This window comes from Syngnathoides biaculeatus, chromosome 16, assembly GCF_019802595.1.
Source record: "Syngnathoides biaculeatus isolate LvHL_M chromosome 16, ASM1980259v1, whole genome shotgun sequence".
Taxonomy (NCBI): Eukaryota; Metazoa; Chordata; class Actinopteri; order Syngnathiformes; family Syngnathidae; genus Syngnathoides; species Syngnathoides biaculeatus.
The window spans coordinates 17,272,816-17,396,139 of record NC_084655.1 but is presented as its reverse complement, the minus strand read 5'-3'; the positions used below and the strand labels follow the sequence as shown (position 1 = coordinate 17,396,139).

At 42.6% G+C, this 123,324-nt stretch overlaps 10 protein-coding genes, 1 long non-coding RNA gene and 1 pseudogene across 23 annotated transcripts; 6 read left to right on the top strand and 6 right to left on the bottom strand.

Moving 5' to 3' along the window:
- Positions 1–5,496: 5,496 nt before the first annotated feature.
- On the bottom strand, positions 5,497–25,798 carry map3k3 (mitogen-activated protein kinase kinase kinase 3). 2 transcript variants are annotated; one of them, XM_061846943.1, is made up of 17 exons: positions 25,007–25,798; positions 20,792–20,845; positions 18,065–18,189; positions 17,933–17,973; positions 17,504–17,603; positions 17,326–17,442; positions 17,026–17,146; positions 16,682–16,815; positions 15,069–15,142; positions 14,642–14,709; positions 13,483–13,578; positions 13,252–13,413; positions 13,024–13,172; positions 12,175–12,306; positions 10,807–10,936; positions 9,338–9,515; positions 5,497–8,162 (listed from the first exon to the last, which is right to left on the bottom strand). In XM_061846943.1, the coding sequence occupies exons 2-17, from the start codon at positions 20,793–20,795 to the stop codon at positions 7,940–7,942; spliced, it is 1,854 nt and encodes a 617-aa protein (XP_061702927.1). In that variant the 5' UTR covers positions 20,796–20,845; positions 25,007–25,798; the 3' UTR covers positions 5,497–7,939. The 2 variants fall into 2 exon arrangements, with proteins under 2 accessions (XP_061702927.1, XP_061702928.1); XM_061846944.1 differs by having other exon boundaries at positions 17,326–17,439.
- Positions 25,799–26,656: 858 nt separating this feature from the next.
- limd2 (LIM domain containing 2) lies at positions 26,657–40,798 on the bottom strand. 2 transcript variants are annotated; one of them, XM_061846812.1, is made up of 4 exons: positions 38,576–38,934; positions 31,605–31,646; positions 30,110–30,246; positions 26,657–28,949 (listed from the first exon to the last, which is right to left on the bottom strand). In XM_061846812.1, exons 1-4 carry the CDS (start codon positions 38,723–38,725, stop codon positions 28,790–28,792), a joined length of 489 nt encoding a protein of 162 aa, XP_061702796.1. In that variant the 5' UTR covers positions 38,726–38,934; the 3' UTR covers positions 26,657–28,789. The 2 variants fall into 2 exon arrangements, with proteins under 2 accessions (XP_061702796.1, XP_061702797.1); XM_061846813.1 differs by lacking the exon at positions 38,576–38,934 and adding an exon at positions 40,636–40,798 and having other exon boundaries at positions 26,659–28,949.
- Positions 40,799–42,189: 1,391 nt separating this feature from the next.
- Positions 42,190–53,314, bottom strand: ddx42 (DEAD (Asp-Glu-Ala-Asp) box helicase 42). Of its 2 annotated transcripts, none has more exons than XM_061845202.1 (18): positions 53,157–53,314; positions 52,132–52,356; positions 51,897–52,047; positions 51,700–51,746; positions 50,448–50,484; positions 50,016–50,168; positions 48,603–48,707; positions 48,398–48,517; positions 48,142–48,318; positions 47,790–47,918; positions 47,598–47,697; positions 47,458–47,505; positions 47,277–47,374; positions 46,807–47,083; positions 45,879–46,105; positions 44,413–44,523; positions 44,148–44,258; positions 42,190–43,359 (listed from the first exon to the last, which is right to left on the bottom strand). In XM_061845202.1, the coding sequence occupies exons 2-18, from the start codon at positions 52,347–52,349 to the stop codon at positions 42,925–42,927; spliced, it is 2,544 nt and encodes an 847-aa protein (XP_061701186.1). In that variant the 5' UTR covers positions 52,350–52,356; positions 53,157–53,314; the 3' UTR covers positions 42,190–42,924. The 2 variants fall into 2 exon arrangements, with proteins under 2 accessions (XP_061701186.1, XP_061701185.1); XM_061845201.1 differs by having other exon boundaries at positions 52,132–52,351; positions 53,157–53,246.
- A 148-nt stretch (positions 53,315–53,462) lies between these two features.
- On the top strand, positions 53,463–64,863 carry strada (STE20 related adaptor alpha). Of its 4 annotated transcripts, XM_061845207.1 has the most exons (13): positions 53,463–53,617; positions 53,853–53,918; positions 54,122–54,179; positions 55,793–55,821; positions 59,596–59,698; positions 59,888–60,009; positions 60,120–60,228; positions 60,313–60,436; positions 62,197–62,368; positions 62,703–62,807; positions 62,892–63,163; positions 63,229–63,271; positions 64,629–64,863. In XM_061845207.1, exons 2-13 carry the CDS (start codon positions 53,907–53,909, stop codon positions 64,791–64,793), a joined length of 1,314 nt encoding a protein of 437 aa, XP_061701191.1. In that variant the 5' UTR covers positions 53,463–53,617; positions 53,853–53,906; the 3' UTR covers positions 64,794–64,863. The 4 variants fall into 4 exon arrangements, with proteins under 4 accessions (XP_061701191.1, XP_061701192.1, XP_061701194.1 ...); XM_061845208.1 differs by lacking the exons at positions 54,122–54,179; positions 55,793–55,821; XM_061845209.1 differs by lacking the exons at positions 53,463–53,617; positions 55,793–55,821.
- A 185-nt stretch (positions 64,864–65,048) lies between these two features.
- Positions 65,049–70,106, bottom strand: rnf113a (ring finger protein 113A). Of its 3 annotated transcripts, none has more exons than XM_061845214.1 (11): positions 69,994–70,095; positions 69,418–69,599; positions 69,253–69,332; positions 68,898–68,993; positions 68,676–68,783; positions 68,404–68,513; positions 66,969–67,075; positions 66,805–66,894; positions 66,566–66,659; positions 66,389–66,495; positions 65,049–65,185 (listed from the first exon to the last, which is right to left on the bottom strand). In XM_061845214.1, exons 1-11 carry the CDS (start codon positions 70,050–70,052, stop codon positions 65,118–65,120), a joined length of 1,101 nt encoding a protein of 366 aa, XP_061701198.1. In that variant the 5' UTR covers positions 70,053–70,095; the 3' UTR covers positions 65,049–65,117. The 3 variants fall into 3 exon arrangements, with proteins under 3 accessions (XP_061701198.1, XP_061701195.1, XP_061701196.1); XM_061845211.1 differs by lacking the exon at positions 65,049–65,185 and adding an exon at positions 65,271–65,520; XM_061845212.1 differs by lacking the exon at positions 65,049–65,185 and adding an exon at positions 65,272–65,520 and having other exon boundaries at positions 69,418–69,596; positions 69,994–70,106.
- rundc3aa (RUN domain containing 3Aa) lies at positions 66,977–88,967 on the top strand. Of its 4 annotated transcripts, none has more exons than XM_061845203.1 (12): positions 66,977–67,101; positions 70,475–70,747; positions 80,929–81,044; positions 81,470–81,603; positions 81,677–81,762; positions 82,990–83,079; positions 83,649–83,729; positions 83,799–83,964; positions 85,288–85,445; positions 86,320–86,433; positions 86,601–86,707; positions 88,492–88,967. In XM_061845203.1, exons 1-12 carry the CDS (start codon positions 67,064–67,066, stop codon positions 88,632–88,634), a joined length of 1,506 nt encoding a protein of 501 aa, XP_061701187.1. In that variant the 5' UTR covers positions 66,977–67,063; the 3' UTR covers positions 88,635–88,967. The 4 variants fall into 4 exon arrangements, with proteins under 4 accessions (XP_061701187.1, XP_061701190.1, XP_061701189.1 ...); XM_061845206.1 differs by lacking the exon at positions 66,977–67,101 and adding an exon at positions 69,304–69,380; XM_061845205.1 differs by lacking the exon at positions 66,977–67,101 and adding an exon at positions 69,729–69,973.
- On the top strand, positions 71,317–73,220 carry LOC133514007 (uncharacterized). The gene is made up of 2 exons (XR_009798687.1): positions 71,317–71,454; positions 72,870–73,220. It is a non-coding gene; the product is annotated as an uncharacterized LOC133514007 (long non-coding RNA).
- On the bottom strand, positions 77,930–78,048 carry LOC133515186 (5S ribosomal RNA; annotated as a pseudogene).
- Positions 80,253–80,716, bottom strand: LOC133514006 (autotransporter adhesin UpaG-like). Its single transcript, XM_061845215.1, has one exon. It carries the CDS (start codon positions 80,501–80,503, stop codon positions 80,255–80,257), a length of 249 nt encoding a protein of 82 aa, XP_061701199.1. The 5' UTR covers positions 80,504–80,716; the 3' UTR covers positions 80,253–80,254.
- Positions 88,968–90,593: 1,626 nt separating the features above from the next.
- fam117aa (family with sequence similarity 117 member Aa) lies at positions 90,594–105,290 on the top strand. Of its 2 annotated transcripts, XM_061846279.1 has the most exons (8): positions 90,594–90,874; positions 92,143–92,288; positions 98,019–98,114; positions 98,198–98,314; positions 102,234–102,350; positions 102,447–102,633; positions 102,709–102,901; positions 103,930–105,290. In XM_061846279.1, the coding sequence occupies exons 1-8, from the start codon at positions 90,655–90,657 to the stop codon at positions 104,144–104,146; spliced, it is 1,293 nt and encodes a 430-aa protein (XP_061702263.1). In that variant the 5' UTR covers positions 90,594–90,654; the 3' UTR covers positions 104,147–105,290. The 2 variants fall into 2 exon arrangements, with proteins under 2 accessions (XP_061702263.1, XP_061702262.1); XM_061846278.1 differs by having other exon boundaries at positions 102,447–102,901.
- Positions 105,291–105,594: 304 nt separating this feature from the next.
- Positions 105,595–114,385, top strand: slc35b1 (solute carrier family 35 member B1). Its single transcript, XM_061846287.1, has 9 exons — positions 105,595–106,177; positions 106,652–106,755; positions 108,102–108,232; positions 108,349–108,379; positions 109,449–109,609; positions 111,830–111,956; positions 112,346–112,452; positions 112,532–112,685; positions 114,031–114,385. The coding sequence occupies exons 1-9, from the start codon at positions 106,053–106,055 to the stop codon at positions 114,081–114,083; spliced, it is 993 nt and encodes a 330-aa protein (XP_061702271.1). The 5' UTR covers positions 105,595–106,052; the 3' UTR covers positions 114,084–114,385.
- A 510-nt stretch (positions 114,386–114,895) lies between these two features.
- Positions 114,896–119,773, top strand: ndufa4a (NDUFA4 mitochondrial complex associated a). The gene is made up of 4 exons (XM_061846288.1): positions 114,896–115,071; positions 115,687–115,775; positions 118,921–118,981; positions 119,548–119,773. Exons 1-4 carry the CDS (start codon positions 115,030–115,032, stop codon positions 119,602–119,604), a joined length of 249 nt encoding a protein of 82 aa, XP_061702272.1. The 5' UTR covers positions 114,896–115,029; the 3' UTR covers positions 119,605–119,773.
- Positions 119,774–123,324: the final 3,551 nt, after the last annotated feature.

Below are 123,324 nucleotides of genomic sequence, written 5' to 3'. Positions count from 1 at the left end.
GCTCGGTTCATTGCATTATTGTCAGGTGAAGTGTGAATGGTTGTGCGACAATCATAAGCGACTTGCACTTGTCATACAACCAGTCAAAAATGTATCTCACTTCCTGTCCTCCGATTCTAAAAGTTTTTTTTAAAGATTTTTACAAAAAAAAAAAAAACAGCATGTATCGGTACTAATACATACAACCAGGGTGTCCCCCAAAATGAATACACACTTTAAATAATGCCATCCATCCATTTTCTTAGCCGCTTATCCTCACGAGGGTCACGGGAGTGCTGGAGCCTATACCAGCTGTCATCGGGCAGGGAAGGGGGTACACCATTAACTGGTTGTAAATTATTTTACATGTTAAAAATGATGCAAAAATGATGCAAAGTAAATAAACATCGAGTTTACAATTATTTAAAGTGTGTATACATTTTTTGGGGACAACCCGTATGTACGAATATTTTTTTTCTTTACTGTGAAAGTCGAGGGGCGCGGTGGTGTCGGCGTTGCGGCTTGACGGTGGTCTTGTCATTGACAGAGTGCAGACCCTCATCAGTCTGCCTCACTCCACATCACAGCTCTGAAAATAGCAGCATCCTCCACGCGCGCCGCTACCGTCGCACTTGTTCCGCGATAAGCCGCCGTTGCGCGTCCTCGTCGCGTGTGTGTCAAGTTGAACTCAACAAAAGGGGAAAACGATGAGGGGTTTTTTTTGTTTTTGTTTTTTTTTTTCACCTTCGACCCTTCCTGATCCGGGCGGTATTCTGATATTGAGCAGGCACTCCGAATGTCGCCAGGAGAAGGAGAGTAACGTGTGTGTAGCGTGCTTATCTTAGTCCACAAGTTTAGCTTAGCATAAGCTCAAAACATTAGTTTGCAACTATTCCTACTTCTGAAACATTGTCTGAAATCAATCTTATTGGCGAATCGAGATCATCGTTTTTCAGGTTATGTAAATAAAAAAAAAAACGCGCACTCCAGAAAACGATCTGTAGGGCTAGCGGTGGTTGTATTTCAGCTCACGTGTTTCCTCTAAAAGTTCATTTGAAGTAAACACATTTAGCTTAGCAACATTTTCATCTTACCATTAGCAAAATACGCTAGTGTCCGAAAACCCGTCTATTCCTGATAGATTTCCTTAACTATTGACCAATCAGGCCATTGTGTTTCAGATCACGCGTCCCCTGCTGATTTCATGTGAACAAACTTGCATTTAGCTTAGCAACAGGTTTTGTTTAGCATCAGCTAAAGACATTAGCTCGTAGCTAACTTTGTTCTCGAGAAACAATCTCTCAAATCAGTTAACATTGCTCAATCAGGCCCATTTTATTCCGGGTGAAATGTCCCCAAACGTTGAGTTTCGACATTAGCTTAGCATCAGCGAAACACTTTAGCCAACAACTATCTATGCACGCCATAAAAGTCGTCTTATATCAAAGATTATATCAATTAAGGTTTGCATCAGGTGAAAATATTAACCTCGTACTCTAAATTTTGTTTCGGCCTATTTCGTGATGTGTGTGAATTTAATGTAAAAAACAAAAAAGGTTTAGGTTAGCATCAGCTAAAAATGTTAGCACTCTGCTAATTTTGTACTTCATTAAGGTTGTCTCTCGAAACAATCATACTAATGATCATCTCACGTATCCCTACATTTCCTAACCTGAAATATGCGCGCAATGCTTCATTCCATCATAGCACGAGATCAAACTATGGATTCTGATTACAGTAGTCCCAAAAAGTCCAGCCCGGTCGGAATGTCGTGACTTGTGCCGTCCTTGTTGCCGACATGCCAGTCTGTCACTCAAAAATTGTGCCACCCCGACACCCCTCGCTGGCTTTTTCGCAGGACCCGATGAGAACCAAAATGTTGGGACGGACCTGGAGACCTTTTTATCAGGATGAAATTCCTTCAGCTCCATCGCCGCCCTGAGAGCCTTCATGCCTGCGATAAGCGCTGGACACAACACATACTACAGTACTGTCCTCGGAACACACACACACGTACAGAGTGTCTTTTTCTTTTTGTGTTTGCAATAGCGGTTCCTTCTTTTTGCACTTGGGAAGTTGATCATCTCACAGGTTGCCATTTTTATTATTCTTATTATTTTAAAAAGATGTCCTCTTTCCTTCCTCCATTGCATCACCATCTTTCATGACTTTTCGTACTTATTTGACATTAAAGAGTGTTCAAATCTGACTTAAAATACTTAGTAACGTTTTTGCAATGCCACAGTTAAATCGAGATTTTTTTTTTGATTGGGAATCTTAGTGTAAAAAATAATTAAAAAAACCCAGCGTGTGTCAATACAGAAGCATATTGCTGCCACCCACCTGATCCAGAAGTAATTGCCTTTTTTTTGGGGGGGGGTGAAATTTATTTATCATGTTCTTTGTTATAACGTGTAACGAATCTACGTCATAACATGTAACAAATCACGTTATAACGTAGGGCATATCATTTTATAGCGTAGACATATGTTATAACGTAGAGTATATCATGTTATAACGTAAAGCATATGTTATAACAGAGCACATCATGTTGTAACATAGAGTATATCTTGTTATAACGTAAAGCATATCATGGTATAACATAGAGCATATTATGTTATAACGTAGAGCACATCATGTTATAACGTAGAGCACATCATGTTATGACGTAGATTATATCATGTTATAATGTAGAGCATACCATGTTAGAACGTAGAGCATATCATGTTATAACGTAGCGTATATCGTGTTATAACGTAAAGCATATCATGTTATAACGTAGCGTATATTGTGTTATAACGTAAAGCATATGTTATAAAGTAGAGCACATCATGTTATAACGTTAAGCATATGTTATAACGTTAAGAATAACATGTTATAACGTAGAACACATCTTATAACGTAGAGCATATCATAACGTAGAGCATATCATAACGTAGAGCATATCATGTTATAGCATATATCATGTTATAACATAAAGCATATCATGTTATAACGTAGAGTATATCATGTTGTAACGTAGGGTATATCATGTTATAACATAGCGTATATCATGTTATAACGTAGAGTATAACAGGTTATAACATGGTAGCGAACTTTTTTTTATTTGGTGTGGCAGCAATACTCTTCCGTGTCACAATAAAGCAGTTTGTATTTTAGTTGAGTCACAATGGGCTGCAACACAGGAATAATAATGTTCCATTCATAACGTGGCTGGAGAGAAAGACACCACCTCAGTATTCGCATGAGAGGGGGATTGGCGGCTTTTACATGAGAAATGTCAAAACAGCGTAACGTTGGCGACAGCTACACACGGCGCAGCTTTCTCGTTAGTGGTCCCCCAACGCTGCTCTCCCTGCACCATTGTCAAAATGATAACAGCTAATTACTTCTACATGCACCTTCGCGTCACTTCACGCACAGGCCGCTTCTCTCCGGCGCCATCTCGGGCTTTTTCCTCATGTATTTCTCAACATGTCAGCGCACGAGAGCAATTTCGATTTTTTTCCCATTACAGCTCATTAGACGGGCTGGGAGAAATTGTCAGTGCGCACTCGAGTCATTTCATGTGATCAGTGCTTGTTTCAGACACCGAAAGGCACTGATGGGAAGCTCTTAGTAGTCATCTTTTTTTTTTTTTTTTTTTTTTTACTAAAAGAAAACAATTTTAGCATCCAAAAATTCTAATGAGAGCGATAGATGTTATGAAGTAGTGGTGCTGGAAATTAACAAACAGATGACTGTTTTTTGTCTGTTGATGCAAGAAATATATAAAAAATGATAATAGGAGACAATGTTTTTTTGGGGTGGGGGTGGGGTTATTGTGTAACCCCCAGGCTCTCTCCAACCAAGAAATTACAGTAAGCTGTCATGTACGAACAGAGCGGTTCTGTCCTTGCTGACCTGAAAAAAATATAAAATACAAATTACATGAAATAAAAATAAAATGAAATAATCATATAGTCAAACTTCAACCAGTTCATGGTGTGCCCTGCCTCCTGCCCGATGGCAACTGGGATAGTCTGCAGCACTGCCGCGACCCTCGTGAGGATAAGGGGCTCAGAAATCGGTTGGGTGGGTGGATAAAATCGAATTCAGTAAAATAAAAAGAGCTAAAATGAGTTACAATAAAATCAAATAAGTTTCGATAAAGTGCAGCACTACTCAAGATAAAAGTAATTAGCTAAAATTGAATAACAGAAAATTAACTGTGATCAAATAAAATATAATATAGTTCACTTCAATAAAATCTATACTACCAATAAGAATAATAAAATACATAAATATGTGCTAATGCTAAAATCAAATCAAATTACCTTCATTATTTTAATGATTTAAAATAGCTAAAATACAATATATAGAATGCAATGAAATGGTATTGAATAAAACATTTTTAAAAAATTAAGGCAAACTTGCTAAAAATCAAGTGAAAAAATGAAATCGAATTCAATTCAGTAAAATAAAATGAGCTAGAGTGAGTTATAATAAAATCAAATAAGTTTAGATAAACTACATTACTTTTACTATTAACTCAAGATAAAAAAAATAAGCTAACATTGAATCGCATAAATTTAACTATGAATAAATAAGATACAATAAAGTACACTTCATTAAAACAATATATACAACTACTACTAATAATAAATACATGAAATATAATTAGCTAAAGCTAAAATATCAATATAAATATAAAAATCAAATTACCCTAAATATTTGTAATTAAATTAGCCAAAATTCAGTATGTAGAATGCAATAAAAGTTTTGAATAAAACAAATGTAAAAAAATTAAGGCAAACTGGCTAAAATCAAGTGAAATAAAATAAAATTCAACATGCGGGAGAAACGAGCAAAAGACAACGATGCTACATTGCCCCCTAGTGGAGCAACATGAGCAGTGCAAGGCCGTTGTCTTGTGGTCCGCAATCAAATGAGACGCTTCTGTCACACTCACAAACCAAATAAATTACATAAATGAAATGCTTGTATTTTTTGTATATATTGTATAATAGATTTTTTGTTGGCCCGAAAATAAATATTGTGAACAAATACTGCAATATTTATGAGGACATTTTTACGACAATATGCAGTATACTCTTTTGCCAAATTACAACTTTTTTTGTGGTCAACATTGCATTTTGTGCACTACTGCTGCACTTTTCTGGCAAAATATTTTTGCATATGACAATGTATTGCATTTTTTTTCCCAAAAAATGATAATATTTTGACACCTTTAAGATGCATCTTGGAGAAGCTGTGGAAGAGACGGGCAATCTTAAATTGGGGAATAGAGCCAGCAGTCATGAATACGGAAATTATCTAAGAAATCAAAAGGTTTGTCAGACAACACTCCCCACTTGCTCTCCTCCCCATTGGAACATGAGCACAAGTGACGCTTTTATATGATACGGAGGGGGAGGTGTGGGGGGGGGGCTTAAGTATGACAGTAGCCTTGTAAATTTTAAGTCTACAAAAGCTGCATTTCAACTTCATTTTATTAAAAATACAATAGGACTCATTTCGACAGGACATTTCCCAAAATTATTTATTTATAGAAGGCACTTTGTATACATAAAAAGACATGAAAGTCATTCAACTCTGCTTTCTGCAAAATATAATTTTGACTTTGCACTGCAAGTCCCGTCACGGTACAATAAGGGTAAACATAAACATGCGTGATAATATAGAAACATCTAAACTAGCTCATGCTCATTGTTCAACCCAAGGATTTTTTTTTTTTTAGCATTAGCATGAAGATTCCACATTCAATCATTAGTCACAACTTTAGGTACACCTGCAGACAAAAAAAAAACAAGTTGGGCCTTGAGATACGAGTAACTTCTGGAGGTACGAGCGGGCCATCGAGACGAATTTCGGCTTTGACTTGAGAGCGCAATTGTGAGATGTCAGCGCTCTATATTGGCGGCAAACTCAACTTCCTTCACAACAAGTGGCAGTTGGGCGGATAGAATTAGTGAGCACTTCTTCACTCTTGAGCCTAAAACAAGCTAGGTTTGGTCGTATCCCACTGCGGCCTCCACTCCCCGAGACGGGTTGCGTCAGGAAGGGCATCCGGCGTAAAAATTGTGCCAAACATATATGTGCGTTCATCTGAGATGACACGCCGTGGCGACTCCGAAAGGGACAAGCCGAAAGAAACTTACTTACTTAATGGGAAATGCCATAGCTGGAGGGGCCAACCATTAGCATCTATGTGGCAGTGTTATAACCCTTAAAGCAGCTATTTGAACACAATGTAGGCAGATAATATGCTGTAACAATAAACGGACATATTTTTTATCCTCTGCAGAGAATGACTAGTACTACTGCTGAGGCGTTGTGACGTCTCCATGTAGTATACTGTATTTCTCGATTATACTGCCCCCAGGTGGCTGAGGTGCACACACATCAATTGCCGATTGAAGTGAAGCAAAAACAGTGAGAAGAATGTTTAATTCTTTATATTATATATGATTATGTCATTACTTTCTTTTTATAAGGTACAATACTCTAGGGCTATTTTGCCTCTGATATGCACCCTGAATTAAACTTGTAACTCAAGACACCGCTGCAAAAGTAAATTATTTTATTGTATTTTGATAATTTGCTAAAAAGGTGAAAGAAAACACTAGGACTTGCTATCAATAACAAGACATTTTTATGCCATACTTTTTAAATTTCATTTCTATAAATAATAGAAAAAAAGTATAAATATTTTCCATACTCTTTTGTTGTTGTTGGGGTAATTGATATATTGTTAAAAAAAAACTGAAAAAAAAAAAAGGATCTTATGGCGCAGGTGTACCTAATGTTGTGGCCACCGCACGGACCCGGCCCAAGGTGAACAAAGTCGTCATTTGGCTCAACCAACAAAGCTTCACATGCTCTTGATTTATATCTGAAAAGCAAGAAAACAACATTAAAATGTCGATTTTTTGACAATGTCATCCGATTGTCATTTCACTGCAGAAGTAATATTTTGGTCGTGCCCCAAAACAGAACTCGGCCAGCCAGAGTTGCTTTCCTGCGAAGAAACAGGATTTTTTTTTTTGGAGGGGTGGGTCAGGGGCACGTCTGCAAAACCAGCTGCTTTCAACTCATTCTTTGTCATAACATCAACTAAAATACAACAAAAAAAAATAACTAATATAAAAATCAAAGTAAACTGGCACAGGGGCATAAATAATTTTTTAAAAATCACATTTTGAAAAAAAAAAAAAAATCACATTTGACGTAAATACAAATCTAATTTTTAACATTCATTTTGAAAAGTGCATCTAATTAGATTTACAATTGATCGTTAAAGCTTTGTTGTTGAGCTTTTTGCTGCTTTTTAACACTTCTATAAAACCCCCACAAAAACTTGACCTCTCATTTAGGCGGCTGGCGAGTGGATTTGGCGCCAACAACAACAACAGCAAAGGCAACAACAAGTCACTTCCTGGTGACATGGCTCAAAAACAACCTCCTGCAAAATTCCTTTCCCAACACTCGACATGCCCCTGATACAATCAATCAATCAAGGGCCGATCAATAGCGCGTGATTGCTCGACTACACGCTTTCTGACAGCCATTCAACAACTTGCGTTTCTTCCTGTAATACAAAACAATTTAAAAAATAGCTTACAAGTATATGCGAACAACTACGTGGACAAAAGTTTTGGGACACACCACGCATTTGCGCTATCATAGAAAAATCCTTGAAAATGCTTGAAAACATTGAAAAGCTTAAACCGGGGTTGAAATATTAATTTGAAAACCTCCCCAGACTAATGGCCAAGTGTCTCAATACCTTTGTCCATACAGTGCACTTTACTTTGAATTTTAAGGGCGACCATGATGACATCATCACCCTGCGTCAACTCGTGAAGGCTCCTACGAATATGTCTTCAAATTCAAAAGAAGAACCAGCTACAGTATTTGGATTTCGACACCCCACCTTTATGGGCTACATATTTTTAGCTTAGCTGTCCGAGAAGGGGTGCCTGAGCAGCTCCTCCGCGCCGGGGCGCAGCTCGGCCTCCACGAAGATGCGGCGGACGAAGTCGTGGGCCTGCTCAGAGGTGTGCGGCGGCAGCAGGGGCTTGGTGGGCTGCGTGGCGATCTTGAAGATGGCCGCCATGGCCTCGTACTCGGCCCACGGCGGTTTCTCCGTCAGCATCTCCACCACAGTACAGCCCAGACTCCTGAAAAGACACACACACACACACACACACACACACACACACACACACACACACACACCGACTTTAAGTTTGAAAACCCATTTTTGAAATCCTAAACTTGTCTTGAAACAGCAACTTCAAAACCAAAGCTAGTCTTGAAATCCTACTTCGAAACCAGGCTTTGGGTTTCGAAACTCTTGCCTTGGTTTTAAATGACTAAAAATTCAAAGGGAGATTGGAGGCCTTACATCGAAACCCTATTTTTGGGTCTAAACCCTACGTTGAAACCCTTACTGTAACTTTAAACTCTAAGTAGAACTTTTTACCGTTTTAAAACATTGACCTTGAAGTGGTTTAATATCCTCATTCAACACCCAAGCTCTTACTTAAATCTTAACACTGGTTTAAAACCATCCCAGGAAACCCCAGTCCCTGCTTAAAATCCTAAATTGAATCCCTAACTTGAAAACCGAATCCCTGAAACCATAACCCTGACTCTGGCTTTCACCCTACTTTGCAAGTCTGAGACTGGCTTGAAAGTCTAGTAGGAAAAACCCTAACCCTACTTTGAAATCCCAATTCTGGTTGAAACTGTTTTTAAACGGCAAACCTGGCTTGAAAACCCTAATTTGAAACCTCAACCCTGACATAAACGATCCTTTAAAAGTCTGACCCTGGCTTGAAGAACTAATTGTAAACCCTAACACACTGGTGTCAAACTCAAGGCTCGGGGGACAGATCCGGCCCGCCGCATGATTTTATGTGGCCCGCGGAGGCAAATCGTGTGCATCAACTTCCATGATTTTTGTTCAAATCTGTCCCAAAATTCCAAATTGTCATGTCATAAATGATAACGTTGGGCTATTACAAGCATTTTTGTGTTCCCAAACAACAATAGTTGGAAAATCCATTACCCTTGGTTTCCGATTCTAAAACTAGTTCATAAATTTCATGTGTAAATATGATGAGGCAGTTCAAGACTTTTATGGTTTCACAGTCATACTGGCCCTCCGAGGGAAACAATAAGTAAAATGCGGCCGGTGACAAAAATGAGTCTGACACCCCTGCCCTAACCCTTGACTGTCCCCATTCAGATCCACTTTGAAGAAGCTGCCAGAAACTGTGCTCATGCAACTAAATATTGTACATTTCACAATTGGCACTGACATTTCTCGAAACCCGTTGCGTGAACTCACCAGATGTCGGCCTTCCTGCCGTAGCCTTCCCCGCTGATGACTTCCGGGCTCATCCAGTAGGGGGTGCCGGTCACAGAGCGTATGCCGGCTCCCGACATGCAGATGGTCTGCAGACGCTTGCTGGCCCCGAAGTCGCCCAGCTTGACGTTGCCCTCCGAGTCCCGCAGAATGTTGGCCCCTTAGAGTCAAATATATACCGGCATCTTTCTACATTTGTTCCCGTGAGACACAGGCGGGCGGCTTCAGTCACATGACTTGACTTGCGTCAGACTTAAGGTGACTTTGGCCTTGCCCAACTTATGACAGACTTGACGTGACGTGACCCACCAGCATGCTATTATGCAGAGTGCAGAAGAATTTTACATTTCGATTCAAGAATTACGTTTTGATAAAATGCTAAACACGCGAAAAGCTAACGTGCAAGTTTCCAACTCAAAAATAAGAAACAGTAACTACGACATTTTACTTCATCAGTCACTATAAAACCCATAAAGTAGGGCAAGCTACATTATGTGACTTGTGAAGGGCTCCATGTACTGTATATCCAGTATGCCTGAACTATACTACCCCGACGTGTCCAGGGCACACCAGAGAAGCTCAACAATGTTGATAGAATTAGGGGAAAAAAAACCCAGTTCTTTACAAAGTATTTTATTATGTTATAGAGCGCTATTTTCATTACTAAAAAAAACATTACAAGCATCTTTGGGGGGGGAGACATTCACTTCAATTAGTAAAGAAGACTTAAGGTCGTAGTGTTTGGATCGCTGAGCGTATTAGTGGAACCAAATGAACTTGTATTTTATGGGACCACTGGCTAGATAGACTGAAAAGTTTTTGATTTGATTTATGACTTGCCCGGTCTAGATTGCAATTGCGTATTTAAAAACTTGCCTTGTTTGAGGTGGCACGGTGGATCAGCTGGAAAGCGTTGGCCTCACAATTCTGAGGTCCCGGGTTCGATCCCGGCCACACCTGTGTGGAGTTTGCATGTTCTCCCCGTGCGTGCGTGGGTTTCCAACGGGCACTCCGATTTCCTCCCACGTCCCAAAAACATGCAACATTGATTGGACGCTGTAAATTGCCCCTAGGTGTGATTGTGAGTGCAGCTGTTTGTCTCGATGTGCCCTGCAATTGGCTGGCAACCAGTTCAGGGTGTACCTCACCTTGAAAGCTGGGATAAGCTCCAGCACTCCCCGTGACCCTTGTGAGGATAAGCGGTGAAGAAAATGGATGGATCGATGGATGTCTTGTTTGATTTCAATGTCAGTCCACTGGGACGGTTCAAACTTGTAAGTTAAGACATCAGACCTTTACATGGTAATGTTTTTTTACCTTTTTAATTTGTTTAAATGTATTATTATTATTTTTTATTATTATTGTTTTTTTTTTTAAACTTATTTTCTTAGTTTTGCTTACTTTTTTTACATGCTACTTACTACTTTTACATGCATGTGTGACTTACTTACCCTTGATATCCCTGTGCACAATCATGTTGCTGTGAAGGTAGGACATTCCCTCCAGGATCTGACGGGTGTACTTCCGGGTCACATTCTCCGTTAGCGCGCCATAAGCCTTTAGCTGGTCTTTGACTGAACCCTGACAGGAAGCAAGACCATACCTTATATTAACAACGTGACAGGTAGATGCCATTTTTGTGGAATTAAACAAAAAATAATAATAATGAGCACTTTAAATGCCTTCAAAATCCTCAAGAACAAATCAAATAAAATGACGCGGGAAAAAAAATACCCAATTCGGGCACTCTGGTTTCCTCCCACATCCCCAAAACATTCATTAAATTAATTGGAGAATCTAAATTGGGATGTGAATGTCAAAATAGAATCAGATGAATTCATTGCCACCAAACAAATATCCATCTTAAGAAATAGTGCAAGTGGAAGTCCCAAAAACTTCGCTACTGGAACATTAAGTAGAAATATTTTAGGAACTGGTGGCATAGTGGGGCAGGTGTGAAGCGTTGGCCTCACAGTTCTGAGGTCCCTGGTTCAAACCCGGCCCGTGCCTGTGTGGAGTTTGCATGGTCTCCTGATGCCTGCATGGGTTTTCTCCGGGCACTCCGGTTTCCTCCCACATCCCAAAAACAAGCAACATTAACTTGAGACTCTAAATTGCCCCTATTGTCTGTCTCCATGTGCCCTGCGATTGGCTGGCAACCAGTTCAGAGTGTAACCCGCCAACTGCCCGTTGACAGCTGGGTTAGGCTCCAGTACTTCCGTGACCCTTGTGAGGATAAACGGCTAAGGAAATGGATGGATGGATGGATTTTAGAAACTTGACCAGCTGCAACTGATGTGATTGGAACCTTTTGGCTAACTAAAAGTTCTTTAAACTCTAGGTGCAAAGGTCTTAATGCAAATTTCGACCACAGGATCTTTAACAATGTAACGCAAAACATTTGAAGGATGATTGTCGGTGTATGGACTGCACGAAATCCTGTCTTAATGTAATTTTGGGGTAATTTATCTGGGCCCAAAGAAGACCCTGCTACGTGGCTAGCGTTTTGATACATTTTTCTGTTCCAAGAACTACAAGTTCAAAGAACAGTTGTGTTTTTCTAATAACAGTTTTCACTTCCCCGGGATTTAAAAATCAGAAGCTGTGGTCTTGCCCGGTGGCGAATCCGAACTGAGGTCAACTTGGAAAGAGATGTAAGCAAGGAAGAAACCCCAGAAAGAAACAAAATCACTCCCCCGCTAAAGAAACAGCAAATGTTTCTCCTGCTTGAAACATCATTCCATGTCATCATTATCTGACTTGTTTTTGGACAAGCCTGGAAGTTGGCAAAGGAACACACAGAGGGAACGTTTGCTCACCCCAGGCATGTACTCCATGAAGATGGTGAGGGTCCTCTCGTTGCGGTCCCTCAGGCAGCCGTAATACTGCACAATGCGCTCGTGGCGAAGGTTCTTCAGCAGCTGGATCTCGCACTCCAGCGCGCTGACTTCCTGCAAGGACAACGGAAAAGGTCGAAACGAAACGGACCATGAAAAGATGACAAATCATTGAATTACAGCAAATATATGGACCAGGAGGCACAAATAGGATGACCTGACAATGACACACAGGACCGGTTTGAGTTTGTCACAAAACAGGAAATAAAAAAAATGTAAAAGCAGGAAGTCCTGCAGGCTTTAATGTGTTTACCAAACTCAATTTTTTGTAGGAAATAATGTAAATCAGGGGTGTCAAATTCATTTTTTGTCGCGGGCCACATTGCACTTGCGGTTTCCCTCAAAAGGGGCGTTATGGCTGTGAAACGATAAAAATCTTTAACCGCCTCATCATATTTACACATTAAATTTATGAACTCGTTTTGGAATCAGAAATCAAGGGTAATGGGTTTTTCCAGCTATTGTTGTTTGGTAACACAAAAATGCTTGTGATAGCTCAATGTCATCATTTATGATAGGACAATTTGAAATTTTGGTACAGATTTGAACAAAAAAATTATGGAAGTTGATACAAATGATCTGCCTCCGCGGGCCACATAAAATCACACGGCAGGCCAGATCTGGCCCCCGGCCTTGACTTTGACACCTGTGATGTAAATGATCAATTCCAGTGTCAAAATTTAGCTGTTCTGAAACCTTAATTAACGTTAATCAATTATGTATCGCACAACAGTCATAAAAGTCATACAAAAAAAAAAAAGCTCTTCTCACCTTGCTGGTCTCTGGACTGTCAGGATCAAACTGCACCTGCTTGGCCGCCAGCTCCCGTCCCGTGTCCACATCGTAGCACAGGTACACCCGCCCAAACGCCCCCTGGCCCAGGAGCTTGCCTCTCCGCCATGTCACCGGGGCACTGGGCGCTGGAAAACCCGACACAAAACGAAGCAAGTCTTCCATTTTGTTCAACTCGCTGTCACAGAAAATTGGTGTCATAGGTACATTTATGGGCGACGGGGCGTTCCTGTGGTCGCAGCCTGCCCTGGCTGTCCACCAGCTGCCAGCTGCCCACGCTTTCTTCGCTGCCGCTGCGAGAGCGACGCGAAGGCACCAGGGTGAAGAGGTTCCCCTGCGGGCGGCGGATACGCGGAAAGGTGCGCCGCCCTAACCCCGACAAATTAAAAAGCAGTTTGATTGACGTGTCGCTGCATGAAGGATTGCCGGTGGTGGTACCTTCACTGAGGTCCTTGTGATGCAGCGAGATGTGATAACGGCGAGGGTATGTGCCTCCCTTTCCGACGATGCGATCGTAGGCGTGGTTCTCCCGGTCTGAAAACAGTAGAATTATTATTATAATCAATATACAGACCAGAGGTGACCACACTTTTGCACCCAAGCACATTTAATTTAAAAAAAAAATACATGTATATACCGTAATTCCCGGCCTACAAGCCACGACTTTTTTCACAGCTGCCGCGGTAATTAGCGTTAGCGCCGCCACGTTAGCACCGCCGCGTTAGCATTAAACTCTTTCTGTGTACCGAGGCTTATCACCAGGTGCGCTCTGTAGGCCGGGAATTACGGTAACTTTTTATTGTTAGTCATAATAAAATAATTAGTTCTCAGTTTTCAGTCATATTTCGAATGTTATATAATTAAGCCTGTTAATTACTTAACCAGCGGGGCAACCATGCAAAAAAAAAAAAAAAAAAAAAAAAAAAAAAAAAAAAAAAGAATATGGCCAATAGTTTTACACAGCACTGTGTATGTAAAATTGTTTATTGTACTGTTAGGGTTTACATGGGATTCTATTATTTACAATAAAGGAACCAATGATTTAAAATATATTTTTGAAATTCCATCTTTGACCAGGGGTGACCAAACTTTTGCACCCAAGGACATTTCATTTTTTAAATAGAGAGAAAAAAAAAAACATCTATATACCGTAATTTCCGGCCTGCGAGCCGTGACTTTTTTCATAGCTGCCACGCTAGTTAGCGTCAGCGCCGCCACGTTAGCATTAGCACTACCGCGCTAGCATTAGCGTTAGCACCGCTGCGTTAGTGTTAAACTCTTTCTGTGTGCCGAGGCTTATCACCAGGTGAGCTCTGTAGGCTGGGAATTACGGTAACCTTTTATTGTTAGTCATAATAAAATAATTAGTTCGTCATATTTTGAATGTTATATAATTTAGACTTAATTATTTAATCATGCAAAAAAAAAAAAAAGAATACTTTTTCACAGCACTGTATATGCCAAATTGTTTATTTTACTGTTAGGGTTTACATGGGATTATATTATTTACAATAATACCAATTATCTAAAATGTATTTATGAAATTCCATCTTTGAAGGACAGCGTGAAAGAGGCTTATCGGATTGCGGCTTCTCACCTGAGAACTCTTGTCTGTTATCGGGGTAGCTCTTGGCTCGGTGCATGCGGGACTTCCTCAGGGAGGGGCTGCCACGACAGAACAGTTCAAATTAATCACAAAATATGAAGCTCTCCTACAAGGCTTAAAACTATTGTCACTGGTGAAATTAACTGTAAGGATCGTATCACAAAATGAAAATTGGTGCAATATGGTAGAACGTCGTACTAAACTTCATATCAGTAAGCATCCAAGGATTACCACTGTTTATGTTTATTACTTAACTTTTTTTAAGACACTCCAAATTGTTATCAAACATTCTTTCCACAATGTGACTTAAACCAAAGCCACAGGGAAGTTTTTCATGTATTTATTTCTTTTCTAATGCATGACCAAAAATAAACTTTCACTACAATGAATATCTACCGTAGAGTTAACGAATGCCAACCTGTCTGAGTTACTGTCCAGAGATTGACAACTTCCAGACACTGAGTTCTCAGCACTGCTCCAGGTATCCAGAATCTTCAGAAGAAAAAAAAAAAAAACATACCTACAACAGTTAAACAAATCACACAAGAAGAATTGAACTTTTGAAATAATAGCTTAGTTAACCCATTCATGGGCAGGGTGGCAATTTTTTGCCTTATTGAGATAAAAGTCTCCTAACAGGCCACAATCAAGGAAATAACACTTCTTTTTTATTTATTCTTAAATTATATGATAACTTTAGTAATTTATAATCTCATCCCAAAATGGGACGCTGCGTGCGAGAGAATACTTGGGTTTTCTTAGTAGATCGTCCCAATAACCAGAATCAGAATAAAACACTTAAATATTTTTATATACTGAAGGATATAAGGTGTGGAAATCATGATGTCCCAAATGGTTAAATTAAAGAGGTATTTTGTGAATAGTGCTTTTAACTATTTCTACACAGAAAAAAATAAATAAAAAAAACTGAAAATAATTGTAATTTATAAGATTTGATTGGTCATCTGAAATGTAGCCTCTCCTAAAGGTGGGAACCAGGGTTATTTATGCATTTAAAACATGTAAAAATAGTAGTTTTTATGGATAAAACTAGGTGACACAACTGGTTAGAGCGTTGGCCTCACAGTTCTGAGGATCGGTGTTCATCATCCGGGCTCCACCTGTGTGGAGTTTGCATCTTCTTTCTGTGCCTGCGTGGGTTTTCTCCGGGCACTCCGGTCTCCTCCCAATTCCCAAAAACATGCATTGATTAGAAACTCTTAAATTGCCCAAAGGTGTGATTGTCATACACTGTTATCTATCTCAATGTGCCCTGGGATTGGCTGGGAACCAATTTAGGGTGTACCCCGCCTCCTGCCCGATGATACCTGGGATAGGATCCAGCGCTCCTGTGACCCTTGTGAGGATAAGCGGTTCAGAAAATAGATGGATACAACTAAATACAAAATGACGAAGATCATTTTAATATAAAGCACAACAAACATTATAGGACTCTCTATATACACATTTTACTTTATTTCCATCCATTTTCTTCGCCACTTATCCTCACAAGGGTCGCGGGAGTGCTGGAGCCTATCCCAGCTGTCAACGGGCAGGAGGCGGGGGACACCGTGAACTGGTTGCCAGGAAGTCGCAGGGCACATAGAGGTAGATAGTCTATGACAATCACACCTAGGGGCAATTTAGAGTGTCCAATTAATGTTGCATCTTTTTGGGATGTGGGAGGAAACTGGAGTGCTCGAAAAAAAAACCCGCGCAGGCACGGGAAGAACAAACAAACTCCACACAGGCAGGTCCGGAATTGAACCCGGGACCTCAGAACTGTTAGGCCAACACTTTGCAACTCATCCACCGTCCCGCCCTTTTACTTTATTTATTCATTATTATCTTTAAACCTCGCCCAAGAATGACTTTGATGTTTTCAAATCCAAAGTGAACGCCATTTTTTCCTTTATGAAGTGAGTTTTGAAGAAAGCATGCCACACACTCAGGCAACTCTTTTACATTGTTGAAAAAAACAACAACAAAAAACGTGCATAAATTGTGTGCTTTCAGTAAAATGTAACTCACACACTGGTCACTGGTCTCCGGGATGAATTCGCCCTCGCTGTTGACACTGGTGTAGGAACCTTGGCGGGCGATCCTCTGCTGGCGTTCTGGCACATAGCCGGGAGGTGGCGAGCTGCGGCCCACGTTCTGAGAACCTGTTCATCCAGCGGGAAACAACAAAAAACAAAATAAAGTTTAGGTTAAATGCACTACGCAAACTGTCAAATGAATGTTTCGACAGCCTGTTGCCGATGTAAAATGCCGTTTTGTGTTCCTTTTCTATGAATTTTGACATCTTTTCACTGTTATTCCCGGTATTTTATAAAATGTCGAATCTGCGACGAAGGGCCAGCACAGCAGCTTACCGGTGGACATGTGGCGCCCCCTAGGCTCCGACGCCAGATACACGGCGCTGACGTCTCCAGTGGACTGCGAGGCCTTGATTCGAACCTGCTTGCATGGCATGTGCTGGGATGGCGAGGGGGCCTGTAAGATGGGGATCGGGTTATTTAAAAAGGTGGGAATACCACTCGAATCATGTCGTGGTGTGTCACTGCAGGACCCCTCACTCAAACTAGCTGCCCAAGCTAGTACGGTAATGTTAGCACGCTAAGCTACAGCTAGCTTGATATAAAAAGGCTTCGAAATAACAATCTCTGTCTCACATTATTGTGTTCCTGCGCGAGCAGCAGAATCCGGATGCTCTTCATGTTGGGGCTTCGGTCCAGCAGGTCCACGGCCTTGTCCAGGTCATCCTGGCCTCGCAGCGGGATGGACAACTGCTGAGAGGCAACCCGCATGTCAACAAGGCACAGCGGCGCGACAACAACAGCGCGCTCGTACCTCGTTGCTCATATAATGGAGGTCCAGTTGCTGGCCAAACACCAGCTTGACTTTGTGTTGGACGTCATCAAACTGTATGGGTCGGCCAAATGTAAGGATTCTAAAACGAGGGGACCAGATGGGAGAATCTCTTGAAGGATGATTGTCGGTGTATGGACTGCAGGAAATCCTGTCTTAATGTAATTTTAGGGGAATTTATCTGGGCCCAAAGAAGACCCTGCTACGTGGCTAGCGTTTTGATACATTTTTCTGTTCCAAGAACTTCAAGTACAATGAACAGTACTGTGCATATTTGTGGTGCACAGACAGTTGCTATGTCGGTTAGTCTAGTGTAGAGTCTGAGAATTACATATATTATGATACATATTGACCTCTCTGAAAAAGGTTTTCCCCAGCGGGATGCATATAAAAGCTTGTCAACAAACTTACCGCTTCTCGCCTGAGAATTCAAATTTGATCCTGATGTCCTCCTGAGAGTAAATAAACACAAAGCCTTCAGTTATACAGAAATCTAAAACATTACATACAAAAAAATGGCGCCAAAATTGAGGGGTGACTTACCTGTTTATTAGCCTGTGCAGGTATCTTGAGTTTACCGCCGCCGTCATAAGGCAGGACGGGTTGGCGGCGCGTCATCTGCAGGGCCACCAGGTCCTTCATGATGGAGTGGAGGGCCTGTCGTTCATCTGGAGGACGACAAATACGACAAACATTTGGGACGCCATTTTCTCATTTCTATGTATGTTCTTGGACTCTTCCCCAGGGGTATGAAATGCAATAATAAGGGACCCAAAAGGGCATGGCTAGACCTTGATTGGTGGAAGAATGGTCACTTCCGGAATGGGAAGAACTTCCTCAAAAAATAATATGAAATTGTTGCATCACGGCAGGGGGGAATACATTTTCTGATGGGCAGTGTAAAGGGGACTAAAGATTCTCATTTGTTTTCTAGTATAACCTGAGAAGTTGGGAGGGAAATCAACAGAATTAATTCAACCAATATTTGGTGTCGGTACTTTTCTCACTGCTGGTTAGAGGATGGAAGGCAATAAAGTTCCTTCTCTTCTTGCGATGTCAAGAACATTTCTGTTATTGTTGGGGGTGTCAAACTTTTAGTACCGTTCGCATACCTTTAACCCCAAATTGGTACTTTCATCACCTTGTATGTTTTAACGGAGTATCAGGTGTGGAAGTTTGGGTTGGTAGCTTTCTGCTATAGAGCTTATGCACCTACGTCATCAAATCACGTCACTGGCCAGAAGTGCCGGTCAAACAAAGCCTTCTTCAATGCTAAGTCCGTTGGAGACGACGCGAAAACACGTCTTATGCAGGCGTGAGCATTTCACGGAAACGATTGTTCCGTTACCCAGCCTGAGAAAACACAGAACCGAAAGTCCGTTTCCCAGATCTCAGGTATTACTTTTAATAAAATTCGCCCACGTGTGCAATGTAAAACAAGTTCTCAACGAAATACAAGAATCTGTATAAAACGGACCTACATGAACCCCTTTATTTTTAATGATCAAAACACCCAGCTTTGTCAGTGTGGTTTACAAACGGCACCGGTTTCCGCTTCTGCGCTACGCATGCGCAAGGTCGAGTTATTCATATCCGGGTCACTCAAACGCTAGTCAAACATGTCGGTTGCTAAGCGTAAAAGACAAGAGACCGTGCCCCTAAAGACGTTCCAAAAGTGGACTATATCTGAAGAATTTATTGCCGGAACCAATGAAGAAGGTGAGGTGATAAAGCTGAGGTGCAGAATATGAATATAAAATCGTTTCCCACCGTTTCCCAGGACAAAAATCAACGGAACCGAAAGATCGGTTACCATACTTGCCGAAATCCTCATGCCTGTTATAGCACGACGCCCAGAGTTTTCTCCGATATCTTTCCACATTTAGAAGGTGATAATAAACGAAGGTACGTGGAAAATGAGAGACACTTGGCATAAAGGACCCATGTTTAATGCCGAAGTCGATGTTTTCGCCGATAAGAAATTGGACTATTAACCCGCTTCCGCTTGTCTTGGACAACTGGATCTCCACATAGATCTGGTGAGTAAATCGAGGTTTACACGGAAGAGTTTGAAAGCGTAGAAAAGTGTGGACGCATATAAATAATTGGTTGCTGGATCTGTTTTCAATCAAGAATAAATCCCACATAGCGATGGAGCGACTCAGATTTTTTTACACAAATATCAATATTTAAATAAATAACCCCTGGTTTTACACAAACTCCCATTCATTAATTATGATTGGGGGAAAAAAAAAAGTTGGCTCCTTCGTACACGGAAACGTGTTGCGGCCACACATTAACCTACGTAAACCTGTGTGACCGACGGTTTATTTTCTTTTTTTTTTAAATACGCATTGGACTCATTTGAGAGCAATGTATATTTTAAAAACAACAAGAAAAAAAAAAAACGTATGTTGGGGAGAGGTTTACCAAAGTTTAACGTGTGGTCGTAACACGCTTCGTGTACGTTGGAGACAACTACCTGTCGGGTTTTTTTTGTTTTTTTAAACGCATTGTTCTCAAATGAGCCAACTTGGCATTGTAAATACTTTTTGGAATTTGAGATTGAGAAGAATAATTCCTACCTGAAATGAAGTGGTCGTTACACAGGCGTGTGCCTATTTTTGGTTGGGGACCATCCATCATGTTTAATAGCCGAAATCCATCGATATTTTCTGGTCTTTTCAGCTGTTATTCTATAGAACGACCTCTTTGAATATCTGTCTTGTCTGTTGTAACAATCAACACTGCAAAAAGTCTCGGGCATTGTGAATATTCTGCTGCGGTTCAAAGTCCCCTACATTGTCGAGCAGCTCTTTCTGACCAGCAATATGGTGGCGTAAAAATGGTGACGTCACGTGCGCGAGCTCTATACCCTTCCACACAGGCAACGTGCCACCTCAGATTCTACCTCTGAAGTTGGTTGAATTAATCCTTTGACTCCATGCTGGTACCTTTCACACTGCCAATGTCAAGGGAAAAAATGCTGCTTTTCAATGAGCCTTCTCCCACGTTTGATATCGAGGTAGGTTTTTTTGCCTCGCAAGAAGAGCAAACATTTGGTCTTGTGTAGCTTGGACTGACATCACAGTCAGGAGAAGAAGAAATCCCCTTTCATAGGGTACTGAAACCCGATCCTTCACCCGCCGGAGTCTGAAACAGACGCTCCGACAGTGGCCAGTTTTTTTGTTTTTTTATTTTATTGTATTTATTTATTTTTTCAGGAAAACCCAAAAGGTCTGTTTTATGTCTGCGTTTGGGGGGACTTACTCATTGTGGCGATGCTGGCGTGGTCTTCAAAGCTTCAGAACCCTGCCGGGACAACTGCGCCAAACACAAAATAACATTAGACTTTGAAATTGGGCTTTTTGGTGATGTTTTTCCTCCAGGAGGATGTGAGAAGACAAAAGGTTATCAATCAGACACGCAAGAATTGTCAGGATGCGAGCCGGCTGCCATCTTGGCCGGAAAAAAGCCGAGTTTGGCAAGAATGTAACCTGACGTAGGTCGACATAACACAGACTTTCTTAAGAACGCTTGTGAACAACAAATGATAGGTAATCGCTAGCAGTTGAACAGCACTGCCAGCTATTAGCCTGACCTGTTTCATGTACTGTATGGCTGGTAGTGCAACAGAAAGTACATAATGCGGGCTTGAATAAATACTAATAATGCCAGCAAGTCGCCTCCCCGCTACATTTACGATACTGGTCGTTCAGCAGATATGCTAAATGAAGTGGGCCAGACTAATTGCTGCAATTGTAGTAATTAGTCTGGCCCAGCTCGGATACTGTATGGCCAGTGGCGGAAATTACTCTGCCCAACTTTGGGTACAGTCTATGCTGTAATACCAGCAATTAATCCTCCCCCACTTAATGCAGTGTATTCACACTGTCAGAAATTAGTCTGATCCACTTCATGTGTTAGCGCTCTTAGGGCCCATGAAAGGCACTCCATATATTATACTGTATACAAATATTATTATGTAATGTATCTGATGTTGTGCCAGTAATTATTTTTTTTCCACTTCACTTGCTGTACACTGCTGCACTGTCAGCAATTAGTCTGGCTCACTTCATGTATTACCTCTGCTAGACTGCCAGCACTTACTCTGTTCCACGTTATGTCTGTCAACAACACTTCCAGCAAATACTGTGGTCCACTTCATGTAACTGCCCGTTGCTCTAATCTGCTTAATGTATCGTATACGGCAATGCCAGAAATTAGTCTGGGACGTTTTATGTACCATTTGCTACACGGCTAGCGATTGACCTGTCCTGCTTTGCATACAATCTGCATTGATTTACTGGAAATGAGTCTGGCCCGCTTTGAACGCTGCTGTCTGCTGAACTGTCAGTAACTAGTCTGGCCCAGTTTATATACTGTCATCATACGTGTCACCAAAGTTACATTTCGGAAGATTGCTTTATTTATTTAATTAATTTTTGCGGAGTTAAATTCTTTTGACGCTTTAAGAACCGCGCCAGTACAGTTAATAAAAAGCTTCATGCCAGACATTTTGTACCCAGTTCCGATGACTTCCACATCCATTATTTTTAACGCGAAAACATGTAAAAGCGCACTGGCGCCCTCGACAACAATCCGCTGGCCTTCTGGGTAGTAATCCCACCACAGGAATGCCGGGCACGTCCGCCGGCGGTCGGTTGCCACATTGCGTTCGAGCGTCCGCCACTTGGCATACGTACGCGCCGGCCGAGGCGGAAGGAAACGTGCTTGGAGGCCTTGAAGGTGGTTACTTCAGGGAATGCCGCGAAGTACAAGAACATGCTACGGGATGCCCGCTGCAGCCTGCTGCCTTCGCTCCTGATTCTCATGATCCCCCGAGCGGAATGTCGGGAATTTTACATGCAGAAGAAGCAGCGGCTCTACCAGGCCAGTCTGCTATGCCTGCTTTATTTTTCTTGTATCATGTTTCCATGATACCCTCCCCACCTCCCAACCCACACACAGCACCCCCTTTTCTCCCCGAGCGGTTTAGTCTGAGGGCTGTTTTTCCCAGTCCGCATTTTATCCTCCCCGCCCCCGCCCAATTAACAAAACTCACAGCTAGAACCGAGTTGTCTTGTTAACCAATAGATACATTTCATTGACGTCACGCCGACCACGTGTTTTTTGTTTACAACGCCATTTTGGACGGCAAGATCGTGTCTACATATCATAGCTAGGAAGCGATTAAGTGTATATTGTAATGTTTTGGCTACGGTTATCGTTTGATCTTTTATCTAGAAAGTCCTTTGACAAACGAACACCGTAACCAGAGGCGATTGAGGCACTTGCGCTGGCGTGAAACCCGAGAGCAAGTATCGGCTCGTTATTATTAGATTGAGCTATAGTACGTCTCGTATATAGCAAGTGTGGTGTAATTGTGATTGTGTCGACGTCAGCAGGGCGCGATGAGAAAGGAGGATAAGGAAGTGAGCTAGAGAGGTTGGCGGTGGGGGGATTGAAATAAATATCACCCATGTTAAAAAGTACGGTTGGACTACGTTATTCAATAACATGACAGCAAGATCATAACATGGTGTTAGAGTGACAGTAGTATAACTACGGAGTTGGGGGGGGGGGAAGACGACGACGAATTGACCACGATGGAGGCGTACGTTTGGCGTTCCGAGCCCGAAGATGGACTGAGACTCATCCAATTTACCAGTTGCGTGGCGGAAATTTAAGCATCACGCCAAACCCGTGTTCACAGGACCGCTTAAAAACAGAGCTGAAGAGGAAAAGTGGAGTTCCTCCTGCTGTGGATCGGCGATAAAGGACGGGACGTCGGCAATACGTGGACACTGACCGGAGACGGAGATAAGTTGCTAAAAACGTCTTACGAAAAATTCGCTGATTACCTCACTCTGAAAGAAAACCCCATATTTGCTAGATATAAGTTTCACGAGAAGGCGCAAGGTAAATGTGAGTCAATTGAGAACTTTGGGACAGAATTCAAGCTGTTGCTTAAAGACTGCAACTACACAAACAGCGAGTGTGCACGAAAAGTTACTCAGCCAGGGGCCGGAGCACACGCTTGAAAAAAAAAAAAAAAAAAAAAAACGATCAGCATTGCCCGCTCCCACGTGTTAGCAAAAGTTTAGCTAGAGGCTATTGCAAGCGACAGCCACGAGGTTCACGTTATCCACCGCGAACCTGGAAACCAAAATTTCACTGCGGGTGCTAGTAGGCATATTGACAGCCCAATGACCTCCGTAAAGATATGTAACAAGTGTGGAGGATACCACAGTAAATTAGCTGACTGCCCAGCAAAAGGTAAACAAAGCCTGAAGTCTCTGACCCACTTTTTCTGTCTGTTTTTACAACCATAAGCCACACAATGAAATATCACGACGAAAAGGCCGTAAGACGCTTATAAGCAAGCCAATATTCATAAAAAGATCACTAAAAAACGCAAGTTGTATTCTAATTTTGCCGTCCAGTATGGCGTCGTAAACAAGTCATGTGACTCATGAGGTCACGTGAAAACTTATCTATTAGCATTAAGTGGTGGCTGACATTTTTTTAAGACTTCTGTGATGCCAATGAAAGCTAAAATCACCAATATCAAAAAGTTGTTGTCCATCATTTGATAGATTTACTTGACTTGTTTTTAAAGTTGTTTTTCACAGTTAATATTACTAAAAACAAAGGGAAATATTTTTTTCTGATCTTATACAGCTGTTGACTTTTTATAATTTTATGACTTATAAGAATACGTAAAAATGCTAACAAATTGATTATTTTAACAGTTTTAGATAAGTTTTGTTAATGCTAAAAATGATAAACATCAACGGCTGTGTCATTTTATTTCAATACTTAAAAATGCTAACAAATTGATTATTTTAATAGTTTTAGATAAGTTTTTTAATGCTAAAAATGCTAACATCAACGGCTAAATCCTTTTATTTCATTCTATTTTTATGTGGTGGTTGGAATCATTTTGCACTTGTATGGCAGTTAAGATTATAAAAAAAAACTACACAAGATTCATCCATCTATCCATTTTCTGAGGTGCTTATTCTCACGAGGGTCGCAGGAGTGCTTGAGTCAATCTCAGCTACAACATACAATACAACTACATACAATATATTGCTTCACTCTATCATTGTTTTATCCATCCATCCATTTTCTTTTGCCGCTTATCCTCACGAGGGTCGCGGGGAGTGCCACACTCTATCCCAGCTGCCATCGGGCAGGAGGCGGGGGTACACAACAAACTGGTTGGCAACCAATCGCAACTACATAAAATATATTGCTTAATTGTATCATTGTTTTATGACAAAGTATTTGATGAAGTATTTTCAATATTTGTATAGTAGTTAAAATTGTTTAGAAAACATCAAATGAAGTAATTTTATTTCCCATATCATCACTTATTTTTACACTTTTACGAGGCCCATCTTAAGCACAAATGAAGCCCCTTATTTTGGGCGCGTTGTGACGTCACTAATGTGGAGGGCGCCATAATCAACTCCTCACCTGATTGGTCAGACGTATGTCCTTCCTCCGCCCGCGGTGACAGGTATGGTCCTCTTGGTGCGCGCGCATCCTCCTCCTTCAGCGGGCGCGCGCAGCCAGGCAGAGCGCATGCGTGCCGGGCGCCATGTTGTTGCCCACAAGAGGGTCCAGGGGTCTCACAAAAACACAAAATGATGATCGACAGTTCCCAGGTAAGAAGAAAAAAAAAAAAAAAAAAAAAAACAGTCACGTCGGGGGTTTAGGCAGGAAGTGTTCTTTTGAAAGAGCTGCGGAGGGTGACATGTTGGGAAAACACGCAAAATATGTTCGGCTTAAACATCTGGAGGTGCCCAAATAAGGTGTCCCGTTCACTTAATAACATTAATGGAATCCATTTTGGAGAACACGCACAAAAAAAAAGGAGAGAAGCCGAGTAGGGTCAAAACTCTTCTTCAGAGAACTGATTCAATTAAACGACAACAAACTTTTATCTTTTAACAACAAACTATAGCACGGTGCGACTAGATCGCCATAACTTCTGCCGTCCAAAACAAAGCTCAAAAGCATTTCCAGAGCGATTACTTCCAACTTCCTGACAGAAAAAAAACCCAAGACATTTCACCACCGGAACTTATTTTTCAGCTGCCAAAGCATCCTGGAAACAGAGCCCGCCAAATATAATTCCTTCTTCTCTAAATGGTGCTGCATTTTGTTGTCAAAGTACTAAAAAAACGTGTTTTATCTCGAATGGGTTAGTGTTTCTTGTCGAAAAGAGCGCCGTGAATCTGCGGGAACGCGCAGTTACTTCTTCGATATGACCACAGGAGCGCGCACTGCCGCGGAGGCGGAGAAATTGTGACGTATTGGTGTTGTTGCCTTCAAGAACACTCGGAAATTGGAACGAACACCCAAGATTACGTTTGTACAATACAGTACAATGATAGGTTCCGTTGTACCTGTTGGCTTGATACTTGCATTGACACTAATGCATCGAGATAGCTATATATTTCGTAAAATAAACCTAATTTTACGTTTACTTCTACTTGTCATTTGTATGTACAGTACTTGTTACGCCTGTGTTACCTTCAGTAATCCTCGGAAAGCAGAGTAAAATATATATTAATGGTGCTTAAGTAAAATATATGCAACAGTAGGTTCACATATAGTTAAAACCAGATGTTTATATACACTACGAATAGAAATATTTTACACTGACTGACATGAAATCACTAAAACGTTCCCTTTTTGTCAATTAGGATTACCGAAATTATTTCCATTTTCTATTTGCTACAGAATAAAATATACCTATTTTTCAATACACGTTTCATTAGTATTGGGAACCAATGCCTTGAAAATTAACAGGTTAGTATTAGTATTAAATACCAATACTGATACTAAATCATTGAAAAGAGGAAAGGAAGTAGACATTTTTAGGGCTACCCGATGCAAAATTACTAAATTTGCAATTTACTATTCCCATCCCTTTAATTAAAGGCCATCAGTGGTGGGAAGGACCATGGTACATTGACTCAGTTTCATTTACTAAATATTTTATAGAACATTATTTAACCAGACAAAAGACAAGTTAAAACAAACGGAAGTTCAATAACAAAGCATATTTCAGTTATTGCCTCCCCTCTCAATGAGCCACAAAAACAAATCAGTTGAGTTGTACAATTTTTATTTTGACATTCTGTGATTTAAAAATAAATCAGAAGTTACTCACTATTCATTACTGGAGTAACGTCTGAAATTTTGGAGGATGACTTTTTACTTTGGTGGTATTATTCAAACATAACAGTACTCTTCCAATATTTGGCTACTGTACCCACTTTTGTAGACTATTACAGAGCTAGTCAAACGGAGTCAAATGAAGATCCACACCAGCATTTTTTATTTTTTTCTCCAAAAGCATGTAAAAAAAAAACATGACAAATGCTCAAAATATTGAGGCATAGAATGAGGGCCGATTTAAATGTAATAAGTCCAAAAATATAGGGAAGAGGAAGAAAACCGCAAAACGCAGTCAAAGCGTTCTTTTGCTATAAGGCCGCCTCAATCCACAGGTCAAGCATGTGTTAACTTGAAAAAAAAAAAAAAAAAAAAAGTCAAAAAGAGGCAATCAGTTAAAAAGATGAAAAATCCATGAGAACAAATAACAGCAGATTTTTTTTTTCTTTAACTGCCGTCATTAAATCACCTAATCAGAGTGACGTTCACAGATGTACCTTGTTGGGCAACAACCAACAAACGAAAAGACAACATTTTCCACGTACAGTATAATCGTTTCAATTTTAAAGCATTCAAGGATTAAAAAGTCATCACACATACGTACATAACAGCAGAGTTAGAAGTATTATACAGTAAAATGATGTTCCGGAGACGTGAGTGGGGCTGCTGGTTGAGCGGAAAATGCGGAGTGAGTATTCTGCGTTTGGAAAACGCATGAAGTCGTAATGAGTTCTAAGGCTTTTCATAAAAAATAAAAAAATTAAAATGGAAATCATCCGCTTTATTGGTCACAGCATGCTCAATTCACCCTAACAAAAAGTCAATCAGAACCATTCAAGTGTCAGTCACGTTCCTAAAATGCGTTTAAAAAAAAAATTGACACAATTCAAGACATTAAAATCCCGTTTAATTGTTCATGAATCCAAATGGAAATCAGAAACGGAGGCAACTTTGACTAAAGAAAAAAAAAAAGTTAAAAATTTTTTAAAAATGGTCATACAATGAACTATTGTTCAGAAGAGCCAGCGTGTCAGCAGCAGGGGGCACTCTGCACTGGCTGACACACATACGGCATTCGCAACTCATTTTAGGGAGGGGGCACCACTTCTTTAAAGAATAGGTCCAGGTGCCCACAGGTGAGGAGAACTTCTTACTATTCATGTTCATCTATTTATTCCAGCCACGTGTAGTGACATGCAGAAATATTAAATGCTCTTTCACCACAATAACCACACATTTCGTGACATTTAGGTGGTTTGCCGTTCCATTTTTCTATCGTAAAATATATTCCTTGGCTCAGTAAAAGTTGGTAAACAAGTTTGGGGACGATAATAACCTTTTTTTTTTTTTTTTAAACATGATTGGAATGATCCAAATGACAGATGGCACAAGCGCTTGTGGTGTTCTCAGCAACTTGGGGCGATTGGTGTCAAGTGGGGTGGTGGGCGTTACTTACGAATCACAAAAACTACAGCGCTATGTACAGATAAATTCACAAAACAATCCAAGTGCTCTTCAACTAAATGAAACTTGATCATTACAACATTAAAGGCTGATCCAGTGGTTAAAATAAGGCCGTCGCGACCTCCTCGTACTTGACTACATGCAACAAAAGACGGCCGAAACTTCACAACAGAATGAAAACGAAAAAAAAAAAAGAAATACAAGAGGTAATGTTACAGTACCCTGTTTCATCCCCTGTCAGGTGCTCGGGCCCACTGTGGTTTATTATTGTAACATTTTTTGTATAAAATCCTTGGGTGACACTGCCAATAAAAAGCCTGGGATAGTTGACCTGAGTGTTTGTATATATGTGTGTACAAAAAAAAGTGTGCGCCTGCTAATGTGAATTAATGGTTGTAAATCATTTGTAATAAGAAATAACAGAATTACAGCATGGTAACATTTCCCCCTTAGCCCTAGCCCAGAAGGCTTTTGGTCACAATCAGCTAGCTAGTAATAAACTAAAATAAAAATTAAAATAAAAAGCAACAAAATACCGGTGTGAATTATGGCCAGTTAAAAGAATTTTTTTTTAAAAAGCAATGATGTCACCATTTTTTTTGATTGTTTTTACGCCGTCTTGGTTATGTTTTCCGTCTCCTTGGCGGCCCAGCGCTCTTTGTGCTGCTTGCGTCCAAAGCCCTCGTCATAGTTGCCTTTGCTTTTGAACAGCTGCTTGAAATGAGGCTTGCAGTAGAATTCACCTTGCAGGGCGGCGAAGTTCCCCAGGCTGCGGGGCAGAAAGGAAAATAAATAACAACCAGTCTGGTCGTAAAGTTGGACATGTTCTGAGTATTTTATACACATAAATGTGTCAGGAATATGAAGAGTAGAACAGACATATATGTATGGTGAGGATCATGGCCACTCACGATGCAAGTATATTGCTAAGTACGTAATCATTTTGCGATCAGAAGCTGTTCCTAAATGTTGTTTTAGCGGTTTCATGAAATACAAGCACTGATCAGATGTGTCACAAAGGGGAAAAAAAATCTTTCATTTAAAAAAATATATATATGGAAGAAACAGAAGCATTTAATAAAACCTACCCATGATCTACAGCTGATTACTAATGGGGAAAAAGGTCAAATCAAAACTTTGTTCTGGTGAAAAAAAAAGTATATTCTTTCTTTCATTTAGGAGATCCAATGTATATAAAACTGGTTATTAAGAAGTGTTTCCCCAATCCTGTGTTCTCAATTTTTGCATGTTTTTCACACGTTTCTCATCATTAGTGAAAGACCACACAAATAAACAGAATTTTTTTTTTTTTTTTTTTTTACATGAAGGCTCTTATTATATAGAAAGAAAAAAAAAATCCAAACCTTCATGGTTCTGCATGATAAAGTGACTTTTCATGCAGTACGATACGATAGAATGAATCAATGGTTACAAAAATGTGACTTTTTTATGGGCTGCAACAGATTAATGGCCTTCCCATTTATTTGCATGAGGAAACTTGATTTGCCGACCACGCAAGTCTTTTCCCATAAACCAGCCATGCTACCGTGCTATGCTACCGTGTTGCTGCTATGTTAACCTAAGCTAAGGTATTAAAACTTTGAAAACTCTTTCTCTGTACCATCTTTCTTTGTAAATATCTCGTGTTTCAATGTGGGCACTTGCGGCTTTTACACAGCTCTGGCTTATGTATGTACCAAATGGTATTTCCTTTACAAATGTACTGGGTGAGGCTTATAATCAGGCCCGCTCTTTAGGCCGCAAATTACGGTACTATACAGTATTCAAAGCAAATATTGATTAAAATGCAGAAATGTAAACAGTCATGCTGGATTTTTTCCTTTCTCCTGTTAATATCAGATTTTCAGACAGAACACTTAGTCTGGTTTTAAGACCCTCAAGTGTGGCGGAATGTGGTGCGGGGGTCACCTGAGCTTGGTTTTGCAGTGCTTGCAGCAGAAGCACGAGGAGTGGAAGACCTGGTTGTCGGCCACCAGCCGCTCCATGGGGTAGACCGTCTTCTCGCACGACGAGCACACCTCCTTCTGCGTCTTGAAGCTAAAAGACTGAACGCACGCAGAACAAAAACATTACACACTAAAGTGAAGCATCTATGATGCCGTGAAAAGGATTTGGTCCCTCTCAAATTCATTTTTTTGTAACTTTATCGGGCCCATATTTTGCCAAATCAAGTTTTTCTAGTATTTAGGATGTAATATATGCATCTATGGTGCTCCAGTAAATGTGATATATGAATTAAAATAAAAAAGTGGATGTTACCCTTGACCATAGGTGTCAAACTCAAGCCCCGGGGGCCAGATCTGGCCCACCAAATGGTTTTATGTGGCCCGTGAAGGCAAATCCTGTGTGTCAACTTCTAGGATTTTTGTTAAAATTTCAAATTGCCAGCTATTGCTAGCATTTTTGTGTTACCAAAGATGAACAATAGTCGACAAACTCATTTACCTTGATTTGTGATTCCAAAACTAGCTCATAAATTGCATGTATAAATATAATGAAGCGATTAAACACAATCATAATGGCAACAATTTCACAATCATAACGGCCCTCTGAGGGAAATGCAAACTAGAATGTGGCCCGTGCCAAAAATGAGTTTGACACCTCTGCCCTAGACTTAGAATCGAGTCAGAATTTAACTTGCATCCGTGGATGTCCCACAAACAGCGAACAAATGTGAATGAAACACTCACACACACAACTGTGGAAGAAACAAACGATCGTGGCCGTGACATATACTGTACAACATTTGCGGCCATGTTGATGTAACACACAACCCTGGATGTAGCATAACCGTGGCCACAATTAGCACAACCGCGGAACCAAAACACACTCACACACACACAAACAGAAAACTGCATCCATAATACACATTCATGGACATAACACAAAATCATGGATATGACACACACAACCACAGCAGGAAACAGTTGTATGTTTGGGATCTCCGGCTGCCGCGACGTTTAGTGAGATAGCAGCTGCCGTGTTTCTCAGAGCACTTTGTCGAGTGCGTTCTGTGCATGTTGCGTAGCGTTTTCCTCTTTCAAGGAATGAGCGAGAAAGACATCCACGGGACCACGTCGCGATCAAAAACATACAATTGTTTAAAACTACTAAGTCTGAAGAGGACGTTATTATCCGATGACATGGAGCAGCCTGTGCTGGTACTGGAAGGTCGAGGCGCATCAAAGAGGCGCGAGAGTAAATAACTGCAGGCCTCCACTCGTCTGATTAAATTGGTTTGATTACGTAAGCTCATTTGGTCCGCTCAGCCTTGGCCGTCAGCTCCGACGGAACGCTGGATAGAATGAACTCAATCTCACCCCGCAGTCACGTTTCTGGGTTTCTTCAATTAGGTTTTTTCACGACAACACACACATGCACACGCACACGCACGCTTATTTACCTTGGACCGCTGGACCGGTTTCTCGTCAGTGTTTCTGGTGTCCTGAGAAAGTATTTAAAAGACACACGTCAGTTCGAGAACAAAATATGTTCTCACAGTGCCCTTATTACTTTTACCCAAATGTTGACTTGACTAACCCCCAACCCCTCCCCACCCGCCGATCCCACTCCTGACTCCATCTGTCTCTCTGTAGTCACGGGAGAGGCTCTACTTCAGTCTGGACGCTCATGTGACTCCAACAGGCCGACGCTCGGCATGGAGCTGTTGGCCTCAACCTAACAACCACAGCCACGACAAGCAAGTGGACTAAATAGGGATGTCCATCCATCTATCCATTTTCTTTGCCGCTTATCCTCACAAAGGTCGCGGGGAGTGCTGGAGCCTATCTCAGCCGTCAACGGGCAGGAGGCAGGGCACACCCTGAACTGGTTGCCAGCCAATCGCAGGGCACATAGAGACAAACAGATACACCTAGGAGCAATTTAGAGTGTCCATTTCATGTTGCATGTTTTTGGCATGTGGGAGGAAACCGGAGTGCCCGGAGAAAACCCACGCAGGCACAGGGAGAACATGAAAACTCCACACAGGTGAGGCCAGGATCAAACCCGGGTACTCAGAACTGTGAGGCCAATGCTTTACCAGCTGAACCACCGTGCCGCCTAAATAGGGATGTACTGATACCAATTGTTTTTTTCTAACGTAGTAAGAATACTTGTATTTGAGTACCCGGCAATACGGCTCGTGAATGTGAAGGTTTTATTTGAATAAAATCGCGTTTAAAACCACAAACATTTATTGAACGTGACATTAGTTTTCCTCAAATATGGCACTTTTTAGAATTACAACTTGCAATGGATGGATCCGTGAGAATGAATCAGTGAGCATCATTTTCTGAACTCCACCAACGCTGCCCACAGCCGCGATCCTTTTCACATCCAACTGTATGATTTTGTGCCTCACATTTCACTTAGATCTGGCCTGTAGCAAGGCAATTTAGTTCTAAAACTCGGTGAACTGTGAAAATTAATCCAACATGCACACCAAAGAACGCGTGTTGTATTGAAAAGTTGTCAGACAGCAACAACTGCTTTAACAAAACACCAAGCAGAACAAAGTTTCAGACGGCGCTACCACAACGGCAAAATGTCAGCCTGTGTGAAAGGGAGTATACATTTCACTCACTTGGCAAGGGTCACTCCACACTCAAGTTAATAAAGTCTTACCGTTACATCACCGCACTTTAGGGAAGCTTAAGCCGGAGGAAAAGCCAGACGAGGTTAAGCGGTGGCAAAGAGCACGGAGGCGGGCATGTCGCTCCTGCAGCCACGCTATCAGGTATGGCTACGCCGGAAAGTTTAACACACAAGAGACGCATTCATGCAGAGTTGCGTGTGAAAATGTCAGCGCTCTGGTAGGAAGAAAACCCGCCAGTGTTCAGAGTCAGGCGGGGAAAAGAAAGTTGTGAATAAAAGATGCCCGCAGGAGGAGAAGAGAAGACATGATTAAATGTTAGGATCTGATATGCTATCATATAGCAAGACAGCATTGCTAAGGCCATTTGATGAGGACCCTGGAGTGTATTCAACTACTATGTGCTACTAGGAACGCTAACTCGTAGCAAGATGGCAACCCAAGTAGCCTGTAGATGGAAATTTTTGCCTCCAAGTAACAACCCGTCTCACTTGGTAGGATCCCAACGCGCTGGTTTCTGTTTCCTTATATGTACACGCCGGGCGCAGAAACACGGCAGGAAGTGGTTACGACATGCCCCTTTCCTTGCGCTAGAGTCTCTGCTACGGTGCTCACTCGGCCAATAAATTAGGCACCACAAAGCAGCCGGTGGTGGATGCCATTGAGGAGAGTGTGAATAGAAATAAAGCAGGTTTTTGTCTATGAAGAACAAGGAGCACTTTCAGAGCAGGCAACCAGTCACTTTGTAGGAGGCACATTACCGCTCTCTGCAGGACTGGAGTGGAACAACATCAAGCTTCAGAATTTTGGAGTCAAATGAACATCCATCCATCCATTTTCTTTGCTGCTTATCCTCACGAGGGTCGCGGGGAGTGCCGGAGCCTATCCCAGCTGTCAACGGGCAGGAGGCGGGGTACACCCTAAACTGGTTGCCAGCCAATCGCAGGGCACATGGAGACAGCCAACGGTTGCACTCACAATCACACTAGGGGCAATTTTAGAGTGTCCAATTAATGTTGCATGTTTTTGGGATGTGGGAGGAAACTGGAGTGCCCGGAGGAAACCCACGCAGACACGGGGAGTACATGCAAACTCCACACCGGCGGGTCAGGGATTGAATCCGGGACCTCAGAAATCTGAGGTCAACGCTTTACCAACTGATCCGCCATGCGGCCTCAAAGGAACATGTTATTTTTTTATTTGACAGAGCTGCAGTTTAAAAGGAAGTCAAATTTATGGCAATTTTGAAACCACATTTAAGTACATTTTAAGACAACTTCAACCAAATGTAAGAGATTTTAGGATATGTTTAAAGCCACGTCAATCAGATTAATGGATTTTTAAGGTAACTTGAAAATTTAAAAGCCTTCAATTGAATGTAAGACTTTTTTGGACCATCAGACAAATTAAAGATCTTTTTAAAGCCATTTTAGCAAAATCTAAGATTTTTTTCAGTTAACTTTTTAAGCCCTTCCCCGTGAAAATGAGGCCAAAACAGGTCCATATTAAAATGAGCTTGAAACAAAACAGGAATGGTATTTTTAAGTTCTTGGAGCGACAGCTTTAAAGTGTCCTTTTAAAGGATAAATCAAATATAATGCAGGTCTACGTTTATTTTCTGCACATGCCTGTACACATGTTGCAAGAGGCACTGCTGAAGAAGACAACACATAGCCTGTGTTTGACTGCAGCATTCCATCCCGGCCTTGACATGCACAAGCTCACGAAGCAACGTAGCTATGCACAGAATCAACAGCGGTGCTGATTTGGAGCTAAAATACACATACACACACAAATAGTTAAATGTCCAGTTGCGTTGTGACTGGACGTTGAGCAATCTTGCAGCGCAATCACATCTCCCCTCCTCCTTCCCCTTTACTATTAACAACCTCCTCCGTGTCCCCAGAAGAGTGATGCAGCATTTTTTTTTTTTTGCAGCAGTGACTTCCTGTCTGGGGACCCTGCCAAAGTTCAGATAGAACTTCGGCCAAGCGTGCAGCTCTGTTGTAGTCGGATGCTATTTTTAAGCTGAAGATAATAGCAATGCAAACCTACTTTCATCCTGATTAAAACAAACGTAACGTCAACGGGGGATAGAATAGAGACGCGATTGTACTGAAACGGACTACCTGATTCTGAAACCGCCTTCTGTTGTCAGATGCCACAGGAACATTTCATAACCGATATGTCCGCCGGGTGTGGAATTCCTGAAAACAAGCCCCGTCCCGCACGCCACCCAGCCCGTGAACATGCAAAATACAAGTGGAATGTCTTCAGAGGTTACAGAATTATGATTTACACTCAAATATTACTGAAAAATAGGCCTCAACTTGTGAAAGTTGGGGGAGCGTCAACAAATGAACTGTGGCTGTTTGGCTTTCATTCAAATTCTTAGCGCTAAAACATCGATAAAAAGACTGAAGACATTTAATGGCAAATGTCAGATAATTACTTAACTTGAAGTTGGCCTATTTTTAATTTTACAATAGCTTAGTGCTTAGCATAGCTTCTTCTTTTACTTACTCCTCACACTTACCCCCCCCCCTCATTTGTGGTAATGCCCTAATTTCTTGAAAATAATGCGCAATTTTTTCCAAAAGTATTTTCAAAGAGTCAATAGAGCCCATTATATTTAGGTATGATGAAAAATAAAAAATACAACTACATTGTATAGAGGTATATAAAGTGGTTAAAAATTATACTAAATAAAATATTCATGTAAATTTCGAAATGATATTCGATGTCTTATGTTACAGATTTATATATATTATGATTGTTTGTGGATATTTTCTAGATTGGGGATGATGCTTCTTTTGAAGTCTTGGCCAAATATAAATGTAATATAGAGGATAAACTGCACTATGCACAAATGTTTTATACACAAATATTTAATGCAAAAAAAGTTGAAATTAGTGTTCAATAGTTTATTTAAGAATGCAATAACTTATCAACTATTAAAATGTTATGCCATCGTTGAGCATTTATTTGAGTTGGTTGAGGGATTCTGTTCTGACACCTGCAGGGATCACGAGAAGCGTGTCCGTCCTATGGCCTGTCCCAAGATATACTGTATATTACCGCTGCATCAGTATATGCACAAATTATTATTATTGATTGTTGCGCAGACGTTTTTTTTTAAAACAATACAAATACCAACAATAAAAGTACAAACATAGCAAAGTGGAAATACAGGTAATTCCTAACATTTTGAGCATATGATTAGCAAATTGGTGGTGTGCATTGTACATTGGGAGAACTTTGGGGTGCCCATTATACTCAAAAACTCCCCGTCTCTTGACTAGCTTTTTTTTTTTTTTTTTTTTTAAAAACACATCATCCAACTTCTCATCCCACCCAAATCGTTCACCTCTCCCACGCGGCATGCCCGCAACTTGTGGCAGAGGACCGCCACTGCACTGTGGAAGTGGAGTGTCTAGCAAAAACTGATAGCAAGACTGCAGAGTGCTGAGCATTCCCATGGTAGAATTCCCATGGTAGTTCTCAAAGAGCAGAAAAATTAGGGAGGATGGATCTGGATGCTGGTTTGAAAATAGTAATAATAAAAAAATGGATTTGGGAGACCCTCCAGCACCATGGTCAGACTTACTTGAGCCATTTTTTATACAGAGGGCGAAATATCAAATAAACATTATTGAGATTGGTCAGTTGAATCCAAATCTAGACTGTCTTGAGCGCAACCCCACTTGACAAAGTTATTTTTAAGGACATCTTCATCAAACTTTTAAGGATTTTAGCATCTTTTCACAACATCCATGCATTTTCCAAGATGTTTATGCCTACTAAGGTCAAAGGAATGCTGGAGCCCATCCCTGCTAACTTCGGGCAGAAGGCACAGAAATCAGGCGAGTGTACCACTACGCCATTGGAGACACCTTTTAACACTACTTAAAATCAAATTTAAGAGGGTTTTTTTCTTTTTTGGGGGGGCCGGGGGGTTGATTTAAAGCTAATCTATAATGTATGATTTTACAGGACATTTTAAGAGCAAATTTAATACTTTTTTCAAACCAGACTACTCCTAACCTGGTATAAACTATTCCTATTTCCATTACCTCCAAGGTCGGAGAACAGTTTCAAACAAAATTGACAGTCCTGTGAGAAAGAGACCGCATTCCACCTTTAACGGAGTACTCATTCTTGCTTCTTATTTATATGATAAAATAAATGAGAAAATTAAACCCATTGATGTAATTTCTGAAAGGAAACGGTCATATATGCAGAATGTATTATACATACACACAGAAGGATATTATACATACACACAAACACAAATTCGCAGTTATCTGCTAAAATTGAGTTCAGATGAAAACAAAATTCTGTATTTTTAAGTTGCTTGCCTTCTGGAGATATGAGATCAGGTATGTGGTATGTTTTTTTTTTTTTATTATATGACATCCTTTCTGTTGTACGCCTGCAGCTATGTCGTTGATTAAATACCGCTCTGGATACGCAACAACCGCAACATATGGCAACCACAGCATGTTGGACAAATCTGCGTGTGCGGCTCTGCTGCTAATTGTTTGTGTACGCTGTCAAAATATGTGCCTTTAATTCTCTGGCACTAGAAGAAAAAAAAACCACTTATGGGAATATGTGCAGCATATAAAATGATCGACAGTGTTCATCTAGAAAATGTTCACAGTGCTTCACCCTCTCCACATTTTTTTTTTTAATTTCATGGCCTTATACCAAAATTAAATACATTTTAGCACTCCAACTCAAAAAATTAAAACAGTTTTAAATTATTTACAATTTATTTTTTTTAAAAGAAACAAATAAATTACATATACATTATGTCAAGTTATTCTCAATTTTTTTTTTTTTAATGCAAAGTTTGGTTGGAAGGACCACTTCAACCTGAGCACGACGCATTAGGAATTTTGAAAATCGTACGGAGAAATTGAGCTTTTTATGTGGGGAAAATGGCCGTCAGATTTTTTTTTCATTTAATAGTACACTATTCTTATTCCTACCAGGCCACTGGGTACGATGTTAGGTAACACTTCTATTGCTCCTCTTGAATTCCAAAACACTGCATGAATCCAGTCACTTGCTAGTAGGTGGTGTATAGTCCATTGGGTGTTCTTTTACAGGCTCTTGTGGAAACTTTGATCATTTAAGGCAACTCATGTTGTTTACTTTAATACAACCTGAGGAGGTACGAGCAAGTGAATGTCACCTGCAAGTAAGAAAACTACCATTTGCCTCTCGCAGCGCAATACATTATTGGCACAAGTGTGCCTGAGGTTGCCCACAGTTCAAGGCGTGCATATAGAAAGTTGGAGTTTTTCCTAATGGAAAATGGGGCCAAAACACACAAGTGCTACATTTGTATTTTTGTCCGGTACATACATACATACATTTTCTTAGGCTTTTTTTTTTTTTAACTTCAAATCTATTCTTTTCCTTTCGGGTTGCCAGGTTCGGGGACGCCACAGCGTGTCATCTTTTTCCATCTAAGTGCACCTCGTGCATCTTCCTCTCTCACACCAAGAGCCCTCATGTCTTCCCTCAAAACATCCAACAACCTTTCCTTTGGTCTTCCTCTCACTCTTTTGCCTGGCAGCTCCATCCTCAGCACCCTTCTACCAATATACTCACTCTCTCGCCTCTGAACATATCCACACCATCAAAGTCTGCTCTCTTCTAACTTTGTCTCCAAAACATCCAACTTTGACTGTCCCTCTAATGAGCTCATTTCTAATCAGATCCAACCTGCACACTCCGAGCGAGAAACTCAATGTCTTCATTTCTGTTACCTTCAGTTCTGCTTCCTGTTGTCTCTTCAGTGTCACCATCTCTAATCCGTACATCAAGGCCGGCCTCACCACTGTTTTATACACTTTGCCCTTCATCCTAGCAAAGACTCTTCTGTCACATAACATCCATCCATCCATCCATCCATCCATTTTCTTAGCCACTTATCCTCATAAGGGTGGCGGGGAGTGCTGGAGCTGTTAACGGGAAGGAGGCAGGGTACACCCTGAACTGGTCGCCAGCCAATCGCAGGGCACATTGAGACAAACAGTCGCACTCACAATCACACTAGGGGCAATTTTAGAGTGTCCAATTAATGTTGCATGTTTTTGGGGATGTGGGAGGAAACCGGAGTGCCCGGAGGAAACCCAAACAGACACAAGGAGAACATGCAAACTCCACACAGGCAGGTCCAGTATTGACCCCGACACATCAAAGCTGTGAGGCCAACGCTTTACCAGCTGAACCACCGCGCCACCTCAAATGAACATGTTATTCTTTATTTTAGAGCTTCAGTTTAAAATGACGTCAAATTTATGGTAATTTTGAAACCCCTTACATCAAGTGTTTGAAATTTAAATACATTTTAAGAAAACTTCAATCATACGTAATTGATTTTCGGATATTTTGTGCCTGGAGGAAACCCACCCAGATACAGGGAGAACATGCAAACTCCACACAGGCGGGTCAGGGATCGAACCCGGGACCTCAGAACTGTGAGGCCAAAGCTTTCAAGCTGAACCACCGTGCCACCTGTCACATTATAGATTAGATTAAATAAATTACAATAAATTAAATTAAGATAAACTAAGTTGAGTTAAATTAAGTTGAGTTAAGTTAAGTTGAGTTAAATTAAGTTGAGTTAAGTTAAGTTAAGTTGAGTTAAGATAAGTTAAATTGGGTTAAATTAAGATAAATTAAGATTAGATAAAATACGATACGAAAAGATTAGATTAGATAGATAGATAGATAGATAGATAGATAGATAGATAGATAGATAGATAGATAGATAGATAGATAGATAATTTACTACAAATGCATTTACTAAAAACTTACTTCACGTTGTCATTATGGGGTACTGTCTGCAAATTTCTCGTTTTAATTTTAGTTCATAGTTAACTTTAACATTTAGTTAGTTTTAGTAACTTTTAGTTCGTATAAATTTTGCTTTGGCTCGAGCGACTGTTCGTAGTAGACAACTTCGTGCCAACTGGACCCCATTTGATATCATTTTGCATTGGTCTATGTAAACATATGGAATTAGTTAGGGTTTAAAACATCTAATATTTACATTTATTTGTAGTATTTTATACCAAACAGTACATTCTCTTCGATACATAGCATTTCTTTTGGTTGCATGCACTGCTGCCTTCCAGTGTGTATATGTTGGATTCGTTTGTCCAAGCAACCAACCATAATAATTCGCGTATAATTAAATGACATCGTCAATCAAGCCCGAGCACTTATGAGGCGCCTGTGCAAGTGTACGTAGTATTGCGTTACCCCACGTAAGGTCGTGCGTGTTGTTGTTGTTGTGTGGAGGTTGTGCAATGTAAAAGGCTGGCGGCGGCACATCTGCTTACATTGTGTGCGTGTGTGTGTGGAACTGGTATTACAACAAACACTTGCTACATAGGAGACACGAGACAAAGCATTTTCCGAACAGCGTCGTCAGGAAGAGAGCGACGGGGAAAATTGACCACTGAACACACAATTTACGGTGGATTTAAATCACCATTTGTGTTGTTGTTTTTTTTTTTTTAATTAGCCAGCGAGCTTGCTAACTTCAATTGTGGAATTCAAGCTGCAAGCTAGGTGCTTGGTGGTTTGCAAACGTTTTAATTGTTTCGGAAGTGGATGTTTTAATTTTCCGAAATAAACGCATAGCATTGAGCATCATCATCCCCCCCCACACACACACACACACACACACACACCCTCCCCAACCCAACCCAACCCAACCCGAACATCATCGCTTTACCTCGGCCGAAAATAAAGACGGAGTAGCCGGGAGGGGCGGAGAAGGGACGGGGGGGGTGTGCGAACCGAGGCGAACACTCACCATCTGGGCGTCTTGTCGAGGAAACTTTCGCCGGTAAACGTGCTCTCAAATCGGGCTTTTTGTTGAAGGCGATGCCGGTATGCGTGAGTGTGTGTGTGTGTGTCCGTCTTCCTCTCTCTGCTTTCAACAGCCAGCACCCCCAAACCCCTCCAGCAGGGCTTCGCACGTCATTGGCTGGATTCCTCTCGAGAGGCGTTTACGGGAAATCAGAAAACCCACACATCGAATGGCTCTCGTCAGTTTATCGTTCAAAACGTATTGTATAATTTCGATTTATCGTAGTGACTATGTCATCACACACCCTGGCAGATATTATGATGAAGTAAATCCACGCGTTTCAATCACGTTTAGTTCGAATATACTTCATTTTTGTGGTGTCCAATTGTGACGAGCAAACTTGAAGTTATGAATCTCCCTTGCAGTGAAGCATTCATTGCCTTTAGATACGAGTGACCAGACCTACGAGATTTTGCGCTAGGTATGAACCGTCATTTTGGCAATTTTCATTTGTTCTTGGCAGATAGTTATCCATCCATTTTCTTTTGCCGCTTATCCTCACAAGGGTCGCGGAGAGTGCCGGAGCCTATCCCAGCTGTCAAGGGGCAGGAGGCGGGGTACACCCTGAACTGGTTGCCAGCCAATCGCAGGGCACATCGAGACAAACAGCCGCACTCACACCTAGGGGCAATTTAGAGTGTCCAATTAATGTTGCACGTTTTTGGGATGTGGGAGGAAACCGGAGTGCCCAGAGAAAACCCACGCAGGCACCGGGAGAACATGCAAACTCCATACAAGCGGGGCCGGGATCTTTTTAGATTATCTCTCTCGCAGTCGACATGCACCTACAATGAAAATTTCAGACCCCTCCATGATTTGTAAGTGGGAGAACTTGCAATATAGCAGGGTGTTCAAATACTTCTTTTCTTCATTGTATGAATGCAGCGGTCCAGAGGAATGTAAAGATTTGAACCCCAGTCCTCAGAACTGTGAGGCACTCTGACCAGTTGTCCACTGTTCCACCAAACCTCTATCTAATTCTTTACTATTTCATTATTTCATGCCCTATTTTAATAAAGTGAAATTCTATAGAGAGCTATTTTTCTCATTAAAAACTACTTTTTTTCCCCCAGGGGCTTGATGTGATTTTCATCCATTTCAATGGGAAAAGATGACTTCAGATACAGTTTGAACCTTGTGACCTTGGTCACAGAGCACATTAAACCTGTCTTGAGCAAGGCACTATTGCGTTTTTCCACCATTTCCACCCATTCTCGTTAAAGTTCGTGCCAAAAAAAAAAAAAGCCAGGATTATTACAAGGGGTGAAATCTTATTATAGTACAAAAGCAACCCTTTCATAAGCAGTACCTGCAATCTGCACGTTTATCCATTCATCTATGCTTGTCCTAATAAAGGTCGTGGGTCAACTGGTGTGATTGCTTGAGGTGAAATCCTTTGGGGAACTCTGCAATTATCCATCCTTTCATAAACATGGATACATTTTTTTGTGTATAATAAACAATTGGATGTGTAGTCATGAAAACAGATACAGGAGATGCTTTCAAAAGACTTTAATAATCAAAACATCACATTTTCTTGCATGAATGAACACAAAAAACGACTGATAACCATACAGAAGAGACTCATGCCGGGGGAAGGCACTTCTTCACTACGACTCAAATACGAGAAAAAGAAACGGCGTGTTCGATATCACCACAGAGCGCTTTATGGATATTAATAACAGCTTTGTTTTAACAAGAAATGAAGAAAACATCAGTCCAGTTTGTAAGCACTGTGAAGGGCAACACGAACTTTAGAAAGTGTACTGTGCGGAGGGACCCTAAAATAGGATGGGGGCGTTATGGGGGGACAGGAAGATGACGTTTCATCCTCATCCTTACCCTATTGTCAAACAATAATAATAATTTGTATTTTCTGGGCATGTTGTACCCATTTGTGGCCACAAATAGGAGTCTAATTTGGCTATTAAAAAGGTTTATGAATATTTTTAGTTTAATTCTATGAATTACTCACAACCGACCATCCAAATTCCAAACAGCGATATTGTGAATTTGAGCAAATATTTGCAGAAAATGGACTGGACAAAACAATTTTATTATTATTATTATTATTTTTTCACTCCCAGAGGTGTATATTGTGACCATTACTTATACCCCCCTCCCACCCTTAAATGTTAGGCCTGAAGTTCCGCACTATTGCTTGACGCTGTGGACAAAGCGGGCTCGAAGGGGATTGGACAGTGACTGCATTTGTTTGGGACGTCTTAACCGTTAGTTGTCCCACCTGCTCTTTCTACGTTTGGGCGGCTCGGGTACGGCGAAGCTATCATCTCCTCTGTCCCTCTCGCTCCTCCTGTCCTCTCTATCCCGCCTGCTTTCATCTCCGTTACGGCTGTCACTGTGGCGGCTGCTGCGCTCCTTTTCACGATCGCGATCGCCGCGTTCCCGCGAGGGCGTCGGGACGCCGCTCTGCGCGGCAGGGACGGTGCTCAGAGAGCCGGCGCTGGTGAAGCCCGGAATGGCGAAAGAGGCGGCGACGGCCTGGGCGCGCTCGGCGCCTGCCTGGGCCCGCTCGGCGCTGTTGGGTGACTCGGTGGGCACCGAGCTTAAGCTGCCGGCGCTGGTCCAGCCGGATGAGCTGTTGGATTTTGTGCTGAGCTTGGGTGGGTTGCCAGACGCCGCCACAAAGTGACTCTTATATTGAGCCTGGGCACAAGCAAATCAATGACAAATCGAAAGCTTGCAATGGCAAGTTGCCACCATTTTTTTCTCGACTTCTCAGAAGTATTTATCCATCACAAAAATGATTACAAAACTATTTGCGGGTAAAAGAAACAAGAGCCCTGAAGCAAGCTGTAAATAAGTACATCCCTCGGTTCTCAACCACAATCTGTTCAAAAAAAAAAAAAAAAAAAAAAAGAGAAGTGATTTGTTCAAAAACCGAATCGATGTTTCTCATTACAATGAATGGAAAAAGAAATAATGTGTTCGAAATGACAACAACAAAACGCACCGTGAGTGGGGTAGCTGCTTGCGCCGCGCGCATTATGCTATTCCCGAGTTTTTTCGGTGGGCGTTCAAATTGACAATAACAAAGCCATGTGTGGATGAACTGTTTGTGCCCCGCACATTATGTTATTTCCGGGATTTTTTTCGGCGGCGTGGGAATTCACCACAAAGCGCGTCGTGGGTAAACTGGTCTTGCCGCACGCAATGTTATTTCCGGGTTTTATCGGGGGCGTTTGAGCACCGATTTTTGTTTGAAAACAGAAGCAAAAAAATTTCACAATTTTCATTTGAAAACCAATTTGTTCGAAAACGGGGATACTAGAGAACAGTGGCTTTACTGTACTTGAAAAAGGTTCAGAAATACCAGTAGGAGCCACAAGAGGGGTGCAGAGCACTATATTTGCCCTTACCATTTAAAAAAAAAAAAAATTGTTACCAAATACACAAAACCATAAGCACTGTATTTTGCATTTTGTTCACTGTACCTGGAAGGCTTGTCTCATCGCAGAGATGCGGTCTCCCATGGCCCCGCTGCTGGGCTTGCTAAAACCCTCGTAGCCGCTCAAGGAAGACAACACGCTGCTGGTGCTGCGATCCTGCAAAGTATACAAGTACCAATTTTTTCCCCCCCATTTTGTGTTCAAGATTTTTTTTTGCTTATCACTTGCTCGTTTGTATATTGCTTTTCTTTCATGTAGAATAATCCACACAAAAGTGTCTTGGTTGTCAATGTGTGATATAAAAACTTACAGACGTATCTGCACCCAATCCTGGCCTCTCTCTGTAACCAAGTCCTCCTCCACCGATGTTCAGCTTCTTTCCTTTACCACCTTTGAATCTGGACTTTCGAAACCATGGATTCTAGAGTAAAAAAAAGTGTACGGTGTAAAGCTATTAAATTAGGTCCAAAAGTAGTGTATTGATTTTAAGTAAAAATCACAAAATTGACTAATTTAGAATACTTCTATTAACATTAAGCTTTATAGTAATAGGAAAAAATGCAATTGGTTCATTAGAATTCAAGGGTTGATTTCACATAAACACATCTTAGTAAAAATGACCAGTTTGTCTTTTAAAATTCTGAAATAGTTTGTCTCGATCCATCCATTTTCTCCCGCTTATCCCAGGCATGGTCTCTCCAGCGTGTCCTGGGTCGTCCCCGGGGGTCTCCTTTCAGTGGGACGTACCAAGAACGCTTGACCATGAAAGCGCCTGGGAGGCATCCAAATCAGATGCCCCAGCCACCTCATCTGGCTCCTCTCAATGCGGAGGAGCAGGGGCTCAACACTGAGCATCTCCCGGAAGACCGAGCTTCTCACCAATCAAGAGCCCGGACACACTGCAGAGGAAAATCTTTTCGGCTGCTTGTCTCCGAGATCTTGTTCTTTCAGTCATGACCCACAGTTTGTGACCATAGGTCAGGGTCGGAACGTAGAAGACTGGTAAATTCAGAGCTTCGGCTTCCGACTTAGCTCCTTCTTTACCACACCGGGCAGATAAAAAGTTTGCATCACTGCAGACGCTGCACTCATCTGCCTGTCGATCTCCTGCTCCATTCTTCCTTCACATGTGAACAACACCCCAAGATACTTGAACTGATACAAAGAGAGAGTCTTGCTGTTCGAATATCAAATTTCACAACCTACCAGTATCTCCAGTACCATAATTTCCGGCCTATAAACTGCAACTTTTTCCACAGCCTTTTAACCCTGCGGTTTATGCGGCTAATTTGTTAATTTTTTCTAACGGCCGCAAGGAACGGAAAAGGTAGGAGTGAGGCCAGTGGAATATATGTGCCGAGGAAGTGACTTTTACCGGTCCTGTTAGCGCGGCGCTGGTGTTAGCGCTAGCATTTGTGTTAGTGTGGCACTAGCGTTAGCGTAGCGGTACTAGCATTAGCGTGGCAGCGCTAGCGTTAAACTCTGTGTACCGCCTTTTTTTGTAAAGATCTCGTGTTTCAATATGGGCACTTTTACACAGGTGCGGCTTATGTATGTTATCCGGTGTGTGCTGTCGTCCGGAAAATATGCTAATTAGTTCTGTTCCTCAACCTGACCAATCCGCCCATGCTCAAACTTAAATATAGGTTTGGAGCAAAAGAAGAAAAAAAAATGCTCACCTTCGATACGGAAGGTCTAGAAAACTCTCATTCTAAATCCAATGTGGTAACATATAAAAGCAAAATGTCATTTTCCAGCTGTCACTTTCTGGCTTACCTGTAGGGCCAAGTCCATCAATTCTTTGGAGACGCTCTGATTGGCGCCCTCCAGATTGCGCACCAGGTCCCCAGCGAAGATGGCGTCCTTACTGGTCAGCAGGGTGTAGGCCACGCCCTTCTCGCCAGCTCGACCCGTCCGGCCAATGCGGTGCGTGTGGGTGTCGATGTCCCGCGCCACGTCGTAGTTGACCACTGTGCGGATGGATGGAATGTCCAGACCGCGGGCTGGGGACGGAGATAATGAAGTTTATGTGATGAGAAAAGCTGTACTGTTAAGAGAAAAAGCCGGAAATGTTGTTAAAAAAAGAAAGTCCAAGGACATAGTTATAATATAACAAGAAAAAGTCAATGTTACAAGAATCGAGTCAAATATCACAAGTTAAAAGTTACAATATTCAAAGAGCATGGTTGTGGAACAAAAATAAATGGAATCTTAAAAGAATGAACTTACAACATAAATAAGGTTGTATTATTGATTTTAAAGAAAGTATCAGTATTATGAGTAAAAAGATCTATGTGTTCAGAGAAAAAGTCCTTTTTTATGTGGATAAAGTTGTAAGAAAAAACTTGTACTGTCACAATAATATCACATCCTCAAATTTGTTTAAGCAACAAAAAAAAAATACAAAATAAAGCTCTTTAACCTTCTACTTAGTTCCTTGGCACAAAAATCACGTCAAAATAATTTATGGCTATGGACGATGCACAAAAACAAAGAATAGGATAAAAATAATAAATAAAATCTGCAAATACTAAATGGGGAACACTGTATTATAAGTAAAAGGTATAATCTTAGCAGAATAAGGTCATAATTTTACATGATAAAACGTAACAATGATACAAGAAATGAAGTGCATGACAAAGTGGGTGAGCCAACTTTTTGGGTCATATTTGCTTAATCGGGTGGGTCACAGACGCTAACTTACCGGCGACATCAGTGGCCACCAGGACGGGTAGATTCTTCTTCTTGAAGTCACTGATGACCTTGTTCCTCTCGCTCTGGTCCATATCGCCGTGGAGCAGGCCCAGGCTGTAGCCCTCCTGCATCAGGTTTGTGGCCAGCTCGTCCGAATTGGCCTTCTTCGTGACGAAGATCAGCACCGAGCCGCTCGACGTGAACTCCACCAGGCGCCGTGTCAGCCAGCTCCATTTGTCCGTGCCGCTCGGCAGCATCTCCACCACCTGCGTCACGTCCTCGTTGGCCTAAAAGAGAGTTGAAATCCATTCACTGCTCATTAAGAATCGATTCTCCATGTGAAACTGATTGCCGATTAATCGGATCTTTGTATTTCTTCCCAATTTAATGATTATGGAAAAGTACAACCAAATAAGTGCACTATTTGGCTGCGAAGCTCTTGATGACTCTTATGTCAATATAAGAATAAAAAAATGGCACCTCTCCAATGTCTCCCTGCACCACTCGGATGGGATCCATCAAAATGTCCCTGGCCAGCCTCTCGATCTTCTTCCGGAACGTGGCGCTGAACAGGAGCGCTGCGGCGGGAATCAAATTTATTACATTTAAGGAAGGCTACTTTAGTATAGTCAACAATGAATGAATTGTCAGTATTGCTCACTCTGTCTGTCTGGACGCACGTGGCTGGCGATGGATCGAACTTGATACTCTGAAAAATGAACAGAAAAAAATAAATAAATATAAAATGCTTGGTTTTATACATTCCTAATTTATTTTATTTTTTTCATTAATTCAACACACCGAAGCCCATATCAAACATGTGGTCTGCTTCATCAAACACAAGGTAGGATACTCTCTGCAGGGACGTGGCCTTCTTTTTAACGTGGTCGATCAAACGACCCTGTGGGGAAAAAAAAAGTGTATTCATTTTGTCTTTTTGGTGGCTTTAAAATTTTTTTTTTTAATTTTGGAACAAGTGTTGTTTTTCCTTACCGGGGTGCACACCACAATCTCTGCACCTTCCTGCAGAGCTTTGGCTTGCTCCCACATGCTGCCTCCTCCGTAGACTGCCACCGAGCGCAGAGAGTACGCTTTGCCAAAGCGCTTGCATTCAGCGTGGATCTGAACAATTGAGGATGAGAGTGAGAAACCCAAACTTCACACCTCAAGACACTCTTCAAAAACAAGAGAAAAACCTAACAATAGCTCGGAACTACCAAAAGCTGCTGAGATTCTAATTTGAAACCCCAACCCTGGCTTGAAAGTGTGACTTGAAATACTAAATTGCTGCATTAGCCTCGACTCGCAAACCAAATTTGAAACCCTCACCCAAACCCTTCCATACCTGCTGACAGAGCTCCCTGGTAGGACACACGATAACACCAATGGGCCCATCCCCGGGCTCCAGCTCCTTCTGGTCCATAATATGGACCAGCATGGGCCAGATAAACGCCGCTGTTTTGCCGCTGCCAGTTTTCGCGATGCCGATCATGTCTCGGCCCGACAGAGCGATGGGCACGCCCTAAAAATACATTTATCAAATACTGCATCAAATGTGTCACTTTTCCAACACGGACATATGTTTGAGTGTCTTGCTCTACCTGGCATTGGATGGGAGTGGGCTGAGTGTACTCGGACTTGCGGATCTGATGCATCAGCTGCTCGTCAAAGCTGAAGTGGGCGAAGCTAGTACACGGTTTAGGAGGAGCAGCGCCAGATACCTGAAACATAAAAAAAATCTGGATCACCACTGCAGGAAATGACATTCATAGCATTTGACGATAGATTCATTTTACAAATACTTACTCGCAAGTTGAGCTTTTGCCGTAGTTCGACCACCTGAGTTCCGGTCAAGCTGCTGAGCTCCTCGTGCTCATTGTAGAAGTTTTTCTCAAAAGGCGGGTAATCAATCTACGGAGAGCCATTAATTTTACATTCTGACTTTTAACAACAATTTAATTATTGAAACTGTATTAACACGCAGTAAAGAGCTCGTGCACGTGACATCACCATTTTCACGGCGCCATATTGCCAGTCAAACAAAACTGCTCGACACTGCGAGAGACATTGAACCGGAGGAGAATATTAACAATACTCGACACCTATTGTGCTGTTGGTTGTCACAACAGACAAGACAGCTATTCAAAGAGATCATTCTAAGGAATACAAGCTGAAAAGACCAGAAAATATGGATGGATTTCGGCAATTAGACATGATGGATGGTGCCCAACCAAATACACACGACTGTGTAGCGATCACTTCATTTCAGGTAGGAATTATTCTTCTCAATCTCAAATTACCAAAAAGTATTGATAATGCCAAGTTGTCTTATTTGAGAACAATGCGTATTAAAAAAAAACCGTCGCAGAGGTTTACGGCGGTTAAGTGTGGCTGCAATTGATTCCGTGTACATTCCGTGGAGACGACTCCATCCTCTTTTATTTTTCCAATCATAGTTAATGCGAGTTTGTGTGAAACCAGGGGTCATTTATTTAAATATTGGTATTTCTATTGAATACTAGCGGAAAAGATCGATGGATTCCGGCAAAGGTTAACGTGTCGACGAACACACTTCCGCGTTGAACGAGCCGTCAAAACTGTCACTATCTGGCATTTATTCCTGATGAGAAAAGATCCAGCAACAGAGTATTCATATGCGTCCAGACTTTTCTACGCTTTCAAACTTTTCCGTGTAAATCTCGACGACTTACTCACCAGATCAATGTGCATATCCAGTTGTCCAAGACAAGCGGAAGCGAATTAACGGTCCAATTTCTTCTTGGCGAAAACATCAACTTCGGCATTAAACTCTATGCCGAGTTTATCTAATTTTTCCACGTACCTTCGTTTATTTTCACCGTCTAAATGTCTAACCAACGTTCTACCATCCGACTCAGCATTGAACAATGCTTAGCTAGACCGGCAATATGGCGAGGTAAACAAAAGTCACATGATTTTATGATGTCGGTGTACGAGCTCAATAGTACTGTCTTTTAATCTAAAAAAGGGACTTTAGCAAGTTAGTTCTGGGAATTGTGGGACATTCAAAACACCATACACACATTCTGCTCCTGCAGAGACTGTATACAACAATTTTGAAGTTTCCTCCAATATCCTTGATGCCCACTACACACCGAGCGACACGAGCAAAATGAAATTTGCGATATACCGGCCTGCGATAAGTGAACCGCCAAATAGCGGGGGATTACTGTGCAATACCTCCGAGTGGTCGATAGGAGGCAGGGGCATGATGATTTTCTTGGTGACAGGGGCAATGGGGTTGCCGTCGCTGTCATAGTCCACATTCTCCTCCTCCTCCTCCTGCGTCAGGCCGGCGGTGGGGTTCTCGGCCATATAGCGGAAGTAGGCCTCCTGCAGAAAGCACAAAGACGCATGTCTGGAACTGAACTAAAAAATAATAACGACATGCATCAGCATAGTGGATCGATCATGTTGAGCGATCCTTCTGAGCTAAATCAACACTTAAACATGCTTTATTTTCACAGAACAAAAAAGATGAATAAAAATGTTGAAAATCCAATACAACCTATATGGCGCTTGTGTAGCAAAGGGGATCGAGAAGGGGATGTTTCCTCGTTTGACAAAGAGATGCAAGAATGATTTAAGTATTGCGAAGGGCTCACTACTCACTTGTTCATCTTCTTCTTCAATGTCATCGCGAACACCCCTGAAATCACAAGCGGAGAAAAAAAAAAACTTCCCTGCGGCTCGTTCGTACACCCAAAAGAGACCCCCCAGACCTATGTGAGCCAGTGGCTCGCTGTGCTTACCTGTTGGTACGCTAACTAATGTACAAATGAGTCTTAGGGCCACACTGGAAATGAAAAATAAACTCAAATGACATGAGAAGATAATAATTAAGTCAATGTTATTACTGCACAATAAAGGTATCATCTGAAAAAATCGGTCATTAAAAAAATTGTGACATAAAATAAGGTATGTTATGAGAATTACGTCAGAAAATAACAATAAATAAAGTACAAGGGTAAGATGGAATTTTACCAGACTCAAGTTGCAGCTGTGACCATGTGTATTGTTAAAAGGAAAGTTGTCATTATATAAGAACATCAGAATCATGCAACAACAATTATACCATTACAATTTAGTCGTCATTTTATGAGAATTCAGTTCTTAGAGAAATTATGTAATATTGCAAAGTTATATGAGAAAAAGTATGTAGTATAACAAGGATAAAGTAACAACGGCATGAGAATTGTCAGTTTATACTACAAGAATTAAGTTGTAACGTTACAAGGAAAGTTGGAATTTTACAATACCATCAAAGTATGAAAGGAAAAAGTGTCAAGAGAAAAGTTATTTTTGTGAAAATTCAGTTATATGAGGAAAAATAATGGGAATATTAGAAGGATTAGAAGTTGAGACATTTCAAGAAAAAAATGCATAATTTAAAGTCACAATTTTACTAGAATTGTAAAACAACCACATGAATTAAGTTATTTTACAACAATTAAATAATGTTAGGAAACAATTGTGCGAACATTAAGACAAAAAAAATATTTTACGAGCTAAAAGTCAAACTATGGTATTTTCGCAACAAAATTAGCAAATTTAATAAAATAGTCATTCTGGTTTGTGAAAATTATAAAAGATCCTAAACAGTCCTCCAGTTATTAATACCTCTAATTTAACAATAATATAATTGTTCTCTTAACTTTATTCTTTTTAAGTACAATGTAACTATCAATTTATTGTTATTTTATTATATTTTCAGTGTGGCCCTAATACTCTTCTGTACTCTCAAAGTGCTTTTTGTGCCACGCAACAACACATCTGTTTGAGTTGTGGGCATTTTCCTTCTCGCTAAAACACACAATTTAAACACCTACATAAGAATGTCACAAGAAACCAAAGATAGTCTTACTTTGCAGACTTTTCCTCGATTTTCTTAATGTCCTTTGCCGCTTGGTTCTGGGAGAGAAGACATGTTTGAGTTGGACAGGACAAAGCAGGGCTGAGCAATATGCCGTAAAAAACACATTTTTCTCCGTAAAAACAGATTTTCAAGTTTAAACAATGATTATCTGGAGCATAATCGGGTACTAAAATATTTGTGCTCACCTCAACCTCGGCCATAAAGGCATCGAGGGGATCGTCGTCGCTGTCCGAGCCACCACCGGACTTCATCTGCAGCCGCGTGGGTGAGTTCTCCGCAGGGATGTACGGCAGGTCCACGTTGCTGCTGGACTCCTCCTCGTCGTCCTCAAAGTATCTTTTTGGAAAAAGCTTGAGAATTGTATTTTTGTGCTTTTTTTTTTTTAAATGTGTCATATGCAATATTGAAGTGAACACTCACGCATTCTCCTCATCGAAGTTTCCTCTTTTGGTACCGATTTTGTAGAATGACGGCAGTTGGCTCTTCCCATAATTGCCGCCGACGCTTGATCCCGACGGCCTGAACGACCCGTGAGATTTCTGGGGAAGTGGGGCTTCCTCCTTCTTCCCGCTGGCGAGGGAAAAGCCCCCAAAGCCGAAGCCTCGCTTTACACCCGGACCGCCTTTGTTCCAATTCATGGCTGTGCTGTGAAAAAGAAACCAAAAATTAAAAAACATGCATGGTAAGGTAATTAACGACGTTAAATTGCCCATCAGTGCAATGATAAATATAACTTTAAGATATTTAAGTATTGTGGCATCACCGTTTGGGGTTGACTTAAGCTATAAATACAGCCAACTATAAATGTTTCTTGGTGGGGCAGTGGACGGATCTTGCTCTCTAACCGCCTGTGAATAGCCAAAGTGCACATATTGCTATATTAATAACTTTCTGACATCGTGTCAATCAAAAGTGAGAATTATCATTGGAAACGTTTGAATTGGTCGCCATTTTGACAACCAAGGTGTACCTCATGAAATGTGGCATATGGACAGTCCTGAAATACTTAATGAATTTAAATTACTTGATCAAAAATCTTTATTTAAGTGGATTTACCGACACGTATCGTATTACGCTTAAAGTAATCTTTATATAATGATAGAAATGTATTTTTTACGTCCATATTCATACGTTAAAATGAGGTCACGCTGAATAACTAGCTTGAGAAAGGTACGTCTAAATAGGTAAAGTTATGCATCAGGTATTATAGCAAATATTATCCAAACGCAAATACATTGGTTTGTTGTGGGCCTTTTTTTTAAATCAATACGGTGCGCGCACGATGACAACACGTTAGCATTAGCTTGATCCACAGGCCAAGAACTGAAACCGAGATATTGGAGACGGCTTCTCAATGCATAGAGTTTAACACACTTAAGCGCATTTGGCACAAAACTACATTGTACGTTCTATTAAGGATACATGCCACAATAATCTTTATTTACCCGATGGCTGATCTCCCGCACAGCGTCGTTTAATTGTTTTTACAGCAGATGAGGAGCGCTTTGGCGTCATCAATCTGCGCCACGTTGTTTTCGCGTTACGAGGATTTCCCACCCAGTTTACAGGCGGGACCCCCCAACTGCATCATGATTGGCTCCTGGCGATGATCTGAAACGAGATTACCGCCCAATTTGAACGAAATAAATAAAATTAATTTGTTATAGTTATTTTTTTGGGCGACGGCTGGGGAAAAAGCCGGTTTAGGATGAGTTAAATTTGGGATTAAGGTAGGCCTGGAAACAAAATGGGCAAAGAAATAACGAGCTTCCTCCAGTTAAATGACGTAGTTTGTGCGCGACACCTATAACCAACGGCATAGATGTGGAGACATGACAAAATGGGTAGCCTTGAAGTGAATTTTTAATCCACTCGTTGTCATCCCGGACTCTGTATGATTTAAATAGTAAGTGAACACGTTAAATATGCCGAGTTTAGCCGGGAGTATTTTTCAAATAAACAATCATCAATGAGTTTAGCTAATGTCTGTTCAGTGGGTGTTAGCATCACTAGCCTCTGCGCACTTCACCATGACAACTGAGCAGAGTTACGACCGCTCCCAGATTTGTAATATATTGTGTGTTACGTAGTCAAACAACATAATCGTTCACGTATTTCTACCGGTACTTGTGATTTTGCAGGGGTGTTGTTTTTCCCGGGAGGTGGTTTCAACATTGGCTGAAACAAAGGGATCAATGTCTTTTCTTGTAAGTCCTATTCACCTATTTACAACAAAATAGAATTCAACATTGTTTACTTAATTCAGTTGAGATTGTTGTACAAGCCGCCGTTGTGAGTCATCATTCATCGTAGATGTTGTTTCCTGTGGAAATTGTCCTCATTCATCCTTGGATCATCTTTCTTCTTTGTCTCCCTCTGTCTCTATGAATTATTGCCTTCTATATGTCAGCGTTGGGTGTCTGAGAAATTGAGTGTGGAGAGCCTGCGGGATTTGGAGTTATTTGGAGGTGAGGCCCAACGCTAATATCAGTAGACAGTGTTTGTCAACTTTTTACAATTAACTGAACATGATCAGGAAAACAAAAATAACTTATTTGTGTGTTTAGGGTCTTGAATTTTCACCAAGGTACTATTTCGTACCCTGGACAAATGGCTTTTACATTGTTGGACATACTTGTACCGTTTTGGCCGGGTGCTGTTAGTTTGTGGATGGTCAGGGAAGGTGATCCTGAGGCTATGTTCACATGTGAGCAGGGACCTTCTAAGGTTGGATAATATTATTCACACATGATTCTGTGATAACAGTATTGGCTGTGTTCCAGCCAGAGATTTTGTCTTTTACCTTTACATCTTTTAGACTCCGATGCAATGGACCTTTCAGACCTGTCAAATCACTCGTACAATAATAGCCAATCAGATAGCCGGATTGTCTTTATCCATGTCTTGACACGCCCCTCTTGCTGTATTGACCCACAAGCAATGCTGGTTATCGGTCGCGTGCGCTTGGAAAAGTTAACGTTACGAACGAAATGGCCCTCAGATGCGCTTGGGGAACAAGCAATTCTGATGAAAGATATCTTGCTAGGTTACAAGGGGCCCGGTTGATTCATTTTCCAAAGCCTAAAACACAGTTGACGAAGTGTCTACGATTGATTAAGGCTCACGGAAATGTCCATTTGCCTATTTGTATCACATCGGACTTTTAAGACAGAGCACTGGGTTCCATTACGAGCCAAGTCAAATAATACACCCACTCACTTATAAAGACTACAATGATATTACTCGTGACCTTTCCAAGTAAAAAGTATTCACCCTGCTTTACATGCGCAGTATGATTCCACTATTTTATCTTTTTGGATTTCAGTATTACATTTGTGAGGCGGTAAACTTATTTGCATCGATCGCCAACATTTCGCTGTAACTCTGACATTGCGTCCTGCTTCGTCCAAAATCTTAATTCCGTGTACATATCCTCGCGTGAAATAGTTGAGACCTCTCGGTAGAACTCTCTTGGACAAGTTCGACGCATTTGGGAAAAAACATAGCCCGATATTATCTAAAATACGCGATAGAGAATCCAGTTCAAACCTGTTATGTTCAGTCGGCTTTATGGAAGATTGTGGGGCAAGGCAACTGTAGCTAAGGTTGGGGGGGGGCTGAGGATCGCCAGTCGGAAAGGTCCATTTGCACTCTCACCTTCGTGGCATCAAATAAATGGGGAGAATGGATGAATTTCTCACACTCTGTCCACAATGGGGGAAATGGTTGAATTTGAATTAGAGAATGCATGGCTTTATCCTAGTCACTAAGGGTTTCGTGGTGCTTTCGCCTGACTTCAGTGCAGGCAGCGTGGATTCAATTTCCACTCACTAATAGTTTGTGGTGTCCATCTCTTATGTATGCCCTGCTACTGACTTGCTGCTAGTCATTTTTGGCCACAAATTTTTCCATGACGAGTTTTTGGTACTCCATAAAAAAAAAAACTACTAATGTACAGGCAAACATCATTTAAGGACAGGCGACAGGTGGGAGGGAGGCGGTCCCCTAAAGGAGTAAGCAAGATGCAGTAGGTGTGTTTGTGTGTTCTCTTCACGTCACTGATGTGGTCTTTCTATCCCAGAGCAAGCTCAGGGACTCTCTCATGGGGAAGTAAGTGTCTTGTCATCGCATTGCCACACCCTCTATGCCTGTTGTGAGCGTGTGTGCATGAACAGGTTCCTCACTGTGTGTGGAAGCCCGCTGACCACCAGGTGCCTTCCCACTTATTCAAAATGCATGAGTATTCATCCCCCCCCCCCCCCCCTCCCCCAGTGTTGGCAATGTGCTCGGACTTTAGTCGGCTCACCAAAAGGATGGTCGCACCAGGTGCTCACATGCGTTCCTATTGATCTGGCATCAACTACGGAGACGTCTCTCTTAATAGGCCTGGGTGATTGATTTCATCATTAAATTCAATTTAATATTTCAGGTTGAGCGGCACGGTGGCGCAGCGAGAAAGCGTTGGTCTCACAGTTCTGAGAAACCGGGTTCAATCCCGGTGGAGTTTGCATGTTCTCCCTGTGCCTGGGTGGGTTTTCGCCGGGTACTCCGGTTTCCTCCCACATACCAAAAACATGCAACATTGATTGGACAGTCTTAAATTGCCCCAAGGTGTGATTGTGAGTGCGTCTATTTGTCTCGATGTGCCCTGCGATTGGCTGGCAACCAGTTCAGGGTGTAACCCGCCTCCTGCCCGTTAACAGCTGGGATAGGCTCCGGCACTTCTCCGACTCTTGTGAGGATAAGCGGCTAAGAAAATGGATGGATGTCAGGGTGATATTTTTCTGGCTTCTGTAGTTCAAAGCTTGGACCCGATGATGCAAATTCTTTGGACCAACGTGGGGGAGCTACATTTGATATAAAAAGTCTACACACCCCTGTTCAAGTGCTGAGATTTGTGATACAAAAAATGAGGCCAAGATAAATAATTAAAGTCTAGGGGCTGTTTTTATTTAGCTGGAGTCTTGGTCAGTGTTGAGTAAATTGTGAACATTTCACAACACTAGTCAGTGTTGTTTCAAAACCTTCAGGCTTATGTTTAAAAATGTTGGGAAAAGCCTACTAGAATATCTGACCTTTATTTGGGGTGATTGATGGCAGGGATGTCGTGACTCCCATTTAACATAAACGTGAATGGTTAACTCTGAACATAGCCATGTCCTTACTTGTAAGAGGGTGTGCACATTTGTGTTTACTTCCCCTTTAAAAATATATATAAAAAAAAATCTATTGAGTTATACACGGTACTGGTCTCATTTTTTTAATCGTACAAAACACTGGAGATTTGAACATGGGTGTAGATATTCTTTTTATATGTCCACTTTATGGAACTACTGAGGCATGTAGCTCGATGTCTCATTTCATAAGGTTAAATAGTCGAACATTAAAATTGTTCAATAGTATCCTCCACATTAAATTTTGACAAAACAAACGTTTTATTCAATTTTTTTTTCACAAGGTAAAATATTTTTTGAGGGGGCTAACTGCTGGAAACAATTGACATCAGGGGAAATAATGTCTAACGTCGCCATTATTATTGTTTTCCATAAGCAATGGGGAAAATCGATTGGAATGGGGGGGGTGGGATTAGATTTTTAATTCTTTTTTTAAATGTATATTTTAATGCAGTCTCACCCAACCCTACTCCTTAATGAGATCCAATACAGGAGCTGTCACATAGGACGCATGTTAGTCCCAGGTGTTCACTAATGTCGTGCACCTTTTGGGAGATGCATGGCGACGCCAGTCCCCCCCGCCCGCTCGCTCCATCCACCGTCGCCCTGGATTTTGAGTATTTTCTGGTCCTTTTACCCCACCACAACTCACACAGATTACAGCCTTGTTCCAGGATGTGCGCGTGCTTCACATCACCTTGGAAACAGTGATACGGTGGACCCTCACCCAATCTTGCATCGTATTCCTTTACAGTGTTTTTACAAATATGTGTTCTAGTATTGAAGATCCTGCTGATGCTGGAATTAAAGTAGTTTAGCTATTTGGCACCTGGTTGGCACACAGAACAGACGCAAACATGTTTTTATCTGCATTGTCCACAGATACAAATAATCCAGTATTTGCGATACACTTATTGCTTGTAATAATTTTTTTGTGTTAAAAAGTGTGAGTTAACACATTTAAATGTGTTCAAAACATCTGGCAAGGTAGTTTTTTAATTTATTTTTTCTTGTCTCCATGGTGGTTATTCATGGACTCAAAATGCTCGCCCACTATCCAGACATTTTTTTGTGTGGATTTGGTATGTCATGGAGGCATGGTGGGGCACCTGGAAAATGTTGGCTTCACAGTTCCGAGGTCCCGGGTTCAATCCCAGACCCGTCTGTGAGGACTTTGCATGTTCTCCCGTGCCTGCGTGGCTTTTCTCCGGGTGGCCACTCGGATTTCCTCCCACATCCCAAAAACATGCAACATTACTGTAATTCAAGGCCTACAGAGCGCACCTTGCAAGCCTCACTGAGTACATTTGTAACGGAAATACCATTTGGTACATACATATGCCGCAGCTGTGTAAAAGCCGCAAGTGCCCACATTGAAATCCACATTGAAACACATATTACATATATAAATATCTGTATATAGCATATATACAGATATTTACAAAGAAATAGTACACAGAAAGAGCTTAACGCTAGCGCACCACCAACGTTAACAGGGCCGGTTAAAATGAAACTTACCGGTAAATATCACTGAGACACGCCAGTAACACAGCAGCAACACACTAGCACAGCGCTAACAGGGTCGGTAAAAGTCACTTCCTTGGCACATATATTCCACCTGTCTCATTCTTACCTTTTCCGCTCGAGTGCCCCTTGCGACAGTTAGAAAAAAATGCACAAATTAGCAGGATCACCGCATTAACCGCAGTGTTGAAAGCGTGTGGAAAAAAGTTGCAGCTGGCAGTCCGGAAATTATGGTAATTGGACACTCTAAATTGCCCCTAGGTGTGATTGCGGCTCTTTGTCTCCCTTGTGCCCCGTGATTAGCTGGCAACCAGTTCAGGGTGTAACTCGCCTACTGGTCGTTGACAGCTGGGATAAGCTCCAGCACTCCTGTGACCCTCGTGAGGATAAGCGGCTAAGAAAATGGATGGATGGATGGATAGTTAGAACAACATAAATCATCACGACAGATGGTCGTCGTCACCCAAAGTCAGCTTTGTTAGGAAGGCTCCATTTGGCTCACCGCTGACTGTAATGTGGACAAGTATAATAGAAAATTAATGGGTGGATGCAGGAACGCCTCAATAAATGACGATGTTGTCGTTCCAAAGGGACCTAAACTGACCTAAGGCAAATTTACCTACAGAGTATGTAGTAACAGGCCATCGCTAACCTACTTTAACACTGTAGCAAAGTCAAAATTACAGTAAATATTTGAATGAAAAAATTTTTACTCCAAAAATATAAAACAATCAAATGGAAAGTTTGGGGCTAACACAGCGTGTCGTCTGGTCCAAATAATGAATGTGTCATAAACCCTGTATTTATGTAAGTGTTCTTAATTGGGAAATTGTAATTATTTTGTATATTTGAAGCAGGAAAAGTGTGGGTGTTGAGCACTTTCACAGGGAGAAGTGTTGGTCTTGTGACAGGGTGCGCCACTGCCCATCTCTTGAACACCTCAGAATTTATGAAAAGACCCAAAAAGGCCATTTTGCGTGAGTTAATTCAGTTGTCGCACGATCCCTCTCTCAAACTACCAAAGAAATAGCGAGGACAACATAATCAATGATAAATGAATTAGTTGGACTTTTTTGACACTCATAACTCTGAGCGTGTGAGGAACAAATCGGAATCGGACGTCATCTTGTCCTTGTCGTTGTGACTCATTCAACCTCTGTGTTGCTTTTCTTGCATCTACGGCCAGGCTCATGAGGACAGCAGGGAAAGCGTGACGTCCCTTCCGCGTCGAGACACCATGGGAAGCTTCCTCCCCGACAGCAGTGCCTATCAGTTACTCGCTATTATCGGTACGCCCTTGTCGTTTTATTTTTCAGATGAACTCCGAGTGCGAGTATTATATAAACAACTCAAATAATTTGATGACAAAAATGTTGAAATGAGAACTCTGCCTCAAAGCTTCGCAGTGCTAACTTTTTCAGATGGACCGATACCAAATACAAGGAATGTTTTAGTGACACGAGGTTGTCTGTTAACAGGCCAGGGCCTGGACCACCTGATGACGGTCAACCAGGCCCGATACAGACCCACCGGGGAGCACGTGGCCATACGACGCATCGACCTGGAGTCGTGTACAAACGAGATGGTCTCCTGCCTGCAGGTCCGCGTCCGTCTGAAAGTTGTCGTCTACTCTGGGCAATCTCCTCTCTTTTGGTCAAGGAATGAACTAAAAAGGCAATCGTTCACTGCTTTTTGGTGTTGCTCTGGCAGGCTGAGCTGCACGTGTCCAAGTTGTTTCACCACCCGAGCATTTTGCCCTACAAGAGCGTTTTCATCGCCGAGAACGAGTTGTGGGTCATCACACCCTTGATGGCGTACGGTGAGGTGCAGCATGTGCAGATAATTATATTCCATCTTTCCTGTGCTTATTCTCAAGCTCTTGTTTTTTTTTTTTTTTTTCCAGGCTCGGCCAGAGAGCTCGTCAGCACGTACTTTCCTGACGGCATGAGCGAGCTCGCCATCGCTTACATCCTACTGGGCGTCCTCAAAGCTTTGGAGTACATCCACCAAATGGGATATGTGCACAGGTAAGAAAATTGAAAGATGGATAGATAGATGTAATGTCGCAAGGAAAATTAAGTCCTCACAGCAGCACTAGTTGCACTTGTGCATATATGCAGCCAACCAAGTACAAAGAGAAGCACCAAGGAGGGTTGAAAAGAGATTAAAGTCCAATTCCAGAAAAGAAAAAAAATGAATATTAATCCAACAATTGTGATATGTGCATAGGTTGGTGGAAGGATGGATGGACAGAGCGATAGATACTCTAGTTTAGGTGTTACTCATACAAAAAAGAAAAAAGTTGAAGGTCAAGTGTCATCCCTATAAACGTTCTCAAATAGATAATGAAATGAAAAATAACCCATATAACATTATTCACTTCAATGTCTATATGAAAAAATATATATGACCGGAGAGCGCAAAGTTGGACAAGCGTCATTTGACGACATCCAAGTGGTCGCCATATTGGCTGCATCCCCTGTCTGTGACGTCACCCCTGACATTCGCCATTGAAAACACTCGGTGGAGCCTACTATGGGAGACGAACACGCCCCTTCTGACACGGAAACTCTTTTCCAAGAAGAGAACATCTCATAACCGAGTGAAGTTACCGGGGCAGTATTACCCTATTGTTTTGAGCCATACTTAGATGATATGCGGATCACGGCCAAACCACCTCCCCGCCCGATCCACCTCAGTGCGGCGGTGATAAAAACATTGCCACCTGCGAGCGACGACTACGTCGCGACCAAACCGCCTCCCTGTCTGATCCAGTTCCGCGGCGGAGATGAGCCACTGCGGCCAGGCGGCGCAACGAGCCACCTCGGCCTTGTCGACAAGGCTGAGGTGGCGATTCACAAGGCCTGCGGAGGCCGTCCTTCAACAGCTGCAGCATGGAAACTTTCCGATGAGCACATCGACACATTTAGCACCCCCTGATTTACAGATTACGCCAACTAGTATTTTTTTTTTTTAGTCGCTGTATACACACCTACCTGTCATTTGGAACCCACAAAGCTCTCATCCTCTGCACCTGTGCAATCCATTTTTCACAACGAACTGGATCTTTTGGAAAAGTATGAAGAGCGAATCCATCCTCCCGAGTGTTTGAATAATATCCAGTAATGCAACAAGCCGGCATTTTGACTAACATGAAGGAACAACGAGCTATCTTCCCGCAGGTAAAACTAATTGAAACAAACGAGTCCGCTTCAGGGCGGTCCTGCCATATATGTCACTTCCTGCTTCTTGTCGAAAACAAATACCTTGAGAGGATTTTCATGGCGGGAGTTACAAAAAGCCATATACGTCAAAATCATGCTTTGTGGTGGAAAAAAAATGGATGGGTCCATACCGGCTGCCGTTTTATTTCATTAATAACATCCTAAAAATTATCCATTTCATAACAGTGGGACTTTAAGGTGTTACATGTTGCTCTATAGTACTGTAGTTACACAATATTCCCTAATTCTGTTGCAATATTCGAACAATGACTGCAAAGCAGGAAGTGTGATAGTGAAAGTGATATCCAGTATAACGATGAACAATAATAGACCCAACATGTTCAGTTTATTAAACATGCATTGATATGCATGTCTGCAGAATAGTTATATTGCATGTGACACAAGCAAAGGAAATCAAGATATTCAATGAAACAAGCATTGTTACCTTAACATATTTATAAACTCGGCTTTGATTTATCATAAACTGTAATACTGTGCCGCATGTGAACCCTTTGGAGACAATATAGGGGGTGCGGCTTAAAGCCAGAGTGTGTCTTGCGCAGGAGTGTGAAGGCCAGTCACGTGCTGATCGCCGCCGACGGCCAGGTGCGTGTGTCGGGCCTCCGCAGCATCTTCAGCCTGATCCGACACGGCCAGCGGGCCAAAGTGGTGCACGACTTCCCGCAGAACAGCACCAAGGTGCTGCCGTGGCTCAGTCCCGAGGTGCTGCAGCAGGTACGGCGACCTCACGTTATCTCTGTGATGTTCAAGAGTGTTGTATGTGAGCTACCTCGAGTTGTACACGAAAGAATCACTGAAATGTTCAAGCGTTGCATCATAGAAGACAAAAAGACAAGTAATGTTTACGATTGTCAAAGCTTAAATCTCAGTGGAGGTCTTCTCTCTACTGCTTCCTTTTCTCTAAATTTTCTGTGGGGCTTGTTAACGGTTTAGACTAAACTGGAAACGCTGACTGGGAATCCCGCACATGCGACATGAAAGTCAGTTCAGCGACCCCCCCCCCCCCCTTTAATTTTCCAATATATCTCCCCCCTCCCCCGGCTTTCAGAACCTGCAGGGCTACGACTTCCGATCAGACGTCTACAGCCTGGGCATCACAGCATGTGAGCTGGCTAATGGACACGTCCCTTTCAAGGATATGCCTGCTACGCAAGTGAGAGGAGATGCCACCCAACCGTTGTCGGACATCTCGCAAAGGACGACGGCTCTCTTATTCCCCCCCACTTGCTTTGCGCAGATGCTGCTGGAGAAGCTAAACGGGACAGTGCCTTGCTTGCTCGACACCACCACCATCCCGCCGGAGGAGCTCTCCTTGAAGCCATCGCGCTCGGGCGCGGACTCGGGGATCTGTGAAGGGCTGGGAGGTGGCAGCAGTGTCGTTGGCGTCGGGGTCCGCCACTCCAACGGCGAACCAGGTTCCTCCGCGTCAGGACACCCGTATAACCGCACCTTCTCCCCGCACTTTCATGCCTTTGTCGAGTTGTGTCTTCAACGGGACCCGGAGAAGAGGTAGACAGTGTCAGCTGAAACATTTCGACAAAATCTGACTCATTTATTCTCCTTTCTTTACGTAGACCCTGTGCTTCTGCTCTCATAGGTCATCCCTTCTTCAAGCAGGTGCGTGTGAATTAATCCTAATGTTGTTGTAGCCCACCACGTAAACCAGGGGTGCTCAATGCCTCTTGGTCGATCGATAATCTTCCCTCTAAACTGCACGCGTGCGCAATTGTGCACCGCTGATGCAGTCTCTTCCCAGATATTCTGCATTGTGTGCATTAAAAAAAAATCTAATTCAAATTGAAAGTATAACATACAGCCATTCAGTTTGTGGCATTTTGCAATGTGATTCAATGAATGAGGGATTGTTGCATCCAATGGCACAATTCACATACGTGCTGTGAAAAATGAAAAGAAGAAGCCACTTGTTTCTTTGAGGCAGCACACGAAACTTTCTCTAACAATGACCGCTGCTCCTCCACTTTTTTTCCTAGTTTACCTTAAACACCCCCACCCCCGCCCTCCACTCCGTTCTTAAAGACTTACGCAGCCCATCAATGTGTTTTATAATGACAGCGTCCTCCGCCGGTGTTTTAGTTAGCAACAGTTCGGGCAACGTAGACAAAGACGAGCTAGACATGCTGCTTATGTTTACTTTCTATGTTAAGGGAGAAAGTTAACAAAATGCTGTTGTTTTAAGACGCGATGGTTAAACTGGACGAGATTTTCTCTTTTTCGGTCTGGTCTCAAGCCAAAGCAAAAAGTGCAGGATGAGATGGTGTGAAATTTTAAAATTCCACCTTGGCACAGCCTGATCCAGGATGAAAGCACAGACAATAAAGTGCACAAAAATCTAATTCTGCATTTTAAATATAGGAGGCAGCGTAACATTAAACTTAAAACGGTTTGGAAGCATCCCCACTCTCCCGTCGTCAGTAGCTCGCGAGAGGCTGGCTGCTTGAAAAGTAGATCTTGGGGTAAAAAAGTCTGGGCACCCCTGACGTAAACACTGCCAACACTATAGATTCATAAGTCCTTTTCATAGTGCCCAAGAAAGTTGACTTTTTGCGTGTCACAGCACTTTATGAAAGGTAGAGTTAAAATTGGGGAAACAAAGGAAAGATTAAGGGAAGTGAAGTAAGGAAGCATGGAAAATAAAGGTGACAGAATAGAAGGAAATATGTAAAAAAAGCATGACAAAGTGGGTATGACAGAAGGAAGGAGATTGGCAAGAAAAGTAACTTCAAGAAGAATGTGAGGATCCATGGATTAGAAACAGGTGTCTGGAGAAAAGGAAATGTAAGAAGGCAGAAAAGGCTAAAGCAAAGGAAGGATGGATGTCAGGATGGAAGAATAAAAAGCAAATCTGACAGAAGTAGGGTCAGGAAATAAAACATGGCACGGAAATACAATCCCTTTATTGTTAAAAAAAATAAATATACCATACATCTGACTTCTTCTACTTCTGTGTGCTCAGATCTCTCAGCTCAAGCGGCGTCCCTCAGAGGTGCTGCCAGAGCTCTTGAGACCCGCAACGCCCATCGGCAGCGCCGAGAATTCCCAGCCGCAGCCTTTGCCGTCCGGGCTGGCCAGCGTGGAGTCGGGCCTGAGCCACCTCGATGTGGATGACTGGGACTTCTGACGTTGGCAGAGAGCGACAAAGCTTGTCAAGAGTGTAAATAAATTGACGTTACTCTTCTCGGAGGTGACGAGCCGGTCTTCGTCTCGGTTCTGTTGACGCCTCTTGTCGTTGTCTTAAAATGGCCACCTCCTCCTCTCAGGCTTTGTACACAAGACGCTCTACCTCTCACTCATTACACGCACACACATTTGCATGTTCCTTAACTGGCCCCACATCGTGAATGTGACAAATTTGACAATAAAAGTGATGTTTCCATTTGCAAAAACTAAAATACACTTTTATTCACAATGTACACAAAGACAATATGGGGGAAAGGCAGCGACGTCAGTCATCTTCGTCGGACGGTGGCAGGTCGCTGGTGGCTTTGCGTTTCTCGATCTTGGCCAGCAAGTCTGAAAGAAACGAAATATGAGCACATAGTAGGCCTGAGCAGCTAAATTATTTTTAGCAAATAGCAACATTCTCACTGATATGCCCTTCTTAAAATAACATCGCTGAAAAAAGAGGAGCAAGTTTACAAAAGTAGTCAAATATTGCCAAATTAACTTTTTAACTGCTCTTACAACATCCATCCATCCATTTTATTTGCTGCTGATCCTCACGAGGGTCACGGGGAGTGCTGGAGGCTATCCCAGCTGTCAATGGGCAGGAGGCGGGGTACACCCTGAACTGGTCGCCAGCTGATTGCAGGGCACATCGAGACAAACAGCCGCACTCGCAATCACACCTACGGGCAAGTTAGAGTGTTCAATTAATGTTGCATGTTTTGGGATGTGGGAGGAAACCGGAGTGCCCGGACAAAACCCACACAGCCTCGGGGAGAACACGCAAACTCCACACAGGCGGGGCTGCGATTGAACCCGGGTCCTCAGAACTGTGAGGCCAACGCTTTACTCGCCGACCCGCCGTGCCGCTCTTGCAACAAATGAAATTTTGAAAAACTACAATACCTGCTGTGAAATAGACACACAAGTGGAATTATTTTTACACTGTGTGTGACGAAAGGAGACTGGAGGAAGGAAATTGCAGATTCAATTACACATAACATTGCCACAGTCATGGTGTATTAATTGCAAAACAAGTGATTTAGCCACGTTGCAAACTTTTGTGCTGAGGTATGTTGTTCCAAGCCAAAAATATATTGCTGAGGTGCTAAGGTAAATTGTTGAACATTTTATGTTACTTCATTAAGGATCTTTACATTCAGTGACGGCTTCAGATACGAGTGACTCGATTTACAATTATTTCATGCTAGAAGCTGTCGTTTGGACGAGCAAAAATTTGAGATGCAGGCGGTGTATGGTAGCAGTGAACTGAATTCACTTCACAAGTAGCAGTTTCAGCGTGAACAAGTCCTCCCAAAAACAAACAAAAAAAAAGCTTCAAGCTGCCATTTGCAACTCCCAGTTGAAGTTTATTGTGAAATTAAACAGAATGGAAATTTGAACAAAAGGTGCAGCAACACATGTAGACAGCTTTTACTATCACTTATTTCAATGTTGCATATGTTTTTTTTCCAGTGAAAAAAAAAATTCAAATTTAAGGCTAAAACCCCAAAGAGGGAATTTTACCTCAAGAGATCCTGAGGGGCTCACCTTTAGCAGGGTTGAAGACGCCGTTGGTCTGAGTGTTGCACACGTAGCAGCGTTTGGACTTGCGGTAGTGCTGCAGGGCGCAGGCCTCGCAGAAGTAATGGCGACACCTGGGAAGAGGAAGATTTAAGTATGCAGTCAGCACACGCAAAAATTGAGAAAAAAAAAAAAGCTGCCTACTTTGTTATAATTGGATTCTTGTAGGAATCCCTGCAGATGAAACACTTGAAGGGCAAGTCCTCCTCGTCGCTGCTCACCTCGTAGTTTTCCTCGTCTATAGCACAGTTAATAAAAAAAATGAAAAAATAATTTATTTTAGTGCTATCCCGATAATACTAGTTAATTGTGATCATTTTGTTCATGATAATTATGCTATGAAATGTTCACATGCTTTCAACCCCAGCTGTGACCGAGCTCACCATTAGCGCCGTATCTGCCTTCCTCCAGCTCCCTCTCAATCTGCCAGCCGTGCTTGTAGTCGGATCGGTCATGGAGGAACTTGCAGCTGTCTGGTATAAGATCCGGAAGGTGAAACGAGCTTGTCTGATCGATTGATTGGTTTCATTATCTGCATTTTACTTACCTCCAAAGCCGCAGAATCCGGTCTCCTTGTAGTCCTTGCAGATGTCCGGCTGGTAGTCCCACCTGACCGTGGCTCGCAGGTGCTCCGGGGCTCGGATGGGTCCTTTCCTGTTTGTTCGGCCACAAATGATTAGGTGAGCGCTCCACAATTGTGACGGCTTTGTTGATTAGCTGTAAGGCAGGGCGATTTTTTTCGGGTTTTTTTGCGGCGTACACCACTATCATGAACAAGTTTACAATAGCACACGCTGTGCATTAATATGCCGCAAAAACAGTGATTAAGCCATGTGCAATTTTGGCTCGGACAATTCCGTGACAAAGTTTTTTTCAGTTTCCTTGCTTTTAAGTTCGTTAAATACCGTAATTCCCGGCCAGCAGAGCGCACCTGGTTACAAGCCTCACCAAGTACATTTGTAAGGGAAATACCATTTGGTACACACATACGTCGCAGCTGTGTAAAAGGCACAAGTGCCCACTTTGAAACACGAGATGTATACAAAGAAAAACAGTACACAAAAAGAGTTGAAGAGTTCTGAAGCTAACGCTAGCGCTAACAGGGCCAATTAAAATAAAACGTAACAGTAAATATCACTGAGACACGCCAGTAACACAGCAGCAACACGCTAGCACAGCGCTAACAGTGCCGGTAAAAGTCACTTCCTCGGCACATATGTTCCACCTGTCTCACTCTTACCTTTTCCGCTTGAGTGCCGCCTTGCGGCCGTTAGAAAAAAATGCACAAATTAGCCGCATCACCGCATAAACCGCAGGGTTGAAAGCGTGTGGAAAAAAAAAAAGTCACGCTTTGTAGGCCGGAAATTACGGTAAATGTAAATATCAGACACAATCAGATATCTTAACTAAACATAAAATTATTATTTTTTAAATGCTGATTTTAATTAAAAGGGAGAAAATAATTATACCGAACCCTTCCACTAAGATACTCATATTGTAAGAATGAAATTCAAGAGAAAAACAGACCAGTCGCTGCTAAGAATGTGAAGAAACTTTACGTAGTATATAAAAATAGCATCACCCATTAACACGGGCCCCGAAAAATAAATAAATAAATAAATATTTTGTATTTTTTCAAGGAAATGTGGCATGGCCGTAGTTGCAGTGCTTGTCAGAATAAAGTCAATATGATGATATTCTACGATTCATGCACTGCCCTGGTAAAGAAAATTTGGATTTTTTTTTTTCTTTCCCCAAAGTTGATGCAAGTTAATGCTGGGGGAATGGGGGGACCTTCAATGCTTGATTGACATTAGGAAAAGGGGAAAAACAAAACAGATAAGGCAAAAGTTGTTTTAATATAATGTTACCATTTGAAATGGGGGTGGTGGGAGAGATTAAAATTGGAAATCAGATTTTTGTTGGGAAAAATGTCTGAAGGCTTAGTGCCGAGTCCTATTTAGTTGCTGATGGTTACTCACCGGACCATGCCAGAGGATGCGTTGCCCATCGTGGTATCTTTGGGTTTGATGAATTTCTGGTAGTTGTTTATGCCACGGTATATCTTATCGTCCTCCTTGCCCGTCAGCTCCTATGGGAAGGACAGAATGTGGTTTATCCAGCGGCACCCATGTGAATTGTAGTCATATTGATTAAAAAAAAAAAAAAAAAAAAACGGAAGACCCTCTGCTAACATAAGTCAAATTGAAGTTGAAAAGTCCCCAGAACCTCCAAATTTGGACACGTAATTTACCTCTTGGATTTTCTGGCTCCTCTCAAAGATGGCCTGAGCGTCCTTGTCGCGCTCCGTGTCCAGTTGGTATGTCGCTGTGGCGCCCATGTCCTCCGGGCCCTCTGGTTTCTATTGAAAAACAGCGTAGAAATGAATGGGGTGATGCTATAGTTAGATACTGAGAGGTGCATATCTACTATTGTTATTAATACAATAAATGTTAGCGTGCTAATGTCAACTCACAGCTGAACGTGTGGACTTGTAGGAAATGGTTATCTTGTCCTCTTTGCCATCTTCACTTTCACTGGAAGACACAGTCTCTTTTTCCACTTTTTTGGACTGGACACAAATGATTTATGAAGCTACAATGAGGGACTTTTTTTTTTTTTTTTTAATTACAAGTTAGTCATTAGAGTAAACGCAAATGGCAATGACATTTAAATGAAGTTTTGCTTTCTTTGATAAACTAGCTGTTCTCAATCATGCTGTCTGTGGAAGCAATCAACGGCAAGGCGCTTGCAAATAACAAACAGCTAAAAATAATTCAGATGAAAATAGAGTCCTACTCAAGTGTTTATTGTTATTAATATAATGTTACCTTTTGAATCATCGGATTTACTCGCGTCTTTTTCTTATCCTTTCTGACCACAGAACTGAGATCTTCATCACTGGTCCCATCTAAAGATGGAATCGTAACGTAAAAACCAGGACACATTATAATTATTGGTAAGAGTAAAAATATTACTGAACTAAGCACTGGTACCTTTATCGCTGTCGCTGGCCTTTCTTTTCCGCCCCGAAAATTTCTTTGTGGATTTCTTGAACAAGAAAGTACAGGAGCCTTCTTTTGGTTGGTCTGCTTCTGCCATCTTGCCCGCTCGGTTCGTAAACACAACATTGAGCACTTTTGCGACAGCGCCCTCTCGAGACCTGGAGGTATTGCTACTGCAATAAAAACTTCCTTAGCAAGCGAAAACCAAACAAACATCTTTAGACTTCTCACTACTTATTTATCTGATATACTTAGCTAATATTTGTATGTTAGTTTTATCGAAAATATTGTAAGTAAAGCATGTAATGACGTCGGGTGCTTTGCACCGGAAAAGAACAAGATCGAGCTCCCTTAAGACCCGGAAGTATTGTCACTCAATCGCGGAAACATTGGTGGCGGATTTTATAAATGAAAATAAATTACATTAAGACTTAATTAGCTACGATTTTTGTTACAATATTAGACAGAACGTGAAACTGAATACTATAAAGTGAACTACAACAATTTGAATTTACTGTAGCTTAAGTATTCTCCTGCGGCCAGCACGGTAACAGCAATTGAGCATACCTGTCTCGCAGTTCTGAGGATCTCGGTTCGAATCCCCGGCTCACCTGTGTGGAGTTCATATGTTCTCTCCGTGATTGTCTGGCAACCAGTACCGGATGTACCCCGCCGTTCGCCCGAAGTTAGCACGCCCGCAACCGTAGTGAAAATAAAGAGCACCGAAAATGAATTAATTCATGTTCTCTTGTATGAAACAAATACAAATACAGAAAACATGGCACAAGTGTACTTTTGTGACGTTGTGGTTTTATTTTGAAGTATACTGCTGCAACCAGTTTGTTAACATCCTGTGCGATGAAGGATTTCGTCCTTTATCTTCGGCGACAGGAGCAGATTTTTGACTAATAAGATGAAATATCGTATTGCAAGGACGTGAAGTTATCGCTTTCCGGAAACCGTAAAGAGCGAAAATAGAACTACGTTTGCGAGGCATCCATTTTACTTTGAAGCTTATAACCGGAACCAGTGTATTTCAACCCTTTAGGACCTTCAGCCTCAGCAGTAGCAAGGCACCAACCGCACTCCGCCGCAAAGGCGGCCGACTTTCAGCGCAGGCGAGTGAGGCTGCAAGTCGGACACAGGGAGGAAAGGCGGGGGCCGTCGCGGGGGGTGCGGAGGACTCCCGTTGCAGCCACTGCTGGATGGTACGAATGGAGCCCGGCTGCGTGCACAGAGCAATGGCAATGGGGCTGACGTCGAAGAAGGCGTCCGCCCGGAGCGTCGCCGTGGAAAGAAAGAACCTCATCACGGTGTGCAGGTATGTCACGACACGCATCCAGGATCATGCATCCCCCCCCCCCCCCCCCAAGTGCTATCCACTAATTGCAGAATAAAGACCACATTTATTGAATATTAAGCATAGACAGCTGCCCAAGTCCTGCGCCTAAATATTTGCTTTTACCTCTAAATGACATCCCATTTCCTTTTATGTAACCTCCCGAATCATAATTGAATTTTACATTATAACCAGACTTAGTTTCTAACATAACGGATGCAAGTTCTTGATCCTAAAGCTTGCATAATTGCTTTTATCCGCTCTGAACATATTTAAATATTGCTCCATTTTAATATCGCCATGAGTCATGCTCATATATTATTAATAGACGTGATTATTCTAAACATCAAATAAATACAGCTCCTCCATCATATTGATGTCCACTGCTTGCTTACAGAGGACAAGGGTGTGCAAGGTCTCTTCCTCCTCCATCTTTCCCCTTTAATATGTCCTATATATCATCATCATGATCATCATCATGAGAGGTCATGGCTATGTGTTGTGCGTGTGTCACATTCACGTTAAACGGACGAGTAACCTCTCCGCCACCTCCTCGCCTCGCTTTGCAGCCATGATGTCACATTGTCTGCGTCCATCTCGAGGATGACCGGCGGGGAGCGTGTGGACACTGAACATCAACCCGAATAATTTAGTCGGGAATCTGGATCGTGGTAATCTGGTTAGAGAAGGTAAACAAACAAACAAACGGGCCAAAGTTAAGAAAATGGCAGATAAACAGGACACAGCTGGGAGTACATATTGCCATACTGGAAGCCAATTGGCCGAGAAGGAGCAGGGTGTGGTCAAATATTACTGCTACTGTACAGTAATATGACTCAAATAAAAGTAAAAATGAGTCCTCCAAACAATTCCATAACTATTCAGTGAAACTAAATACTCCAGTATGAGTAAATATAAGCAGTTAATTTATTTTTTTTTTTAAACTAGTCCATGAATGCCTAACAATATTGCTTTTAAATGCCATTTTTAAAAACATGATTTAAATTCATTCTTCAGTTATGCACATAAAACTGCCCAATAGGCTTAAAAGACAGATACTAATTAGATAATTATAGGTCATTTCATTATGTAGTTGGACGGATTCACCCACACACCTACACCTACGATGTATATAATATGATTTGATATATAATATATGATAAAATATAATTACGGTAAGAAACTAATATGTCATTGCTGACATTTTAACATCCATATGCATGTTTTTCTTATTAATGCCACACATTTCACAAAAAGATCCGTATTTACGTGGACATTTCACATTTGTATTTCCAGCCATCCATTTTCTTTTCCGCTTATCCTCACGAGGGTCGCGGGGACTGCTGCCTATCCCAGCTGTCAACGGGCAGGAGGCGGGGAATACCCTGAACTGGTCGCCAGTCAATCGCTGTGCACATGGAGACAAAAAGCCACACTCACAGTCACACCTAGGGCCAATTTAGAGTGTTCAATTAATGTAGCACCCTCCGACCCTTGTGAGGATAAGCACCAAAGAAAATGGATAGATGGAATTAGCATGATTTTGGGATGAAACCGGAGTGGCCGGAGAAAACCCACGCACGCACAGGGAAAACATGCAATCATGCATGCCAGAATCGAACCCGGGTCCTCGGAACTGTGAGGTCAACGCTTTACCAGTTGATCCACCATGCCGCCCTCACACAAATATAATAAATATAATTATAGGTTAACAAACTAACATGTCATTACTGACATTTTAACATCCAAAAGCACATTTTTCTTATTAATGCCACACATTTCACCAAAAGGTCAGTTTTTACATGCACATTTCACATTTGTATTTATGCAATAAAATAATTGGTTGATCAATTCCAATTATATAAATACATTTTCAATTGATCATGAATTGTTTTGTTTAGAACTAAACTGAGGCAGAGCACAGTGGATCAGATGGTAAAGCGTTGGCGTCACAGTTCTGAGGTCCCGGGTTCAATCCCAGACCCGCCTGTGTGGAGTTTGCATGTTCTCCCCGTGCCTTGCGTGGGTTTTCTCTGGGCACTTTGGTTTCCTCCCACATCCCAAAAACATGCAACCTTAATTGCACACTCTAAATTGCCCGTAGGTGTGATTGCGAGTGCGGCTGTTTGTCTCGATGTGCCCTCCGATCGGCTGGCGACCAGTTCAGGGTGTACCCCGCCTTCTGGCCCTTGACTGCCTGGATGGGCTCCAGTACTCCTCGTGAGGATCAGCGGAATCGAAAATGGATGGAACTAAACTGTTTCATGTGTTATATATTTTTTTCTTCTAAATCTCATCTGCAAATGACGCAGACAATCTGTCGCCTTGAAAATTCAATTGTGGTCCTTGAGTGCAAAATGTTTGCCCACTCGTGTTCGAGAACATCATTTCAACAATAATTGACCTCCCATTCAAGTGTCGTAAGTAGTGTTGGAAAAACAAAAAATAAAAACATCCTCCCAGAGTACAAGAAAGGCACGGAGTCAAAAATAGACATCAAGAGTTTTTACTCCAGTAATCCAACCTTCCTGCTTTATTTTAGCGTCACAAATGGTGAAGAAGTACACAAGTCACAGGGCGCAAAAAGAAAATATCGCGAGCTCACATGTAAGACTCAGGACTGTTTGAAGATGTGTTAAAGCACTTTGTTTTATAATATCAATAACCGTGATGACGACAAGCGCTCGAGAACAAGACACACCAACATAAAGCACATGCATATATTTGTCAGTATTATTGACAGGTTTTTTTTTTTCATTCCACTTTGTAATGAGCAACACTCATGAATCCCGCTGCCTCTTTGCCCATGCGGGTCACGGAGGTGATTAAAGTAGGGGGTCCCGGGATGGGCTGAGATGGGGGTCGGGGGGGTCTCACGTCGTCTGGTCGGAGTGTGGACGTGGCCTACTTGCTGCCATTTTAGTTAAGATGACGTTAGTTATTAGGTTAAGGCACGGGGAATTTCTCAAACTGTGGAGTCTGGCAGATTAGAAGTGTAATGCGAGTGTGGTCTAATACGCAATATGAGCATTTTAATTATTTTTATTGGGCTGGCTCCTTTGTCGTAACCAATAGTTTTGGGAATTTTCATTTTTTTTTTTTTTCAATCTGAAGTTGCGTAGGTAGTTCCGGCCTACAAACCACGACTTTTTTTCCACACGCTTTCTACCCTGCAGTTTATGCGGTGATGCGGCTAATTTGTGCATTTTTTTCTAACGGCCGCAAGGGAGCACTCAAGCGGAAAAGGTAAGCGTGAGACCGGTGGAATATATGTGCCGAGGAAGTGATTTTTACCGGTCCGGCCCTGTTAGCACTCCGCTAGCGTGTTACTGCCGTGTCTCAGTGTATGTTTTTTTTTTTTAACCCTCTTAGCGCTGTGCTAGCTTTAGCGTTAGCGCGGCGGCGCTAGCATTAAACTCTCTGTGTAGCATCTTTCTTTATAAATATCTAATTTTTCAACGTGGGCACTTGTGGCTTTTACACAGTTGCGGCGTATGTATGTACCAAACGGTATTTCCTTTACAAATGTACTAGGGGAGGTTTATAATCAGGTAGGCTCTGTAGGCCGGGAATTACGGTATTTATTTTGTGTTGAAAGAAGATTTGGGTTCACCTCCTTCAAGGGGTTTCTTTTTGTCGACGACACTGTTTGGTAGCTCCAGAGGGTATGTGAAATAGAACCTCAAAAATTGAATACAATAACTGCCACCCCATACCCGAAATCTAACCCCCTAACCCGGGGGTGTCATCACGGGCCACATTGTAGTTAGAGGGCTGTTATGATCGTGAAAGTCATATGAATGTATCGTCACCTCATCATATCATTGCATATAATCAATTCGCCCCCAGATTTCATTGTTAATGTATTTTGACCAACAAATTGAGTTTGAAATCATAAGTCAAGTAAAATGACAACCAAGTATAAATTGTTCAATGTATGTTAAGGAATTTGGTGTAGGGGCAAAAATGCTTGCAAAACCTATAAAAGTGAAGAAATTTTGTCTGAATTTTCATTCAGGTTTTCCGCTAAAACAAGCAACAAATATATTTAGGCTAAAATGTGAAGTAGATATTTGATTTGTTTTTGTAGGCCACAAAAAAAAAAATTGTGGTTGGCTGATTCTGGCCCCTGAGCCTTGAGTTTGACACCACTGCCCTTTCCCTAATTCTAATCCCTTAACTGAATCGCGTATTCCCAATTGGACACTTAATCCCCATCATTTAGAATTTTTTCTCATGTGAACATCCTTAAAGGAATTGGGATTGTTTAGACCGGGTCTACAGAGTGCCCTTGTTGTTGAGTCAAAGTCTAATTTGAACCGTTTGTGTCAAAGCGAGGGAGAAACAAGCCCCCAACGTCGGTAGCCACACTGAAGATGTTCTGATGAATCTTGGGATGAGACAGGAAGCACTGAATGCGAGGAAAGATGATGGAAGAACTGATGCGCACTGTTCCCTGGGTTCTGCTGCCGTTGCCGGTAGCAACGGGTCAAGGGCATGTTTATGCGACTTTAAAAAGACATTTCGGACACTTTGTTTACGGCGTTGGCGGCGAGGGACTCGGTGAACCTAGGAAACAAACGACAGCAGTGAGACCAATGAGGGGACGGCAGAGGGCTTTTGGTGACAGTGAAATGGAGAAAAATGTCCACAAATACAACATAGCTGACATTTTCCGAAAAATCGTTGAAATTCACAGCATGGTTTTTCTTTGTCGGTTTTCAACAAGTGACCATCAAGAGAGCCCCCCAATGTATTGGAGGTGAAACCACTTTAAATCCTGAAAACAGCGAACCAAGTACCAGGACCCATGCCGAATAGCAAAAAACGTGACTAATTTCATACCCCTCTCCCAAAATGTTTACAATCGCCTATATCAATTATATAAATCCAAAATATACCTCATGAGATGAAATTCCACACCTTTTTTTTTCATTTGAAGTTTATCTTACGTTACCAATCAAAGTAAATGGCTGATTGATGATTTTTATCTAGGAAAAAAAAAAAAGCACCGTAAGTGCGTGGTACTTTGCTTCTAACTAGCGCTTTGGCGGCACCTTGTGGCATTTTAGCGTATTACACAAAGCACGATTAAAAAAATCTGCGATAGTTGATGTTAAATTTGATAATGTTGAACTACAAATAGATGGGGTTTTGCTATATTTGGTGCCTGGGATTCACAACATGATTCAGCACCACTGTTTTCTATGCGAACCATATTTTTTTTCAGTACATTTTTCTGACTATTCTGACTTTCAACTCATCTCTGGAGTAGTTGCGGCCTGATTTCTCCCAACCCTCCAGTGTCTGTCTCGAGAAACTTCTAAATATTCTTCGTTATCGTTCACCCTTCCCGCTTCTATTTTGATCATTTGTCTCACCGCCATTTTTCATCCCCGCTTTCAGAAGTACAATAATGTAATATTCCATTTGAAATCTGCACGTCTGGAATAGCCGTAGCCCAATTTCTCCCCTCTCAAGTGCATGATTTAAAAATACTCCGTGGCTTCTATCGGTTCCCCTTTCTTCTTCAACCAACACGTTTCCAACATTTCTCTTGTCCACCTCGCCCGTTTGTTCTTTCTGCACGTCCGCCGACAGCCAATCACTTGCCGAGACTTGCGGTAATACGGGAGAAAGGAAATGGGAGGCGCACTCGACCGGGGTTACGCTTTGGGTTTTTGCTTTGACTCAAAGTTCTTGAATTATTCATCAGCCATTAATCCTCTTGGACGTCTCCTCAGACCGTCCACCTGGGGGTGGGGCCTTGCTTCGTTATCGTCTGCTGCTCATGCGACTGAAAAATAGAGAAGAAGTAGAAAGAGAAAGGGGAAATCAAGAGTTTGTACAAGGGAGTCTGGAAAGAATGTAAAGATTGGAGCTGGTTCGTATCGCAACACTCCGGAAGTTCAGCATTAACCTTATTAGCCTCCGGCCACACATCTACTCTGCAAACGAACACTGTGCAGCTCAGCCTCTGGCTAGTGAAAGAGGACTTTTTTAGCAGGTGTTGATGTTTTTATTTATCCATCCAAGGGTGGTGGGATTGCCGGATCCTATCCCAGCTAACTTCAGGTTAAATGCGGACTACGCCACAAACTGCTCGCCAGCCAGTCACAGGGCACATATCAACACCATCAGTGAGCGGGAATCGATTCATGTGCACCACTAAATCATCAGTAACTTGATGTTTCTGTTTTGGACTACCAAAGAAGAACTTTTTTTCAGTGAGAATGTTGTGATTTTTTTTTTTTTTTTTTTTTTCCCTATCAAAAGAAAGAACCGCCTCAATAGGATTAGAATTAAAGTTCTCCAGGGTCCCAGAACAAATTGTATTTCATCTCAGAGGTTCCAGTGTACAGTAGAAGGGCGAGGTGGGAGAACAAGAGGGCATTTAAAGTGAGCCGTGAGTGGGCTGGGCGCTGGTCCAACCAGATTGTGAGTGGGTTGTGCATGTTGGGGGGGTGAACACAAAAGAACCTTGTCAGAAGGACAAGCTGTTGTTTTTCTGTGTTGAATGGTACCAAGAGCATGCTGCTAGTTTACACCAGCGGGTTCTATTTTGGACTCTAAGGAAGGTTAAATCGAGTCAACAAGGGCACTTGTATCTTTAGACCCCACCCCCACCCTCTTATCAAGGATAATCAAAATGACATATTTTGTTCAATACTGAAGTCTGTCCTAGATTAGGTCCGAGGACCTACATGACTGCCTCTTGGATGGGTTTCACACAATATCACAGAACATATTTTCTGAAGCCTCAAGAACCGTGAATTCCGGCAAAGTTTTTGGTTTTTGGGATATCGACAAAAACCCCGCTTAGCTCTTTAAATCACATTTCTTCATTCTGCTTTCTGTATATTGACGGGAACCAGGGTTAGTTCTCTAAACCACCTATTTTGGTTCTGGTATGGATGCTGACCAACACCATGCTTGGCTTTCTGAACCAGTGATACCCAACCAAGTTATCTTGGCACACAAGTGTATATGACTTATAGCTATATCTTTGCAAGACAGTACAAATCTTCTTCTTCTTTGCCTTTCGGCTTGTCCCGTTAGGGATCGCCACGGCGTGTCGTCTTCGATGAACGCATATTTGTTTGGCACAGTTTTACGCCTGATGCCCTTCCTGGCGCAACCCCCCTGCATTTACCCGGGGAGAGAAGCTTACAGCACCTGGTTTTCCCAGGCGGTCTCCCATCCAAGTACTAACCAGGGCCAAACCCGCTTAGCTTCCGAGAGCTGACGAGATCGGGCATTCTCAGGGTAGCATGGCCGTCAGCCCCAAGACAGGACAAATATAATTCTTCTTTCGGCTTGTCCCTTTCGGGGTCGCCACAGCGTATCATCTCAGATGGACGCATATATACGTTTGGCACAATTTTTACGCCGGATGCCCTTCCTGACGCAACCCTTCTCAGGGAGTGGAGGCCCCAGTGGGATATGAACCCACAACCCCTGGTTTACCAAACCAGTGCTCTAACCACTGAGCTACGGGGCCTCAGCAAGACAGGACAAATAATCTATAATATTATTAACTTTGTGTTTAATTCAACCGGCCCAGATTTCATGCTATCAATAATAACGTAAAATTGAGAGTAAATTCAGGCGAGTGCATAAACTATCGATCTTGATTTGTTTTTGTGACTTTATTTCTGCTTGCTGTGGTGTCGGATTTTTCCGTTATAAAATATGTACCTTGGCTTGGTTGGGAAACACTGATCCAAACAACCTTTGTTTTTTTTTGTTCTGGTCTGGAAACTGACAGGAACTATACTCGGCTCTCTCCTCCAGTTTCCTTCATGAGAAATAAGAAAGCACTGACCTGTTAGACTGATCTGACGTGGCCCAAAAACCAGTCAAAGCCCCAAAAGTGAATTTATTCCAGTGTTCGTTGCCGGTTGGAGAAGGCCCGGTGCAGATGTTCGTGGTGTTTTGCTCCCGTCCTACGAGGCAGGGAAGCGGTTCCCCCTCCCTGCCTAGAGCGTTTTGCGTTTGGGGAAGATGGCTTTCCGAAAGGAGGTGGTGGTGGTGCCCCGGCTGAAGGAGGCGCCGCCCAAGGAGATCTTGGTCTTGCCACTGGTGATGGTGGAGGAGCCCAGCGAGGTGGTGCTCTTCCCCCGGGAGATGGAGGAGTTGCCCATGGCCAGCTTGCTCTTTCCCCGCTTGATGCTGGTGTTGCCCAACGTCAGGGCGGTCTTTCCCTCGGTGAAGCTGGTGTTGCCCATTGAGGCCGAACCTGTCGTCGTCTGGACCCAGAATTGGAGGCGGCGGTCGGGTCTCACTCCACGTTGAGCATGGCACGCTCATGCAGCACGAACGCCCGTTCTGCAAGCCCTCAGACGCGGCAATAACACCAGCGGTGATCTGGAGCCCACCAGAATGCCGAGAACCCCCCGACTGGCATAAAGCCTCCGTTGAGCTGTTGGACGTGGGCTCGGGAAGGCCGCATACCACCCGGGAGTTGCTCTGAATGGACAGAGGCAACCCGTAGGTCGGCCGCTGCGTATTGCGAGGGCGAGGGGTTGGGGGGGCGACGTAGGACAGTTGTGCAATTGTCCCGTGGACTCGACGACACCAGGAACATTGTTGCGACTGGCGGTGGGGGCACAATCTCGCAGTGACATCACATCTTTGTTCTGCGCCATTGTTCAAAGTGTAGATGTTTGAAATAAGTCAAAAATGCCTCAAAACGTGTTTACGTGCAGTTCATTGAAATGGATTTTATTATCCATTCGCAAGTCATTACATATTTCTCGGTGTCAGAAAGCCAAGACAAGCAGAGTTAAGACACATTGCAAGCACTGCGGTGGTTCCAAACCTAAAATCCAACAGTTAAACCAACAATAGACACATAACTGTACATTAAGGGGTTGTTGATTAAAGTACTCTTGTTTTTTCACACATTCCTCGCTCCCACCCACGGTTGAACAGATCATTGATCAAAACCAATTCTTGCAACTTGCTGATAAACCATAATTTCTTGCCTCACCCTCAAACCGAGCTCCCTGACTGACCCGAGGCAACTGACCAGACTGACATATTTGTATTTCTTTAGTTTTGTTTGGTGAGTACATACTGGATTCGGACAGACATATCCATATTTTTCTTTGTTACATGCTGGCTTCACGGCTGGTAATTCCAGTACACATGGCTATGGGTCTTGTCGCCCCTGCTGAGTGTGGTCCTGACCACAGATGCACACTTGGTCCCGTGGGTGAAGGTCAGCGTGGTGATGGAGCTCGTAGTCTCGCCCCGCGTGACCGAGGTCTTGCCCACAGCCACTCCGCTCTTGCCCAGTGTGAGTGTGCTTCTGCTCCAGGAGACGGAGGACTGACCCCAGGAGATGGCGTATTTGTTGCTCAGTAGGGAAACTTTGCCTTTGCTAAAAGAAGTCCTACTGGATGAAAAGGTGGTCTTCCACTCAGTTTTAGAGTCTATTTTGGACTTCTTCTTTTTTGTGGAGCTGGCTCCCAGGGTCTGCTCCATCTAGGTATTCCTGCGCTTGGGCATGAGCGCTTTGCGGAATGAGGTGGTGGTGGTCCCTCGGCTGAAGCTGGCCCGTCCTAGAGCCACGGTGGTCTTCTGCCTCTGGATCGTGGAGTCTCCCATGGAGGTGGTGGTCACTCCGCGGAAGATGGAGGAGTTCCCCATGGCGACGGTGGTCTTCCCCCTGGCAATGGATGTGCTTCCCACAGCCAGGGCGGTCTTGCCCTCGGTGATGCTCGTGTTGCCCATTGCCCCGGAAGCGGGTGGCCGGCAACTCCTAGCGATCGCGCGGCATGCCCGTCGACCTTATTTTGCGACGCTTCCGATCCGGAGCTAAACTAAAACTGCCGCAGCCCTAAATAGCTGCAATCATCTGAGGGGGAGGGAAGGGGACAGGGGACACAAAAGGACCTGGAAGATCAGTGTGTGCACAAAGGCTGCAAGGACAGGGGGTTAATTGTATTGTTGTCATGATAACACTGAAGGGGTGCTTTGTGCAGCACACAAGACAATTGGGGTGACCTCAGGGACAAGATGGCGTGGCTCCCCTCCACCAACAAAAAAAAACACGACACCACCGCCTCATTGGTGTGTTCGCAACTTCACATACACTAGTACATTTGTCCACTGGGTACAGTACCCAGCTAAAGAAGACTCTACTGTGTACGTTTTAGGTTCTCGGTCAAAACGCTCCTGGAAAAGTACACGGCCGAGCCCATCGACGACTCTGCCGAGGAGTTCGTCAACTTCGCTGCCATCTTGGAGCACATCCTCAGTCACCGCTTTAAAGGTAACTAACAATCACCCTGGAGAAGCATGTCAACAGGTTTTGATGTTTCTGCTCCTGTAGTCACCATTTGTCCAGCCAGCATTGGTGGAAAGTCATGAAGTAGTCAAGAATACCTTCCGTAAACAGTACAAATACTTAGTTTCTGTACTTGATTTGTATGAATATAAACATATTTGTACATGCCACACTTAGAATTGTTAGATTTTGTTGGCTACAAAAGGATTAGTGGTGAATGAGTTGTTTTGTGCCAGCCTAAAATCCACCAGTGCCAAATCCGTAAAAACACAAACCTGTGCAATATGTTAACTACATTGTTTCAGGTGTTTACGTTAGCTATTATTTAGCTTTTTAAAGTACAGGTTCAAGGATATCTACTTTTACCGGATTCTTTTACAAATACTACTTCTGCCATCTCTGACAACCAGGCCCAGCAAGCTGGTTCAGCTCAGACGGACAGCGCAGTTTCTGGGAGTACATCCGGCTGGCCTGCAGCAAGGTGCAGAACAACTGCATTGCCAGCATCGAGAACATCGAGAACATCAGCACGTCTCGAGCCAAGGCAAGGAGCGAGCGTGCGTGGACGCGTCCGCGTTCGCCACCGTGTCTGATTTCTTGTTTTTTTTTTTTTTCAGGGCCGAGCATGGATTCGGGTGGCGTTGATGGAGAAACGTCTGTCAGAATACGTGTCCGCTGCCCTGAGGGACACCAGAACGACCAGGTAAGGCTCACTCTGTGTTCCAGAAAGCTAGGCAATCAGAAATATCACACGTGTGAGTTTCACTTGTACTTCAGGTCCAAGAGGGCTGGAACCAACCAGATCTTATGAATATGCATACCTTGGAATTTATCCATTAAGTTTGGTCATTACAGCTCACGTTTATGGGGGTGTTTGGGGCAATGGACAACCAGATATAGTGAAATGTGTGCATCATGGAATTTGCTTTCATGTTTAGTAATTACAGTTACTGGTGTTGGGCTCCACCAGATCCAGATACGAAAATTTCTTTTTAGTTGACTGCGTTGCTGTCCACTGACATTAAGACCAAGTGGGGCAGTGGCCTACCAGATCCAGATGAAAGTCCAGGTTGAATAATTTATTCTTACATTATATTTACCCTAATTTCCATCCTATAAACCACAACTTTTTTCACACGCTTTCAACCCTGTGGTTTATGCGGCGATGTGGCTAATTTATGCATTTTTTTCTACTGGCCGCAAGGGGGCACTCAAGAGGGAAAGATAAGAGTGAGACCGGTGGAATATACTTGCCAAGGAAGTGACTTTTACCGGTCTGGCCCTATTAGCGCTGCGCTAGCGTGTTACTGCCATGCCTCAGGGATTTTTACCGGTATGTTTTTTTTTTTTTTTAACCGGCCCTGATACCGCGCCGCTAGCGTGCACTAGCATTAGCATTAGTGCAGCAGCTATGCGTTAAACCCTCTGTGTACTGTTTTTGTTAATATCTCGTGTTTCAATGTGGGTTTCAATGTGGGCACTTGCGGCTTTTCAACAGCTGCAACGTATGTACGTACCAAACGGTATTTCCTTTACAAATGTACTGGCTAAGGGTTATAATCAGGTGCGCTCTATAAACCGGGAATTACGGTAGTCGTTAAAGTCCTCTTACATTGGGACTGAATGGGGCAGTGACGCACCAAATGTAGGAACGCATTTGTTTAGTTTTACTGTTAGACTCCACTTGTGTTGGGCCCAGTTGGGGCAGTGAGTCACAATTTATTACCCTGAGGCACACCAGAATGATCAGGTAAGGCTCACTGAGGAGCTTGGAAAATTGTAACTCTTCTGGTTCCAACCCCAAAACATGAAGCAAAAACACTACTGTGGACCAAACAAAAGGTTGCATTTGCTTTATTTATCGATCAATCCAATCAAGATCTCCAGGAAGAGCCATTTTGCTTGTTCTAAGATGGTTTTTGGTTGACAGGAGGTTCTACGACGACGGCGCTATCATGCTGAGAGAGGAGGCGACAGTCCTGACCGGCATGCTCATCGGACTGAGCGCCATTGACTTCAGGTAAGTTTTAGTGAACATTTGAACCTTACATGAAAATAAAAAAACGATAACCTGATTCAATGTGACATCTGCATTATAGATGTGTTAATCGGCATTTCCGTGTCCCATTTACAGTGTTTCCAAATAAATGCACAATCTGGATCAGACCCAGACAGAACTTGATTTGACATGACATTTAAAAAAATCCTTTCCAAAATGTAATAGAAGAAGAATGATATTCTGTCATAAAAGTAATCTATAATTCCTTATCAGAGAATGAATGCAAGTAAGTGTAAAAAAAAAAAAAAAGTAATTTCAAAATGTAATTAATTATTGTCCATGTAGTCTCTGGTTGAAGGGCCCTCGTGGATTAGTGAGCCAGCAGATCCTGGAATAGTTGTGGATGAAATAATTGATCAATTTTAGCAGGCCCAGTCCACTTGCATTGGCGCCGAATGAGACAATGATCTAAAAGATCAAGATAAAAGTTGTAGATGGAATAATCACAACCTAGCCAGAGCCTTGGCAGAGAGTAAATTGACATGAAAAAATGAAGTAATACACAAGCAAATTACATATCATCCATATAGTTTCTGCCTGAAAGGGGAAACACTGGATGGCAAGTCACCAGCGGTGATCGACTACACTCCCTACCTGAAGTTCACTCAGAGGTAAGCCTTTTTCCATTAGCTTAGCACGAGCTTGTGTCGCTATTGCTTTAGCTTGCTGCTCGTCCGCAGCTACGACTGCCTGAGCGACGACGAGGATCGCCACAGCGTGGACAGCAGCAACAGCGAGGAGAGCGTCCCCGAGCATCCGTACATCCCGCTGGTCACCGACGAGGAGAGCTGGAGTAACAAATGCCGCAAGATGGAGCAGCGATTCAAGATCGTGTATGCCCAGAAGGTTAGCAACAACAACAAAAATGACACAGTAATCTCAACTAGTAAACTGTTTTGCACTGGATAGTGAAAACTTGTGGGTAATTGACACACCTCTTAAAATCTTTATAGTCGCCTACATTAGTAGTTTGAACTGTAAATTTACCGTAATTCCCAGCCTACAGAGCGCACCTTGTTATAAGCCTCACTCAGTACATTTCTAAAGGAAATACCATTTGGTACATACATACACCGCAGCTGTGTAAAAGCCACAAGTGCCCACATTGAAATACGAGATATTTCCAAAAAAAGACGGTACACAGAGTGTTTAATGCTAGCGCCGCCGCACTGATGCTAATGCTAACACTGCGCTAACAGGGCTGGTTTAAAAAAAAAAAAACATACCGGTAAAAATCACTGAGACACGGCAGTAACATGCTAGCGCAGCGTTAACAAGACCGGAGCGGTAAAAGTCACTTCCTCGGCACATATATTCCACCGGTCTCACTCTTACCTTTTCTGAGTGCCCCCTTGCGGCAGTTAGAAAAAAATGCACAGATTAGCGGCCTCACCAAATAAACTTCAGGGTTGAAAGCTTGTAAAAATAAGTCGCGGTTTATAGGCCGGAAATTACGGTATGTCGTTTATGAGTTTCAATAGTTCAAATGTGGACCTTCATTTATAGTCCAATCTGAGTATTGACATATTTCAAGAGCTGAAGTTGGAAGTAAGACAATCAGACAAGAATCCACATCCTTTTATCACATTTGCATTAACACCGCTAATATGGTAAAAATAAAATAAAATAAAAAAAGCAGATCAAGGTCGACGCAAATGACTAGCAAACCTCAGAGGATTCATCTGAGGTATTTTTTTCCTTTCTTTACTACTTTGTTGGCATTAATACTCCTTAACGCTAATGCTAACACTCGTGTCGGCTGCGCTAATGCTAACGTTAGCACAGCGCTAACGCTAGCGCCGTGCTAAGAGGACTGGTTATGAAGAAAAAAAACATACCGGTAAAAATCACAGCATTAACACGCTAGCGTATCGCTAACAGGGCCGGACTGGTAAAAGCCACTTCCTCGGCACATATATTCCACCGGTCTCACGCTTACCTTTTCTGCTCAAGTGCCCCCTTACGGCCGTTAGAAAAATGCAAAAATGAGCCGCATCACCGCATAAACTGCAGGGTTGAAAGCGTGTGAAAAAAGTTGCGGTTTATAGGCCGGAAATTACGGCACATTACTCTGAAAGTTAACGTTTGATGAACTGAAGCCATTATCGTGATATCACGTAATACACTTATATATATTATGAATCAGCTTTCTTCCTGGTGTGTGTTTAGGGCTACCTGGAGGAGCTGGTGCGCCTTCGCGAGTCGCAGCTGAAGAATGTGGAGACGGAGAACAAACGTCTGAGGGCCAAAGTGGACGAGCTGGCCTCGCAGGGTCAGCGCGAGAAGAAGGAGCTGGAGGCTGTCGTGCTGGAGCTGCAGGCTCAGCTGTGAGACGGCACCCACTTACCTTTGACCTTTGGTTTGGATTCACGGTTTCACTCAAAAAAATTACACATTTCTATGATGTTGTTTCAAAGGTGATTGGATTTTGGTACAGATTTGGGTAAAGCTGTAAATCACGGAATTACTACTATTTTTTTACGTTTGGTAGGATTTTGGCATATTCACGCGAACTGCATTGACTTTATGTAATCATATCGCGAATATGGTTCAGTTTGTGTCTGGTCTGAACACAGCATAACAGCAGGGTTTGACATTAACGCCCGCCCATTGTAGGGGGGGTTTCAGTGGTAACACTGCCACTCATATTACATAATTTGCCAGGTATTGTTTTGATTGGGGAAAATTTTCACTTTCCCCCTCCTGTTGATGACTATGCAATTATTTCAGTACCTAACGCTAATTACCCAGCAATAAAATTGTGGCTCGTGAAAATGCTCTGGGAAACCAGTAGCCACAGTCACTGGTGAGCAAAAAAAAATATTATTTTAAATTTTAAGTCTAGCTGCATTTCTGCCAAGTGGGGCAGTCTCCCACCAGATCTAGCGTAAGCTGCAGATGGAATATATATTTTATGTTTACCTTTACTTGTCTTGTCAATACAGATAAAGTTGCAATTTTGATGGGTGCAGTCCACTTGCTTTGGGGCCTGTTGGCGCAGAGACCCGCTGGGTCCACAAAAAGCCGTTTGAATAATTTAGTTTCAAATTTGTCCGCTTTGGATTGTATTCAGTAGTCCACTTGCATTAACGCCGAGTGGAGTAGTGATGAAGTCAATCATTATCATACAGTACTGATATGACGGAGAGTGACTTAGAAGATCAATAACGCATGATTATTATTGTCTCGTCTCTCCCTAAGGTCATCCCTCATGCCCTGTGACTCTTCCCACCTGGGAAAAAACTTTTCCATCCCGCTCATCAACCAGTGGGCTGCCATCACGGACCGCCGGGGCGACGTCAAACTCTTCCGCAGGTAACCGCAATCGTAGCGTATTCTGGAATACGACGACTATTAGTACTACTATTCTAGGAAAAATCAATTGGAATCTTGTCGGTTATAACTTCAGACATTCGGCTAATGGTGAATTTGTGCGACTAGCCAGGGTGTGACTGTATTCTCTCTATTTGTGCTTCCTATAGGAGGAGTTTTCATAGTTTGGAGCAAATTTCTGCCGAGATCAGCCTCAACTCGGACTCTCAAAGGACAGATGAGAGGCAGAACGGAGATACTGCCTGGACCTCAGCAGGTAAGTATGATGATGATCATAAAATTACTAATAGGACACTATACCGTAATTTCCGGCCTATAAGATGCAAATTTTTTCACACCCTTTCAACCCTGCGGTTTATGGGGTGTTTCGGCTAATTAGTGCATTTTTTTCTAACGGCCGCAAGGGGCCACTCGAGCGGAAAAGGTGGAATATATGTGCCGAGGAAGTGACTTTTACAGGTCTGGCCCTGTTAGCGCTACGCTACCATGTTACTGCCGTGTCTCAGTGATTTTTACCGGTATGTTTTTTTTTTTTGTTTTTAACTAGCCCTGTTAGTGCGCCGCTAGCATTAGCATTACCATGACGCTAACATTAATGTTAGCACGACGGGGCTACCGTGAAACTCTCTGTGTACTGTCTTTCTTTGTAAAGCCTCACCCAGTACATTTGTAAAGGAAATACCATTTGGTACATTCATAAGCCGCACCTGTGTAAAAGCCGTAAGTGCCCACATTGAAACCCAAATTGAAACACAAGATATTTACAAAGAAAGACGGTACACAGAGTTTTCAAAGTTTTAGTACCTTAGCTTACCTTAACATAGCAACAACACGGTAGCACGAACAGAGCCTGTTAAAAAAAAAAAAAAAAAAAAAAAGAAACATACCTAAATCACTGCGACGTGGCAGTAACACAGCAACAACACGCTACCACATCGCTAACTGGGCCAGTTAAAAAAACATACCGGTAAAAATCACTGAGACACGGCAGTAACACAGCAGCAACACACTAGCACAGTGCTAACAGGGCCGGTTTAAAACATACAAAAAAAAAACCATACCGGTAGAAGTCACTTCCTCGGCACATATATTCCACCGGTCTCACTGTTACCTTTTCCGCCCGAGTGCCCCCTTGCGGCCGTTGGAAAAAAAATGCACAAATTAGCCGCATCACCGCATAAGTCGCAGCGTTGAAAGCGTGTGGGGGGAAAAAAGTTGCGGCTTATAGTTCTGAAATTACGGTAATCACTTTTTGCAAAGGATAAAGGACAAATGTTTTATTGTCAGTCTACATGTGTTGCGGCAGTGTTTGTGTCCAGATCCATCATTAGGCTATTGTGTTTTACCACTAAGCTAACAGAGCAAAGCAAAGCAAATTCATTTGTGTAGCGCATTTCATACACAACACATTTCATACACAAGTCAGTGAATATATAAATGGAAATATTTAACATTTAAAACAGCTTTTAGTACAAGAAGTATCACAGAAAAATGGAAGTACTATGAGGAACCAAAGTGTTTTTAAAGGTAAAGTTGTTTGGCTGTTTAAACTGACAACTACATGTCCTCTTTTTTGTATATTAGCCAAAATATTGCTTATTGGGATGTGAGTTGTGTCTGCTGTGCTGCCACCCTACAGGACTCATATCTCAAATTGTAGTTGCAAGTCAAAGCAAAAAAAAAAAAATCCGACAAATTATGTCTACTAGCTAAAAAAACAAACAAACAAAAAACTCTAGTTGTTTCTGTCGTATCATGAGGCAGCGCTGTACTGTAGAAAGGTCAAGGAAACTTTGGGGGTGGAGTTTGCTGCCCTGAACCTACTTCTTGTACCAAGAACTAAATGTTCCTGGAACTAACTTTACTCAATGACTAACTACTCAGAATCGGAACTTTTTATATACTTGGAGCGCGAGAACAAATTCATCATTTATCTGGGCCAAAAGAAGACCTGGATAGGAAGCGGTGGCGGTACTTTCGAGACATTTCGGGGTGGATCCCGCGGCTACGACAGGCGCTGAAATGCTTGTGTCGTTTCAGGAAAGGACAACACGCCGTCCATGTTGGGTCTGTGTGGCTCTCTGGCTTCGCTGCCGAGCTCCAAGTCGCTGACCAGCCTGAAGTCCAGCGAGTGTCTCGTGAACATCAGCGCCGAGCCCAGCCCCGCGCTTTCCCCCAGCTAAGGGAAAACCACCCGCCCGCCCGACCTTCTTCCGCTTCCCACTTACTCCCTCCCACCCGGACCAACCGCCAATGTCTCCGTGAATGTACAGCAGGAATTCTGGTCGTTATTGTTTTTCTCTCTCTCTCTCTCTCTCTCTCTCTCTCTCTCTCTCTCTCTCTCTCTCTCAGCCGTTTTGTTGTCTTTCTGACATCACAACAACACAATCGAGTACAGAAAACACGCAGCTTTGGATGTGATGCGACACCTCCTTATTTCAGCCCGTTCCCTTCTTTGTATGCTTCAAAACCTGAGATTATTATGATTGTGTTGCAATAAACTGCCTTTTACATGATGTGCCGTGGATTCGTTGGCCTCACAGTTCTGAGGTCCCGGGTTTGATCCCCGGCCCGCCTGTGTGGAGTTTGTACGTTCTTCCCGTGCCTGCGTGGGTCACCTCCGGGCACTCCAGTTTCCTCCCACATCCCAAAAACATGTTACATTAATTCCATCTATCCATTTTCTTTCAGTTTGGGGTATCCCCCGCGTCCTGCCTGTTGACAGCTGGGTCGGCTCTTGTGAGGATAAGCAGCAAAAGAAAATAGATGGATGGGAGGTCTATGTTTATGTGGGAATCGGCAAGTAGATGGTACAAGAGAGCTTTGGCTCTATCTGGTGGCCGTGAGTAAAAACCCTCCTCGCAGGCAAATTCATGAGGTACCCCAAATACAAATGAAAATTAGAAAATTGTTTTGCAGCTCAATCTGGAGGGAAAAATTAGTTATAATATTGTTTGTTAAATGGAACACAACCAGAATGTGTATGAATTTGGTGGAATTGGCTGGCAACCAGTCAGTGTGTACTTTGCCTCCTGACTGAAGATAGCTCGGATAGGCTCCAGCATTCCCATGACCCATGTGAGGATAAGCAGCTTGGATAATGGATTTTTTTTTTTTTTTTGTTGCACAGCAGCAGATGTGAAGATATCTTTAAAGTAATGCCGTAGTCAAAGGCTTGGTGTACAAATCTATTCATTCATGCACTCATCAATTTTCTGTACCACTTAACCGGTTCAGGTCTACGAGAGGTTTAGCTGAGTCCAACTGACTTTGGGTGAAGGGAAAAATATGCTCTGGACTCTTTGCCAGTCATTCTCGGGAAATACAATAATTTAACAATGGCATTTGAATTGAACTGCCTTCAGTGGGGCGGTACAGTGGATCAGCTGCGTTGGCCTCACAGTTCTGAGGTCCTGGGTTCAATCCCGGACCCGCCTGCGTGGAGTTTGCATGTTCTCCCCGTGGGTTTTCTGCGGTTTCCTCTCACATCCCTCAAACATACAACAATAATTGGTCACTCTAAATTGACCATAGGTGTGATTGTCAGTGCGAATGGTTGTTCGTCTGTATGTGCCCTGCGATTGGCTGGCGACCAGTTTAGGGTGTACCCCTGCCTCCTGCCCGTTGATAGCTGGGATAGGCTCCAGCGCTCCTCGCAACCCTCGTGAGGATAAGCGGCAAAGAAAATGGATGGATGTGTGGACTACTGTTATGTCTATTTAAAAAAAAGTAATTTAGCAGATATTTGGGGGCCTTGTTTGAAATGATTTCAAAAGTATATTTTTTAAAATAATACGTGGGGGTTCACAAAATGTAGACAGACTGCGATCATTTTGTGACTGCACATTTGTATTATTTGACTGAAAAGATTTTGCACAAACATGAGTTTGTCCCACCGAATCATTTCCATAGGTTGACGCGACCCTTGTGAGGATAAGCGACTTGGAAAATGGATCTGGATGGACTTGCACAAAAAGCCTGCGCAGTTGGGTAAGAAAAAAAAAAGAAGAAGTGGGTTGGACTTTGACGCTTTTTCGGGGGTGTAGATGACAGATGGGTGTGCCGGCCAATAGGAGCGCGCTTGATTTGCACCAACCAACCAGATGGCAGCCGACCCAAAACTTTTGCATTGAGTCGCCACTTGCATGTTGTCACTTTTGTTTGAGACCAAGCAGAAGAGCCCGCATCATACGACGTAAACACATGACAGTCGGCCATCATGAGACTTTGGCGAGCATCGGTGCGCGTGAACTGACCGAGAGGAGCGCGCGCGCGTCCGTGAGCGCGAGTTCCTTTTCAGCTGAAGCGAGTGAGCGAGGGATGTCGGGCCGAAGTGGAGCAGCGCCTCGCGGCTGCAGCAACCCCAACGCGCCGCCGCTGCCCCTCCGGGCCACGGTGCCCTACCAGTTGCTCCTCAAGACGGGTAAACCGCCCGACACCCGACACACGCACGCACGCACGCACACTTTCGCCTCCTTTGCTCAAAAATGATGCATTCGTACGATGAGAATTGGGATCAAAAAGTGTTGTGTTTGAGGTGCAACACTGATGCAACAAAGAAAGTAACTCCTCGAGGCAAAAGTGTATCAATCATATCGTGTTATTATATTACATGCAAATTGTTAAGTCGTCTTTAGGTGGAACAAAATCTATTATTATATCGATACGCTTGGATGAAATATTCATGTTGTAATAGTTGGATTACAGTTTTGGGACTTCATGCCGTGTTTTTTGTACTTCTGCTCTTATGTTATTATTATTTTATATATATTATATTATAAGACAATGATGGGACAGCTGTATCGTGATACTAGTGGTAGATATCATTGGAGGACAAGTATCAAATCATAAGTGACCGTGATTAATAGATGCTGGTATGAATCATTTATAGTTTTCTTTCACAATGTATTGTGATAGCATTGAAATGATGTATTACATTATCATAATGCCAGTTAGGCGCCGATTCCGTGTCGTACAAATGTATTGTACTATTGCATGTTGTTATATGATTTGGAAAAGCGTTGCAATATCACGTCATGAGATAGTTACAGTTAATAGATATCGTCGTTTATTGGCCATAGTTTTCTTCAGGATGCAATGTTGCATTGTTGTAAAAATGTTACAGTGGGATTCCAATACATTTGTAAAAAATGTCAGGTTTTGTATAGAATTATCTCACAATCACTGTATCGCGATATTTACTGCAATATTGGAAAAACGTCACACTGCTCTTGTTTCATGAGTTAAGTTTAAACAAGAAAACTTTTCTTGCAATATATCACGTCACGCAATTGCTGTATGATGATCTTGTGAGGATGGGGAAAATACTGCAATATCACGTGATGAGTTACTCTATTATTCCTGCTGTAATATATATTTTACTATACAGAACTTATTTTTCTCGTAATAGATTGCCCAACTGCTGTTGTGGAACACTGGTGGTATCCCTGGAAAATTCATTTTTTATAAAATTATTACTTAAGCTGCAATTCCCACCCTTAATGGTACATTTTTTTAAAAATTCCGATATATACTGTGTAGTGTAATCGCACAATCGCGTTTGTGTACACCTTCAGACCCACACGAAGCCTGGGATCAATTTAGCAAATAACTCTAAAGTCTAAGTCTAAAGCCTCTTTTCAAGCCTTTTTATTTCTGTCCCCCTCCCCCCCGCCCCCATAAAAAAAGCAGAGCGGACCCGGGCCCGCCCGCCCAAGCCCACCATGCGGCGGACCCTCTCCTTGGACGCCATCCTGGCACCGTACCTGCAGGGACAGTGGCCCAAAGAGCCCGTAGAAGGCCCGGCGGGGACTTGTGTCAGCGACAAGGCCACGCAGGTGAGCGCCATAAAATGCGGTGGAAACGTCTTGTCGTGAGTAAACCCCCCGCATCAAAGACTCAAGAAGCCGTGCCTGAAAAGACATAGGAAGTCTGCCATTTGTGTTCGTGGGGGCCTTTTTCGGCTCATTTGGATAGTTCGTGAGTCCTGCAGATCGAAACTCCTCCTCGAGATTTTGTCTGACTGCTACCAAATTTCAAGCAGGCATAGCAGACAGACAAAAAAAATAAATAAATTGTGAGGGATTTGTGTTTGCATCATTGCAGATCGCTCGAGTACGACAGAGACGTTTGACCATATGCACCGTAAAACGTGGCCAATGTTTGAAAATTCAGTCCTTGAAAGCAGGTTCACTTAGCTGGCGGCCATGAGTAGACTGCCCCCACCCAAAAAAGGTCACTGGAAGTCTGGTATTTGGGTTTTAAACAGCCATTGTAGCATCAGTTGGCCATTTCCAGGGGTTCTTCAAAGAAACTACCGTAATTTCCGGCCTGTAAGCCGTGACCTTTTTTCACACGCTTTCAACCCTGCGGTTTATGCGGTGATGCAGCTAATTTGTGCATTTTTTCTCACGCCCTCGAGCGAAAAAGGTAAGAGTGAGACCTGTGGAATATATCTGCCGAGGAAGTGACTTTTACCCGTCCGGCCCTGTTAGCCCTATGCTAGCGTGTTACTGCCGTGATTTTTACTGGTATTTTTTTTTTTTTTTAATAACCGGTCCTGTTAGCACGGTGCTAGCGTTAGCGCAGCGCTAATGTTAGCACTAGCGCAGCCGGCGCAAATGAGTATTAACGCCAACAAAGTAGGAAAGAAAAAAAAATACCTCAGATGAAACCTCTGAGGTTTGCTAGTCATTTGCGTCGACCTTGATCTGCTTTTTTATTTTATTTTAGTTTTCCGGCTCTGTTAGCGCTGCGCTAGCGTGTTACTACCATGTCGTAGTGATTTTTACCAGTATGTTTTTTTTTTTTTAACCGGCCATTTTAGCGCTAGCGTTAAACTCTCTGTGTACCGTCTTTCTTTGTAAATATATCGTGTTTCAATGTGGGCACTAGTGGCTATTACACAGTTGTGCCCTATGTATGCACCAAATGATATTTCCTTTACAAATGTACTGGGTGAAGTTTTTAACCAAGTGCGCGCTGTAGGCCGCAAATTACGGTAATCCGAATTTTTTGATTGCTACGAAGTTTCAACCACTTATACTAGACAGATGTGCGTGGTAGGCAAGTCCAAGTAGACTCACGAAAAAAAAATATCTCAGGATGCCGTGACTCCAAACATACAGGAAGATCGATTTTGTCTTTGAAGCAGACATTTAAGTCTCGGTATGGCCATTTCCGACTTGCCGTAAAACGTTAAGCCCCTTAATGGTAGTTTCCCTGAGCAAATTGAAATCTGGTAGGCATCACGAGTAGACCAATTAAAAAAAAAAAGTTTCACAAAGTCATGCTGAACAAGCACAGGAAAACAAAGTCTAAATTCTAAAACAGAATAATCTTAGAGATTTATTTAAAAAAAATACTGTGAATGTCGTCTTGAGTGTCACAAAATCATATTATGTTCTGTTGTGACACTCAAAACAATTTATGCGATGTTAGCCTTGCAGGTGTTTGTTGCACACAAAACCGATCAAGTAGAAATTGTTGTTGGGTTGTTGTTTTTTTTTTTTTTTTTTATCTCAAACTCATGCATGCATCAAAATGGTGCACCCCAAAAAAAAAAATGGTGCACAAAACCCCACACCCCCCAACCCGCCCGCCCAAGGAACCTCGCCGAGCTCCTGACACAGTTTAAAGGCGAGCGAACCCCCTCAGCCTCCATTGTGAGGAGCCATAGACCCCTCCTGACCTCATTATATGCGCACCCCATCCCCCTTCACCCACGCACACACGGCAGCCGGCGTCTGCCGCCCTCGCGCCCCCAGCAACCGCCCCCCAGCCTCGTGGCATCCCGTCATACAACTTATTGTTGCGGCGATTTCATCCTTCACTCTTGTTCTTTACCAACTGCGTCTTCGGGCTTGATTACGCGGGACTCGGCCGCTTGCCGACAAATGTGCGTCTTTTGGTGACGTCAAAAACGTTGTAAAAAGGTATTTTTTGGAATACAGGTGGATTTTGTTGCCGTCTTTCTTTGTCGGTGACATTTATATGAACGGCAACATGGAGGCTCGGAGTTAAAGTGGCCTAAAAAGGTATTTTATAGGTAGTATGAAGAGGGTGCTTTATACTACCTCGAAAGGCGGAACCATTGTAGACTTGATACTTTGTACCCCCATTCTGCGTTGGTCCTGTTTATACAGAACATTCACGCCTTCTAAATTTGACACACCGCAGGGAAGTGTGTTAACAACCCTGATAAATATGAATCACCCAATACATAAAACAAGACTTTAAAAAAATTCCCTCCACTCTCAAATCCTGTCCACAGAACTCTGCAACAACGCCAGAGTCAGCTGTCAATCAGATAACACTTCTTTGACCTGAAGAATGGGTCCGACTTGGCCCGGCGCCTTTCTTACGTCCGCACGGAACGAAATGTTTGAGCTGCAAAAACAAGCCGAATATAATTTTTTTCTCACATTAGCCATAGACCGCTTGCTAACATTATTGCAGTTGGATAACTGCTTATGCGAAGGAAGGCGCTGAAGTTCTTGTATAGTTGCGGAAGGGTGACACATACCTGAGTCGAAGTGAGGACCCCCGTCCCCTCACCCCCCCCAAAAAAAAAAAAAAAAACGTAAACTGAAATGGCGAAAAAGACGCTATAGCTCCACATTTCAGTATTAATTTAATGAAATCCTCGTCAACCAATTGAACTCCCGAGTTTTTTCACAGACTGCGTAAAAGGGGCTCGGTACGTGCACTTCATACCACCCATTCCGTTAACTTTGGACAAAAAGTACCGGAGTCTAGTATTACCCAATTAATGCGTGTGGCCCGACGGTGCCATTTTGGAGGTCTTTTTATAGCCGCGTGTCCCGTGATCCCTCCGCTGGAGGCGGGTGCAAGGTGCCGGGGTGACGGCTGTAACTTTAGCCGCCAAAGTCACAGCATGACTCAGTCCAACTTATTTAGACAGTTGACGCCACGCACAGGACGACGACGGCCTCTTTCTCTTTCGACTGTTTGAAGGCGGAACGCTAGCTCGGGCGGGATCGTCCGTCCGGGTCCCCGCAGGGTGGCGTCCGAACCAGGAGAGTCGGAACTTGGGCGTCGGGAATGGACGGCAGAGTGTCTGCAAGAAGAACGGGAACCCATGTGAAGAAATCGGTACTGTGCAATGTTTGGGTGTGTGAGGTGTTGAATGCCAATGGTTGCATGGTTGCGTTTATTCCTAGACGTGCGGGTGACGTCTCGAGCGTATCAAGAGAGGAAGTGGTCCTGTTGAGTGGTTCCGCCAGTGTTCCTCTGTGCAGGTGCATCCTGGCAGGTGGACCGCACACACCTGTTTTTTGTTGACTTGTTGAAGGCAAAAACACTTCCTTCTTTTGTTTTTTTTGTTTTTTTTTGGGGGGGGGGTGGCGCACAAGCAAATGATTGCCATGGAGCAACGATGCAGAGAAATGGCTTTTTGTTTTCATGCTTTGGATAATATCACAGTTATTTATTTAGTTATTTATTTTGGTTATTAGGTCAGTCAATTGCTTAGTCAGTCAGTGAGTTTGATAGTTGGTTAGTCAGTCGTTCTGTTAGTTAGTAGGTTTGGTACTGTGTCAGTTGCAGGGAGTCCTCGGTCCACGACTGAGATCCGTTCCTGCAGTAGCGACTTAACTCGAATTTAAGTCGGATTCCACCATTAAAGTCCGAATTTACATCAAAATACTTTGTATAAATAAACAAATACATTGAAATAAACAAGATGGTGTACTGAGCATTACTGCTGAGAGGTGGATGGAGAAGAAGAAGGGGAGGCCGTGCTTAGCTATCGCGAAGGAACCTGGTCCTCAATCCTCTCCATCTCGACAAGTATCAAAGAACCTTGTTTTGTGATCATTGTATCCGACATTGGGAACGGAACCCTTGACATGCGCTAAAATACGGACTTTGTCTTTAATTAATTGTCACCACGGTCGACCGACTGAAGCCTTGGTGGTGATGGCGTCTCTCCTTTCTCCAGTTTTATTATGATCTTGAGCTTCGTTTCCATGGTAATGGATTTTCTTTTGGCTCCAGAAGCATTGCTGAAGACACAGCTTTCTTCTTTGGGGCGATAATTTCTGAAAAGGAGAGCGAAAAATGCAAAGATACTCCCGGCGGACAAACACGGACAAGCATTAGCCAGACAAGATGGCGGATGGGAGACGGGCGTTGTAAAGTTGAAACATCTTGGGCTGAGACCGCCTTAACCCAAGGACTCACTGTACTAGTCAATCAGTCAGTCTAGTACTTAGTCAGTCAGTCCAATGGTTAATCATTGAGTTAGTCAGTCAGTTTCAGTAAGCTAGTTAATTACTCACTGACTGTCAGTTCAGTCAGTCAGTTAGTTAGTCATCCAGGCTGTTAATCACTCAGAACTTGGGACTTGGGGTTCGTCATTCGCGAAGTCATTTAGTGTAGCTAGTTCATTTTTTTCTAGTCAGTTTATGAATTGCTGCATTAGTTAGTCAGTAGGTCTGGAAATCAGATGAACCATCAGTGAGAAGTTCGTCAGTATCAGTGAGTCACTCAATGACTTCGTCAACCATTCAACCAGTCACTTGGCCTGTTGGTTAGTCAGATAGTCTGTTATTTAGTGAGTTGCTAATTAATTTTGTTAGTCAGTCATTGATTTAGTTATTCTATTGGTCAGTCAGTTGGTTAATTAGTTAGTTAGTCACGTCGTAAGTCAGTCTGTCAGTATTCAATCAGTCAGTTGGTCACTCACTAAACCAGTCGGCTGCTTAGCTAGCTTGTCACTCGGTCAATGAGTTAAGTAGTTAGTTGGTAGATTAGATAGGAGAAAGCACCAGATCATCAGATTGGGGTGAAAATAAAATAAAGTAAACACCTGTGTGGCAGTTGCTGACTTTTTTTCGATGTTCCCACCGGTCCGTTGCGGTGAAGAGGGAGCTCAGTCGAAAGGCAAAGCTCTAGATTTACCAGTCCATCTACGTTCCTACCCTCACCTATGGGCATGAGCTGTGGGTCGTGACCGAGAGAACAAGATCCCGGATACAAGCGACCGAAACGAGTTTCCTCCGCAGGGTGTCCGGGCTCTCCCTTAGAGATAGGGTGAGAAGCTCAGTCATCCGGGATGGGCTCCGTGTCGAGCCGCTACTCCTCCGCATTGAGAGGAGCCAGATGAGGTGGCTGGGGCATCTGATTCGGATGCCTCCCGGACGGCTCACTGGTGAAGTGTTCCGGGCATGTCCCACCGGAAAGAGACCCCGAGGACGACCCAGGACACGGTGGAGAGACTATGTCTCTCGGCTGGCTTGGAAATGCCTCGGGATCCCTCCGGAAGAGCTGGAAGAAGTGGCTGGGGAAAGGGAAGTGTGGGCATCCCTGCTGAAGCTACTTCACCCGTGACCCGACCTGGAAAAGTGGTAGATAATGGATGGATGGGTTGCCACCTACAGGATTGGAGTGGAATAGTTATGATTTTTTTTCTGACGAACATTGTATGAATGTTGGGCCGTGGCGGGGGTCTTTTTTTGTGCTGTAGAATTAAAACCATGTTGGTTCCTGTGACATTTTTCCCTTTTTGTCATCTTTTGTCTTCCATGTTGTCATCATGCGTTCAGACGCCATCTTGTTGGGTGGAGGAAACGCAGGCCCGAAGAAGTTTCGGCGGTCACAAGCGTTCTGCGTCATGGGGCAGCGCTGAGCACCTGAAGGAGGCAAGCATCTTTCTAATATCATTATCTTTATTATCATGGTTATCATGATCATCATTACCGCCACGCTCCTCTTTGGACCCCAGGTGGCCAAGCTGAGGCAGCAGCTGCAGAAGCGATCTCGCCATGCCGCTCCCACCGCGCCAGGCTACGAACCGTCGCATCATCCGCTGACGGCGGGCCACATGGCGGGCGTCACTCAGGTACCACTGCGGACGCCGTCTTTGGCTCTTCAACGAACAGTAACTGGACTTTGGAACAAGCATGTACAACAGGGGTGTCAAACGTTGTGATTCCGGTTTCCCTCAGAGGGCCGTTACGACTGTGAAACGATACAAATATTTAATCGTCTCATCGTATTTACATCATCAATTTATGATGTACTTTTGGAATCAGAAAGCAAGGGTAATGTGTTTTTCCACTATTCATGTTTGGTAATACAAAAATGCTTGTAATATCTCAACTTCATCATTTATGATGCATGACAATTTGAAATATTCGTACACATTTTTACAAGCATCATTGAAATTGACACTAGATTTGGCTTCACGGGCCACATAAAATCATGTGGCGGGCCGGATCTGGCCCCCGGGCCTTAAGTTTGACACCCGTGATTCATGATTTGCCTAGTTAGAGTTTAGAATACTTTGGTAAGGTTAATTTTATTTTGGGAAAAGCAGAAAAAAAAATGAATAAAAAATATTTATAGTATAGTAAAGTATTGTATTTAGTAAAGTATATATTATACAAATGCAGCCCTATGGGGGCACAAACCAGTGCGATCTGTAGGCCGGTCCCAAGCCCGGATAAATGCAGAGGGTTGCGTCAGGAAGGGCATCCGGCGTAAAAACTGTGCCAAACAAATATGAGCGTTCATCTAAAGAATCCCATACCGGATCGGTCGTGGCCCGGGTTAACAACGCTCGCCCCCGGCACTGGTAACCTGCAGGGCGTCGGTGGAAATTCAGCTACCGTGGGTCGAAGACAAAGAAGAGGAGGAAACCGGATCCATCGTCAGAAGAAAAAGAGGAATGCACAGAGCCTACAACTGAGTGTAGGGACTTTGAATGTTGGGACTATGACAGGAAAAGCTCAGGAGTTGGTTGACATGATGATTAGGAGAAAGGTTGATATTCTGTGCATCCAAGAGAGCAGGTGGAAAGGAAGTAAGGCTAGAAGTTTAGGAGCAGGGTTTAAATTATTCTACCACGGAGTAGATGGGAAGAGAAATGGAGTAGGGGTTATTTTAAAGGAAGAGCTGGCTAAGAATGTCTTGGAGGTGAAAAGAGTATCAGATCGAGTGATGAGACTAAAATTTGAAATTGAGGGTGTATAATGTGGTTAGCGGCTATGCCCCACAGGTAGGATGTGACCTAGAGTTGAAAGAGAAATTCTGGAAGGAACTAGATGAAGTAGTTCTGAGCATCCCAGACAGCGAGAGAGTTGTGATTGGTGCAGATTGTAATGGACATATTGGTAAAGGAAACAGGGGCGATGAAGAAGTGATGGGTAAGTACGGCATCCAGGAAAGGAACTTTGGGGGACAGATGGTGGTGGACTTTGCAAAAAGGATGGAGATGGCTGTAGTGAACACTTATTTCCAGAAGAGGGAGGAACATATAGTGACCTACAAGAGCGGAGGTAGAACCACGCAGGTAGATTATATTTTGTGCAGACGATGTAATCTGAAGGAGGTTACTGACTGTAAAGTAGTGGTAGGGGAGAGTGTAGCTCGACAGCATAGGATGGTAGTGTGTAGGATGACTCTGGTGGTGGGTAGGAAGATTAAGAAGACAAAGGTAGAGCAGAGAGCCAGGTGGTGGAAGCTGAGAAAGGAAGAATGTTGTGCGGCCTTCCGGAAAGAGGTGAGACAGGCTCTCGATGGACAACCGAAGCTCCCGGAAGACTGGACAACGACAGCCAAGGTAATCAGAGAGACAGGCAGGAGAGTACTTGGTGTGTCTTTTGGTAGGAAAGGGGAGAAGGAGACTTGGTGGTGGAACCCCAAAATACAAGGAGTCATACAAGGAAAGAGATTAGCGAAGAAGAAGTGGGATACTGAGAGGACTGAGGAGAGGCGAAAGGAGTACATCGAGATGCGACGTAGGGCAAAGGTAGAGGTGGCAAAGGCTAAACAAGACGCATATGAAGACATGTACACCAGGTTGGACATGAAAGAAGGAGAAAAGGATCTCTACAGGTTGGCCAGACAGAGGGATAGAGATGGGAAGGATGTGCAGCAGGTAAGGGTGATTAAGGATAGAGTTGGGAATGTGTTGACTGGTGGCGGTAGTGTGCTAAATAGATGGAAAGAATACTTTGAGAAGTTGATGAATGAAGAAAATGAGAGAGAAGGAAGAGTTGAAGAGGCAAGTGTGAAGGACCAGGAAGTGGCAATGATTACCAAGGGGGAAGTCAGAAAGGCACTACAAAGGATGAAAAATGGAAGGCAGTTGGTCCTGATGACATACCGGTAGAGGTATGGAAGGAATTTGGGGAGATGGCTGTGGAGTTTTTGACCAACTTATTCAACAGAATACTAGCGGGCGAAAAGATGCCTGAAGAATGGAGGAAAAGTGTTCTAGTTCCCATTTTTAAGAACAAAGGGGATGTTCAGAACTGTGGGAACTATAGAGGAATAAAGTTGATGAGCCACACAATGAAGTTATGGGAAAGAGTAGTGGAGGCTAGACTCAGGACAGAAGTAAGTATCTGCGAGCAACAGTATGGTTTCATGCCTAGAAAGAGTACCACAGATGCATTATTTGCCTTGAGGATGCTCGTGGAAAAGTACAGAGAAGGTCAGAAGGAGCTACATTGTGTCTTTGTGGATCTAGAGAAAGCCTATGACAGAGTACCAAGAGAGGAACTGTGGTACTGCATGCGCAAGTCCGGTGTGGCAGAGAAGTATGTTAAAATAGTACAGGACATGTATGATGGCAGCAGAACAATGGTGAGGTGTGCCTTAGGTGTGACAGAGGAATTTTAGGTGGAGGTGAGACTGCATCAGGGATCAGCTCTGAGCCCCTTCCTGTTTGCAGTAGTAATGGATAGGCTGACAGATGAGGTTAGACTGGAATCCCCTTGGACCATGATGTTCGCAGATGATATTGTGATATGCAGTGAAAGCAGGGACCATGCGGAGGAACAATTAGAAAGATGGAGGTACGCACTGGAAAGGAGAGGGTTGAAGATTAGCCGAAGTAAAACAGAATATATGTGCGTGAATGAGAATGGGTGGAGGGGGAAGAGTGAGGCTACAGGGAGAAGAGATAGTGATGGTGGACGACTTCAAATATTTAGGGTCAACAATCCAGAGCAATGGTGAGTGTGGTAAGGAAGTGAAGAAACGGGTCCAAGCAGGTTGGAACAGCTGGCGAAAGGTGTCTGGTGTGTTATGTGACAGAAGAGTAGGAGAGCGAGGATGAAGGGCAAAGTTTATAAAACAGTGGTGAGGGCGGCAATGATGTACGGATTAGAGACGGTGGCACTGAAGAGACAACAGGAAGCAGAACTGGAGGTGGCAGAAATGAAGATGTTGAGGTTCTCGCTCGGAGTGAGCAGGTTGGATAGGATTAGAAATGAGCTCATTCGAGGGACAGCCAAAGCTGGATGTTTTGGAGACAAGATTCGAGAGAGCAGACTTCGATGGTTTGGACATGTCCAGAGGCGAGAGAGTGAGTATATTGGTAGAAGGATGCTGAGGATGGAGCTCCCAGGCAAAAGAGCGAGAGGAAGACCAAAGAGAAGGTTTATGGATGTGGTGAGGGAAGACATGAGGGCAGTTGGGGTTGGAGAGGAAGATGCAGGAGATAGGCTAAGATGGCAAAAGATGACACGCTGTGGCGACCCCTAACGGGACAAGCCGAAAGGAAAAGAAGAAGAAGATACATTTAAAAAAAACAACATTTTTGGAAATAAAACGTTTTTAAATTAAAAACTAAATTAACAACATTTGTAAAAAATAAAATAAATTAAATGATATATTTATTATTTATATTTGATCATTAAAGCAAAATAGTACTGAATCTGTCATTGAGGTAGACGAAAGGCTGAACAACTTATCTGTAGAGTCCCTGATCATGAAAGTGGAGTATAAAACGGCGGTGGTTTTTGTTGCAGACGCCACCTCTGGTGCCGCTGAGCCGACTGGCCTCGCGGCTCCGGCGGAGCGTCGAGGGCCTCAACTTGGAGCTGGAGGAGGTGTTTGTCTCGGAGAAGTGTGACGACCAGCATGAGGTCGAGACCGGGATTAGTTGCCATGCAAATGGGGATTCTTGGAGTTGTGCGTTGTTTTAAAAAAAAAAAATAAAATAAATGTTGTTTGTGCTGCAGCTTTTGGACATCCCGGACGGACACAGGGCTCCCGCTCCGGTTCAAAGGTGCAGCAGCGGCTCCCAAAGCGAGTCGTCGCCGGGGCCCTTGGATCTTTCCTCGATGTCTCCTCCTCAGTCGCCGTGTCCGCTGGATCCGTCCCTGCTGTCTCCGCCCACCTCGCCGTGTCCTTTCGACCCTTCACCAGGTCAGATGCTCACTTTTGCGGATTCATTTTGGTATTTCGCAGAGGTACTACACAATATTTGTGCCCGTGTAACAGAGTCAGCTACTCGAGAGGCCCTTGCTGCGTCTCCTTCCACGCTTTTCTCTTCATATGGAGCGGACCCTCCAGCGCTGCCATCGTGGTCATCCTCCCCCTCGCCGCTAACGCCGCCGTGTCGCGGCAAAACCTTCTCCTTCCAGCGCCAGCCGCCAGAGGGCTGCGAGCCGCTCCCGGTGTGCCTGGACACCGGGTGAGTTCCTCTTGACTCATGAAAAAATGGGGGAGTTTGAGAAAAGTTTAAAGGTTAAAGGGGAAATCCAGTGCGTTGCATGAACATTGTATCCTATAGGTCATGTAATATGTACCCTATTTTGACAACGTGATGTAAAATCCTCTCTCATTTAATCGTGTTTTGAGAAGATTTTACCGACAATTACGAATTTTCAGGGGTGCTGCCATTTTTGCGAGTCACATGACCTACGTGCGCGGATGTGGCGTGTACCGTGCCGCATCAAAGGCTCGATTACATGGGAGCGCCGATTTCTCGTATTTATCTTCATCTGATGAAGAAATAGCAGTATCGGTTGATCAGGAAGACGGAAGAATACTTCCATACAGAATTGAAAATGTGGCTGTAATTAATGTTGAATTTGCGGATGGTTCTTCGGGCGGAATGACGCGGAGTCCGAGTACTCGGAGGCCTATGTGCAACTTAAGCGCGTAAACAAAGTCCCCCAGTAGCTCCAGGCCGGCAGCCGCGGATGGTTCTTCACACGGGAATGACGCGGAGTATGACGAGCGAGCTCCGGCGGCGGGCCGCGAGCCGAGGTTCCAGGCGGCGGAGGCCGGTAGCCCCGGACGCCGAAGCTAGGCTAAACGCCTCCGCCGCCATCGAAGCTCGGCCAGAGGCCTCCGCCGCTGCCAAAGCTCGGCGAAAGGCATTGGCCGCCACCGAAGGTGGGCCGTGAGCCGTGTTTCGACATCCGGGGAGGCTGTTGGCCGAGCGGAGGCCTTTAGACGGGTTTCAGCGGCGGCGGCCGAAGCCTTTAACCGAGGTCCGGCGTCCGGGGAGGCCGTTAGCCGTGCTTCGGCGGTGGCGAAGGGCTTTAGCCGAGAAAGAAAAGTGGACATGTTGTCCACTTTGCATTATAATGTCGAAGAACCTTCGGCAGAAAATTGGCGAAATTGTGCAATTTGATATTAAAGAATCTCAAAACAGTTTACATAAGACGGTTTAGGCCATGTGCGCTTTTGACATTGAAATTCCTCACTCTGCAGGGCCGCCTGGCGGGACGAGCCCCCCCGCCTCCAGCCGTCCTGCCCCGACCTCAACAAGGTGAACTTCACGCCGCACGGGGGCTCTGCTTTCTGCCCCGTCAGCCTCCTCAAGCCCCTCCTGCCCTCCATGGACCTGCTCTTCCGCGGCCTGTCCGTGTCCCCCGTCACCGGCTGCCCGGCCCAGGCGTCTCCCACCGGGCAGGTGGGCATGCAGTGAGGATGAAGACCGCCTCGGTGGATTGAAGCACTCTTGAGTTGAGGGTTTTGCCGACTCATCGCTGTAACCTCGATCACGGACTTGTGCAAGATTACGTAAACCCGCAGATTTTGAATGGCAACTTTTCTACGAGATTAAAACTATCTAGATATTTTTTGTAGCTTTCTTAAAAGACCTGTGAGTCTGTTTGCATCAAGCAGGAGAAATCAACTCATTTCTGTTTATACTGTGACCAACATTATAAACAAGAAGGATTGTTATGAGCTTTAATGACCCGTGGGGAGTTTATTCTAATCAAAATCTTGCAAAAGCAATGCTGTTTAATAGAATTTTTTGGTTCTCATTCAAACTACTGTGCCTGTGTGTATGTTAATTGTATCCATTTCTAAAGTGACAAAAAAGCTTTCAGTTTTATTCTCAGTCATGTAGCAAAGCTTGATCTTTTAGTCTTACTGAGCTTTATTGTAAAGTTGTGCTCATATGTTTACATACCTGGCAAAATTTGGAAAGATGTGTACATATACAATTCTTTAAAGAAAACACGAGTGATAAGGCAAAACATTAAATAAAAGGGATTCAATTTAAGCTATGAAGTATTTCAGAAGAGCGCAACCAATCAACAAAAGATGGCAATAAAGAAAATAGGGAGATCATCATTTATCAGACATATTTCCCCCAAATTTATATAAATTTTATAAATACTGTAAGGGTATTGCAATGCCCCTGTATATGATCCATCTTTTTTAGTCCTATGAGCTATAAAAGAGTGAATATTCATGCAAAAGTTGCTATTTTTATGGGCTACCATGTGAATCATGGATCGCATGTATCTCTGACTCCAGTTTCCGATATCAACAATTTGATCGTGAATAGTCACAAGAAGTGAGTTGGGAGAGGCTCTAGCACTCCTGCGACCCTTGTGAGGATAAGTAAATTGGAGAATGGATGGATTTCCAATGTCTGTAATTCTGTTTTAACTAGTCATAATTCGGTTACAGATATATAAATGATTTTTTTCTAATAATGACGTTGTTGATTTATACAATGGTAATACTAGATAGCCAATCATAAATTATAAATGTTAATATTACAGTATGTAGATTTATGGCACAACTGTACACTCTGTAGCTTAAACAGTGGCTAACTTGGGAGAGTGTTTTGTTTTCATTGTTTCCATAAAAATAAATGAAATCCAATATATTTAGCCTGGTTGCATGAAATTTATTCGTAACATTAAATTTCTCAATTAATCCAATTTCTTTTAGTTCGACCCGTGGATTTGCGGTTTTTAAACCGAGGTTACGCCCCTTTCTACTATAGCCACTCTGTCATTGGGCAAAGAGAACAATGCATTTCGTTTATGGACCAATAGGGTTAAACCACATACTATTACGTAAATAAACACGCGACATTTCTCGGAAAAGGACCTGCTCTCTTTTCCGGAGTCACTGCCTTTCACATTGACGTGTTCCAAATCTGTATTTAGCCATAACATATACCTAACAGCATAAGAAAAGTTGTTTTTATGGGTTTTATTGACGCGCATTAAAATTCATTTGTCTCAGATACTGGATTCAAACAATAAAGTTATAATGTTAAATTCAGGCGGAGCTTCGGACACCATCATCTGAAGTCCTTTCATAACAACGGCGTTTCCGGACGCATCTTAATAAAACCTGCAATTGCCTCATCACAACATTACTCCGCAGTGCATTGCAAATATTTTTACGTCGTGAATGCAAAACTATAATTAAGCAATCATGACACCCGCCGTGCAGGACTGAAGAAATAACCTGAGCAACCACTCCGGCTCGGGACCGGGGCTATAGTGGAGCGGGACGTCGGTGTCGTGGGCACCGGGAGCGCGGCGGTGTCGGTTTCCATACCCAGACTGGTGTTGGACGGCATGGGCGCGGGCAAAGGATCCCCCAAAGGGTCGTCGCTGTGGGACAACATGCGGCTGCGCTTCATTGTCTGTTTCCTGGGAGTCTTCGTGTGTTATTTCTATTACGGAATATTGCAAGAAACGATGTAAGTAAGCTCGACGACAGCTGGTGACATTACTTCATCGATATGTGACATTATAGCAGCTGTCGATCTTAATTTCCCCTCACATGAATAATAATGTATGTAGTTATTAATTATATCCTTCCTCAATCGTCCTAAACTTGGAATGTAATTGAAATAACTCGATGGAGTCCATTATTTAATTCAGTTTGTTCTAGTTTTTTTTTTTTGTATCAATAAATGGAGCAATTACTTCGATTTGTGGCCTCTACAATAGACAGTATGCTATTTATTATTACAATTTGACATAAATGTGGGCCACGACACCGATGGAATGCTGCTGGGGCGGGTGGAGGAGATCATTCTATGGTGTCTAGAACATGACGACTTCACGCGCACGGTGTTTGTCTGACAATAAATTGTTTATATTCAAACTGCATCGCAGCTTCACCAACAGATGATGATCTATTACATTTTGAATTCAATTTTACACCCCAGCACACGAGGGGATTACGGCCACGGCGACCAAAAGGAGAAGTTTCGATTCGCCAGGACGTTGGTGTTCATCCAGTGCATCATCAACGCACTCTTTGCCAGGATATGTAAGTACTTTGACCTTCGAGGTCTGACAGTCGCATGTGAACTGGTGGTTCGAATTTCATGAGGATTTACCCACTAAATAAACTGCCGCCATCAGAAAGTCATTAATTATGTTTGTAGACAATGTTTTAAGTCATACTCTTTACAATTTTATGCAAAAAAAAAAAAAAGTTTTTCATTGGGCAACGAAGCAATTATTATTGATGCCCTATGGATTCTGCCTAGCAACAAATTAGAAAAATGGATATGTGGTGAAAATTTACATTTTGCATTGACATGAGGCATTCATGATTGTGCCACTATGAATTCTTCCTAGGAACAACTCTGAAATATAAACTGACTGGCATACGTCATTTGTTCCCCGTTGACATATGGGGCAGTCACGATTGTGCCCCTGTAGAGCTCGTGCACCTACGTCATCAAATCACGTCGCTGACCGGAAGTGCCGGTCAAGCAAAGCATTGCTCAATGCTAAGTCGGTTGGAGATGACGGCCAGAGTTTTGTCCGATACCGTTGAACATTTTGAAGGTGATAATAAACGAAGGTACGTGGAAAAATGAGACACTTGGCTTAGGGGACCTATTTTTAATGCCAAAGTCGATGTTTCCGCCGATAGGAAATTGGACCATTAACCCACTTCCGCTTGTCTTGGACAACTGGATCTACAAGTGGATCTGGTGAGTAAGTCATAGAGATTTACACGGAACAGTTTGAAAGCGTAGAAAAGTCTGGACGCATAGAAATACTTCGTTGCCGGATCTATTCTCAATCAAGAATAAATCTCACATCATGATGGAGCCACTCAAATTTTTTCAATGCAAATACCAATATTTCAATAAATGACCCCTGGTTTTATACAAACTCGCATTCATTAACTATGATTGGGAAAAAAAAAAACATGGAAACGTGTTGCGGCCACACGTTAAACTTCGGTAAATCGTATTTTAAAAAAAAAAAAAAAAGGAAATAAACCGCCGGGATAGGCTTCAGCCCCTGTATACGGAAGCGTGTTGCGGCCACATGTTAACCCACGTAAACCTCTGTGTGACCGACGGTTTATTTTCTTTTTTTAAATACGCATTGAACTCATTTGAGAACGATGTATATTAGAAAGAAAAAGTCTGTCGGGGAGAGGTTTACCGAAGATTAACGTGTGGCCGCAACACGCTTCCGTGTACGTTGGCGACGACTCCCTGTGAAAATGTGACGTCACGTGCACGAGCTCTATAAATTCTACTGAGCAACAAGTTCCCAAAAAATGTAGGAATGACTGGCTTCTCTTTTTTTTTTTTTCATTGGGCAACGGGCAAATTGTGATTGAATTCTGTGTATAATCTTCTTCCTCAGTGATTCAGTTTTTCGAGGGCCCCAAGCCAGACTTGACCAAGTGCTGGTTGTACGGCCTGTGTTCCATCTCCTACGTGGGCGCCATGGTGTCTAGTAACTCCGCCCTACAGTTCGTCAACTACCCAACACAGGTCAATCAGAAGTCGCTGTAACTCTTAATGTCCATGAAATATAGTTGATAAAATAATTATCGTTAATAAAACTAGTACCTTTTTCTTTTTTACTTTTTTTTTTTTTTTTTTTTAAGGTGCTGGGCAAATCCTGCAAGCCAATCCCAGGTGAGCGAATTTTCATTTCCGTGACTCCAGAGTTAGAAATTGGTCACATACTTTGCACGTGGTGCTATGAATTTGTCAAGAAACAAGTTAAAAAAGTTATTTTATTTTTATTTTTTAAAAATGTGAATGTTTTTTAGGGATTCAAATGCAGGAATCCAACCTGTCAATAACAGAAACGTATGGCTGTTGCTGGTATCGATCTTTTTTTTTTTTTCAGTGGGGCATTCATGATTGAGGTTTGTGAACTATACCTTGCAAGAATTAACAATTTTTTTCTGGAATGTAATATTTAATTGAATAATTTTTGTCATAATTAAGCTTTAAAGTTGCCCTTTAGGCCAATCATGATAAAACCCTGATATACGGCCTGTCAACAAATTGTTAATGTAATGTTTAAAAAAGGGCGCCAGGTTGGATTATCTGGTAAAGCGTTGGCCTCACAGTTCCGTGGTCCTGGGTTCAATCCCGGACCCGCCTGTGTGGAGTTTGCATGTTCTCCCCGTGGCTGGGTGGGTTTACTCAGGGCACTCCGGTTTCCTCCCACATCCCAAAAACATAAACATTAATTGGACCCTCTAAAATTGCCCCTAGGTGTGATTGTGAGTGCAACTGTTTGTCTCTATGTGGCCTGCCATTGGCTGGCAACCAGTTCAGGGTGTACCTCGCCTCCTGCCCGTTGACAGCTGGGATAGGCTCCAGCACTCCCCGTGACCCTCGTGAGGCTAAGCGGCAAAGAAAATGGATGGATGTTTAAAAAAGTGTCACATTAGAAACCTTTTTTTTTTTTTTTTTTTTTAATTGACCATTGTGTCCGTCATAATTCCCCTCAACAAATTCTCCATGGCAACAAGTGTTCTCTATTTATTAGTCTATTGGCCAATCAGAATTGAGCGATACGCATTTTGCTGAGCAACAAGCGACCAGAAGATAAATCAAGGCAATTATACATATTTCACTTCTGATGTTTTATATTGAATGTTTTGTGCTTTTAAACGGTGATGATGGCTTATTGCATACAAAATAAATGTAGTTTTAGATTTTTTCCTTCAAATTGGTGTTACCATTGCAGTGATGATCCTGGGGGTGACCATCCTGAGGAAGCGCTACCCGTTGGCCAAGTACTTGTGTGTGCTTTTGATCGTGAGCGGCGTGGCGCTCTTTCTGTACAAGCCCAACAAGAGCACGGCGGTGGCGGACGACCACGTCTTCGGCTTCGGGGAGATCCTTTTAGTGAGTATTTACGCCAATAAAGTAGGAAAGAAAGAAAAAAAAATACCTCAGATGAATCCTCCGAGCTTTGCTCGTCATTTGCGTCGACCTTGATCTGCTTTTTTATTTTATTCTATTTTTACCATATTAGCGGTATTAATGCAAATGTGATAAAATGATGTGGATTCTTGTCTGATTGTCTTATTTCCAACATCAGTTGTTGAAATATGTTAATACTCAGATTGGACAATAAATTAAGGTCAACTTTTGAACTATTGAAACTCATAAACTACATACTGTAATTTGCGGCCTATAAACCGCTGCTTTTTTCACACGCTTTCAACCCTGCGGTTTACGCGGTGATGCACTTCGGAAAAGGTAAGAGTGAGACCGGTGGAATATATGTGCCGAGGGAGTGACTTTTACCGGTCCGGCCCTGTTAGCGCTGCGCTACCGTGTTACTGCCGTGTCTCAGGGATTTTTACTGGTATGTTTTTTTTTTTTTTTTTTTTTAACCGACACTCTTAGCACGGAAGCGTTAGCATTAGCACGGTCACACTAGCGTTAAATTCTCTGTATACCGTCTTTCTTTGTAAATATCTCATTTTTCAATGTGGGCACTTGCAGCTTTTACACAGCTCCAGCGTATGTCTGTACCAAATGGTATTTCCTTTACAAATGTACTGGGTGAGGCTTATTACTGGGTGCGCTCTGTAGTCTGGGAATTACAGTATATTACATGAATGACATATTAAGAAGTGGAGTGACCCTGTGCTCACCATGGAGAAGATTTCAATTTTAATTTAAGAATGGAAGTTCCCTCTGCCTCCCTGTGATTGGGTGAGGCAGGCCTCCGTGTTGCGGACATTTCTTTTCAGTCTTTTTGCATACACAATGCACAATGTTGTGAATCCATTTGGGATTCTTTCACTGGGTGTGAGAGCCACTTACATTCTCGTTATATTGACTTCAAGAATTCGCAGTCAGTCCCACCACATTCCAGTTGTATAGCTGGGTTTACGATCCTTGTCTTGCAAGCCTCTTCTCTTCTCTTGTCCTGTCCTGTCCTGTTCCTGCTTCACAGGGTGCAGCGCTACAGTCTCGCATAGCCTCCATATTTGTGTCTCTGTTGTAGATCTGGAATCATTTACAGTAGTTTCCAGCCTACAAGCCACCACTTTTTTCAGATGATTTCAACCCTGCGGTTGATGTGGTGATGCGGCTAATTTGTGCATTTTTTCCAATGGCCACAAGGGGGCACTTGAGTGGAAAGGGTAAGAATGAGACAGGTGGAATATATGTGCAGAGGAAGTGACTTTTACTGGCCTTGTTAGTACTGCGCTAGTGTTAGCGCTGTGCTAGCATGTTGCTACTGTGTCACTGTTACTCAGTGACATTTGCCGGTAAGTTTTATTTTAACTGGGGCTGTTAGCGTTGGCGCTAACGTCAAAATTAGTGTTACCGCAGCACTAGCGCTGTGCTAGCATTAAACTCTTTCTGTGTACCGTATTTCTTTGTAAATATCCCGCGTTTCAATGAGGGCACTTGCGGCTTTTACACAACTGCGGCATAAGTATGTACCAAATGGTATTTCCTTTACAAATGTACTGGGTGAGGCTTGTAAACCGGTGCGCTTTGTAGGCCGGGAATTACGGTACTTTTCTCATTGTTTACAGTTAGTCTTTGTCTTTTTTGTCTCTCTCAGCCTTGTAGAAATTCTGTTCTGTTCGACTGATTGACTCTGATCTTCAATTAATATATAAAGAAAATACAGAGGAAGTTCAAAAACTTCATTGTGACACAGTAAAACTGTTCCGGCACAAAGAGGATGCAGATTGTCCATTCTGCTTGATCTAACAGCCAAACAGGCCAAATAAAAAAAGGAAGCTCCCTCTAGCAGCTGTTGAAAGACTATTCTTAGCATTCCACAACAATAAGTTTTACTGAGAATATACTTGATAAGAATTTCATTTTTGAGGTGGTTTTCCTGTACATTGTGAACTCAAACTGTAATTTGATCAGTCAAATGTTTTTTTTTTTTTTTTTTTTGGGGGGGTTGATATTGTATACTAATTACAATAACTGATATTAGTTAAACATTTTATGTATTAAATGTAGCCCAGTTTTTTTTTTTTTATCAACTTTTCAAATTACAGACAGTTTCTATACAAGGAGAAAAATGGCCACAAACAATTTGAAAGAGTAATAAAATTCTACATTTATCATTGTAACTATTTTTAGCTGGTATCTCTGACGCTGGACGGCTTGACTGGTGTGGCCCAGGACCACATGAGGTCTCGGTTTCAAACCAGCGCCAATCACATGATGCTCAACATAAACTTGTGGTCCACCGTGCTCCTGGGACTGAGTGAGTCACATTTTCAATATTCCAAACGCACAAAATTAATACCGGTGTATATATTATCAGTCAGGTGTTGCCTTCGGGGATAGTTTGAAATCATACCGTTGAAATTGTGCCAAATGTCCTAAAAATGTCAAGTTGTCCAACCAGCCATCCTGCGTACCACTTGGTGGCGCCATAGACACACCACTTATCTTGCCAGTACATCACTTGTGCTGAACATCTCCAAGCTAATGTATATTTAAGGTAGATCTTGAGTATATATTGATATCATTTTGATTCACACCTATCTTTTTGTTATGTGCATTTTGTTATCTTTTGTCCTTTTTTACAGTCTCGAACTAGACACTAAAGACGCTAAGGTTTAAATGCAGTAATGTGTACGTTGTGTGCAGCTGTGCTGTGGACCGGTGAGGTGTGGGAGTTCCTGAGCTTTACCGAACGCTACCCGAGCATCTTGTACAACATCCTCCTCTTTGGACTGGCCAGCGCGTTGGGCCAGGTGAGCCAACCTTAAAAGTTGACTCAATGCAACCGGCGCATATTGAAAATGAACAACGTGGCTTCCCGTTTGACGCCAGACGTTCATCTTCATGACGGTGGTTTACTTCGGACCCCTGACCTGCTCCATCGTCACCACCACCAGGAAGTTCTTCACCATCCTGGGCTCCGTCCTGCTCTTTGGGAACCAAATGAGTAACATGCAGTGGTTGGGCACCATCCTTGTGTTCCTTGGTGAGCGAGATAAGCGATTTATTTGGATTGACGGTGGTACCTTGACTTACAAGTTGAATCTGTTCCATGGCCTCACTCATAATTCAAGTCGCATTTTTCTCAAATCCTTTTTTCCCCATTGAAAAGAAGAGAAACGCCATTAATGTCCCTCAAATTACCAAGAAACATTTTTGTAAAGTGTTTTTTTTTTTTTTTTTGTAAGGAAGATAAGATTCTATGGTATTTTCCGATTTAAAAAAAAAAAAAAAATAAAATAAAAATAAATAAATAATACAGTATTAACATATTTAGGCAGCACAGTGGATCAGCTCGTAAAGCGTTGGCCTCACAGTTCTGAGGACCCGGGTTCGATCCCGGCCCTGCCTGTATGGAGTTTGCATGTTCTCCACATGCCTGCGTGGGTTTTCTCCGGGCACTCCGGTTTCCTCCCACAACCCAAAAAAAACATCCAACATTAATTGGACTCTCTAAATTGCCCCTAGGTGTGATTGTGAGTGCGAATGTTTGTCTCGATGTGCCCTGCGATTGGCTGGCGACCAGTTCAGGATGTAACCCGCCTCCTGCCAGTTGATAGCTTGCATAGGCTCCAAAACTCCCTGCGACCCTTGTGAGGATAAGCGGCTTAGAAAATGGATGGATGCACGGATTAACATATTTAGACGAAATAGTTTCATCTTATTTTTTTCATAATTTAATTTAACGGACATTGTGCTGTGATTTCTTGTGTCTCTCCCTTCCCCATTAAGTAGCAGTATAATACATCCATATATATGATATACAGGTTTCATGTTAAACCATAAGAAGAATAAGCTTCAGCAGTATCTTTTTTTTTTTCCCCCCGTAGAATAAAGACTATAACCCCGTCGGTATTGTTAAAGTATCTGTTTGTATTTGTAGTTCCATCATTTGTTACAAAATCCGTTGTTTAAAAGTTTATAACGACTGCAACATTGATGCTAGTTTCATTAGCCTGTCGACGGTGTTTTGCATTATGTATTAGCGTTAAGCCAGTGAACGTTTGGAAGCTAAAGATACGTGGTTGATTTAATAAATAGCATGTAAATAGCTTTACTTTATGCTTAGTTTTACTGTAACTCTCAACTGGGAGTGGCAATAAACAGCTCGAGGCAAGCGCTCTTCTCTTTTTTTTTTTTTTTTTTATTGAGGAGACGTTCAATGGTGCTGTCGAGTGGTTTTAACTGAAATTACTGCTCATAATGTTTTCTGCTGAGGAACGGCTCATACTTCAAAAAACCCGTGCGCTGTCACTTGTAAGTTTAGGTACCACTGTTTGTGTGACAATTACGGAACTCCTTCATCACGCATCTGTTTTGTGTCCTTTCAGGCCTTGGATTGGACGCTAAATTTGGGAAAGGACCCAAGAAGACAACACATTAAACCACTTGGACACAATCCATAAAACAGAAGATTACTTTTCATATAGGCTGAACATCTATGACCTGATTTTTAAATAAAACAAGCTCCTGAGTTTTAACACATTCATAAAGGACAAACTATTCCAGCAGCTCAGTGATGAATTTGCCAAAAAGTGTCATCACGTTGCTCGCAAAATCGATATCATGTTCTTGGCCAATGATTAGCCAAGTATTTTGTCATTTGTGAAACTTTTCTTTCGGTTAAGTATTTTTTTTTTATACAAGTTATCAATCACTTGCATTAAAGAGAAATGGTCACCTGTCCTCCTAATTTTTTTAATTCAAGGATTCAAATTCTGGCAGTGTACAATGAACCACCATTGCGAAACTGAAAACGTGTGAAATTGTGCTAAACAGCGACCCCCGGCGCCACTTATAAAGTACAGCGCTTATTCTTATGTCCACTGCCCTGACGGACCCTTCTCCTCTCAACGAGCGTTCCATCATTAGCATCCTGTTTATGATTTCAAGAGACTACGATTTAAAACGCTGTGTAAACCGTCACGAATATATTGTGTATCGTTGTGACGTCTTAACATTGAAAGTACAAGAAACAAGTTATAACTACGGGGAGAAATCATCTACAGTTGCAATTTATGCCCGTTGTAGTTTTGCCAGATCTAAATAAATTTAATAATGAAATATTGACTCGCGTTAATTGAAGGCTTCAATAAGTATGCAATTTATTCGTAGTAATTGGAAGCATATACAAAATATGGTCGAATAATAATAAACAATCTTGCTTTTTAGCTACTTTTTGTCAGGCAGTCTCCTTGACCTCCTATTTCAGCGCTGTCTGGCTTTCTTCGGCTCACGCTAACAAATTAAATAGCGCACCTTTGGCTAGACTTCTTTTAATCCTCTTATTTGTGTACAAATTGGGAGAAAGCACACTACTACCTGGCACGATGTTGGCTACGGTTCGCAAGCAACTTAGGAGCCACCCGGCTGTGAGTAAACTCTCGTTTTATCCGAGGAAAACAGTGATGGTGCAATGTTTGCTTCGGAATTCTGTCGATTGTCATGCTAAGGTTAGCATTGCTAGCTGTGGCAGGCGCCGAGTTTCGATAAACTTTTCGTCAACCAAATTAACACTTTCTGCTGTTATTCGGTAATCTGTTTAAACTTCAGACACTTTTTGAGTGATTAACCGTCTCGGGATGCTTTGGAGTCGAATCAGGTCATAGACGGCGTACAAGCTGATAAGAAGAGCCAAGGAGGTGCGAGTTCGTACGTCGTAAACAGCAGCAGCAGCAGCAGCTGTTGCTTAGCCGCTTAGCAAGTATCTCTTTAAACGCATCAGTTGTACCAGTTATGTACATTGCACGCAAATTGCTTAATGGAATAAGACGGGGTACTTCCTACGGTTACAATTAAATATTTATTCATTTATCCCTTGAGTGAAAAATAAAATCAACAAAAACTAAAAACATTTATACGTTTTAATACTTTTGCACACATACAGACCGTTTTGTTTTCCTGTTTTAGTTGTCCATGGTCGTGTTTGTAAATAACATGCCAGTATTCTAACACGTAGTGTCATGCTGCTGTTTTGCTCCTGACAGCTGATTCCACTCTTCTTCTTCATCGGTGGGGGGACAGTCATGTCATTGATGTACCTTGCTCGTCTGGGGCTGAGAAACCCGGACGTCTGGTAAATGCACTCACTCAATAAGAAACCGTGGAAACCCGGTAGTATTTTGTCCTTCCACTACATACTTAGCTTTACATAGCCAATTTCAAGGGACAAATTACCTTTAAAATGAACATAGTAGGACAGGGATTTCCAACCTTTATGGAGCCAAGGTATACATATTCTACAAATGGACAAGCTCACAGGACACCAACAATGTCACAAAAAGTGGATACATTAATTGCTGTATGTACTTCCTGCCATCTAATAGAAGTGTATTTAAAGAGCGGTCACGGCACGCTAATGTTCCCTGGCATACTGGTAGAATCACTGCAGTAGTCAGGGTTCGCACGCGTCCCTAAAAACCCCTAAATTTTCAAAGGTGCATTTAGGGGCTCCTACAAGTCCTTAAAATCCGCGAAAACCGGTCAAGCCCCTAAAAAGGCCTTAAATTATAAAAAATCAAGGGGAGGACCTCTACTGCCAAAATTGTCCCCCCCCAAAAATAATGATCTTTTATTTAAAAAACAAAAAATAGCCATCTGTCTGGCGTCTAAAACAGCCGGAAATTGTCAACGGAAGTCACCGTGTTGATAACGAGTCGCCATTTTGTCGTCGAGATTCCATTGTTTGTTTCCGTGAGTCGCCATTTCACTTCGTCTTCGTTACGTCTTTCATCGATCCTACTTGTATCATGGGGAAGTGCATTTTTCAAGATGCTTGGGTTGAAAGTAAGGAGTTTGGAAGCTGAGTTCTTTGAGATGCAAAAGATCGGCAGATGTTTTACTGCCATCTGTGCAAGCAGAGCTACCAGCTAGGAAAGATGGGCATCAAAGCGCTGGAGTCGCACCGGAAAAAAAGGAGACACGTTGATTTGACGAAGACTCTCTCATCTTCCGTTGGTATGAATCTGTTTCTAAAATATAAAGATAGTGAAGCATCAACTTCAGGCAGTGGTACGAGCAGTCCATCCGCACTTACAGTTGTCCAGCCTTCGACTTCAACCAGCCAGAAGTCAGGCTCTATGAACGTAGTTCAATACACGAAGGCGGACTCGTTAAAGGCAGAGATCGTGTGATCTGCAGCCATTACAGTTACAAATCTTGTGAAAATAATTCTAAAGTGTTTTCAGTCATGTTCCCAGACAGTGACATTGCTAAAAACTACCACTGTGGGGAAAGGAAGACTTCGTACCTGGCTACATTTGGCATCGCTGCCCACTTTTCATCTCTACTGCCTCAAAGCCAAAAAAGCCAGAATAGAGACTGACATATCAACGCTTATTGAGAAGGCTGACAGGCTGTGTGAGCAGGCAGAAGAAAAGAGGAAGCTGAGGTTTATCGCCGAGGCCAATGCACTCAGAGGCAGAGCAAAGGACAAGAGACCCTCTTTGGCACCTCTGCAGCAGCAAATAGAGGAGGCACTGGGTAGGCTCAAGGAGCTAGAGTAGGGGTGCTGAGACAGACATCAGTAGAAGACATTTGTGTATTTAGTTGCAATTGTAGTTAGAATCTGTTTTTCTGTATACTGTTATGTGAAGACGTTGACAATGGTCATATCAATGAGAACTACCACAAGGGGCGACAGGTGATCACTGTCACAGGTACTGAGGTACTGGAACCTTTGATGAACCAAGAACAGCCAATGGCACCATTGGGTGAGTCTTTTTTTCCTTACTCTTGATTTCCCATGATGGCCCTAAATTTTTCGTGTCGGCCCTAATTTTTTTCCGTGTCAGCCCCTAAGAATGGCCCTAAAAAGCCCTTAAATTTTTCGAGTCCGATTGAGTATGAACCCTGAGTAGTGTAATTGAAAATTTGCCACTTAATGACGTATTTAATTGATATTTTTATGCAATACAGTGCTATTTGTCTTCGATATCCAAGTAAATTGAGTCACAACCTCGGCGTCAGCATTATCAAACTTGTAAGATGTTACAAAGCTGCTAAAGCTGCTCCTACAGTCATACATACGTAGACTCGTTTAAAAATGTGCTTTTCCATTTAATCTTGACTTCTTGAATGAGCTCTATTGCTGGGGGGCTAATTTGCTCTTGTGCCTGTGTCAGCTGCTCCTACAATAAAGTGATAGATTCAAGTGTCACTGCAGCAGCAACTTACAACTAAACAGTGGAATTTCGAACATTGCAATGGAAGGAACTCACCTTTGCAGTAGTGCTGTTCTTGAAGTAGCCGACATAGCAAAGGGGTTCTGGGTACGAGCCTTTTTTTATCAGGAGATTTATAGTGTATTCCACACAAACTGTTGCACATAGGGCTCCTTCATTTGCTGAGGCATCTGTCATAAAGCAAGTAAGTTTGTCAATGATGCGCCAGCCAGACATGACTGCATTTTTTTTACCTGAACAAGATTTTCAGCCGTATGCGTGTAAGGGAAATATTCTACCCCAAAACAACACTGTGCAATCCAAACAAAATGTTGTCCTTTTTTGTGCTGGGTCCATTGCAACAACAGACAAGGCAAAAAAAAAAAAAAGAGTGCAGTTGCTTCGTGGAAACGCCCAACCCATTACTCAACACAAACCTCAGAGCCTCGGCACATTTCGTCCTGTCACTGCTCAAAAGGATAGACTCCACAAACTTTATGTACCACTGGGGAAAAAAAAAAAAAAAAAAAGTGTCGTAGTAAACTCTGGTGTGCAGAAGTGCAAAAATGTTTTAAGACAAATTTTGCCAAACAGATTTTGGCCAAAATACTTCAACGACCTACAAGCTACAAATTCCAACGCTACTGCTAAATCGCCACAAAATAACTATGGCGCCCCAAACACTTTTGTGTTCCTTTTCCATTATGGCTGTTAGTGTCATTAAAAGCTGTGTACCTGTAATCCTTTTTCTGTTTGTTTTTTTTGTTTTTACACAATTGAGACAAGAATATTAAGTTACTTAAAATATGGCCTGTCCACTTAATAATTTTAAAAGGCAAGCTCACTTTGAGCTTTTAAATCTCACTGCTTTTCTATTTCATCGCATTGTATATATTTTTTTGTACGTAATGATTTTTCTTGTAGTTTACTGTTTCTATAAACTTGTCAGTAGTTTTTCTCCAATGGCTTTTTTTTTAAACTGCAAAGCACCATGTAACTTTTTTTTCCCCAAAAAGGTATGCAAATTATTGCGTTGTAATTTTTCATATTTTTTTGCAGCTGGGATCGCAAGAACAACCCCGAGCCCTGGAACAAGATGGCCCCCACTGATCAGTACAAGGTAGGTCTGAAAAGGAATTAGATTGTCAGGATAGTTTTTAATATCCCATCATGTATTCTTGATGGCAGGCCTGGGTTTTCAAAAGTTTAAGTAAATGAAAATGTTAAAAATGGAGCCCATTAAAAAGAAAATCTTGCATGTTATTTATTTTTTGTATGTGTTGAAAAGTTCAATCTGCTAAAGTTTGTATTGGTCTATTTAAAAGTACAATTCATTGTGATCATTTTCATCGGTTGTTTGGCGAGGGATGTGACCAATTTTTGTAACTCAAATATCAATGAGATGGGCTATGTCTTCATGGTAATCATTCTAAAATACAACAAGTGTGTGTTTTTATCAAAATGAGACAATCTTAAACCCATTTGCACAAAATTACGTAGATCTTTTGGTCCATCTATAAGCGTTTTGAACTTCTTTGTACTACTTTGTAGTAAACGTTACTGCCACCTACAGGCCCGGAGTGGAACGGTAGCCCTTTTTGCCCCATTTGTAATTGTAACACGCGGGAGGGACACAGCGGGTTGAGGAGCTGTTGAGCCACCTTTCTTCTTCGTTGTGCTTTCCAGTTCTTTGCAGTGAACATGGACTACAGCAAACTGAAGAAGCAAGGGCCCGATTTCTAAAGCGTCTCTCGTCTGCCGGACCAAAACGCACAAGCACACTGGTCATGTTGGGATGCCACATTCATATTTAAGCTTCCTCATTGCATACCCTTTCATTTGAAACTCCTCTCGTCTTCAGTTTTTGGGTGTGTGACAATAAAGTGAAAGGAGTCTTTTCTCCTTTTGATAAGAGAGAAGTTTCTTTTTATTTTTCTTTGTCCTTTTGCACGCTTGCTTGCTTTTTATTTGCTGGGTTTCATCATCCCTTCACCTCCTTTCGGCTTCATCCCGCTCACTTCATTTGGCCGGCATCCAGAAGCTTATCAGTCAAATGAGATCATAAATCCACAGAGAGCGCCCTCTAGGAAAATTGCATCACCAAGCAACGCAGTAAAGATGTTTTATTTTTATTTATTTTTTGACGTCACAAACAGCGAAAAAAAGAATAGTGTTGCTTTAGTGTTTCTTTTTCTTCAGTCTAAGTTTGTGAATGTCAACATGTCGCAGCGTCGAGAGACGTCGCCGTGCGCGAGAGAGGCGACAAGGATGAGCAGCCAACGTGGTTGCACAAAATGTCAAGAAGACCTTTTGTGTTTGAACAGAAGCACTCGACTAATCCACCACCGCATTCACTGGCTTATTTCTCTTTGGGAACAGCCTGTGCACAATGTAGAAGTCTTCCTTTACCTATGATAAGTGCTTTTTAATTACGATGAGTCACAGAAAGGCTCATCCACTAGCGAAAAAGACAACATGTGCCTGAAAATACACGGGGAATCTGCCATTTTGGTCATTTCTCTTGAGTCTTCTAAAGTCAACTCATCCTGGAGATTTTCCAAAATGCTGTCATTTTTGGTATTTCCACGAGGCTTTACATGATCACGATTTTTGGAGCTGATCAATGAATTTAAATAAAATAACCGATCACAAGATGGAGGAATTTGTCTATTTAAATGACCGCATTTACTTAAACTTTTATGCTGAATTATTTAAAAAACAATAATGTATCGTTCATCTGTTTATGCCAGTGAGGCATGGTGACAAAACAAATTAATGGTCTATTAGATTCATCGTGAGTGTGTACAACATCGTCAGTAATGACTTGCGTACACGGGCAGTGTGTGCCCTGATCTAAAAAAAAAAACAAAAAAACTGCATAGCGTGTACATATCTAGCACTGCGTCAATTGGTTGAAGCCAGTAGGCTGCCAATTTGGTACTCCCAAAACGTGTGGCGGACATGGTTTACAGGTTGGATTATGGCGGGATTTTTCTCAAAGTTTGACATGTAGAATTAAAATTGGTCGTGTGAGCTGGACATTTTTTCACTTCTGGTAACATGAATGATTTTTAATTCGACTTGCTAAACCAAAAGAAGCTAAGTGCAAAGGAAAGACAGTCCAATGTGACTACCGGGAAACCTTGCATATTACCTGGGGCCTGATTTCCGTGACATGTTAACTTTTCCCAAAATATGCTGTGAAGCACTATCATCATAACAGCAAAAAAATCACTTTTTGTCATAAAATAATTACATTTTAAGTCAATCAGTTTGATATATTTTTGGAAATTAGGACTCGTGATGAAAACATAAATGCTCAACGCGTTGTTCAATTGATGTCTTTGCGACGTCCTATTTCAGACAAATTTTAACTTGTTTCTTCGCATTTGAAAATCAAATTCAATTTGCAGAGTTCTATATTATGAAATTAATAAAAATTTTCACAGAAAATGTTTTCTTGTTTATCCACTGATGAAGTTTTGGAAAATATTCACCGCTTTTTCGCGAAAAATCGTCGGCCTGTAAAGGTGAAGCAGAGAGTCAACAGTGAACAACAACAACCGTAAACAAAACTTTGTTCAAGTGAATTAAGCTCAGCAGAAAATTTGAAAAAAAAAAAAAAACCTTTACAAACAAACTTTAACAGTGTCAAACAAAGTAAATCTTTGTAACTTACCAGTGGAATGTTTTCTCACAACCACGAAACTGGCGATTAACGCGCAGGTCGGCATGGCTGTTTTGGGAATATCAAGATGGCGGATATCTGCTTTCGGCGACTTCAGTTTTAGTGGCCAATGAACTATCCAGTCTATTTCTTTTTAGATCAGTGAGTGTGTGGGGCAATGTAAGCTTCTTCTGCTTACAGATGTGAAATCCAATTGTTCCTCCCTGCCTGGTGATCACCCTTATATGGTAGCTTACATACACGCACCAGTGTAAGCAATGTGTATCAATACTGCATCTTTTATTCAGCGATTTTCGTTCTTCGTGGGGGCGTAAAGAACGTAATCCCCCCGAATCACGGGGGAGCACTGTGTAATACATTGGCCATAAAGGAAAAAACAAAAAATAACCAATATTCAATGGAATCCAGTTGTAAAATACAGAACAACTCTTCACCTATTTTACAATGTGGAATCTACAAGTTTCTATTACTTATACTCATTTTTACATCTCTATGACATTTACTACTTAAAATTGCTGTACACTTAATGCGTACAGGAACAGATTAATTCTATTTCTGTTATGTCTGATTGAGGCAAAGAAAACGGTGCTCCAGAACAAAATGTTTCCAGTGTAGTCATTTCATAGTAATTTTTATTGTTATTGCACAGCCTTTTGAATGTCCTACTTTAGCTATATGCCTGATCCTTAAATACTCAATGTAACTCAACTCACAGATGTCAGGACCAACAATTGAAAAAATGCAGTGGTTTCATATATGTTCAAAATAATGTGAATGCCAATAAATCGGCAAAAGATGAGCGCTTTGTTTTGCATTTTTGTTCCCTTTTAGTACAAAATGTTAAGCGGAAGTTAAGGTGTGTACTGATGCGCTATTCCATGTAGTTTCCCGATTATAACCACGTTTTAATTAATCATCTGAGTGGCAAAATCAAACATACAAATGTACGTAAGCGCTTGTGGACTGAGGGAGTACGTCAAGGAACTTTTATCCTGACAAGCTATTGATCCCCGAGCACAACGACAAAGTGCCGTTTTGCACCGCGCGCGGCAAAAGGTCACGGTTGTCAGTTGCGTTTTCCTCTTCAAGGATGGCGCCGGGACGACACCGTTCGCGCAATGTTTGGAGAGAAACGGCGATGGGATGAATCGCCGGCGTCTCAGGGACGCGGTGGTGTTTTATGTACCGTGTTGGGGACGAGACGTGTCGAGGCCGCGGGTTGCATCCGGGAGTCGGTCGCTGCTGCGTGAATAGTTTCCTCAAGGAAAAGCGCAGATGGTAGTTGTGCGTTGTTTGTGGTCGAGGTTACATCTTCACTGGGAGGAAGGGGGGGGGGGGGAGCAGGTGGACAAAAAAGTGACAAATCATCCTCATAATGGCATCTATTTTGATATTTTTTTTCTTGGCCAGTGGTTTCTTTAACTTTGAATCGAAGCTTATCTAAGTTCTAATATTGGATTGTTTCTTAGCAATCATGTCAAATTTACACTTTGGTTGTGATTGGTGAATGAATTATACTATTGATTATTTTGAGTGAATTTGGCATTTTGAGTCTTTTTTTTAGCGTTCTCAGTTCATAATTTTTTTTTACTGATATGCACTGCTTACACTAACAATTTGACTGTGAAAAGAGTGGACTTAATTTACATAAAGTACAGTTTGTGTTGCCAACATCCATCTATCCATTTTCTTTGCCGCTTATCCTCACAAGGGCCGCAGGGAGTAATGGAGCCTACCCCAGCTATTAACAGGCAGGAGGCGGGGTACACCCTGAA

Coding starts and splice junctions, on each gene's coding strand:
- map3k3 (XM_061846943.1), bottom strand. Junction 17,974..18,064: donor CTGCACAGGCTAATAAACAG/GTAAGTCACCCC, acceptor ATTTACTCTCAG/GAGGACATCAGGATCAAATT. Junction 14,710..15,068: donor CTGGACAGTAACTCAGACAG/GTTGGCATTCGT, acceptor CTGTCGTGGCAG/CCCCTCCCTGAGGAAGTCCC.
- limd2 (XM_061846812.1), bottom strand. CDS start 38,725: ATGGATGGATGGATGGATGGATGGATGTTATGTGACAGAAGAGTCTTT. Junction 31,647..38,575: donor AACAGGAAGCAGAACTGAAG/GTAACAGAAATG, acceptor ATACTTTCTCAG/GACACCAGAAACACTGACGA. Junction 28,950..30,109: donor CACTGCAAAACCAAGCTCAG/GTGACCCCCGCA, acceptor TCTGCCCCGCAG/CCTGGGGAACTTCGCCGCCC.
- ddx42 (XM_061845201.1), bottom strand. CDS start 53,226: ATGACGCCAAAGCGCTCCTCATCTGCTGTAAAAACAATTAAACGACGC. Junction 50,485..51,699: donor ATCGAGGAAAAGTCTGCAAA/GTAAGACTATCT, acceptor TTGTGATTTCAG/GGGTGTTCGCGATGACATTG. Junction 43,360..44,147: donor CGATGAGACAAGCCTTCCAG/GTACAGTGAACA, acceptor GCTTGTGCCCAG/GCTCAATATAAGAGTCACTT.
- strada (XM_061845207.1), top strand. Junction 54,180..55,792: donor GGATTTGGAGTTATTTGGAG/GTGAGGCCCAAC, acceptor TTTCTATCCCAG/AGCAAGCTCAGGGACTCTCT. Junction 63,164..63,228: donor CAACGGGACCCGGAGAAGAG/GTAGACAGTGTC, acceptor TTCTTTACGTAG/ACCCTGTGCTTCTGCTCTCA.
- rundc3aa (XM_061845203.1), top strand. CDS start 67,064: ATGGGTCCTTTCCTGTTTGTTCGGCCACAAATGATTAG. Junction 83,080..83,648: donor CTGAGCGCCATTGACTTCAG/GTAAGTTTTAGT, acceptor TCATCCATATAG/TTTCTGCCTGAAAGGGGAAA. Junction 86,434..86,600: donor GACGTCAAACTCTTCCGCAG/GTAACCGCAATC, acceptor TGCTTCCTATAG/GAGGAGTTTTCATAGTTTGG.
- rnf113a (XM_061845211.1), bottom strand. CDS start 70,052: ATGAACTCCACACAGGTGAGCCGGGGATTCGAACCGAGATCCTCAGAA. Junction 67,076..68,403: donor GCATCCTCTGGCATGGTCCG/GTGAGTAACCAT, acceptor CCGAACAAACAG/GAAAGGACCCATCCGAGCCC. Junction 66,895..66,968: donor CGGATTCTGCGGCTTTGGAG/GTAAGTAAAATG, acceptor ATCTTATACCAG/ACAGCTGCAAGTTCCTCCAT.
- LOC133514006 (XM_061845215.1), bottom strand. CDS start 80,503: ATGGGCAACACGAGCATCACCGAGGGCAAGACCGCCCTGGCTGTGGGA.
- fam117aa (XM_061846278.1), top strand. CDS start 90,655: ATGACAGTCGGCCATCATGAGACTTTGGCGAGCATCGGTGCGCGTGAA. Junction 98,315..102,233: donor ACATGGCGGGCGTCACTCAG/GTACCACTGCGG, acceptor TTTTTGTTGCAG/ACGCCACCTCTGGTGCCGCT. Junction 102,902..103,929: donor CCGGTGTGCCTGGACACCGG/GTGAGTTCCTCT, acceptor CTCACTCTGCAG/GGCCGCCTGGCGGGACGAGC.
- slc35b1 (XM_061846287.1), top strand. CDS start 106,053: ATGGGCGCGGGCAAAGGATCCCCCAAAGGGTCGTCGCTGTGGGACAAC. Junction 108,380..109,448: donor ATCCTGCAAGCCAATCCCAG/GTGAGCGAATTT, acceptor TTACCATTGCAG/TGATGATCCTGGGGGTGACC. Junction 112,453..112,531: donor TGGCCAGCGCGTTGGGCCAG/GTGAGCCAACCT, acceptor GTTTGACGCCAG/ACGTTCATCTTCATGACGGT.
- ndufa4a (XM_061846288.1), top strand. CDS start 115,030: ATGTTGGCTACGGTTCGCAAGCAACTTAGGAGCCACCCGGCT. Junction 115,072..115,686: donor AACTTAGGAGCCACCCGGCT/GTGAGTAAACTC, acceptor TGCTCCTGACAG/CTGATTCCACTCTTCTTCTT. Junction 115,776..118,920: donor CTGAGAAACCCGGACGTCTG/GTAAATGCACTC, acceptor ATTTTTTTGCAG/CTGGGATCGCAAGAACAACC.